The 137,718-nt window shown below is 37.0% G+C and overlaps 3 protein-coding genes across 6 annotated transcripts; 2 read left to right on the top strand and 1 right to left on the bottom strand.

Annotated features, from left to right (window-relative positions):
* Nucleotides 1-2,845: 2,845 nt before the first annotated feature.
* cyth1b (cytohesin 1b) lies at nucleotides 2,846-68,780 on the top strand. Of its 4 annotated transcripts, none has more exons than XM_084435118.1 (13): nucleotides 2,846-2,994; nucleotides 49,610-49,692; nucleotides 55,117-55,181; nucleotides 57,799-57,865; nucleotides 58,254-58,372; nucleotides 61,207-61,287; nucleotides 61,393-61,505; nucleotides 62,252-62,400; nucleotides 63,122-63,233; nucleotides 65,493-65,569; nucleotides 65,684-65,755; nucleotides 66,585-66,739; nucleotides 67,518-68,780. In XM_084435118.1, exons 1-13 carry the CDS (start codon nucleotides 2,976-2,978, stop codon nucleotides 67,594-67,596), a joined length of 1,191 nt encoding a protein of 396 aa, XP_084291244.1. In that variant the 5' UTR covers nucleotides 2,846-2,975; the 3' UTR covers nucleotides 67,597-68,780. The 4 variants fall into 4 exon arrangements, with proteins under 4 accessions (XP_084291244.1, XP_084291242.1, XP_084291243.1 ...); XM_084435116.1 differs by lacking the exon at nucleotides 2,846-2,994 and adding an exon at nucleotides 13,042-13,253; XM_084435117.1 differs by lacking the exon at nucleotides 2,846-2,994 and adding an exon at nucleotides 31,811-32,116.
* Nucleotides 68,781-75,760: 6,980 nt separating this feature from the next.
* On the bottom strand, nucleotides 75,761-95,830 carry pgs1 (phosphatidylglycerophosphate synthase 1). The gene is made up of 10 exons (XM_084434138.1): nucleotides 95,511-95,830; nucleotides 93,237-93,438; nucleotides 92,101-92,178; nucleotides 91,676-91,772; nucleotides 88,417-88,606; nucleotides 88,003-88,181; nucleotides 82,775-83,190; nucleotides 80,384-80,459; nucleotides 76,530-76,678; nucleotides 75,761-75,924 (listed from the first exon to the last, which is right to left on the bottom strand). Exons 1-10 carry the CDS (start codon nucleotides 95,624-95,626, stop codon nucleotides 75,805-75,807), a joined length of 1,623 nt encoding a protein of 540 aa, XP_084290264.1. The 5' UTR covers nucleotides 95,627-95,830; the 3' UTR covers nucleotides 75,761-75,804.
* A 1,208-nt stretch (nucleotides 95,831-97,038) lies between these two features.
* socs3b (suppressor of cytokine signaling 3b) lies at nucleotides 97,039-100,979 on the top strand. The gene is made up of 2 exons (XM_084434140.1): nucleotides 97,039-97,645; nucleotides 98,870-100,979. Exon 2 carries the CDS (start codon nucleotides 99,044-99,046, stop codon nucleotides 99,701-99,703), a length of 660 nt encoding a protein of 219 aa, XP_084290266.1. The 5' UTR covers nucleotides 97,039-97,645; nucleotides 98,870-99,043; the 3' UTR covers nucleotides 99,704-100,979.
* The last annotated feature ends 36,739 nt before the right edge of the window (nucleotides 100,980-137,718 follow it).

Genomic DNA, 137,718 nt, shown 5'->3' on the forward strand with positions numbered 1-137,718 from the left:
ACTTTGAATAGACATTCTGATAGAATGTTTGTTCATAACTTGAAAGAACGTTAGCCAAAGTAAGAACGTTTCACGTATAGCGACAAACTGACACCATAACAACACATTAGAATGGATAGTTAATTTAAAAACGAATAGTAGCCTAAATTATGATTCTTTTCCAAGTCTTCTAAACCCATGTGATAGTTTTGTGTGAAAAAAAGAGATTCTTTATTCACAAATAATCTTGTCATTCTTCGCACGTTGCTTCATTAACAAATAGTTCTTCTGAGTCAAACCTTTGAATCGTTGATTCGGTTCACAAATCCTGTTTAAATGATTCTCTCATGAATAGGACTATCTAAGAAATTATTTAAATGACAGTCTTCTCGCACAAAGTTATCACATGAATTCAGAAGACTTAGAATATAGAGCCACATTGGCTACTTTTATGATTTATGATATTTTTTTGCTTCCAAAAAGCATCACGAAGCACAATGAAAATATGTGGGAGGCTACTGTAGTGCTTCTCTCATTCTGTCAGTATAATAATAGCCTATATAAAGTAGAATAAATCTTCCTTTTTCTTTCTGCTTTCCTTTTTTTTATTATCCACGCTCTTTTGTTAAAACAGCTTTTTACCCTTTATTGTGAACCGTAATCCTACAATAAAAAGACGTGTTTCTTCATATTAATACACAAAAGCACACCAGAGATGCTGAATAGGGAACATTAGCTGCTATCACATCTACAAGGAATTTGCTCTTGTAGTCATAAACCTACTGAAGTCTCTTTATTGTTTCTCTTCCCACTCAGAACAGCAGTAAAAGACTCTTTTCTCCTGCGTCTGCCATGAGGCTGTGTCTGCAGCTGGCTCACTCTCATTGTTTCCACTTTGACTAGAGGGAAAAGCAAAAATCCACAATGTGCTGCTCTGAGAGAGAATGAAGTAAAATAAATAAATTAATGCAATGGTTGGAAAATCTCATGGCAAGTTTGTTGGCAACGACTCCATCTTAATGATGACATCACCACTCTGGCTGTGGCTACACAGCCCCTGTCACATGACCTTGTTTTTATTTCAGTTTTGCATTTTTAAAAATCTCTAAAGAGCACAGAGTCTTAGTTTATCACAAGGCCCAATCTCAAGACACACATCCTTAACTTCAGGGGCTGAGAAGATAGTCACCTCTGTTGTACTAGTTTTGACTGAGTTCTAGAAGAAAGCTTGGTATTGATGCTGTGTGCCTTTGTGAAGGAAAGAAACTTTGTGACTTGGTCTGCTGTTGCGTGTTTGATGGTGTGCGGCACAGACAAAAGCAATTTAGTGTCTGTGGTAATACTTAACAAGGAAACTATGTCAAAAATGTGTATGTGGTGCCCAGAAGGAGTGTTTTCGTGATTTTTTTTTATTTTTTGCATCCCTTGCAAAAAACCTGCAAATTACCCAGACAGAGCTATACAATGAAACACCAAGCTTTCTTGAGATGGCCAATTTGTAAACAGTGGCAACAGTGAACTAATCTGCGCCTCTAATGATTTAGAAATTACAGTCTGGCTTTTCTTAAAATATGACTGCATTATTCCAACAGAGGTTTTCTTATAGGGACATAGCGAGGTTATTGTCTGGCTCTGTGTGTTTGGAATAATAATTACTGCTTCTGTCAATCATTAAACAATTACCAATAGAGTGAGGCTGCAGACTTACAGGAGATGAGAATAAAAGCAGAAGAGCAGAAATTTTTTTTCACTTATTATGTGAGCCCACTGTTTAATTTATATTAAGACTAAATCCTGTAATTAGATGTATCATCCTGAAAAGGCAGTATTTAATGTGCAACAGGTAAATACCATCTAGGAAGTAAAATGATATGCTTAACAAAATAATGCGTAGGAGAAATTACATGTTTTAAAACTACACCAACATAATTTTACATTTAAAAAAAGACAGGAAAAAAATCGTATTATATTTATGGTATCTGGTGGGTGTCAATAGCATAATTGTTAGCATTCAAGTTGCAAATGCATGGATATTTTATTTTCATTTTAATTATTAATATATATTTTTTTTTCAATTTCACCAACTTAATTTTACATTTGAAAATGATAGAAAAAAAAAATCTTATTGTATTTATGGTATCTGGTGGGTGACAATAGCATAATTGTTAGCATTCAAGTTGCAAATGCATGGATATTTTATTTTCATTTTAATTATTAATATATATATTTTTTTCAATTTCACCAACTTAATTTTACATTTGAAAATGATAGAAAAAAAAATCTTATTGTATTTATGGTTTCTGATGGGTGACAACAGCATAATGTTTAGCATACAAGTTTCAAAAATTCAAAAATATTCTAATGTAATGTAAAATCTAATGTAATGTAAAAGTTGCTTAAATGGTTATATTGAAACCATTAGCCTAGTGTAATTTAGTGTAATTTATTTCAATCTCTCAAGAGGTTATGGAGACTCCTGCTGGACAGAATAAAACATGGCGGAAAAAAGAGAGGAAAGCACAGAGGGAATAAAAAAAAAATAATAATAATAATAAAAAAATAAAATAAAATAAAATAAAAATAAAATAAAATAAAATAAAATAAAATAAAATAAAATAAAATAAAATAAAATAAAATAAAATAAAATAAAATAAAATAAAATAAAATAAAATAAAATAAAATAAAATAAAATAAAATAAATGGGAGACAGATATTTGTTCTTTTACAACACTAAAGAGGCTGTCTGTGTCTAAAAACCCAGCCAGCGTTCTACATAGGCAGCCTTTTGGGCCATTTTTGCGCGCTCATGATGCCAAGAAATGCTGTCTATGTAGGCGACTCACTAGGTTTTCAGACACGGCCAATGTGTGTGTACAGTTCACCGTGAGTGGAACAGAAGTAACCTGGAAGAGAAAAGAGCAACGCGACTGACAAGTGATGTTGAGCGTGTTTGGCGGAGGAAGACTAGAGCTGTCTGTGTGAAGCACCGCTGCAGGATGGACGCGGACGATTATGGTAAGTTTTATGTCATTAAAGTTTTATATGACGGAATAACGTGTTATGACTGACAGCGGCGTGTCAAAGTGCATTATGGTGTAAAACAATGGAAGATTAATAGAAGTTTGTGTTCAATTGGAATCCAAAATGAGACCAAACTAACAGGTCGATGCTAAATAATAAAGCAAACATTTGCATGCTGGCAGTGACTTATTAAAACACAATGTTTGTCCAAGTTTGTTAGTAGGGACACCATGTTGACATGACAGACAAGTTGTTGACCCAAATATTTGGTTTGTGTGCACCTATTTCTGTTCATATGTATCTTTTTAAAGCTAAAGTTAGCCAAGGATTTGTGTGTGCTTTGAAAGAGTCATCATACATTTAGATATGTTGCGGTGTTGTTATAGAGGATGACCCAAATTGATCTCATTCACTTACCGGTAAATGCTGTTTATACAGTATATCAAAAAGATGTGGGTTGAGTTTGTTTTTTTGATGTTTAATGTACCTTTTAAAACACAAAATTCTTCAAATTGCATTTTTTTCTGACATGGTGTATTTTTTTTTAGATTGTGCCCACACCCACAGTAACATATTTTTGCTTTTCCCTTTGCTTTTTTTATTTTTTGTAGAATGTCAGAGTAGCAGAAATGATGTTACAGGATATCCTGAGTGAAAACAACAGACACACCACAGAGCTTTTGAAGAGTGGTTAAATGTCTGTTTTTGTACAAGAGTGAAACCTGTTTAAAAGTTACACCTGTTTAAAAGCAGAGTAAACAAAGAAGCTCTAGAAGTTTGGACCAAACAGTTTTCCTAAAGTTTCCTGAAGTCTTGTTGAAGACAATTAAATGATTCCACGAGCAGCAGGAACTAAATACACCACACCCACCTTAAATGCACACTCTTAGGGCTGTATTTTGTCATTTCCATAACAACGTTACTTGAGTCATAATAGAAATGACTGCTCATTTGTCCGTTAGACTCTATATTTGTTTCACCTCCTTATGATTTGAGTGTTTTGTGGTCTTTTTGGTACTGTAGTCGCTTGTTTTTATCCATAAAAATTAAAGTCAGTGGGGTCCAAAAAACATTCATTGTTTAGATATTTTTCAGTATGTCGTCCTTTGTGTTTTACAGAATAAAGAAAGTCACACAGGTTTGCAACGACAAGAGTATGTGTAAATTATGACAGAATTATACGTTTAAGATCTATAAACACAGGCTAATTTGGATGCTAAATATTAAAACCTAACAAATAGAGAACACATTACAGCAGCGGCCCGAGAAATGAGATGGGTTTGAATGTGTTGATGGTAGAGGACCTAACCAACAGTGATAGGCCATTCTACAACCTTGGCACAAAAGAAGCCATGATCACCCTTGACCTTTAGAAGTGACCTTAAAGAGGACTTCTTATGCAGTTTGACTTTTTTAACTGTGTGAAATTTTGCTGTTTGAGCATGAAAAAGGTCTGCAAAGTTACAAAGCACAAAGTCTATTCCAAAGGGAGTTATTCTCAATATCAATGCGCAATGTTTCTGAATTCCCTGAAACGCCTTGATTGTAGTCTTTAATTTTCTTCCAGGAACGAACACGTCACAATATTCCTCATTTAAATAAATCCCGCCCAAGGCATGCGCAACAAAAGGAGCGAGGCCTGAGGCGTTTCTTAATACCAAGTACACTAAGTTCGGACTTGCGTCCTTGGTAGTTCGGACTTGCCAAGTTCGACTCAGGAGAACGAACTCCCGAGGACGGGAGGACGCAAGTCTGGCGATTCTGCAAACGGTACAGCGGTGTTCTTGATAACGTCACTCCGGTTATCTCTGTATGTATATTTTAGGCAACAATAAAATGAAATATGTTATAAAACACCACTCTGCCTCTTTTCATTTAAAAAAATCTTAAACATATTAATCGCCACTCAAATGTGGTCCAGGCAACAACGCGTACATTGATTATCTACACAGCATGTATTTTTAACAAAACGAAATATAAAACACAACCCTACCTCTTTTCATTTACATTTTAAAAATATTAAACATTAATATGTGGTTCAGGCAATAGGCCTATGTGCATTTGCACTCTGATTTATAGATTCATGAGATCAAAGATTGCCCGTTAGATATACTCAACAAGACGAATTATATCTCATGTTTAACCACTACAGAGACATCAGAGGCATGCAGCGGACTAGCCGAGGTAAGGCTGTTTTCGGTGGGGTTAATGAGCGCTGAGCACCCGCTGATAGCCTGGATCTCACAACTCTGAAAGCGTCAGATCAAATAGGCGCTAACTTTATAAAAAAACCACAGATTTGAGCTTTAAACAACTACTTTCTCGCTTGAAAAACTCTTAAAACTACATTTCATGACACAATAACAGTAGTATTTTTAAATTACGCGGGTTTTCTCATCCGCTATTGACGCTTGCTGGTTGGTGCAAGATGCATTCTGGGATACCTGGCTGGTGGTTGAGGAGATTCCCCCCTTCCATATGTAAAGCGCTTTGAGGTCTCAGAAAAAGCGCTATATAAATGTAACGAATTATTAATTATTAATTATTAAAAGGGGCGGATCTAGAACACATCCGGGGGATTTGAATTGTGCTTGGCTAGATGTGAACTTTGAATTGGAACAGTACTTGGGTAGCGACTGATGACGTTTCACAAGAACACAATTACAGACAAGAACGCATATTGAGAAACGTTTAGTAGTGTGTTGAAACTTGCGATTATGGTAAGGGTCATGACATTGCCACAAACACGCTCAAATTAGTTGACCAATCACAACACACTGGTCCAGCTGACCAATCAGAGCGCATTGCACTTTTTGGAAGGAGGGGCCTTATAGAGACAGGAACTAAACAGAGCGTTACTGATAAGAGAGGTGCTGCAACAATGTAAAATATGTGAAAAATAATGTGTTTTTTTTACTTTCAAACCTGAAAACCTATTGTAGTAGACCCCAAAAACATCAAGACTTTGTAAAAGGGCATAACTGGTCCTCCTTAAAAGTTTTGTAAAAGTCTGTTCTGAAAATCAACCTCTCTTGATCTTTCCCTCTTTATTTTTTTGTCCTTTCTCTCACTGTCTTTAGCTTATCAGTCTTGATAAATGATTACTGATAACAGAAATAAATCTTTTTGGATGGAAAAGAATGTCTGGAGTATATTTCAGACTGACTTCATGTTCAGAGGCAGAGGGATCGTAACGTGAGAGGATGAAGTTTCTTTAAGCACAGATTTAAAGCTGTGGTCTTTTCAGTAGTGCATCAGTTAATTAGCTGTTAAATGCTAGTTTTACACCTCACTGCCAGTAAAGAAACACCAAATTCAAGTTCAGCTTCTAAAATGATCGTTTTATCCACTGAGCAGACTTGTGAATGTGGACAGGTATGTGGGACTGGGATATGTCTCTCATTACCACGGTTACAGCTGCAGACGTGGCAAAGTGTCACATCCAGGAAAGAGCAAAGCTCCACAGGAAACCTCTGAGTTTGTCCTCACTTTACCTCTTTCAGCTGTCACTCAATGATGTTAACTCCTCCCTGGCAGTCTGTTGCTCCAGTTAGATACAGCAAGAGTTTGAACAGAGGTTTGTTTTTGATGTACTCTCTCTGCCAAACTTTCTGCTGTCTGTGCATTTTGGGGTATACGTGTTAGCTGCAAATCAAGAAGACTGTTTACAGCGAAGACCGCACGTACAAAATCCAATTTTAGCTTCATCTAAAGTTAAGACTAGTGTCCTAGTTTTCTGTCCACTACTTGAGCAGGCTTACATTAACAAACAGATTCTAAATTAGTTCCCAACTAAGACATCCATGTCAGTGTAAATAAATATTAAAGAAAAAATAGTCTGATTTCTTAATGCAGATGAACTGATGGAGTTTAGGTATAAAGTCACAAATTGTGCACTAACACAAAATGACCAGTAGATGGCGTCTATTTCCACAAAATATCCAGCTCATAAATATAGGCTACACATAGACAATTGATCACAAAATTCAAGCATGTCATAAGATGATATAATAACCATGTGGTCATGCCACTTTTCAAAATAGCTTTTAAAGGTCATATAACAGAAATAAAGTGCATGAAAAGTGACTTTCTTTATTCTGTATTACTCATTAAATATGTAATGGTGATGAATGAGGACTTGGCAGATATTCTAACATAAAAAATTATTTAAAAAATGTGCATTTAAAATGTATTGGCATACAAATGCATCAATCATTAATCTCTTAAATGCTAAGTTCAGTATCCTGCTCTGCTGGATTGATGCATGGATGCATGTAGAGAGATATAGTGCCTATATGAGCTGAGTTTGTTCCTGGTTGGCATAGTGACCGCTCTGTGTCATGATGCTTGGGTTTTGTTAGTCACTGAGTGTGCATTTAAGTCCTAAGCACCTCTCACGCTTAAGCGTCGCTCTGCTAGCGAGACCAAGGCTGCTGTAACTTGTGCTTCTGGTACGTAGGCTGGTCCATTGAGTATCATCTGGGATTCTAGCCATTAAACTACAGGGCCTGCCTTGCCGGCTTACCCACCTCCCATTCTGTAGGTTTGAGATTGAATATCGCTAGTCACCAAAACAAGGCCCATCAAACCACATGGTTTTTGTGTCATCATGATACAGTATATAGAAAATCTGCATGCATTTTGTGGCATAAAAGATGGTACATTTTTACACTATAGGTTTAGGAATGTCGTTGTCATCTCTTCGTTTTGTGAATCCTCTGGGCTGTCCAATCCTATTACGTTAAGACTGAAAGTTTGGGTCAGAGACAAGGGAAAAACAATCAGATCTAAACATAAAGCGCATTTGAAAAGTAAAACTGTTTTTTAATATGATACAAATATTGAAATCTGTCTTGATAAAAATCAACCCATGGGGCATAAAAAGTCATAGAGTTGCCCTACAGTATAATGCGATTTAATTCATAGATAAATATTACAAAGTTAAGTTAAACTGCAGTGTGTTCGTTACATTTTTTTCCTTGGAATTAAGCTCACCTTATGGCTTCCATCATTCACCCTTCCTTCTCCATGCACCCTTTGATTTAATCCCAAAAAATACTCTCTCATTAATCTTAAGCTCCAGAGAAGCAGAAATCCTCAAAAGACTGATCTGTTTTAAGATCAAACGGCAGCTTTCCTGCACGGGACGACTGGGGCTCGAAATATGAGTGTTAGGTCAGTAGCAGCCAACAGCCTGACGGCCTCCCATTTGTCCTTGTTTTTGAAAGGGTTAGATACAATCTGCCATGATCAACTACTGGAATAGATCATCCCATAAAGATAAAGATTTTAATGAACTATTATTTGCAGAATTTTAATGTTGTTGTTACTTATGTACTATAATACTTCTTTAATGGTGGAGGAGTCTGAAGTTGATGCTTTCTCAATAGAGCCTCAAGTGTGTATTCAGTTCAGATTATTTCACCTTTGTTAGTACAGTACATTACAAGTTTAGTAAAGTTTAGTTCAACCAATCTCAATGTCATCATTTACTCACCTTCATGTCATTTCAAACCTGTGTTACTTTATTCCTTCTACAGAACAGAATGAATTGTGAATATCACATTTTCATGCTATTACTGTACAGTTAATGGAGACTAGAGGTTTCTGAACCAAAAACCGAATCAGTCAGTGTCATCAAGATGTCAAAATTTTTTGTGGTTCTTGGAAGAAAGAAAATCATGTGGGTTTGGAACAACATGAGGGTGAGTAAATGATGACAGAATGTTAATTGTTTGGGAAATGCTCGTTTAAGAGTTGTCACATAAGGGTTGTGCGTGTGTATGTGCTTATTTATTTTTAAAACTGGTTCATCCCTCTATGGCTGACGAACCCGCAGATATCACAGATGTTAAATGAAAGCTTTTACTGCTGGCATATGATGCTAGTTTGGCTTGGAAATGGTATCTCGTTACTGCCAAATTGCTCTTCTACACTTATCTTCCTTTGAACCTTATTTTTATTGTGTGTACTTTCATTGTATTGTTTTGCTTGATAAATATTATCAGTAATTTAACCTAATGTACAATCTATCCACCGGGGAACAGAAATGACCATAATGCGGGGATACTCTAAAAGTCTGGCTCATCACAACAGTCTGGATTTGTGGGACAGTTCATTTGTGCTTCTGTTTCTGCACTGTAAATGAGCATCACAACACCAGAAACCAGAAAGCCATCCATTATAATGAATGAATCTGTCTAAACGGCATATGAGCGTGTCCATTATAGTGCAGTGTAGACTGCCTCGCTGATTATAATTGTGTTGTTTTGTCACGTTGCTTGTTTGCAGTGTAGATGGCGTGTAAAACTTCTCATGAAATGTTATCACAAAATGTTTTGCAATTTGTTAAAAATCCATTTCTTTAAACATGCAAAGCATCAGAATATGCAAATATTTTCATCAGTGATTGGTACCAAGTGTCAAGTTGTTTGCTGCATATTTAAACCATTCCAAAGGTTTTATGTTTTTTTTTAAATCATTTGAATACATATAATTATCATTTATATTGTGTATATACAAATGTGCTCCAAATACGTCCATCTGTTCTGTTAATAACTGTAACTGAGGCTACAGATGCACAAGATTTGAAAATGAAGATGAGGCTAAATTATGACAAAAGAATATATATGTATGTATGTGTGTGTGCTTTTTTAGACTAAAACTTTATTGTCAGTTATTAGGCAAATAACAAACTGAAACAACTAAATATTCACACATAATAACCAAAAAACGTAATATTTTGTATGGAATTCTTTGGACTTGATAACAGCTTACATTCTTGCTGGCATTGACTGTTATTGACTTCCAAATAGTTTCTTGTTGTTCCCAAAGACTTGGTTTTGATTAACTTTTGTGCAATCTATCGTTGAATTTACTAAATCACAAATTTGTTCAATAGGATTCAAGTCTGGACTTTGTCTTGGCCAACTGGGACTAAAGAGCTTACACATATTGGTGGATTAACCATTCCATTACAGCAGGGGTTCTCAACCTTTTGCAAGCTGGGCCCCCCAAGCTGGTTCATTGCACATTGCATACTCTTTTTCTTTTGTCATTTTTTTCATAATTTAGCCTAATCTTCATTTTTAAATCTTGTGCATCTGTAGTCTCAGTTAATTAATAGAGCAACTGGACGTATTTGGGGCACATTTGACTGGAACATATGGCCAAAAAAGTGTTCGTTTCAGAATGATGAAGCAGAAAGTGTTCTTGGAATAAATTTTGGATGGGAAACCCAAGCTTCTGACCATTGTGGTTCTCTTCAGAATCCAACCTTTCATTTTCACAGTTCGGTGCGCCTTTCAAAACCGAGAGGCCGAATGAACGACCCCAACACTTGCCAGACTCTGCTGACACTGGGCAGGCCTTTATTGGTCCTCTAGCGAAGTGCTAGTGCACATAGACTTCGTCTTCATCACAGCATTTTTGAGAAATACATTTGTGGCAAAGGTAAAAACATAGTTGTAGTGTGTCGGTTTGTTTTCTAATGCTTGAACTGGATTTGTGACTGTATCCTAATTGATTTCGATTTCGCTATACGTGTAATTTTCATGCTGGTATGCTCATAGCTGACCTTGATTTTCTTCAGGGTCAGTTTTGAGGGTGTTGGTGCAAAGGATCTTTTGTTGTTAGTTTGGTTTTAGCACGGCTGCAGATTTTGACGGTACTATATGTCTTGTTAGAGGGCTTTGGCACAGACATGTCATGAAATGTCTTAGGTCTTGATGTTTGGGTAAAAGCACTGCTGACTAACCTTTGAAATGCGACTCACATGTCATTTTCCTCTGTTCTTTTCTTTCCCCTAGCTGCGGGGTGCCAGCCTAGTGTTCAATTAGAAATGACTGAAAAAAGAGAGAGGCAAAATCTTTTATTTCTCTATAGTCCTCCTGAGTCACTGCAAATGGATAAGGCTGTGAACAGTCTTGTTTGTTGGTGAGGTTGTGATGATAAAATTATTTGCTCAGCTGTGCTTTTCTTTTTAAAGAACTTAAGGATTCATTAAACTGATCAAAAGTGAGACAAAAGATGACTATACAGGAGGACACCAAAACCTGCACACTTCCTTATGAGTGATGTAGCTTATTGGTTAACAATTCAGTCTGATGATCAAAAAGTTGTAGGTTTATGAATGATCTCCGTTGTCCTTGAGAAAGACACGTAATCCCAAATTGTTTCTGAAGGCGCTGTGTCTGTAAGAAGTGTGCTATGAATCACGTGGATAATAGCTTCAGCTAAATGTCAAATTAATCATTTAATGGCTAATGTTTTGCATGTTAATAATTTGCATGTTAATTATATTCTGAGCATTTTAAAAGTCTTTAATCTCACTCAAGTGTCAGTGCCTCCAATCTCCAATATCTATCTAACCACAATCTTAACACCTTCAGAAAATGCATCTCAAATGCAAATCAGAAAGAGTTACAAATAGTGTAGTATAAGTACATTTCTAAATAAATGTAGTATTGTGGATAGGTGTGATTGTGATAAATACATGGGTGGAATGGAAGGAGAGGAAGGGTGTCAGAAGATAAAATGAGGAGAGTGAGCTGGAAAGTACTGGGTGGACTTTCCAACAGGATCTCCCAATTGTCTCCCCTCTGAGATCACTTTTAGGGATGTTCCCAGAAGGTTTTACAGGCGCAAAACATTGTCAAATATTATTGTTTAAGAGCACAGAAAGTGTGTTGTATATGAGAGGAATAGTTCACCAAAAAAAAAAAAAAAAACCTTTTATTTTGTGTTCAAAAGAAGAAGAAAAAAATAAGAATTTTAATTTTTAGGGTGAAATGTCATGCATACAATCAGGCTACTCTTCATGTATTTTTTTGGAAAGCTGAGATTGTTATTTGAGGGCAATGTTCTGTTCCTCTTTCATGGCACATGACCAGTAACAAGTCAGCGATATTCAGCAGTCTTATGATTTAACAGTATTGCACAAACACCATTTCTTTTAAGTCATGAATGCTTTCTAGAAACATCGCATTTGCAACCAGATATTTCTCATAATTTACAAAGCCCTGCGTGAATACTTACAGAATATAGTGATTTTCATTATGAAAGACTTTTTATTGTCATACATTCTTAGAGGAAAAGGTTCTCTAATCTTAAAGAGTTCTGTCAGGCACTTCATACTCTATGGGTTCTCATCATGGGGTCATTTTATGGATTTAGTTTTAATTCATTTTTATTAATTTTAAAATTTTAAATGAATTAAACTGCATGAGAACTTACTTTATCATTAGAAAAAAAAATTAAATAACCATTAAACATGAAAGTATTATACTGCAATTTAAGACATTTCTCCTGTATAGAACCTTTTTGGCATAAAGGGTTCTTTAAAATTGAGTCTAGAACCTTCTATTTAGAACCCTTTCTTTCTAAGAGTGTATAAAATAGTAAAGGATTGCATTAAAATGCTCTTGCCGCTATACGGACAAGCAATTACCATTGAAACAACCATACAAACACATACACAACACAAAATGTAAACTGATGCAAAAGCACCAATTTGGGTGCATGTGGGTTTCAGAGGGTCTCAACCTAACATAATGCACACGTGTCTGCAGGCGTACATTAATAGATGGGGTGGGTGATCTTGTGATTCTCTATGAGTAAACATATACATGCCCTTCAAAACCACGCATGGCTCAGATGCCCGAAATGGTTGAGCTCTGACTAAACTTGCCCTCTGAGCTTGTGGGAGTGAGTGGGGAGGTGTTCTGGGAGCTGTTGATGAATCTGTGCTTATGTCTATGTAAATCCTTCTCTACCAAAGCTGTTTCAGCACCACAGCAGAGACTTTCAAATAGAAAGGGTCGTAGACACAGAGAAACAGAGGGGGGGGGAGCTTAGAAAGCCCTGCATGGTAAACACAAAGTGGCGGTGAGTATGAAGAGAGAGAGAGAGAGAGAGAGAAGGAGGAGAGACTGTACAAGGAGAGAAGTCAGTGAGTGAGATTGCAAGACCAGCACACATCAGAGCAGAGAGCAGTGCTGTGGATCTTTGCTTTGGAATCTGTCAGACAGGAAAACCCAAAGGAAAATTAATGATAAAGACGAGCGTTATATAATTATCAACAGTTCTGCTTTCGGACAAAAGGGGAAGTAGCTTGTGTTTTCTCTCTCGTCGCTCAATCGCACACTCATCAGAGTGAAACAGGGACAGTTGAGCTATGGGGACGGTGAGCGAACTCTGTGCGTCCAGCTTCCAGGCGTTCCTGTGTCCTACGGTTAGCCCGGCTCCTCCAGCAGGTGGGTCTGTCATCATGTGCATTGTACTTGGGAATTACATCCATTAAAAAATCTGGGAATTGTCCAAAACTATTTAAAGGGATCATAAAATGCTTTTTTTTTTATTTTTAAATTATGTTTCTGGAGGTTAGCTTATGAAGTTAACAAAGTTTTTTTGTAACCAAATATTTGTAAAATTGATTTTCCACCCTCATTTTCACTATGTCAAACACACTCTGTTTTGAGGGACGTTACCTCTTACAGAAACACAAGTAAACACCCACTACGGTGATCGAAGAGCTTCATTGCAACGCATCCATGCCCTTCACCACAGTATGTTTGACATGTTTTGATGCTTGAGATGGCCAGCACTGTAATAGAGACATATGTGGCTGAAAATACTTGCTTTCTTCACACTTTATTAATATTAAACTCAAGAAAACATTGTTAATCCATGCATACTGATTTATTAGCAGCATTCTAACAGTGATACACTCGGTCTTTTGATAGCGTTATGCTGGCTGTATGATGACGTTTATTACAAACACTCTTAAAAATTGTTACCTGTGTTGCCTCAGACATGGCCCTGCCATAGATTTCAACAAAATATATTTGGGAAAACAGTCAGAAAACAGTCTGGTGGTGTGAAATAAACTTCAGTCATGTATTCGTAATAGTTTCGTATTTAGTTTGTCTACATCCAAGGACAGAACACCGTCTGGCGGTCTTTCTCGACATTCTCCCACAGCAGTATCACTCTTCTGACTGATAGACATGAGTTATTAAGAGCACACCTTCTTGATAGTAACCTCTTATGTGTAAATAAATGGTCAAGGACATTTGGATTTTTCTATTTCATGACCCCTTTGTGATGCATTCATAGAGCTGGAACCATCTGAGATCTGAGTAAAGTCACGAGCAAAATGCATGTTATATTAGTGTTGTTGCCGTGGTGATAAAAAGTGTCCCTGGATCATGAAAGTGTTGGATGGAGAGACGGAGCTGCCGTCATGCTCATGCAATGTGAGACAAATCGTTCGTTGTGTTGATGGGAAGTTGCTGAGTTGTCAGAAATGGTGTTTAGGATACGGTTGCAATACTAATAATAGTGTCTCCGCGTGATGATTGTGAGACTTGAAACGTCCACCTGTTGCCCACTGACCTTCAATCATGTCCTATATCTATAGTAATATGATCAGGTTGCATTGTGGACTTTGTCTGCACTGTTTTTTAATGCACTTAGTCCTGCTTTCCTCTGTTTGTGTGTGTTTATTTGTTTGGTTTAACACTCTCGGTGGGTTTGTGCGCGCTTGTTGCTCATAAGTGCGATTTGTGTGAGTTAAGTGTTGGAGCTGCTGAGAGAATCATTTGGTGAGAATGAAGAGGAGAAACTCTAAATCAGGGTGAGAGAGAGACAGATGAAGGGGTGGGATTGATGAAGATTTGATTCTTGGTTGATTTTGTTTTTAGGCATCATAATAAGAGAGAAAATAAATGAAGGGATTAGATCTGTGGCTTTTTATTTTAAATGGATTTTCTCTTCTTTGTTTTTTTTTTTTCACGCCATCTGTCAAAACTCTGTGATTAAAATCCCCCTTATGGTCCCAAAAGAAAGCACATCAGAAAACACAGCAACTTCTTGTTTTTGGACAGAATCTCTTATTTATTTTATAGAGCTTTCCCTAATTTACTTAACAATTAAATCGCAGAGATGTTTTTTACTTATTGGTTGCTCTTCATTGCTCTTAATGGAGGTCTCTCTTGTGTTTCCTGGAAGTTCTTTGTCTCAGATGTTTCTCCTATTCCTTGGGAGAAATAAAAACTGTTTTTTCAGACTCTTTCTGCAGGTTACTTTAGTTGTAGTTGGCACTTGGCAGCAAATGGGTTTATGAGTGTGTCAGTGAATCATTCACTCAACCAAATAATTTAAAACGTGTTTCATTCGGAATCCATACTGTGCATTGTTTGGAGACTGCTTTGATATTTGGAGTTATTTTAGTTGACGGAGCAGAAACTGATGAAGTAACTGGGAATATTGTGCCTAAAATGTAAGTGATCAGTATTTATGCCTTGCATATTGAACTATAGAAAAGCAATATATCACACTTGCGAAATACTACTGCGCTTACGCTATATTGCATGGATTTTGGATAATGATTCAATAACTGAAAATACATATGTACATGGGTTCGCTGGCGCTGTGTCCTTGTTTCTTTGTTATACATAAAGGATTTAATGAATTTTATTCTTTTTTTGCAAGGCAAAAGAGTTAAGGATCTTTCATGTGGAAATGGTGACTTCTTTTTCTTAGTATGTGTATGTACTGTATATGGATTCTGTGAATCCATTTTAGGAAGTAATTGGTCATGAATCATTTCCAAATCACATGGACAGGAAATTCAATGCATCTTTTTGCATGTTCTTTCATTTCTCCAGAGTTTGGCAAACTACAGCATTTTTCAATCCAGTGAAATGGGAAGTCATTTACTTTGAGTGTATTAAGGTTGTGCCCATAATGACACTGAGCCCAAATAGACAAATACTGTATGTGTGTAAAGCTGCTCTCCTGTTCTGCACTGAATCCATCATAGAAATAGACATTTCACTCTTGCTTCTCGGCATCACTATGACTGTTGTGTTATTATAGTGACTTTAGTATAAGAAGATGCAAAGCATCAAGATTTATCAAGACTTAGATTTATTTCTAAGCTTTTTTTTTTTTTACATGATAGAGGAGTCTATCATGTAAAAAAAAAAAAAAGAAAAAAAAAGTGACCAGTCCTTGGAACACGGCTGTATTTTTTTTCTTTCTTTGGAGAAAGGTGCAATTGAGAGGCCTTTTTGCTGTAAAAGCTTTTTACTGTAAAAGTGCTGGTCTGTCTGTATTGAGAGATTTCACACTGTGCAAAAAAAAGCCTTAGATGAGTCTAACTTCACTTAAAAGTCACTCTCAAGTCAGAAATAAGAATGGTACAAAGGAATAATCAAAAGAAATGGGCCGTGGGAATGTGAGAATGGAGAGGGATATTGTGAACTATTGTGCAGTGAGGAGGAAGTAGATTGCGTATGAGAGATTTGAGTTTCATCTGTTCATACGCACACACACTATGAATCAGACGCCACGGGCGGCTCAATGAATTCTAATCGTAATGAGTCAACAAGTCAATCAAGCTTTCTAAAAAAAAAATAAAAAAAAAATTAATTGAAATTTTTTTTCTTGATAAAAATTGTGATTGCAAATTAAAATGATTTTAAAATTCAAAGTTTGATGTGCTTGTTTGTGGGGCTGCACAATTTGGCCAAAATCATTATATATATGTTATTATATACAGATATAGCTATAAAAAAATTTTTTTTTTATTGTTATTATATTATATTATACATATACTTTTGTGTATACGTATGCAGGTTCTTGGCCGTAATAAGCTGCAACATGACAATGCGTACTTGCGTTGCATTATGAATCACATTCCGATACATTCTGTAATGCAACAATGTGCGAAATCAAGCTTGTATAACATCTATCCAATGTTGCTGGAATCAGCCTAAGCATAGCTTACTCATGTTATTGCTTCATATTAAGCTGAGATAGTAGTATTTTAACACCGCAAAAATGAAACACTTCACCTTTAGATTGAATACACACACAGCTGCTCTCAGAATGAGCCTCACAACAAGCCTCTATACTTGAACCAAATTTGACCTGCCAGTTTTGCCTAATACAACCCATCCATGCACATTTGTAAAAACTCTTCTTTTTCATACACACACAGCACAGTGTTGGTTGAATTATTGAATTATGTTGAATTATTAGTGCTGGAAACCTATTAAAATGTGTTGCGAAATCCCAGATGCACACAAGGTCCAAAATTATTAACACTCACAATAAATTAATTAAAAAAGAAATATGTAACAACTTTTAAAAATAAAATTAATTATATGTATGTATGTGTGTGTATACCACAAAATTATTTTTAAATGTCATATGTCATTTTAAATGTCATATAATGAGAAATCAACATTTCCATTTATATTGAGTGCTTATATAGACATATAGACAGCAGGGGAAAAAAAACTTTTTCATTATGTGTCTAAAATTGTGTGACTAAGGAGTTTGAAATGTGTGTGAAATTACCATTTGAAGAAACCTACCAGGCACATCTCTCTTCCTAGATAGTTGGAATGAGAGTATGCTTTAGAACAATCGAAAGAAGAGCGAAAGTGACTATAGCGTAAAGGGGTTATGATGAGGAGAAGGAGTGTGTGAGCGGATAGAGGTGTGATATGAGTGAAGTGACTCATTTTTGGACTGTGAGCCCATATTATCACTCTGGAAGCAAGTCAGTGCTGCCCACTCATGGATCTCCCATGATGTCGGTGTGGTGGCCCACCAGTTCTTCTGAAGGAGTCACCGTCTGTGATGATAAACAGTGAAGGGCAAAACAAATCTTATTTACATCTCTCTTTCTAGCTCTTTTCCAAAACCTAATGAGCTATCTATCTGCCTACACTGGCAGCTGCTTTCTGTGACTGCAGACTCGTGAGTTTTGACACTTTTCAGGAATTCATACAAATAGCCTTTTGCATCTATTCTGTAGCGTTTGGGTGACTCAACTCAACGATCGATTTCAATATAGACTTTGTGTTGAGATTACAATTTGCTAGGTTTTCATTTTCTTACTAGTTCTTCAGAGCCTGTTATTGCCTCTCCTAAATCTATTATTCCTGGGCTCTCTCATTTATTGCATCTGACTGCTTGACAAGTTAATATCCAACTCCTGTCCTAAAATCTGTCCCTCATTTCACATCTTCTCATCTCAGATCTCCATCAGGGAGAGAGGAAACCTCTACACGCAGTAATTTCATCTAAAACAGAGTCTCTCAGAGTCTTAAAGGAGTAGTTCACCTTAAAATAAAGTTGTGATTGTGTAACTGTGTCATTAGTCACTTCACTTGCATCATTTAATTTCAAAGCCTTCTGATTTCTTTATGTTATACAGTTAGCTTTGTGTGAAAAATGTAGTTTATGTAATAATCTATTAAACTCTTTCACTTCGTTAAGCAAACAAATCATTCAGTCCGGTTTTGTAAAGTGAACCAAACAATTTAATATCATTTAGCATTCAGACTTACATTTCTGTGTTGGTTTTCATGGCTTCAAACTTTGAATAAGGTACTTTGAGTGACCACTTGATATTTGTCATTTTTGGACCTTGACACCTCAATCCTGATTAATTTTCTTTATATTGAAAATACTTTTTAAAAGAGTGGCCAGGATTTGATTCAGATGAACCTGTTGTGCTCCGCTGAAGAAAGAAACTCATACTTGTGAGACATTTTTAGTTTTTGGTTTTAGTTTGTTCACCCTCCTGAATGGACCTTTTCCACTTCTGCAATAGGCCATAGGACCATGGTGCATTTGTGCCCTAATATGTGGAGTTGAGTTCTGGAGCTGCACCTTTCAAAGCAATGAGTAATGCCATCATAAACCGAGGCAGCCTCTGGGGTTTCTGCTAATGTCTGATGCTTTGCTCTGCTCTGCTCCATACATGGGCTTTATTGGAACAGGCTGTCAGCATCCCAAGCAGCGCCATGACCATTTCTTGAAACGCAGTGGCCAATCAGAGGTGTTTAATATAGCACTGAACAAAAACTCCTGCGTTTTGAGCGATGAGTGGATTCTGATGTTCTGCATGCTCGCAAATCCTCTCATTATGACAAATGATTATGTAAATAAGAGATTCATTGTGCAGTCAGCTTAATTGGTTATAACTGAACTTTGTGAGATTGCAATGAACTAAGATGAGTGACAGCTTTCTGCCATGCCAAATCCAGCATACATTGTGCTTGCTCTTCTGTTCAAATTAACAGTGATTTGTGAACGCAGACACTTTAATTACAAATAATTTATCTGGAGCGTTTATCCTGAGAGATGTGTAGGTCGTGCGGTGACATGAAACTTGAAACTATTTCAAGGAAATCTAAATGTGTTTTTTTAAAGGGGAAGCGCATCATCTCAACCTTAGCCTGGAGTTGGTTCACCCTTATGTGTTGTTGGTGGAATTGATGAGGTTTTGTGACTCATGTTTATGAAGTGTAGGCATATTGCAAATAGGTTTGGGTGTATTTGTAGGATGGACTATCTTGTGGTTTAGTGTTGTTTTAATATAGAACTTGGTCTACTTCCGTTATAATAAATACGGGTTCGCGTTGTCATTCTATATGTTCTTGCCATGGCCCTGCAGCCATGACTGTATTATGTTTAAAATGAGGGCGAATACAGTCTCCCACATGCAAGTCAATGTATCTAAACTTTGACACATACTATTCAGAGTAACTGTTTTATTAGATGTGGGAGATGTTTCATGCATCACCCTGTCACAGATATATTGCAGTGTCACATCAGACTCCCAAGGGATTTCAGAAGGATTTATTGCCATGGCTTTTGGAGCTTCACTGTTGACTTTGCTCTTATGCTGATGTTTAAAACCTCTTATTCTTTTCTATTTTATTAAAATGTCATCACATAGACTGTAATTAGCCAGTAACATTTGAAGAAAATTAGAATTGCAGTTATCAAAATCCCAGAAAGACAAACTAAATTAACACTTCTGGTCACACTTTAGTTTAGGGAACACATATTCACTATTACCTTTTGCCTCAAACTCCTAATTTACTGCTTATTAATAGTTAGTAAGGTCATTGTTGCAGTGGTTAAGTTTAGGCATGGGGTTAAGGGATGTAGAATATGGACATGGGCATTTGTGCATTTTAAGTACTATAATAAGCAACTAGTTAATAGTGAGAATTGGTCCCCAAACTAAAGTGTTAAATTGATCAAAAGTGACAGTAAGACATTTATAATGTAACAAAAGAATTCTGTTTCAAATAAATGCTGTCCTTTTGAATTTTCCTTGAAAAAATATAAATATACTAAATTTACATTTTAAATTGTAATAATATTTAACAATATTACAGTTCTTTTAAAAAATACAATTACATATTTCTATATCCAATTCTCTCTCTCTCTCACACACACACACACACACACACACACACACACACACACACACTTATGCGTATGTATTTATTGTCTTCCCGTCAGTTGGCAGACTCGGCTTGGCTCTAATTGTTCAGCAACATTTATGCTTCTGTGATTTCCTTTCATATACTGTGTCCATGGAAATGGTTTTTGCTCTGAATCATTCATCATGACATGGAGAGCATTAGAATAATTCTTTGAGAGGGCTATTTGAACAGGTTTCTTCTTTAATCGTGCAGCTGCTGTGCTTGCTCTGACTTTTAATTGTGTGCTGAAAACAGAACAGCCCACCAGGCCCTCGTGATGCAAATGACTGCGCTGACCTCAGTCTTCACATGGACACTTCTCAGAGATCACATATGGACAGCTTAGATGCTGACGATGATTGTCTAGCCAATGTGGTTTGTTCTCAGTTGGTAGTGTCACAGAATGGTTAAAGAGCTTCTGATTAAGTTAACTACAAAATAAAAGGACACTAGTCTTAACTGATAAATGTCAGCCAGCCTAAACCAGGTAAATGATTTGCTTATATTCAAGTTTTTGGTCATTTGAGAACTGTGTCCATTTAACCAAGTGATAGAATGCTAGATTTCCATTGTGTTAGAGACTAAATGTACTGACAGTGACAAACAGAGTCATAGAAAACATTAGATAAAAACTTTTGGTCATGAAAAATACCAGATCATTTTGCTATAGTGATGTCCAGGCCCAAATCTTAAACTGTCATGCAAAATTTCTGTGGTGAAGAAAGATTGTTTTCTAATTATGCTCGGCTCTAAAATATTTAACTTGCAACTGATTGCTCTCTGTGAGTTAAATTTCTATAAATGTTTAAAATTCATTGTCCATTTATCATAAACTGACTTGAAAATGTATAAAAATGCATTAGCCAAAAGTTGTGGGAAACCTGGATAATGCACAATTACTGAATTGAAAATGTTTTTGAGAGAATTTTTCAAGTTAATTGGATTTAATTTGATCATTTGTGTGTGCGTCTCATTTGCTTTCATTAAATTGTATTATTTAATCTGCGTTATGTCGGCCATCAGCCGCTCTTCTGTCTAAATATACGCATCAGGCATTAAATAAACAATATATACAGAGATTAGGATAATGCCTCTCTTCACAAACACCACATATTTTATTTCTGCTGCAGTTTATCATTATCTTTGCTTTGTCCTCTACGGCACCACCTCACCTGCTCCCTCTCTCTGTCAGCTTTAAAACAGGTGTGCGGTGGTAATGAGTGTCTTTTGCATAGCACAGTGTGTTCTGGGAAAACAGAAGTGAGAGAAGGAACGAAGGAATCAGAGATGTGGGGGAGAGAGAGAGAGAGAGAGAGAGAGAGGGAGAGAGAGTGGTAAGATGGTATAACTGTTTATTTTGGTCTGTCTCCACCTGGTCTTGAAATGCCTTGAACTCAAACCACTTGGCGACAACACTGCTAATTCATTCTTAAAATATATATCAATCCATGCAGCCCTGCAATCTATTTTTGATAGTTAGTTTAGTACAGAAATGTTTACGAAAATGTTTCAGACTTCAACCTTGATGTATGTTAGCTTTTAGACAGTCAGGAAAAGCATAGCAAAAACTCCAAAACCACTTTAAAGTGAGCTGCCAGCCTAGGCAGTGTTTTAAAGTGTCCCTATTATGCTTTTTCGGATATTACCTTTCATGCAGTGTGTAATATAGCTGTCTGTGAATGTAAAAAATCTGCAAAGTTTCAAAGACCAAAGTGCTTGACAAATGGGGTTATTTTCTCCCAAAAAGAAAGAACCGATTGTGAACTGCCTGACATGATTCGTCAGTAATTCCAGTCTTACTTCCAGCAAAGACCTATGCAAGTTTGTAACAAATTTGCATAACGCCATCCCTATGGTTTTCATCGGCTGCCCGTGAACAGTGTCTGCTTTGACCCGCCTTCAAACACTGTAGATGTAGCTGAGGCCGGGAAGAGTTTGATTCGTTAAGAACCATTAAAATTGCATAATTGGGGACACTTTGAGGCATTTTAGGCATACACTTTTTGGACAGATTCAAAGGTAGCATTGCAAGTATCCTTTTCTGAGAATGCAATCCCACAATGCCCCGTAACAAGCTTAGTGAGTGTTTTAGCGCAATTTTCTCACGTCATGGGATCACAACACTTAAAATTCAATTTTTGAAGCATAAAGGAAAGATTTTTGATCAAATCTTTTTTTCTAATATTATTGTAAATTTTAGAAGCTATCGATTGCAATTTGTTTCAACTCGATAGCTATTATGGTTGCCGAGAAATTTGCAAAAAACTGAATTTTTTCTGGAATTTCCAGAAAATCCAAAATCTTTTCCTGGATTTTTTTTTGTGCGTTCCCGAGATTAGACCTTCCTTAACATAATGCCGAAAACCCGAAGTCTCTAGGTGGTCTGGTTGAGGAGTAGATGGAAGTGCAAGATTGTTGCGCACAGACAGAACAGAACAGAAATCATGAGTTGTTAATCGCAATTTTGTCCGGTGGAAAATTGCGCTAAAAATTAAATGGCAGATGATTTTTTTAAATGCGTGTTATTTTAAAAAAATTAGTTCTGACCTAATTCGGTTTTAGGTCTATATTTTTTAGCAAAATGTCATAACTCGATCTTCTGGTGAAACAACAGACTTCTCTTTGGTAAAGTGTGACGGACTTCTTGAATAATTTAGCCCGCTCAAACTCCTCCCCTTTTTTTTCAATCGACTACAAGCTCATATTCAAATCTGCCTCTATCAAATCAACAACCGGTTGAACAAAGTCCTAATTTTTTTTTTTTTCGCCTCACTCTGATGCATGTCAATGTCACAATATGGAAGAAAAGATCTTATGTTTCATCGATCAATTAAAATAGCTTAATCTAATGAAAATGGACTGTTTTGCCCTGTTTTGGTGTGTTTTTACGTTTAAGTAACACACATTATTAGCTTTGCAACATGCTAATGCCAAACTTTATTGAAATTGTAATGTGTGAATGAGTTTTAAAATCCACTTCTGTTTCATTCTCACAGATTCCCTTTCTTGATCACAGTATGGTGTAATGACACTAGTAGGCACTCAAAGGTTTGTGAATGTGTCATAACCCCTACACAGTGGGCTTAGGGTTAGAATAGGGTTGAAATGACCTTTTTTTTCTACAACCACAGCCTTAGCAACACTTCTTCTGTAATAACACCTCATTTTCTGCCCCCTCGACATCCTCCTTAAAGGAATATATTGAATATAGCATATTGATGCTTTGAGCTACAGCTATGTGAACTGGCCTCACAATTCTTGAATGCTGTGCAGTTTTAATAAGATGCTCTGGCTGTCTCATTTGGCATTTAAATACAGCTTTTAAAAGATAAAAGCTTGAGTTGTTTGCTCGACCCTGGTGCTTAGTAATTTAAAGGCAGCCGTCTGAGAAAGAATGCGGCTAATGGATGCTGCGTTATTTAATGTTAAAAGAAAATATAGTTGTAATGTAATGTTTTATGTTAGATATATTTACATATACACAACACATACATGTATATATGTATATATTCAGGAAAACGGCACAATTTTGAGTGTGATTATTGCTGCTTTTATACAACAGTTCAATAAAAAAAGATGGTAATATTGAGTAACTTGCATTTCCTTTCAAAGGTTTGCGATAAGATTTTAAAAAGCAGATTTTATTTTGCGAAGATGCTTATCAAAGACAATGATAATGTTACAAAAGATTTCTATTTTAAATAAATGCTGTTCTATTGAACTTTCTAATCATAAAAGTGTCCTGAAAAAATATCTATCACAGTTGCCACAAAAATATTTTAAGCAGCACAACTGTTTGATAATAATCAGAAATATTTCTTGAGCAGCAAATCAGCTAGAATGATTGGATCAAATGGAGTGAATCAGTTCAGTGAATAATTCAATGACTTACTCAAAAAGTCAGTTCACGTGTTTTATTCCTGAATGAATCAGGCTGTGTGTAGTATGAGTGTAATCTGGGCGTATACATTCGCCATGTTGTCATTATCATGTGACCTACCGGCGTCAGTTACTGTACGTTGCTTCACCGCAACTCACAAATCCTCTCTCGTGGCCTCATGGGATAGTCAAGTGTCCATCATATGCACACTTCAGGATCTCACCGGAAGTAGAAGTTCATCCGGGTACTTTTCGCCTACTCTTTTATGAGTACTGTGAATTCGGACATACTTATTTTGACACATACATACATGTTTTTCGCCTACTATATAGTAGGGAAGTATGCGATTTTCGGATGCAGCCATACGTTTTTAAGTGAATCGCTTGAATGAATGATTCATTGACTAATTGATAAAGACAGTCACTTGTCACCACCTACTGGCCAAACTATGTAACCTGCAGAAAGAATCACTGAAAATCCCCACACTGCATTTGAGCAATCAGCATCTTGAACTAATTATTCATTTTTATAACTGTGGTTAACAGATTGTTTCTGCTTTGGTTGATAATATTGGCTTCTTCGATGGATCATTTCAGTTTTGCAGAAACTGTTTTGATCAAAAGCCCATACATTGTTTCATTGTTTCCTTACTTTTGATATGTTGTATATTTTAATGTAATCCATTCACAGCGCAGAGATCTGTTTGGGATGAAGTTGCGGGACTACAGAGTTAGCCAGGGTGATTTTAGTGGTTAGGTTATAAGGTGGAAATGATATTTAAATGTATTCAGACTATCTCGCTAAGGATTGTGATTAAGTCTCACATCTGCTTTGCGTTAAACAGAAGACTCTGTGTGCTAGAACTGGCTTACACTGCACACACACAGACACACACAATCAGAATACAGAATCAGCAGAGTCAATCGGAGGAGTCTTGTCTGAATTTTAGCTGTGTCTGTTGGGTGAAGCAGTATCAAGTAAAGGCACTGTATTTCCCGGAGGAGTTTCATCTCATTTCATTTCTCCCGTCTGGTCTGCTGCTCAAAAGATGTGTTTGCTGCAGTTTCGGCGAGCAGGGGTTCTACATCAGAGCTCAGATAATACATATTTTCACCTCAAAGGCAACATTTATTTTGCTTATGTACACCGATAAAACAACAAACACACATTTCAACTTCATATCTTAAAATGTCTACACTTCTAATCTTTTCAGTGCACCTGTTGTACTGAACTCTCCCATCTCTCTTCTGGGTCGCAGAGTTTATATAGTCTATAATCATTTTTGCAATTGGTAATTTAATACCTGAATTTTTAAATCCTCAGGTTTTCTTCATGATAATTACTTACTCCTTTGCCAGAAAAATTCAGACAGCTATGCCAAGATTTCCCCAAAAAGTATGAACCTTGTGGCAAAGTCAAAACACTGGTCCGTTTGACTGAGCATCCAAACCCGTGAAACACAGAGGCTGCATCTGAAATCGCATACTTCCCTACAGCAGGCGAAAAACAGTATGTGACAAAAGAAGTATGTCTGAATTCACAGTAATCATAAAAGAGTAGGTGAAAAGTACCCGGATGAGACACTTTACTATCTCATGAGGCCACGGGAGAGGATTTGTGAATGGCGGTGAAGCGACGACGCGGGTAAGTCACATGATAATGACAACATGGCGAATGTAGTACGTTTACATTACACTCATACTACACACACCCATACTATATAGAACATACTTTTTTAGCGGGCGTGAAGTAATTACTTGTTCAAAATAAGTACCAACTTGGGAGTATGTGATTCCGGACACAGCCTGACTCAACCAGTGCTGTGAATTTGGGGCGTGGCTAGCTGTTTGATTGACCAATGGTAGACATGGAGAGTGCTGTTTTAGTATTGGCCGATTTGCTTATAAAGCTACTAAATTCATATTTTCCCTTATTAGTTTATACCCTAAACACGGCCTTGATAATCCTAATCAAATTTGCTATTCACAATTGTAATTAGTAGGTTCTTTTTGACCTTGCAATAAATATAACCTGCACATGTTTTCATGCGTTTCACCCGTCTCCTTCTGCACTGTCGTTTGCTGTTTCTGCGAGGCATGAAGGAGGAGAGACTGGGAAAGAACATAAGGTGACAGAAAATTACAGAGGAAAAGAGAATGTACCGAATTTGCTGGAAATGTGAGGCCTTTGAAAAATGACATGGCACAAGCGCTAATGTTATACAGGGTCAGTTATTGTGTTCTTTTTTTGTATGGTATTGTTTTTTTGCCCTGCTTTCCAGTGCAGAGAGAGGGAGAAGAGAACATTACTGTTTCTATTCTGAATTAGGTTGTGAATGAGCTACTCTCTGTTTCTCTCTCCCGGCTTTCCCTCTCCCATTCTTTTCTACCGAAATAGCTTTATTAAAAGATAACGGCACATTTATAGAGATTATTATTAGGCCATTAGCCATTATAAAAATCCGGCATCCAGAAAAAAACAACATTATTTTATAATCCAACACCAGGTTATATATATATTTTTTTTTTTTTCAGTGCTTAAAATTGTGGTCAGCAGCTGCGCTTTAAACACTGTATACAGGAGTAGGCTACTGCTTTTTGGGTTAAAAATGCAGATAAAATATTTGATAATAAAATGATGTTAAGTTTAATTGCAGTGCCTTCTAGTGGAATGATTATGCTACTACTTGCTTATTATGTTGTACACTATAAATGTTGAGTATATAAGTATAAAAAAATGCATGATGCATACATTTTTTTTTTGTCTTAAACAAAGTAGCATTTATTAGCCATTTTGAATTTGATTTGTTCAGTAAATGCAAAAATATATTCCTCTGCTAATAAATTCGGGGCAGATAAAGTTTCTTGTTTAATAAATAATCACCTTTTCATTTACATATAGTTAGCAGTGAGAATTCTGCTAATATTTCTTCTGAAGAAGAAAACGTCTCGCAATGCAGAGATAAAATGTGCAATAGTCGTATAGACGCACATGGACCTCAATAATGGTGACGATCAAAACAGCAACAAAAGCATGGTCAACAAACATGCAAATCAATAATCGTATAACAGTAAACACATAATTTATTAATGCTGCATTGCATACTTGGAGCTCACAAAGCCTTAAATCTGAAAAAAAAAAACGCTCTTTTTGGCTGGTTAGGGCAACATTTGGGGGAATATTACTTCTCTAATGTATTTTAAAGTATTCCACCAATCTTATCTGTGACTTGCATTGCATGGTAGATAATATTTAATACATTTGGGATATTTAAAGATCTTGCATCTTCCACAATCACTTGCTTGGGTTCTCCCTCACTAATGTCAGAGAGAGTGTGATGGATTTTGTACCAAATGCTCATGTGACTCATCACGTGACCATGTGTGTGTGTCAAATGTGTGTACTGTATTAGCTCAACAGTAGAGGACGTGATTTGTCTCTCCAGCAGTACATATGAAGGTGAACAGTACAGGAGTCGCTGCAGGGAAACTTTCCGAGACACTTCCTTTCTTTGGAAAGGTGAGAGTATGCTAAGGGCCAGATCTTGTGAAACTCTTAGCTCTAGACTACATTACTGACAAGGACCATTTAAGTGTTATGATCAAATATTGAAACTGTGACAAATTAATGTACACATTATAATATACTTCAATTAGCCTATTAATTATTAACAGTCCCCCAGGTTCATTTAGGAAAGATTATTATGAAATATTTACATAAGTCATAGCGCGGTCACAGGAGTAATGGCAACTTGGGAGTTTTGAGACACAAACACACACGTTGTGCTTTCATGTTCTATGGGGACTTTAATGATTTTTATACTGTATAAACTGTATATTCTATTCCCTTACACTAACCCTACCCCTAAACATCACAGAAAATGTTCTGCATTTTTACATTTGCCAAGAAAATTCCCCCACAAGGACAAAGATTTCGGATATTGCCATCTTTGTGGGGACATTTTGTCCCCATAACGTATGGTTTACCAGGACACACACACACACACACACACACACACACACACACACACACACACACACACACACACACACACACACACACACACACACACACACACACACACACACACACAGACACACAGACACACACACACACACACACACACACACACACACACACACACACACACACACACACACACAGTCTGGTGCACTATCTTTGTGAGGACTCTCCATAGACGTAATGGTTTTTATACTGTACAAACTGTATATTCTATCCCCTTACACTGCCCCTATCCCTAACCCTACCCATCAAAGGAGACATTCTGCATTTTTACATTTTCAAAAAAACTAATTCTGTATGATTTATAAGCTTTTGTACCCATGGGGACCTCAATTTAGGTCCCCACGGTGACACGAGTCCCCATGAGTCTGTGTGCATTCAGGTTTAAGTCCCCACCGGTGTAGAAAAACATGTACACACACACACACACACACACACACACACACACACACACAAACACACACTGTCTGGTTTACTATCTTTGTGGGGACTCTCCATAGACTTAATGGTTTTTATACTGTACAAACTGTATATTCTATCTCCTTACACTAACCCTACCCCTAAACCTACCCATCACAGAAAACTTTCTGCATTTTTACATTTCCAAAAAAACTCAATTCTGTATGATTTATAAGCTTGTTTACCCATGGGGACCTCAATTTAGGTCCCCACTGTGACACGAGTCCCCATGAGTCTGTGTGCATTCAGGTTGAAGTCCCCACCGGGATCGAAAAACAGGTACACACATACACACACACACACACACACACACACACACACACACACACACACACACACACACAATAAAACAATAATAAGTAAGAGAGCAAATCCAAAGTGAGGCCATTGTTCTTATGCAAAAAATTCTTCAAATCTTGAAATCAAATGCCATGGAAACAGAGTTAAATTCAAGCTTTAAACACATTGATTGACTTCTATTAAATATGCATTTGGGTATTTTGCTTCTATTGTAATATTGTTTTATTAGAAGGATTTTATGGCATTTATGTTTCTGTGTGTGTGTGTGTGTACAAGATATTGGTATAGTTATGAATCTACCCACACATCTAAATTATCTTTGCATAGAACTGGAAACTTAATAAGCATGCATTGCCATGACAACTGAAACTTTTTTACAAGCTGTATCAAAGCATCTCAATATTGAATATCAGACATTTTCCAGTCTTGCAATCACTAAACATGTATCTTATTCTCAACAAGGCTACATTTATTTGAACATTGTGAAATATTATTACAATTAAAAAAAAGGCTGTATTCTATTTTAATATTTTAAAAAAAAATTAAATGTCATTTATTCCTCTGATAGCAAAGGAATTTTATTAAAAAAAATTTTTTTAAATCCATAAACTGTTTATTTCCATTCAAATGAGTCTCTTTGAATCTCTTGTACATCAGATCTTAAAAATAAAAACTTTTATTTGAACATTGAACAATGGTTAGATCAAAATGGCCCTGACTTGTTGCAGTTAGTCATCAGTACGCTGACATGTAAGTAATAACATATTGAGTTATGTGTCTGGGTGAAGCAAAGCAAGCACAAGAGTGTCATTATGTCAGTCTGGTTGAGAACAGCAAGATATTTCAAGTGCTATCTTGTAAATATGCCTTGATTTGTCACAGAAAAGTGTCAAGAAGCATATTTCTATATATCTCAGAAACTCTTGTACACTCTATATCTCTTGTTGTTTTCTCTTGTTGGTTTGCGTTGACATGCCATACAAACATACTTTCTTTTCAACTGTACAGTGCAAGTCAAAAGACACAAAGAGTGTGACTACAGCGTCAGTGTTTTCCCACTTATTTTATTATCAAATTACTTACGTTTTTTTGGCTGATTATCTTTGAGGAAGACGCCTTGTTTGTTCTATGGTTTTTAGTCTGCTTTATGTCAGGGCTGTTCATTTTACTGGTAAACACTACTGTATGCTGTGCCGTTTGCCATCCACACCCTCTTCTCTACAACACACAAACAAACCGTCATGAGCCGCGCAATGTATTCCTTCTGCTTCTAACACTGTTGACGCTGGCCATAGTTGCAACAGATTTGTGAATTTTGAATACCGAAAGAGATGTTTGAGGGAAAATGTGTGCTGTTTCCCATAACAGCTTGAAAATGAATCGGTTTCACAACTCCAGGTGCTGCTATCACACTGTGTCTGATGCTCAACTTAGATTCACACTTTGATGTGTATTTTTATTGGCCCTTTATAATATCAGGTTGGTTCCACATTTGTTCTTTAACTATCTTGAAGGGTCAGTAAACACCCAAACAAAGAACTTGTTCACGTATGCTCGGTCATCCCCTATTGAGGATAATCAGCCATTGGTCACGGTTGAGATGTGACCACTATTCTCCTGGGGGCGAAAAAAAAAAAAAAAGAAGCCTCTGTTTATAAAAGTAGACGGAAGGCTGATTTGAATGTACCCTTGAACATCCTATAAGGCTCTAAGTGTATTCTGTCTGCGTGCTTTCTATCTTTCAGATTATTTTAGGTCGCAAGAAGTTATATCAGTGCAAAGCTGCATGCAAAGTTTTAAATAGCTGTATGGACTTTTAGTTTTCATGCAGTTTGTATGGAAATTATTTCCTCTTTTGGACTAAATTATGTGTTCTCTGTCTTGTTTGGACTTTTGTGGTATTTACTGTTTCTCTGCCATGTTTGTAGTTATTAGTGAGTGTCTTCCCCAGGTGTGTCTTGTTAACTCGTTATCTTGTTATCCTTATTAGTAATAAATAACAATAAGTTATTACACCTTGTGAATACTGTATATAGCCCTTGTGCTTCTCTTGTGCCTTGTCAATGTTTGGTGTTTCCTGTGTGTACCTGCCTTCTGTGCTCAGTGGTTTTTTGTTTGGATTATTAATAAAACCCCATTGGCTGGTTGCACAGACTAGGCTTGAGCTAGTCCCTGACTAAAATACATGTTTGCGCTGTCTTAACTGAAAACAACTTGCACTTACATATCTTCTAATCAATGTTGAAAACAGTTGAGCTGCTTAATTTTTTTTCTCTTTAACTCTTTGAGTTAATAAAAAGCATTTATAAAAAAAAAAAGATAAAAAAAAAGAATATATATATATATATATATATTGTAACAGTGTAAAAGTCTTTCCTGTCACTTTTGATCAATTTAATGTGTCCTTGCTGAATTTGAACTCCAGTGTATTTATCACCTTTTTTTAAACAGAGCAAAATAAATATGCATAATTGCAGTTTGAGAGTTTCGCCAGTTGACTGCCAAGCTGAAACCAAGCAATAAAACCGTATAGCCTACCATTATGAATGTTTTGCTATTTATAGAATAGGGAAGTGTTTTTACTGTTACTTAGAAAGGACACATTTACGGGGTTTGTGCAGTTCTTTTTTTCCAGTGCATAAAACTTTCCTCCTACAAGTGTCAGTCAAGCCTAGCAACCACCACTAATGAGCTGCTCTCAGAACGATCAGAAAGCCACATGAGTGGGTAGTTATATTGACACTACCATACTCCCTAAAAGTTCAGACATAACTCACAATTCTTTTTTAGCTTCTATTCTCATTCCTTTGTAAGATGTACTTAAGTGTGTTTGTGGGTATCTGCACGCACACACAAAAAAAGCTTCGCGCTGATTGGTTGTTCGTCATCTTTAGGACACGCCCCGTCTGCAGAGCGTGAGGGTTTCATGCAGTGACATCCGGTCTCTGCTGTTACTTCGCGAATACTTTCAAACACTCTTTCCAGCTTCATTTTTTTAGACGTACATTTCAAATAGTCGATTTCAAATTTCAAGTTGGCAGGTTAAAGTGTTGTGTTTTGTCAAACCGCCAGCTGGTAATATCTCCGAATATTACAAGATCAGCGCATGTGTAAAGCGCTGCAGTCATGGTGCTGAAATCAGAAGATGGAATCGGTGAGTCGATCTAATAAGTTTTCACATTTGCAGTGGCCAATGATGTTTAAAAATATCATCGTTGTCGCTTTGTTTTTGTTTCCTGCTTTTTGAATTGTTGAATATGAAAGGAAACCGTTACGGTCGATATGCAACAGGTCCATCCATGTTGTCTAAAGGAAAAGGTTAAATTATGTCCGATTTGTAAACGAATCGTTCGTTTTAGTCGGATCTTATCAGTGAATCGATTGAACCGTTTCACAAAACCAATCTGAACGATTTGTTTACATATCCTAGCGTTTTTCGAGTCAACAGCTTTTTATTAAACAGTACAATACATCAAACAAAGCATGAAGGCAATACAGATAACGTTAGATATGGAAACAACAAAACAAAAGAAGACCGTAAGATACACATAAATATAGATTATGTGTTGGCAGGGTAACAAACAAAACAAAAACACTAATAAATGTACAACTTAAGAAGACACAAGGGATGAAAATGTGTTACTTGTCTAGATCATCTATGAATAGAGAAATACATGTTTGTTTATAAACAAATAAACACATGTTTAGGCTATAAACATAAATGTATGTGAAATTTAGTTTATAAATTAATTATTTAATATTTCCCTATATTTTCTTTTGCGTTGTCAAACAATCCAAAGAAAACATCTTTAAAACAGAAGGAAAAGTCACTTACAAAATAAGATCGGATAAACATTAACAAATCTGACCATAATTTCTCTGTGTGGGTGCATTGCCAAAACTAGTGAATGACATCTTCCTCAGAAGAGTGACAAAAGCAGCAATTCACTTCAGTGTCATATTAATGTCAACAATTAAGGTCAACATTTGTGTTAATTTAAATGTTATTTCTATTACTTCATTGGTTTTGCCTCATAAGTGGCAAAGACCATACTTTCTCCCAGGGTAAATTCTCTACAATATTATTCCAATATGGTAGGCTATTACACAAGGAATTTGTATTATCTCTCTATGAAAGAAAGCTCTGATTTTATAAGTATTTTTTGTTGCTCTACAGAAAAGCATGGAAATGTATTCCCTTGCAACAGTAAAGACACTCCAGAGGGAATGGCATTGAAAACAATAGCATATTCATTAGAAGTTATAGGCTAGAAGTTTATATTTCTGTAAAATGGATAATGTTTCTGTATTTGTATATAATTAACTCTTTGCAAGGGGCACATTAAAACAGTCCCACACAAGCTGATCTGACCTCTAACGTGATTCGGTAAACTTTAATGACCCAGCGGATGGAGGCACTCTCACTTGACCTATTGATATTGGATGCCAGTAGGTTCATTTTTGTTAAACTCAATACATAATTTATCATGTAGAAAATGAGTGGTTTTTAGAATAGTACGTTTTAGTATTAATGGGTTGATGAAAGTTCGGCAGGTCATTCCACCAGCTCGGAACAGTCAAGGTCATGTCTCTTTGGGATGGCACCACAAGGCGCAGTTCACATGCAGAACGCAAGCTTCTGGAGGGGCTCATAAGTCTGAGTAGTGAGTTTGGGTATAGGAGTGCAGAGCCAGTGGTTGTTCTGTAGGCAAATATCAGTGCCTTGAATTTGATGCGAGTGGCAATTGGCAACCAGTGCCATCCATCCATCCATCCATCCATCCATCCATCCATCCATCCATCCATCCATCCATCCATCCATCCATCCATCCATCCATCCATCCATCCATCCATCCATCCATCCATCCATCCATCCATCCATCCATCCATCCATCCATCCATCCATCCATCCATCCATCCATCCATCCATCCATCCATCCATCCATCCATCCATCCATCCATCCATCCATCCATCCATCCTCTTTGCTTCTCTCCCTTTTGTTCATTCAGATGAGAGTTACGCATGTGCTGAGACAGAGCCCCTCAGTCTCGTATATGAGACAAACCGTCCTGAAAATAGCACAGTGACACTACTGACTGCTGTAATAGACTCATTTGAGATGAATGAAAACTTGTCCTGATATGTCGCCTGCCAAACTAAAACCGTTTGTTACAGAATTTGTCGCTTTATTTTTATCTTTAGCATTTTAATAATATTCCAATATACAGTATTTCTGGATAAGAAAGGAAGTAATTAAAGGGGGCTTAATTTCAGCTGCAGTTTTCCATACAACTTTATTTGCATCTAGTAACATAGTTTGTTCAGTAATAGTCACATGTTCATTGAGTAAATCAAATTTAGTAAAGCATTTTTTTTTTGTCTTAATGTTTCTTGTTCTTCTGTAACTGTTTGGCATTTATTTATTTACTTATTGATTTAATACATTTTTTAGAGAAGTTCAGGGGGGATTTAACATAGATTTAGATTTTTTTAAAGATTCATCGCATAATGTAGTTTAGTGATTTTTATTTTATTTTACCTAAAGTCCCTACATTGTGACTCTGGGTATTCAGCAATGGGTGGTTGAGACCAATCCTCTTTTCCATCCGTACTCTTACCCTGTATATCCAGGTCAACAGTGGCTTTACTTGGTGCGACCCCCAAATCAAGTTCTCTAGATTAAGAAAGGCCTGTCTCGAGCCGGTTCTCTTTTAGCATCTGCTTTTTTATTACTCAAAGTAAACCATGTGCTCAGAGGTTTTTGCTGTGTGATCGAGTGAGTTCTTTTTTTTTTTCCATTAATGACATTCTGACTGAATTCAGGTCACGTCTAGATCAGATGTTTTTTCTGGTCAGGGTACCAAAGCTTATGCCTTGCTGAGTTTTTTGAGCTATGAAAACAGGCTGAACTGGACTGAGCCAGTACTGTGTTGGACAGACAGTATAGGACAGAAACAGCAACATGCCTAAATGCAAACATCCGTGCGGGAGAGGTATGTTTGTTTTGTCTCTTTTATTGCGGATGGAATAAGAACAAGACAAAAGCTGAGCAGAAGAATGGACGGCCACCCTCATGTACACTTTTGTCTTTTTTGTTCCTCTCTTTTTTAATCGTCTCTTTCAGTAGGCCTATTTGTTTTGTATTTAACTCTTCTGATTTTGATTTATGTGTAGTTTCGGTTACTGAAGTTGTGAAATATTTTAGCAGTTTAAAGTAATTTTTTTTAAAATATATTTTAAATTATAATAAATTGCTACGGATGCCTGCACAAGATGCGGACAAAATATATTTATATAAAAAAAATAATTAAATTAACAAATTAACAATTCGTTCCCACGACTTACTAATGTCACACTCTTTTATTACCTCGTTTTAAGTCAATTATTCAAATATAATCATTTGTTCAGTAGTTCAAAACGATGGAACGAATTGGTTCAACGTGTCCCAAAAGAATGATTAATTTGTGAACAAATTCTTAATTCATAGCCACGATATATATTTTTTGTCTGCATATCATTTGCGTGGCTCTGCAAATTCCTGTGATTTTCAGCTTCATTACTCCAGTCTTCAATGTCACATGATCCTTCAGAAATCATTCTAATATCAGTCCCTCCAGTTTTTCGCGATTCCGTGATCGCTGAATACAACGCAAAATCAACAAAATGTCGCATTTTTTGCCATCCTGCATAAAATTATAATCACCCAATTGAAATATCTCTAGTTTAATTAAAGTTTCAATGCATTTTTACGTGGATACAGATGTAAAACGCATTTTGCAGCTGCACAGCTAGCACAGTGAGTGTCTGGCTCACTCATTGGCTGTGCTGGGGCAACTGCACATCCAATGGCGCGGGCATCATTACCGTCTATGGCCATTACACGTCAGAGCCCGCCAAGGGGGCGCGGCCTTAGCCTATATTATTATTTTACTATCTATGATATTAGTCCCCGAAAAAACGCCATTTTAGCAGGTTTAACGACTGAAGCGACAACTTGCCAGGTTACTAAGTGCGATCTGCTACGCAATACTTGTTCCCTACTCTCAGGGAACTGAAGTTACTATAGTAACCGAGTAGTTCCCTTTCGAACGGTCACTTCGTATTGCGTATCTGGTTGCCTACTGCAGCTCAGGACCCCTCAACTCAGGATTTACACACAGTTCTACAGTATAAATTACTACATCTGCTGTTAATATTTACATAGGTCAGGTAGAAATGTTTTATTTTTATTATTATTATTATTATTATTTGTATTTTTTTCATGTGTGTATGTGTAGTGTATATATGTATATCATTTTTATTTTTTATTTTATTTTATTATTATTATTATTATTATTATTATTATTTTTTTTTTTTTTTTGTAACTGGGATTTGTCACATGACTTGTATTTGTCACATGATTTCTTGGGTGTGCCTGATTAAGGTGATCACCTGTGTCTATTTAAAGTTGTCTTCACTATTACATTAACATTGAGCCTGATGAAGACCTGAGGGTCGAAATGTTGCTTGAATAAACTCTTTTGGAGCAGTAATTTTCAGTGTGCGGACTTCACACTTCTTTATTCAGGTAGAAAAATTGCCCATAGGTTGTTTTAAAAGTTAATTTGATGAGAATTTGATTAGACCAAAATAAACAGGCTTTATGCATTTTGTTTGTGATTTGTGTCATGTATGACTATTGTGCATCTGACATAATACTATTATGGTAAATGTGATGTCCTAATTATAAAATATAAAAATCGCAATTTTTTTTTACCACCACAAAATCAGTCATTTTGATCTCAAAAATCACACAAAAAAATCTTGAAATCCTGGAGGGACAGTAATATGCTGATTTTGTGCTCAAGAAACATTTCTAATTAACCTCAATGTTGAAAAAACTTGTTGAAAGAACTGTGATACATTTATTTTCAGGATTTTTTGATGAATTGAAAGTTCAAAAGAACAGCATTTATTTGACTCAAATCTTTTATAGCATTATAAATGTCTTTACTGTCAATTTTGATTCATTTTAATTCGTCCTTGTTGAATAGAAGTCTTCATTTCTTTAAAACGGAAATCTTAGTACTGACCCCAAAGTTTTGAACGGTAGTGTCTATAAAGAAATACCGCGGGGCAAAATTCTGTGCAGCCACAGGGTGGAGCGCTTGAGTGTGCTGAAATAAGTGTGTGTGTGCCGGGGGAGGAGACAAGAGGAGAGGGTTACGGAGAGCCATAAAGAGAAAGAACATGAAGGAGAGAGGAGGGGGTCATTTGCAGATACAGCAGAGTTTGTGCTGAGAGCAGAGCAGTCGAGATCTCACATATGCATCACTTCCACTCACACATGGAGCGCTGGAGATTACTGGAAGATCTTGGGAGTTTGGCTTCTGCTGCTTATTCTGGGTAGCAATAACGCATGAACGTGTATTTATCTGGCTAATTGGATCGAAACAAAAACTGGAAAGCTGGAATTGTAAAGGCACAGAGCTGTCATTCAGTGCTACAGGATTATTTTACTCAGGTACATTGTCCTTTTTTATTTTGTATGCATTTACAGTCATTAATTACATTCATCATCTTACTTATTTCTAAATGTAGCAGTGTGTCACATCTACATCTAATAAATCGTGTGCACACTTTGACAAACACAGTGACAGTTTCTTTTGCTGGCTTGTGGATGACTTTTCCCTTCACTTGTCGTAGAATGAGCGCCAGTATGACATCAAGAAACTCATGGCAGCCACAGGACATATAGCCTGTATAGATGGAGGCTTTGTATGTGCTTCTGGGATGACTTGATTACGCTGTAATTCTCATCTGTGGCTTGTGTTCTTCAGCTGCCTTTCTTATCAGTGTGTATGCAGATACAATGCTTAGAAGGAGCAAGTGGTGGGTGTTCTTGTGTCAACTGATGTTTCAGCTAAGATACTTGATTGATTGTTGCAGCTTTGTCCTTTTTCCTGCTGTTTTTTCTTCATTTGTACACATTAACGTGATATAGTACTGTATATTGGCTTATAAGGTAGTGAGCTATGCAAGTACACAAGTGTGAATACTTGGACAATGCATTGCAAACATGCAGCATCCATTTGAACATAATTGGTGATAGCGAACCTCCATACTCAAGGGGGCGATAGAGTTTGCTTCAGAAGCATCATTAAACAGGATGTTTTTGTTCAGGTAGCTAGTTGTAGCCATAGATATCATATAATAAAGGCTAGATGTCTCGTCCGCGCTGCTGGCCAATGGAGGTCGACGTTCGCACAAGGCGGCCATCTTGCCACAGGGTGCTCGCTCACTCGTAACATGGTGCATGTACTTTTAAATAACCATAACTTGCTCAATTTTCAACCGATTTTCAAACGGTTTGATTTGTTAGAAACGTCAGAGATGTAGTTATGACACTGCATACATATGAATAATTATAACAATGGATTCCATATGAAAGAATTATAGTCACGTTAATAACGTTTGTAAGAAACCAAACCGTTTGTAAATCCGAGGATTTGTGTGCATGCTGATCACTCACCTTAATTCACAGCTTCCCTGTGGTAAGATGGCTGCCGGTGATGCCGGAAGTGACTCCGCCGTAAGACATCTAGCCTTTATTATATGATATCTATGGTTGTAGCTGTAAAAATGTTGATAGTTTTAAGGGTTAGTTCATCTAATAATTTTCAGAATCAGAATCTAATAATTTTCAGAATTCGGACACCGAATTCTCTTTCTCGTCTATTTGTGCTTTATTATGTCAGAGTGTCCACAGTAAACACAGTTGCTTATGGCTTATGTGAACTTAAAAAAATGAAGAAAGAAAACAGATGCATATCATTTATATTGAATCTGTGTCTTTGGTCTTAAAGTGACAGCAGCCTAGGGATGGGACGATTACCGGTTTCACTATAAACCATGATAAAATGTTCTGACGGTTAGTATTATCGTTTAAAATTGAATTATCATTAAAACCGTGTTTGATTATCTCGATTATTATCTCGATTTTAATAACTCACTGTAAATCCTGTCCAGCAACAGTCTGACGCAGGCGCAGCGCGCAATGTTGTTGTTTTTTTATTCGAGAAGGAATGGCGGAAGGCAGATTAATGTTTTAAATCTTACATGATCACAAAAATATTATCAAACTCAGTAAACAATAAATCAACTCTGATTTCATTTTCAATACAATCGAAAACGGAGATGCAAGACGGCAAGTTGTATTTGAATGAAACGAGAGAGCGCGGGCGCGTCCGTTGTGATGCATGTGCGCTGTGTTATAATGCGTTGCTATTGACGACGGTCATTATAAGGAAGGAAATGCCACAGAATATAATCTTGCTTAAAAAAAGTGCATAGAGCTGCTTGTTTTATTTGTTGTTTGTTGATTTTCAAATATAAAACTTGTTGAAATGTTTTCAGTGTGAGCATCAGTTATTTTTTAACACTTTCATCTCGTTTTAACAAAACCGTGATAATATTGATAATCACGATAATTTTGATCACTATTATCGTGATATGAAATTTTCATACCGTCCCATCCCTACAGCAGCCTAATATACCCGCTACTGTCTGAGTCATTAATGTTAATCAAACAACAAAATTTTAAGAGAAAATCACTTTTGTAGATTAATTATATTTAATTTTATGCAGTGAAGACTGCTACAGATTTCTGTACCTGAATATTGTTTACTTCATTTTTATCTTTGTTCTATTGTATTTATAATTTTGTAATTTGTTTATTATTTTCTATGCAGATTTACTCCCCTACAAAATCACCCCAATCATTCTAGAATTTTTTTTGGTCCAAATAGTTATTCATCTGGTAAAACTGTTTTCATATCGCAGAAAAACAAAATATCCCAATGTAAATTTTTTTCAATATTGTGCAGCCCTAATACATAGATATAATCAAATATGATAAACGGAAGCTGAAACATGCTTGCTTGATGCATGACAACCAATGAGGTTAGTTCTCGCTTGTCAAGCAAGTGCTTTTGAGCATCTGTTGGACATGTTTGATGAGCTCAATTTATGTGCGTTAATCAATGTTTATATATAGTTAACTTTACTAGCAAAATTATATTCAACTGTTGCTCTGCCATGAACAGTAGATGAGCTAAAAGTGAAGTCCAGTAATAGTTTATGCTAATTATCTCTATAGCGACTTATATCGCGTGTTATATTATAACACGTTTATGCATAACAGGGATTCCGTGCATACACCGTTTATTTCATAGCACTATGATTGTTATTTGTTTGTACAAAATAACTGCTCTTCTATGATTTGCTCTGTTTGACATGATATGATAAGCGATCGTTAGATTTAATCAGCGCGATTTACTGCAATGCTTTTTTTCCCCTTAGTTGATCAGAACAAAAGTGGATGTTACTTTTCCGTTGAAAATTCTAATATTGGTCATTCTTCCAAAAAGTATATTCTGAGATTCTGAATGCCCGTATCCACACCGGCGCGGTGATTGACAGCCGCACACTCACCTCAAAACATTGGATTCATCCGTGCTGTTTCATGCCGATGTACAACCCACGTAAAGTTGATAATTCCGCGAATAACTGCAATTGCAGATTTCGAACAGAGATGGTGACAAAGAGGAAAAGTTACGGACTGCAGCTTTAAAGCATGTTTCAGTGTTGAATGAATGTATAATGAATTTAAAGTTGACATTTTTCCGGTCCCATCCGCCATCTTGGATACATTTTCTTTTACTTGTTACAATGTATTATGGGATTGCCTGCTCCACAAAGGATACATGTGATGTAATTTGGCCAAAATTAGGTATCTTTGAAGGCAGCAGAAGGTTCTTCCTATACCTTCACGTCGGAAGTGTGTTTCCTTAAAATGCTTTCTATGTAGACTCAGTTTTTAATAATGGATTAATGGTCATATATAGTCTATTATTTCTATCATGTATCTGTCTCTTCTTCTCTTCATCTTTAATTGATCAGTCAGTGCAGAGCAGACATACCTAATAAGAAATGTTTGGTTAGCGTTTTCTCTGGAAAACAACCTCTGGGTTCCACGCTTTCTTCAGCCCTTTACAATGTCCAAATGACAGCATGTAGCCAGTGACTTGATTGATGATGGCACATTCTTCCGCCCCTGTGGTGTTTGTTTGTAGGGGTGACGCGTCTGGTATTTAGTGAGTGTGTTGAATTGACCTGGTCAGCAGAGAGAGTGTGTTAGGCATGGTGTCCTGCTCACGCTGTGGGTCACTGTGGAAAAGTTCTTGAAGTATTAAAAATGTCTTTTAAAATATCTGTGGTTCTCTTGATGTCAGCATAACGATAGAATGGGCAAATAACATCCCATAGAGTTGCTTTGGAGGGACCTGGGCCATATCTAGGGACTAGAACATCATGGAGATTGTGTTCAAAAAGCCATTCAGAACACCTTAGCAACTGAATAGCAACCATAACACAATTTTGTTTGTGGTATGTTTTTCTGCTATTACTACTTTAAGTGTGGAAATGGGCATTTATAGACTGTCTTCTGTTTTTTTCATAAAGAGTAAAAACCAAGCATTTACTCTGCAGAATGGTCATTCAGTGACAACGTGTCCACAAGCAACAGTTCGCGTGATTACGTCCTGCCAGAACTTCTGTGCTCTGACAGTCACATGGTTGCGCTGTGAGAGAACTGCAGGGTGATGCACCGCTGTGAATGTGCCAAGAAGTGCCACCGCTGGTGACATTGAGTCAGAGCTGGATCACATTACCCAGGAGAGCTCGCCCTAGTTTGATATCTCGTTTTAGAAATATATCTGGCACTTAAAGGCTGTGATGATACAGCCATTCCGCTAAGAATCCGTACTTTTAAGTACTTTCTTTCATTTCATCTGATTCTGATACATACACTATATTGACGGCCAATTGGGCCAAGGAACGATTTAATCAAGGAATCGTTACAGCCCTAGACCTCATAATGTAACCCCTTTATACGTTGCTATACACAATCATAAGGCTCCAACCAAGATTTAAATGGTCTTAATGGAAAAGAAACCATTATGCATTAATCCTGTATAGTAATGTTGCCCACAAGAGACACCCCACGTCCCAGAAAACTCCACCTTCCAGCCACGTGGCTGGCAGACACTTTGACATCAATTTAAAGAGCCTTCTCCCTAAAGATTTATATGCTCATATCGATGTCAAAGGCAGACATGTGTCTCTGCTATTGCGGGACTTGCCTGCGAGTTCGGACCAACATTTGACTTGGAAATTAATGGGAACTTGCACATGGTTGAGGGCACTCCAGCTTGGATAAAAAACGTGCGACTGCCTTGTTGCCATGGCCCAACACAGAACCATTGATATCCAGCTTCAGCTTATGAATTTGGATAACTCAAGCCAGGCAAGAAGCTGCAATATTTATAAATAAACATGTTTGTGTCCAACCAGCTACTGGCAACTGGCGTGATTGTTTCCTGGCTACGACCTGCTTTTATTCACACTCTTAATTTACATTCATCGAATGCTTTTGCTCTGTTTGACGTGCGTTAATCATTTTGACAATTGACCGTTTGCAAAGACCCGCCCCCTTTAGATACTGTTGCTATGTCCGACAAGCCACGCCGCTCTCATGCCACACCATGTTCTCACGCAGTGAAAAATACATCGCGGAGCAGAGAGGACACTGACAACGCGCTGACAGACAGGACAGACCAGGTTACTTTTGATATGCAACAAAGTCTCACCTTTCAGATTTGGTCATTGTGGCTCTTTAATGTGTCTGACAGATCGCTGTAGAGCCTCAGTTAAAGCTGCTCGTGAACCGATCATCTCTTCCTTCTAGTTAATTTATAGCATCAAATGAACATGAATGAACATAAGAGGGAATGTTGTTTTAACCGCGGAAAGACGTCAGTACACCGTTTTTTAATTTCAAATCCTCCAGCGTTAATCTACTATAACTCTCCTGACTGCTTTGTCGGACAAAAATGGCGGATTATGATTGGTCAGATCGCCTGTCAATCAAACTCCCTGCGACGGGTCAATAGAGAGCCTAAGTCCCTCCCCGCCGCTTCCGGCTCATGGGACCTTATGTGGGAAAAATGTGTGCAGTCTGGTACAAAACACTCAGGCATGACGGCGTAACGTTACGATTATAACGTAAGACTATAGAAAAAATGACAGACGTTAGCTTCAGTAAAGTTAGCTTCATTCATTGAGAGAAAAAGTATGACGTCACATGTGCGGTTGTGCGCCTTTTGAGTTTGCAGTCTTTGTAATTAAGTTTTTTTTTTACAGTCTTATACCTCAGCAGTTTTACATCAAACTGCGACTTTCTTGACTTTAAAATGTATCTTTTAAATGGACAAACATCATATGTGTAAATCAGGGCACAATTCAAACGAGAGCAAAAAAGTTGTTGTCCCTCGCCATTGACTACCATACAATATTTTTCCAAATTAAGGTCCCATGGTGTTCCACCGGAAGGGGAGGGACTTAGGCTCTCTATAGTGAATTAAAAAAAAATTTTTTTGACAGTCTTTCTGTTGTGGGTAAATGGACTAAAAATATTGATGACTCATCTTAAACTACTGATTTTTTTTTTTTTATATATATATACAATCTGATAGCATGAGAATGTTCTACACCCATATAGCCTACCACTAGCAACTGACTAGCAAGTAGCAAAGCATGGTCATTGCTGTAAGTGCAACTAAAGTCTGTTGGTTATTTAAAAATATTGTGCACTGTGATTGACATGGCCAATGAAATCTTTAGATTTAAAAAAAAAAACTTGTTTAGGAGGGGAAATCATGCCGCTAAATCTTTAATTAGCTCCATCTCACTTGCTCTCTCAGCACACATGAATATCATAAAAATAAAATAAAATCAAAAGTGACATCATCATTTCTTGTAAATTTATGTGCCCCTGTAATCTAATGCAACGCAATCTGTGACATCTCTCATGACCGTTTTGCTTGTTCGAGAAGATTTTTCAGTCGGCTATATGGCACAGTGGAAGAAAAGACAATAGCAACTTTTGTTTCATGCTGACTTTAAACTAGGATTTTGGCTTCAAGTGATTCATTAGAAATGTGCTAATGTGAAATGAAGTGCTAATGCAGCTTTAACATGAGCGCTTTGTCCTTTCAATGGGAAGCACATGAGGAAGCATTAAGCTAATAACTGCCTGAACGTGTGCAGATGCATAATGGGCATAATTATGGTGGGTACAATTTGTAGGATCATGTGTATGCATGAAGATACTCAAACTTCGACTTGCTGTGATATGATCTGTTTATCGGTAGCCCGCTGACCACATTTTATTTGAGAGTACTGTTGCGACAAACCAGAAAGATCCTGTTAATAATGCTGTCTGTGCTGCAAGCAACTGTCGATTATAATGCAGTATAAACAACAGATTTGTTTATTATAATTGGGGCCGCTCCAGCTTTGTCACGCAGCATGTCACATTGCTTCAGTGCAGACAGGGCGGAAACGTGTTTAGTTTACATATGCAGTAATTGGTAGAGTTATCTGAATTATTCAGAATTCATAAATCATTGTTGTATTTCTTTTAAATAATTGTGAAGCAAAGCATCAAAATATCCAAATCAACCATTGGTAGAAAGTAACAGGCTGTCAAAGCTCCAACTATTAACGTTCTGTTTGGCAGCAATGGTTTGTGTTGAGAAGTTACAAATGAATTTGTGTGTAAATAATATTAACACTTTGTTCTGGAAAAGACTGACTAGCCTTTAAATAGTAAGATGATTGAAAATATAAAGGAGGTCTAAAACAGTCGTTGTACTGTACGTTACAAAGCCATATGAAAATTAAGTGTCATTCATTTAACTTGGTCATTTTATTGAATGGACCTCGTTCACCCCTCATTTTCATAAGTGGCCCACGAGCTACACAATTTAAGCAGCCATGATTTAGAAATTATATTTTAGCTTTGGTTGGTGATTAAACTTCATTGTCTTGTCTTGTGTTGTCTGCTCAGTTTGGATGCCCTAAATACCAGGTCATTGAAGACATTCTTTCTTGATTCATATGATTCAGCATGTGCAGTTCCAGCTAGAAAGTCACAGTTAACCTTTTCCTATTCAGATGGGAGTTGATTTTGGGCCCGTGGTGGTGTGTGATATACATGTCATGTAATATGCCATTCAAAAGTCAGTAAGTTTTTAATTTATTTATCTATTTTTTACATAAATTGATACTTTTATTCAGCAAGGATGGATTAAACTGATCAAAAGTGACAGTAAAGACTTTAATAATGTTTACAATTTCTATATCAAATAAATGTTGTTCTATTGATCTTTCTATTTATTACAAAAATCCTGAAAAACGTGTCACTGTTTCCACAAAATATTTAGCAGTACAACTGTTTTTAACATTGATAATAATCAGAATTGTTTCTTGAGCAGCAAATCAGCATATTAGAATGATTTCTGAAGGATCATGTGATGCTGAAGACTGGAGGAATGGCTGTATTTGATCAAATAAATGCAGTCTTGGTGAGTATGAGACTTAAGGTGATAATACACAGGGCAACTTTTTGAGCAATGTTGCTGGGCAATCTTGCTGAGCAATTGTTGCTTGGGTACTTTCCCATTGGAAATGGGCAATACATTTCTATCTGGATAATTTAGGTAGGTCGTGGGCCCAGTGTCTCATCTGGTTGCCCATTGACAGCAACATTGCTCAAAAAGTTGCCCTGTGTATTATCACCTTTAGTCTCACTCTCATTTAAGTGTAGTTATTATTTCCTTACCATCGTGTCTTTCGACAGAAGTCATATAGGTTTGTAATTACATAAAGGTGAGATTTTTCTTTGTTTTGTTTTTGGCTGTCCTGTCTCTTTAAGACTGTTAAGTTATCCTTGTCCTCTGGGCTACTTTTTCCATAGATGTAAATCCATATCCAAACAAGTGATGCTCATATATATTCGGGGAAAAATGCTTGTAATGCAAATCTAGCTTACGCAGTTGGCTGTGATGTCTTATCTGAGTTCCTCAGAAATAAATGTCCACTAATACAGCTTCCCACACACTCCTACTGCACCTCTCCTCTCTTCCTGAGTGAACTTTTCCATCTATGTGGTATCGACTCCAGGAACACATGTATTGTGTTGTAAACTCCAGCCTCACCTGAGGCGAGACTAATGGATTTTCTTCTGGAGGTTGCAATACCAATTTCTACAAAATGAGTGGGGATGGGCTGCTTTCTGGATGGGATTTCTGCTCACAGACTGCCTGTCAAACATCCCAGCTGGAGTTCAGCAAGGAAATGCATGCAGTGCATTACTATGGCAACAAAAAGTCGTTCAGAAACATGGCTATCCATGTGATCAGTGAGGCCGATTGGTGGGAAGGCTGTAGGTTTGGAGGAGGAGGTGTCTTTATCACAATGGTGATATTCTCATCAGCTAATGGTGCTGTAATGTCAGGACCTTGTGGTTTGGGAACTGTTGCTATGGCAGCATGAGAGAACCATGACAAACCTCACTTTTTATGTGACGGGTGTAAATGGAACAAGGAATCAATTAGTCCTCCAGATCTCCACGGGCCGCTAGTAGGGTCTATGTAGATCCTCTGCGGGGTCAGGCTGCCATACGGGCCACCAGGAAGGGATTTAATGAGGTCACATGAAAGGTGAGGGTCGTCATATCATATGACCGAGTGTCTTTATTTTTATTGGGAGGTCAGCTGATCATATGACTAGGTGAGGTCAGGGTTCACTTTAAATGCCTTTGTCTTAACCTTTTGTTGTATAGAAGTTGTTTTTATGGTGGCCTCAAATGCCCCATGTTGTTTTTAGACTAGAGGCTGTATCTTGACAAATGACCTCTGTCTAAAAATGACATGAGGCCATTCATCTCCACTGCCAATCATATTTCATACGTTACTGATAACAGAAAATTGTCATGCAGGGACTGATTCACTGTATATTATAAAAAAATGATGTAGCTATAATAATGATAATAATAATCAATGTTGGGGGTAACGCATTAGAGGTAACGTGAGTTACGTAATTGGATTACTTTTTCCAAGTAACTAGTAAAGTAAAGCACTACTTTTATATTTCCAACAAAAATATCTGAGTTACTTTATTTTCCTGCTACTTTTTCTATCTTTTATTTTAGTTCTAAACCAAATGTGAACATGAATTTACTCATCTCACTTGCACAAAAACATAATCAGTATTTCTCAAAATGAATAAAAACTGTAAAACGCAAACTCAATGTTACACAAACAAGTATACGCTGATTTCACGCAGCCGCCATTTTGAACTTGAAAGTGAGGCTCCGGTGGGATGAACCCCGGAAGTACAGATAAACAACAATGCCTTGGACTACCAACCTGAAGCTGCTGCCGCGATTTACACTATTGGAAGATAATTTATAATATAGGATATGTATATAGTTCATTCCTGCTTCGTTTTTTACTCTCTGAATTATATATAAAAAATGTATTTTATTTATAAATAAATTTCACTGTATATAGTCTAAAGTATGAAAGAAATGTATGTACAGTTTTAGAATTGACACAACATCATTAAACACAACAATACGCCATCGCATTCACGACTCTCCTATGATTAAAGGCGACACTTCCGGTTTTCTTCCCACCGGAGCCTCGCTTTCGATTTCAAAATAACGGCTGCGTGAAATCAGCGTATACTTTGTATTTCATATCACTCTATTTAATGTCTTTGTTGCTGACCTTTGATGGTCCAGTTCAACCATACTAATTAGCAAAAATGACTTTAGAAAAACATCACATTTGTTAATTGTTTCCCCCCCATTCTTCTGTAATCGCAGTTGAAAGGTTTGTTTGAGAAGCGCCCTCTACTGTACAGGCGTGGATCTGCATTTCCTTTAGCCGGAGGCTTATTCATTTCACTTTTGGTGTGACCAAAAATATAACTTTTTTTTTTGTTGTTGTTATTAAAAAACAAATAAACAAGCAAGCCCTGCCCAGATGAGAAAACGTTACGCAAAAGTAACGCAATTAGTTACTTTTTAGGGAGTGACGCAATGTTGTAATGCAGTTCAACACTGATAATGATAATAATGAAATATGCATAATTTTTAAAAATACCTCAATACCTTTTTTAATTAAAAATGTAATATAGTTTAATACTTATGGACTAATGTAAATTTTCACCATATATTTTTTGGTGGCATATAGTTAACAATTTAACATATTTTTAAGATTGTATTTTATTTATTTTTTAAATTAAAAACTACTAGCATTTTTTTAAATATAATTTCCTTCAGGTTTTTTTCCCCCAGGTATTAAAAAAAAAGTCACTTTTGAGAAGTACTTCAATTTAACCTAAACCCTAAGTTCGTGTATGCTGTATTGATATCTTAATATAATGCACAAAGATAAAGCAGAGTCTTTCTCTGACTGACATCAGCCAAACCAAGCAGAATCAGGGGGATGTTGGCCCACAGCCCGGTATTGAACTGACTGACTTTAGTGCTCTTGAACAAAGCACTTAAACTCAATTGCTTCAGAGAAATCTTTAGATTTATGGATGCAAGGTTCATATGAATTATTTGTCTTCTGCAAATTCCAACATCAGACCTCTCTAGAGCGCATCAGAACTGCTAAACAGAATGGATTTTTTCTGATGGACTTTGGCTGGTTTGCCCAGGTTGGGAATCAGCAGAGACCTGGCAGTATATTATATCAATATCTGGGTCATGTTATGAAACTATTGCACTAAAAAAAAAAAAAGTTTAGTACATAGTTTTTGAAAACTGTAATATATTAAAAAAAATCTGAATTAGATCTGAATTAGACTTTTGATCTGAATTAGACTTCAGTACTTTGTACACTGAATTTCTTTGTTAATAGAAAGAAAAATAGAAAGAAAATATTTATATATAATACATTACATACATATATAATACACACAATTCATATATAATATGTGAAAATGGCTGTATAATAGACTGAAATGGCTAGCTAGTTTGTGTGTGATGTGTCCTGACCTGGCCACTACAAATTCTTTGAAATAGCTTTTAGTTTAAAGGGATATTTCACCACTGGAAAGATGAATGTGTATTTAAATTGGGTCATTTATGTAGTAGAAAAGTGAAATTGGTGCCTTCTAGACTGAGAAAATTCAGAAAATGTATTTTTGGCTCATGTGGATGAAAGACTACAACTCCCAGAATGCACTTGCTTCGCTGCGCTATGAGGCCTCTCCCAAGCCACGCCTACCGGTTACAGAGGGCAGTATCGGAAGAAATGATACAACTAGGCTACTACAAAGCTTAATGCTAATCTGTGAAGTATCCCTTTAAGGGAAAAGCATTTAATGAAATGCTCTGAGAACTTCCTGATGTTTTCGCTCAGAGGCCCATATAAACAAAGCTGCTGTGTTTTCAGCTATTGATTGCGGGGTTGGTTTGTGTCTCAAAGGCAGTGATTTACCTCAAACAATTTACTACTTTTCTCCTGCTCACAATCTCCACAAGCTCTTTTCCTTTGTTGCACATCCCTTCTTTTTTACATCAGTTCTGTTTCTCTGAAAATATTTTGTTAGCCCATGTAACCTTTTTAGAAATGTACAAAAATGTTTGAGTCAAGAGACCGCAGCTTGACCATTTGCATATTTGTGTTTGTTCACTTTTGTACATCTGAATGCTCATTGTTTGCTTTTGTTTGTTTCCTAACAAAGTACCGGACGACCTGACGCCAGAGGAGAAGCAGGAGCTGGAGAACATTAGGAGACGTAAACAGGAGCTGCTAGAGGACATACAGGTAATATCTTCAGATCATTTCTCTGAAGCGGCTACTTTTTCTGCCTCAAAACGTCAAAAGTAATTTGAATCCACTGTAGTTTTGAGCGAGTTTGCTCTTTGAACTGCCTGATGTCTCATTAATTATACTAATTAATACTACCAAATCAACCTTATGCCCCTCTCTCTTGGCCCTGGGCAAGGCAGCTGGAATGAGGTGGATCTGTAGAGAATAGGAATTGGATCAGGGGAGGGACTTCCATGACCCTGGCTGCACAGTTTTAGTGTACAGGATTGATGGGATGTCCCACCCTGGGATATAGACTGTAACAGCTGGCTCGTGAAGGGGCGGTTATGCTTTGGAGCAGATGGTGCAAGCCAGGTCCAGCGAATTCAATTATGCTGATTCTATTACGCAATTGGAATGTCAACCATTGATGCCCCTCCTGCCAAACACTGTCCCCTTCGTCTCTTAAAAGACTTAATCAATCTTGTAAACCTTCAAATGAAGTTTGTTGGCATATCTTTGGCATTCATCTTTGGCACTAACTGCCAGTTCCATTCCAGTCTCCTGCTATTTCCTGATTGCCCTTGAACAACACGACTGCCATCAGAAGAGGAAAAATCTCTCTCTTTTAGAATAGTCATATCTTTACTCTTCTCAAATTAGACGTGTATTTATTTTCTAAAATTAGGATTTTTTTTTTTTTTTTTTTTTTTACTTAGAAATGTGTTACTTTGTTTTATTGGCAAATATGATGGCATTCTTGATTCTGACACCATCTTTATTTTTGCTTAGTCTACTACATCATCATTATACACTTTACCGTTCAAAAGTTTCGGGTCTTTTGAAAAAAATATTTTATGATAAACAAGGCTGCATTTTTTTTTTTTTTTACATCAAAAATGCAGTAAAACACTTATATTTTGAAATATTATTACAATTTAAAATAAATGTTTTCAGTTGTAATATATTTTAAAATGTAATTTATTCCTGTGATGCAAAGCTGAATTTTCCGCATCATTACTCCAGTCTTCAGTGTCACATGATCCTTCAGAAATCATTCTAATATGCTGATTTGGTGTTCAGGAAACATTTCTTATTATTATCAGTGTTGAAAACGGTTGTGCTGCTTATATATTTTTTTCCTGATTATTTGATGAATAGAAAGTTCAAAAGAACAGCATTTATTTGAAACAGAAATCTTTTAAAACATTATAAATGTCTTTACTCTCACTTTAATCAATGTAATGTATCTTTGCTAAATTAAAGTATTAATTTAAAAGAAATCTTAATGACCCCAAACTATTGAACAGTAGTTTTTCAAAATATTTGTGAAAAGTGCTGTTCAAAACCTTTTATTTTTATTATTATACTTTAAAGTAGGGCTGTGCAATGATTAATCACATCCAAAATAAAAGTTTGTTTACATAATATATGTATGTGTAATGTGTATAATTATTTTGTATATATAAATACACACACATGCATGTATATATTTAAGAAATATTTGCATGTATATACTATATATATATATATATATATATATATATATATATATATATATATATATATATATATATATATATATATATATATATATATATATATATATATAAAAATCTTACATATATACATGCATGTGTGTGTATTTATATATACAAAATAATACGTTTCACTCTCTGCTGAGCATTTGAGGTGCCATAACGGAGTCAGTAAAAGCTCAGCTTTATTAATTTTTTATTTCATTGTTGAAAAATGTGTCTGGCTGAGTAAGATTCCTGGGAGTGTCAAGATGAACTTGTAGCAGAGGATTTGTCCTGTGTGGAGAGACAGACAGTAGAAGATGAGTTAACTGGAGCGTTATAAGACCTTCACATGAATGGAGGTTGTGATGGGTCATGATCATAGAGAACTGATTGAATCAGCTCAGTATAGCAGACCACCTCTAGACCCTCTTACACTCCTAATGAAGGAGCCATGTGATGCTGCCCGCCAGCAGACCCTCCCTCTGACCTGGAACACACAAGTCTTCCTTCAGGCAGTACAGCATTCACGATGGGTCACCATGCCAAGATTTCAGTAGTCAATACGAAAAAGAAATTTCAGGGTTTTTGATACCAAAGCATTCGAATAGATACCGAATATGCTGTTGAGCACAATCCTTGGAGTATTACTCCAAATGTCCTTGCTTTTTTTTGTTCAGTAATCAGTATACACCCTTTCTCTCACATACTAAGTTATGGTCTGATCTGAATCAGGTCAGCTCTGCAGTATTATTAGTCCTCTCAAGTGAAAGAGACTAGACAGAACTTTAGCTTTCATGTATAAGTAAACATCTGTTATTTCCCAGAGTGCTTCTGATTTTCACTACAATAACCAGTGAGTTTGAAAATCGATGTTAGGCTGTCTGAACTAAATGGTTTTTGTTCGCGCTCACTGAATCAGATGTGTTCAGACATTCAGCAGATCCAATCTGGCTCTGTCTTTTGTGTTCGCCACCGAAGGCCTTGTACGGTTATTGATGATACTGTCGTCTATGTCAGTCCAATTAGGGATAGCCGGAGCTGATCGATGCTGTGTGTGTGAGAGCACGTCTCGGGATTTTAAGGTAGTCTGACATTTGCAGCTCTTGAGTTTGGAGTATTGGCTGTTGGGAAATAAGGTTAAAAGCATTGGTTAGAAATAGTAGTGGTTTGTTCTTTTCTGTTCATGTCATTTTCATTTATTTGAGGTGTTAAAACAACAACAACAACAAATTTTATGTATTTTTTCCTAATACAGTTTGGCTCCCATTAAAAGCTGTGTATTTTTTTGTCTTTTTTTATTTTCTGTCTGGTGCCAACACCTTTTTAGTGATCAGGTTTGTTTGTTTTTAACTCATTTTGATACGGTTTGACTCGGTTAAATCCATAGTGATCTTATGGTTTTTTTTTATAAAGATTTTATATTTTTTTTCCCTAACACAATATGACTCAATTAATGCCATAGTGATCTTATGTTTTACTTTTTAAACCATTTAAATTTTTTATTATTACTTTTCCTGATACAGTTTGTTGTTGTTGTTGTTGTTGTTATTATTCATATTATTTTTCCTAATACGTTTTGGCTTAATTGTTGAACTTTATAGGCCCAGCAGAATCTGCTGATTATTATTATTATTTATTTATTTAGACATTTTCTACAGTTTTTTTAGGGGAGAAAATCTGGAACTAAGAGTACTACACTCTTACTAGAAGCATGAAGGTATTGGCCAAAATATTTTGTAAATGTAACCGCAAGTGGTGGGAGATGTGTTTAACTTTGTGTCTATTAAAAATTGGAAATGATAATGGTAGGTATAAATGTAATATACTAAATAAAATGTAGTGATTAACCAAATGGTGCCAGGTGTCCTCCCTGATACCAGTTGGACAATAAGTAAATTGCTCATGTAATATTTGTCTAATGGAGATGAAGTGCTTGATTAAAGTGACTGAAATGCCACGCTCAACCTCTCTGTCTCCATAGAGTCATGCCGGACAATCCCGGTTCACTCTCGGTCCAGCTGGAAAATTCTGGCTGTTGCCAAGAGACAGAGGAAGACATTAAATGCACTGCATAAGGATAAAACGAATGGAAAAGTGTGGGCTGACAACTTGTGGCATTTGTTTACATGTTACCTTTAAATGGCAGCTGTTGCCTAGCAACATTCAGATAGAACATCATTATCATGACCACTTTAATCCATCTTTGTGCCCGCTGACATCTTCCCTGCTCTGAGTTGGAGTTCAGAGAAACTTTTAGTCAATTTCACTGGACTATTTGTTGTGACTTTCCATCTCTTTCTGGAGACATTTTTAGACTTTTTACATTACCCTTCACAGATTTGTGGGGGACCAGATTAATAGCATCCAAATTCTTCATTCGTCTTGAATTGTATTCTCTATAACTCAGTGATTTCTTTAAAGGGATAGTCACTCTCATGTCATTCCAAACCCATAAGACTTTCGTTCATCTTTGGAGCACAAATGAAGAAATTTTTAATGAAATCTCAGAGATTTCTGTCCCTCCATTGACATTCTATGCAACTACCACTTTGACGCTTCAAAAAGTTCATAAAGAGGTCGTAAAACTAATCCATATGAGCGGTTTAGTCCATATTTTCTGAAGAGACACGATTGTTTTAAATGATGAACAGACTGAATTTTTCCACATATAAACACTGATCAGTGAACATAGACAGAAGCGCAACCGTACTTGCTTGACGCGCGAGAACAAACCTCATTGGTTCTTGCTGAAGCTCAAACATGCTGCGTAACACGAGAATGAACCTCAATTCATATGGATTAGTTTTAAGATGTCTTTATGATCTTTTTGAAGCATCAAAGTGGTAGATGTGTAACTGTCAATGGAGGGATGGAAAGCTCTCAGAATTTTCATTTTTGCGTGATCTAACCCTTTAACACATCGCTTTATGGAGCACCAAGAGCACTTGCCTGGGTCAGGCATTTAAGGCTGCACCGCAGTCCTATAGTGAGGTTTTCGGGTCATGCACGCACTCTGAAAATGTATAGCGAAGGAAGGTCAGATGTTAAAAGCGTACTTACTTGACCTTACCACGTGCTATAGCTCGAGAGGGATGAAGTGTTAATGCAGAATGCATCGAAAGGGCAAGTGTGTGCGCGCACGTACCCTTGGTGGATTGGTAATATGAGTCTTATTGATCTGTGCCTGAGCTTCTTCAGGAAGATGGATTGCTTATAACACACACACTGACTATACATGTTTACAGTACACACACTTACAGTCTTGCATGTGGATACTAGTACAGTATAATTCACTTTATAAAGACAAAAAAGTGCATTGATTATAATACATGCTCTAAAATGCTCACCTTCATTCAAAACACTGCTCCCATTAGTCACCAGTATCTTCTGAACACCGAAATGTCTTTAGTTTAGACTCTGTAGACTTTTGCTTAAATAGGTAAACGCATTTAAATATTAACAAAATAAATTAAAACACTGGTGGGAAGATTATATTAAGGATAGAGGGATAGATAGATAGATAGATAGATAGATAGATAGATAGATAGATATGCTCACACACACACTCTCTCTCTCTCACACACACACACACGCACATCAACGTACTCTTACTCATATACCCTCTTGATCTCTTTGTCATCTTTTATCCCTCTCCCTCTTCCCTTCCCCCTAACAAACGCTACTTCATCTTGATATCTAATGCAGGTGTCATACTGTGCCATGATTGAATGTTTCATACTCTTGATAATCATATTAGATATTTATGATCCTCTGTGTGTTCATTTTATTAGATTCAAGGCTCTCCATCACTTCCTGTGGCAGGCTGACTTTTAGAGGACCGTCAGAGGGCAGCCCCACCTTCAGTTCTCCTTTAACTCAACCATGTTTTCCTTGTCTTTTTTCTCATTTTGTATAGCGGCTCAAAGATGAGATAGCAAAGGTGACGGATGAGATCGAAAGTCTAGGCTCCACTCAAGAAAGGTAAGATGGGTGATTCTTTTTGATTTTAGTCAACATTAAATCAAAATGGGTTTTTAATGTATTTTCTTTTCTTTTTCTTTCTTTTGGTTTGATGGATAATGATCCGTTTGCCAAGATCAGATCCTGTTTCATTTGGAAATATGTTACACTGTCTAAGAAAAATGGCTTGCTAAAGCTGGTTTGTGTTTATGCTAAAGGAAATATCCGCCTTCAACTGGTGTTTGCTATCTGATTCTGCCATATTTACACACACAGACACTCACAAACACACATTCTCCATTTACTCCCGTCCCCTGTTTGAATATTTAATAACAGTGCCCCCTGCGGAAGGGGAGGCTGGTGAATTATGTACGGCTCTTTTGGTAAAAGGGGGTGTAATTTGTGCAAATTGACTTGAGATGTGTTCAGGACTTTGCAAGAATGTCTGAACAGTGCATTATGGTCATACAGTATGTTCAGTGAGTTTCCTTCATAAAGGAAAAGCATTTCAAACAGGATGTGTCTTAATGTTTTAATGCAGTCTGAGAGGACCGAGTTGCACGGCTTTTCCTTTGTTTTTCTATATAAACATGCACTAGTAGTGTTTGACTGTTGCGTTTGCGTCTTTTGCAGCGTCTCGCACGACATGTTAAGTTAAAAGACTTCAACTTTTAAAGTCGGCAGGATATGGAAGTTGCGATAGTCTTTTCTTCCCTATTGTGGCGTACATCAGAGTAGAACGGCTTCTTGAATAAGAGAAAATGGACTTAGGGCTGGGCGATATAGCCAAAAAAAATATCACGATAATTTTTTTATATCAGTCGATATCGATAATTATCACAATAAAAGTCAAATCTTTATTTCTTTCAAGTTTAAAGGCAGATTTTTGCTCCTAAGTGAAAGTTGTAGAAACAAGAGCGTTAATTGTGGTTTTAAACTACTCTTATTGTCAGAACATATCAGGACAAACACTTGCCAAACTGGTGAACATTTCACAAATCTGAGGTACAACATTCAAACATTTGTCATTTTTCCTTAACAAAATAAATATCTTTATTGGACAATTAATTTCTTAGTTTCTGCATGTGCTAATTTTTATTTGGTAAAATGTAATATTCTGACTGTTTGAGTTTTATTAAACTTAACCATTGGTCATCCAGTATCATGCATTTAGATCATGATAACATCACTATCATGGCAAAATGTAACTTTATGGTTTCTATGGTATTTGTATGAAAAACAGTAGCCTAAATACATTATTAAATACTGTAATTACATTCCATCAGTCCTTTAATACATCGTCTACATTAATAATATAATACAATTCAATATGTATATCACATTTCATGGTGCAGTTAATATAGGCTAATGTTACAGTAAATCCATGGTAAATTATGGGAATTTGTAGACGGAAAAGCCTTCTGCGCACAGTGTTTCTCCTGTTTCTCAGTGCTGTTTCATCTGCCTTTAAACTGGTTTAAATCACTGAGACATTCGGTGTTCTTTGCTGAATTCAAGCGCTTCTCACTGGATCTCGTGACTGAGACCGATCAGAGTAAACGCATCGGCTCTAGTGAGCTCGCGCTGCGCTGCCGTTTGGACTTTGAGCCGAGAGGATTAATGGTCCATGTGGCGCGCGGTTCAAATGAGTTTCGTTCCGCTTTTGGCGCATAAACATTATCGAACATTTATCGAACTCTTGATATCGTTTTATCGAGAAAAATTATATCGCGATAATTATCATTATCGTTTTATCGCCCAGCCCTAGCGCTTCTTGATTTTGTCCATCGGGAATTGATTGGATCATTGTTATCCTCTATTGCTATGATCTCATGTGAGTGACAGTTTGTCCCGTCCTCACGCTAGTAAACGCGTCCTCAGAGAAGAGAAGAGATGACGTTGCAAGAGGGCTTATTTTGATTAAAGATTAAGAGGGCACATTAATAAAAATAATAATAATAATGGGCACGGATAAGTCATTTAAAACAAATACAGCAATATTCCATTAAAAAAATATATATATATATTTGATTTCGTGGTAACATTAAAAAACGTGTCTTGAGAACTTGCGTTTTTCCATTCCACTGCCCTTGTCTTAATGCAAAACTGCATTCTGTGAATGACCCCTCATACTCTCTGACTGCATTGACCCATATTCCCAGACCAAACAGAATTGCTCTCAGAATATACATCAAACTGAATCAGCCTTTCTGGCCCATTCATTATACATGACGCATGATCCCACTGGGATCCCACCGAACACTTCACAGGAATGCCCACTTTGATTCACATGAGAGCCATTGTGATGGAAGAAAGCCATTTTCAGAAAGTGTTCCCCTCCTTTTATGAAATTCTTCTGTCGTTCTTTGTTCCTCTTCCCCCTTAAGTCATGTCACATGGCCACAATGGAAGGTACAGTAGTGTGTGGCCCCTTTTACAGGCTGTGGCTTCTAATTGTACGTCACACCACCATCTAAGAGTGCATTTGGCTGAGTGGATAGTAATGATGTCATTATGAAGCCCTGACATGGCGTGTGAGTTGTAGGTGTTGTACATTCCCAGAGATTTAGCTTTAGTTTACAGCTGTCGAAAGAACCTACCCAGCGCTAATAAAGCCCTCGTCTTTCTGTGTTTGCAGAATAAACATGCAGCGGAATAAACAGATTGCTATGGGCCGCAAGAAATTTAACATGGATCCCAAAAAGGTAAACAAGCATTGGGGTGAAATGCATGAAGCCTCTATTGAAATATTGTGACGTTTTCTAAATCATAGCCATTACCTGATATGCTTTGACAAAGAAGATGATCTCCATTACATAAAAGGCACTTCCATTTTGCATTTTTAAACCTTTGATCTTGTGTGGAGGCACAAATTATCATAATCACACAAGTTTTGTCACCAAGCATTATGCAACCACACCATTTCCAATTCATTTCCATAGATCCAGCAGAATCCAAACTCATAGGCTAAAGTTCAGAGAGCAGGAAAAGAGTAAAGGAAAGAGATTTTTAATGTACTTTACCAACAGGAAACTGCTATTATAATGCGTGCCTGTAGGATGTTCTTTATACTGAATGTTGTATTTTTCTCAGGGTATTCAGTTCCTCATAGAGAATGAATTGCTGAAGAACACTTGTGAAGATATTGCTCAATTCCTCTACAAGGGTGAGGGCCTCAACAAGACAGCCATCGGAGATTATCTGGGTGAAAGGTAAGAACAAGTTCTGCACTGAAAAATGCTGCTGGTCCATAAAAACTCCTGAAGTCTAGATATCCAGGATTTCTGGGGTCTGGAAGATTTTTAGGATGCATTAAATGTCTGTCACTTTTAATGCATCAATCAAAAGTGAGACATTTATAATGTTACAAAAGATTTCAATTTCAAATAAATACTGTTCTTTTGAACTCTCTATTTGTCAAAGAATCCTGAAAAAATGTATCACAGTTTCCAACATTGATAATGTTGGAATCATTTCTGAAATGTTTCTTGAGCACCAAATCAGCATATCAGATTTCTGAAGGATCATGTGACACTGAAGACTGGAGTAATGATGCTGAAAGTTCAGCTTTGCCATCACAGGAATAAATTAAATGTGTAATATATTAAAATAATAAACAGTAATTTAAATTATATATATATATATATATATATATATATATATATATATATATATATATAATATATATATAATTGGATTACTGTTTTTATTCTAGTTTTGATCAAATAAATGAAACCTTTGTGAGCATAGAAGACTTTCAAAAACATTAAACCAATCTCACTGATCCCAGATTGGTTTTGCAGTTGTCAGCAGTCAATTTAGCTTTTTCCCTGTCTTTTTCAATATGTAAAGCAACTAATCAATTTGTTTGGTCAGACGGCCTCTTCCTGTCTAAGTGGGTGTTTCCTGACCCAGGATAAGCTGCATTGTGTACCAGATGTTTAGTCAAAGTTCTGGCTATGCAAGACTACATGCAACCTACATGGCCTTAATATACTGTCACGTTCTTTCAAACATAATTTACCATTGAGCGTAACTAGGTTAGTGGAAGTTAAACAGATTTTGGCTTTGTTAAGGTTCTGAATTTGCTATGTCTCTAATCGGAGCTCAAGGGAGGATGACATCACCGATCGTGAGCTGGTCCTCACTGACCGCAGTAGTCTGTCAAAGGCCATTATCTACTGCATCAAGATGGCCTGTGCCCATGTGAAAGTGCTGTTTTGCAGTAAGGGTCAGCTTACGCTTTTATTGATGGACTGAAATTCAATGTCAGTGCCAGGCCACCAGGGACCTTTCAGAGCAGGAAGGAAAGGTATATAGTTTGTGCGTGTCTGCATGGGGAGGATTATTTTCCTTTCTCTGTGTAATTATAGATATGCGCAATTGCACTAAAATTTGAGGGGGGTAGTTCACCCAAAAATGAACATTCTGCCATTTTATTTACTCAATCCTCATTTTCATGAATAATAATGATAGAATTGTAATCTAGTCTGTACCTATACCAGTCAAATGTTGTGGTTTTCTTTACCAATTTCAGCACCAAAGCAAAAACTGTTGAATTAAGTATTTAAAACAAAATTCTTGTCTGTTGGTTTTCTAATCACTGTCAGTCGTCGCAGTTTCCGATTCAGTCGTGCATTTAAATACGATTGTCAATCCAGAAACGTTGCAGTGTACTGAAAAATCTAAACTTGTAATCAGATTGTGAATGGGTAATAAACAGAAAGCAAGAGAAGAGCCTCCCTTTATAATAACTGATTTCTGCACTCTCGCAAAAAACATCTGTTATAATAAAAAAAGCTGTATTGATTGCTTAATGAATCTCTTATTTACATCTTGTTTACACTGTTGGTTAAATTAGTGGACACTCACTCAAAGCACATAAAAGTCCTGGCAGAAAGCGATGCATAAGGATGTAGTGTAACGACGCCCAGTTCCAGGAATGCACTAATATTTTGTTGGTAGTACCAGTTTGCAACAATTATTGTTGTTAACACTTTGGAAAAAATAATAATTCGCCGTTACACTACATCCTTATGCATTGCTTTCTGCCAGGACCTTTACGTGCTTTTCCCAAACCACTGAAGTGACGTCGACGTCCGGGTTAGCAGTAGCATGAGCCGTCAGGCAAGTGTTATTTAAATAAACTCCTGATGTACTTACAAACTTTCCAATGCCTCGTTTTATGAGTACAGAACCTATTTGTACTACTGTAGAAGTTTAGTACCATTCTGGGCATTATTAGTGGGGTAATTTACGAGATGCATCATTGGATCCATTAGCGCCTGCACTAAGCCATCCGGCTGATATCTCTAAATAAGCTCTAATTTTAGTAATGTTCGACCAAGTGAAAAAAGGCTTCTGGGGGGGGGGGGTGGTTTGGCTCGAGGTCATGGTGCAAAGGACCCTAGGTTGATTTTACTCCAAACCATCCCTTTAATCAGTCAATAACACTATTTCTCCAAATGCACACTCGCATAAATGCAAACGCATTATTTTCTGTCACCTGAGGAAAATCAATGGTGAATCCCGGGATCATCTCTGAAGTGTGGTCACGGCAGTGCAGAGCAGGATGAAGGAGTGTAAGAGTATAGAGCTTAATGGACAGACCCCCAAAGTGGGTTAATGCATTCACAGCTCGTTGATATTATCGACATGCCCCATTTCCTCATTGAAGAAAGGGCTAGTTACACACGGACGGTAATCCCAGCCGTAATCCCCCTGTGGGATTTAATGCCCATTGGAGACGTCTGAGAGGAGGATCATAGCCGTAATTCCGTTCACACTGTGAACACCGCATGTTTTATAACAGTAGACATGATTTTCAGTGGCACATCTGCTTTTTATCTGCCTTTTCTTCACAAATTTCTGTAATTAATTTAGCTCATACGTCTCATGAAATTTCTTAACGATATTCGTTTTCTGCCTTGTCTGCATTGGTATTTCCTGAAGGAGTCTTTTCTCCAGATCTCTCTGTAACGTCATTGCTGTTGATCTAAGAATGAATCTCCTGTTGATTTAATTAATTTTCATCTTTTTTTCCAAGGGATGAATTCAATATTCAGGTTCTTCATGCCTTTGTGGAGCTTCATGAATTTACAGACCTCAACCTGGTTCAGGCACTCAGGTGACAAAATATAGATCTGTAGATTATGCAGCATAAATTTATTTGATATCTTCATGTCATTGTGATCTCATAAATTGAGGTAATTTCTTCCCATGCTCCATGCAGACAGTTCTTATGGAGTTTCCGGTTACCGGGTGAAGCTCAGAAAATTGATCGAATGATGGAGGCTTTTGCCCAGCGTTACTGTCAATGCAATCCTGGTGTCTTTCAATCCACAGGTTTGTGTGTGTGTGTGTGTGTGTGTGTGTGTGTGTAATCTGATTGCTTTGCAATAGGGTTTTAACAATATCAAAAATAACTGAGATTTAATAATTTTCAACACCAAAGCAAAAAATAATATGATGTTTTGTTTATATACAGTATCTCACAAAAGTGAGTAGACCCCTCACATTTCAGCAAACATTTTAGTATATCTTCTCAAGGGACAATACTATAGAAATGAAACTTGGATATATTTTAGAGTAGTCATTGTGCTGCTTGTATAGCAGTATATATTTACTGTCCTCTGAAAATAACTCAACATACAGCCATTATTGTCAAAATAGCTGGCAACAAAAGTGAGTACACCCTAAGTGATAATAGCTGTACGTCGTTTAACCAAAACTGCTTTTTACCCCAGAGTGCCTCTGTAATTTCCCTACACCCACACCCACTCACTTTTTAGGGCCTGTGAGAGGATTAGAAATGCAAGCAACATTTGGTCGAGCACTCTTTGGCACTAACTGTTTCTCAGCATGTCTGTACAAGAACATTAGCATAGCTCCTGCGTTTGGACATCAATTAATTCTCTACATTTGGGCCAGTTCCTCCATGTAAACTCTGATTATGATTCAGATTAAATATATATCACACAAGCCTGTTGTTTGTCACAAATCAACAGCTGAGAGTTTTTGTCCTGAGTGTTGGTAGAAAAAAAAACTCGTTTAAAAATTTGAATGCTGAGGTTTCTCAATTTCCTTTGCAGATACATGTTATGTGCTTTCATTCGCAATCATCATGTTGAACACGAGTCTGCACAACCCTAACGTGAAGGACAAGCCGTCTGCAGATCGATTCTTTTGCATGAACAGAGGCATCAATGATGGCGGAGATCTGCCAGAAGACCTGCTCAGGGTCAGTGTCCCACACCCAGGTTTTGTTGTTGTTGTTGTTGTTGTTGTTTTATATATTTTAATGTTATATAATTATTTTATTTTAATAATTATCACTTTTAGGTTTTATTTTTTACATAGAAAATAGTAATGTTTCCAAACTTTGACCAGTACTGTATATGTGTGTGTGTATATATATATGTATATGTATGTATGTGTGTGTGTGTGTTTTAAGTCTCTTGTGCTCACCAAGGCTGCATTTATATAAACAAAAATACAGAAAAAAGCAGAAATATTGTGAAATATCATTACTATTTTAAAATAATGGATTTCTTTTTTTAATATACTTAATTTTCATCAGCCATTACTCCAGTCTTCAGTGTCACATGATCCTTCAGAAATCATTCTGATTAATGGCTGATGAAAATTCAGCTTTGCATCACAGAAATAAATAATATTTCTAAGTATATTAAAATAGAAAACCATGATTTTGAATTGCAATAATATTTAACAATATTACTGTTTTTCTGTATTTTTGATCAAATACAGGCTTGATGAGCATAAGAGATTTCTTTCAAAAACATATATATGTATGTATATGTTTTACATTTTTATTTTAACTGCTTTTGACTGATCATTGACAGATTTAAGCCATTTATTTTTTCAATGTATTTTTGTTAAAATTTATGCTTGTAGTGCTGAAGTGTTTGAAGTACTAGAACTCAAATTAAACACTCCTGCAGAACCTGTACGAGAGCATTAAGAACGAGCCCTTCAAGATACCTGAAGACGACGGCAACGACCTCACGCACACGTTCTTTAACCCAGACCGCGAGGGCTGGCTGCTAAAACTGGGTGAGTGAGCGTTTGTCTGTTCAGAAGATAAAGAAGAAAGTCTGAACGATACATGGCCCTTAACAGGCCCTATATACACTGCTCAGCCAAAAAAAAAAGTGGCTGTATGGATTTAAATAGGCAAATGCTTAAGAGTCTATGATTGTATCATTATTGCAGTGATTATTATGTTACGAGATCTTGACCAAAAATTGATCAAAAAAATGTTTTGGTCAAGTTCTTATGTTGACAATGCAAGAGTCAAGCACTCTTCACAAAGCACAAAGTCTCCTCCAGCACATCCCAATGACTTTCAATGAATGGTCTGGACTCAGAGGTGCCAATTCATGTGTGAAAATGATCCTTCATGCTCACTCCCAACCATTGAGCCTGATGAATCTTGACATTGTCATCCTGAAATATGGCCGTGATGTGTCTTCCTACATGGTTGTTCAAGAAATGAAAAGTTGCCAAACATATAACATGCTAAAAACATAATAATCACTGCAATGATGATCCAATCATGGACTCTTAAGCATTTTTCTATTTAAATCTAAATTATTGTTTTATTTTTTTGTCCAGGCAGTGTATTTTTCTCATGCCCCAGTGTCTCATGAACTTAAAAAGTTGATTTATTTGATTTAATCAGAGCTGTGAATTGAAAGTCTTCCATTGTGTAACGTAATAGCCAAGAAGCACGGGGCCAAATGCTTTATATTCCAAAGCTAATCTAAAATAGCTGATGCAACATCCTTATTTATCTGCATGCTGCTTATATTTCAGCTCAGCCTGGATTTTACACCAGGCTGACACACACAAGTATTTTATTACAGTTTTTTTGTTACGATATTTTTCAGATTTTCATGGTTAATTTCATTGTTTTCTTTCTTTCCACGTTTGTTGTGTTTCTTCAGGAGGTATGTACTGGTTTTCTTAGCTAGCTCATTAAGCTATGCTTCCAGGTGCTTTGCGCTTTCATTTACTCCTTTTGTTTGTCATTTTTTAAATTTTATTTAACAGATATTTCATTTCATCTAAATGAAATTTGCTTCATTTGAGTTTAAACTGGTGTGGTGTCGCTGCGCTGTTGTGCCGTGCTCATGATGTTTGTGAGACTCTCAGCCAGCTTTCTCCATCTTCTTGGAGATCAACTTGTCTGTTCAAATGTTTATTGGTCTCTACTGCGCACATGTGGTCAGTTGAAGCACTGCCTGCTCTGCAGTCTTTACATGCTGCATACACATACAAGAAATAGATGTGTGACTGTGTTTGCCTACAACAGGGAAAGCACAGGAACTGTAGGAGATGATTTACAGCTGATATATGTGCAGTTTATAATTACATGTAAAATGATGGAAGAATAACAATAGAAAAAGTCATGATGGTTGAGTAGTTCATTTGTCAGACTTTTAGTTTTTATTTTAAGTATTATTATTATTATTATTATTTAGTTAACATACTTTGATTAACGTTTGATTAATATGCGGTAATTTTATATTTTTATTTTTTGTTTTATCACTTTATCACAGAGAAAATCACTTAGTTATCACTAAATAATAATAATAATAATAATAATAGTAGTATTTTTTTAAGTTTTATTATTATTATTTAGTTGTTTGATTAACATGCTGTACTTTTTTATATTTTCGTTTTTTATTTTTATCACTTTTAAGTTCAATAATAATAATAGGATTATTTTTTAAGTTTGATTGTTGTTATTATTATTATTTTTTTTTTTTTTATCCATACTTTAAATTTTGTATTATTATTGATGATAAAAAAATAAGAATAATTATAATTTTTATTATTATTATTCTGTTTATTACCAGTTTTAGAATTTAATGCATTTAAATTTAAATTTAAATTTTTTGTAAATATTTTCATTTAGTTATTTACAGCATTTGTGATATATATTAATGACTGCTATTGTTCGTAAAGTTAGATCTCATAGTCTGATCCTGTGCCTTAGAAAAGAGAGACTTGCATCCATTCCTACATTCTGGGATTTATTTTATATAAGGCTCATTTGATAACGCATTCTCTTACTAATTTGGTCACTAACACCTTAAGCTTGTGCCTGATTCAGTGGTTTTGGGCTAACTGTGTATTTTTGATGAGCCCTTTTAGCTGTCCATCTGCTCATGTGAGTTCCCACATGTGTCTGTCTGCTGTGCCTCAGTCCTCACCTTGCCATGTGTCTCTGCTGCTCACCACAATTATTCTTTACTCATATACAGACCTCTCAGCGACGGCGTTCTTAACATACTGTCTGATCCACAGGTGGACGGGTGAAGACGTGGAAAAGGAGATGGTTCATCTTGACCGACAACTGTCTGTATTATTTTGAATACACCACTGTACGTAAACCTGCTTCGGTGAAGTTCAGTGATTGAATGATCCAGTGGTAATATAACTCATCCGTCGTGCTCTACTGTGGTCACATGTGTTTCCTCTTCTGCCTCTGTTTTCAGGATAAAGAGCCAAGAGGGATCATTCCTCTGGAAAATCTCAGTATTAGGGAAGTGGATGACTCCAAGAAGCCAGTAAGCTTTCTCGTGCTTTCCCATCTATATTTCATCACGTTTCAGTTACTTTGTATTAGTCATGGTGGTTGAGAAGTTGATTAGTATTAATTTATTTATTTTTTTTACTTTGTTTGATTTTTATTCTTGCTTTTTAAGTTTTACTATTAACTGTATTTATTTATTATTTGTATATATTTTTTGAAACAGTGGGTTAATTAGCATTCTGTGCTTTTTATTTTTTATATTTTGATTAATATAATAACCCTTTTAAGTTTTATTGGTATTTCTGTTATTTATTTATCAATTAATTTATTATTTTATTCAGTTTGTTCTCTCCTTTTAAATTGTGTTGTTGTTAATATTGTATATACCGTGCCAACATTAAACAAATAAATAAAATAAAATATTTATAATTTTTTTTATATATATATTATATATGTATATATATGTGTATATATATATATATATATATATATATATATATATATATAATTAATAATAATAATAATAATAATAATAATATATATATATATAATATATATATGATAATAATATATATTTATTATTATTATTATGATTATTATTATTATTATTTTTATTTTTTTTATAAATATTACATTTTATTTATTTGTTTAATGTTGGCACGGTTGTTCCTTTTCCTCGTTGCATCCCATTGTTGACCCCCGGAGCTCTATCGAGATGATTTTGAAAATGTGGGCGGTTGTGATTAGCACAAAGGTTACGGGTTGCTAAAATCACTCTCATACACTGGCGCCACTGTTCTCGTAACCTCGGTTTGCTCCAGTAAAATATAAAAGCCTTTTCTAAAGTAGCTCTCTACACACAGAACTGCTTTGAACTCTTCATCCCAGACAACAAGGATCAGGTCATCAAAGCATGCAAGACTGAAGCAGATGGACGGGTTGTGGAAGGAAACCACACATTCTACCGCATCTCAGCGCCAACAACAGAGGAGAAAGAAGAGTGGATCAAAAGCATCAAGTAAGTCCTCCTCTCATCTTGCTCTGATAGAATTTTTAATATGCACAGGGTTATCATTTTGACACAGATTGGTCCTAAACCCAGTTGCAACTTAAATTCAAAGGCTTGAAATAAAGTTTCAGAAACGTTAACATTCCTGAATCTTTAGTGGCATGTTTTATCTTTATGAGTGCATATTGTTTTCTTTTTCACTATTAAACACATTGCTGTCCATTTATGTCAGATACTTCAGCTGAATCTATTGATTAGATTTTTTTAATGCATCAATAATGAACATCAAATACAAAAGATACATTGTCTAAACCTAAACTTAAAATCGTTTTCGTTATTTGAAGTTAGCTGAAATAAAATAAGATTAGATGGAAAAACCTGAATTTTTTTTTAACTAATTGAAATAAAGTTTGTTGAAGTACTAACATTACTAAAACTGAACTAAAAATACAGCTAAACATAAAATATAAAAATACAACTAAATAGAAACACTAAAAAATGAAATAAAAATGAAAAGCTAAAAAGAAGTATTTCAAACAACGAACAAAAATCACAAAAGCACAAAACTTGAAAACTGAAAATTTTTACTGAAAATAAAAAAGCTAATTCAAAATATTAATAAATACTGTAAAAATAATACTAAAATAGCTCTTAATTCTCATAATTTTGTGCATGTGATATAATAGCAAAAATAGTTTGTAATGGTGTGAATTTCCTAGATAGCTCAGTAGTGAGCAGGCTATTTATTTTTTTTTTAACCAAAATGTTCCTTTCTCATTCTCTCCAGGGCTGCCATAAGCAGAGACCCTTTCTATGAGATGCTCGCTGCCAGGAAGAAGAAAGCTTCATCTTTGAAGAGACAGTAGAACCGCTCAAGGCTGCATTGATGGATCTCCGCTTCAAGGCCACAAAGAGGATGTTAAGACATGGACCTGGAAAAGGGGCGAATGATAAAACGGAAGCCATAATGCTGGATAGGAGCAATTTTTATCTCAGGAATGACCTTGAGTTTTGAAGGTTGTCAGTGCAGTTGGCTTTCTTGGAGGTTGTCTGACATTTATACGTTTAAATCTCATGAACGAACATTACCGTGCACTCACGTACATTATCATCTCAAATCAGCAGGTCTGACTGAATGTGGCGTCTCGTTGACCTTTTCTAAGCTTGCTGAAGACATGACCGTTCCTTTCTGTGCTTTGATACATATAAAATGCTAATTGTGCACCTATTTTTACACTGCTATGTACTGTAAATATCTGGGAGGGTTTTGGCCTTGTTTTGTTTGACTATCTCACTGTTTTTCTAATCATTTCTGATCTGCTGTCATATTTATACTTTTTGTTTGTTGGCTAGACATTTTTTCACATTTTGCCAAAGTTTGTCTTTCAGTCTATGTAATACTGTCCTAAAACCTGAAGTTGAGTGCTTCTGATTCATGAACATGAAATGAAAATATATTTTTTATTTTGATTCTGTTTATTTAGCTTAAACAGTTTTATTTAAAATATCAGGACATTTACATTGTTCACTGATCTCATAGGTGGCCTTGAACGACTGTGAAATCCCAAAACATTTCAGTAAGTTTGGTTCATGTTTATGGAACAATGTCAAAAATTAAACTACTGACTTGAGAGTTTATTTTTTACTATGTTTTGTATTTTACCACATTAAATGCATTGGTTAAATTAACTCATGAAGGCCCCCCACAAAAAAAACAAACAAAAAAACTTTTTTTGTTGCTTTATATGCACTGATAATTGAGAGAAAACTCTTAAATGCTAATTTATCAATGCTGTAAATATTTAAACATATAGGTTGTTTTATTTTTTGTCAAAATATACTTTGTGCTAAAGTAAACAGGGTGACGAAAAGTTTATTTCACCATTGCAATGTAACCTTGTGCTTACAATAAAAAAAGTTTGAGCTTTACAAATAACTTTTTTTACATTTTATTTTATCAATTATTTTTATTTCCCAGTCTTTAATTTGTGTGGTTTCACCACTGGCAAAATGGGCTTTCAATAAAACTTGGCTGCCTATGCAGTAGAAAGGCTTTTTTTATTTTCTTTCTTGAAATCTATGTTGCCTGATTAAAGAAACCGGAGAAAAAAGGCTGGTGTCGTCCCTTTTGCCTAATGGTAGGAAAACTTCCAACACCCATTATGCACCCAGAGTCAAATACCACTTTGCTTTAGTAGGAAATTCTCAGCAAACTTTGTCATAATGGTGTCGACTGGTTCCCAGTGTCAAGAATTCAGAGTAAACTTTTAGCGGGAACAAGTTAGTTTTGGTTCCCAGTGAAGGATCCAGCACGTTGTAGTAGGAAATACAAGGTGGCTAAAGGCTACAAGGAACTGTAAATATGGAGAGAACACCGCTACAGAAAATCTGAAAACCGTGTTTGTAGGCAACATTTCAAACTGGATGACTACACGAACACAGTTTTGTGCCAAACGGAAGGGAAAAACTGAAAGGAACGGGTGTTTCCACGAAAGCCCTGAAGGCCGCTGAAGCTGTTAAACGTGAATTTCTCGGTCCAGGGAACACGGAGAATGGGTAAACGTTGTTCATTTACATATACTATCGACATTGCTGATTTTCAACCCGGTTTATATCGTTTCAAAAGCTACACTTGGAAATAAATGAAGGCCATTTACTAAAAACAAATAACTTGAACAACCAGGCAAAATTCAACCCGGTTTATATCGTTACAAAAGCTACACTTGGAAATAAATGATAAGGCCATTTACTAAAAACAAATGACTTAATTTGAACAACCAGGCAAAATTCAACCCGGTTTATATCGTAACATAGGCTAGCAACACTTGGAAACAAATAAGGCCATTTACTAAAAACAAATGACTTAATTTGAACAACCAGGCAAAATGATACCAAAAATAAAGGTCACGCATCTGTATTTCACATCAAATAACTCACTCAGCCATGACTGTATAAGCCTTTTATTCTTAAAAACAATTTATACAATGACAATAAACACTGTGCCTTCATATGGTACAGAATGTTTTTGTCCATTTTGTTTTTGTCCATTTTGTAAGTTCTTGTGCGTTGGATGAAGTGGTTTTAAGGCCTCATCTTACTCAGGTAGCATCAGTCTGTAAGAGATACATGCTTTTAAACAGTACCGTTTCCATCTATGTTAGTCGCTCCCAAACACTAGCAATCATGACATTTAAATCCAGTGAAGTATATATATATATAAAAAGCTCTTCCTCCATGCACACTGGAACCAAAATCAAAACAACTTCGCAAACCGACTCTGTTAAAATAATACTGTAATATTCCCTTTAAACAAGTAAAATAAATCAGTCATGAAATGTTACAAATTAATACAAAGGTACTCAAATCCATCCCATGCCTAATGTGTAAAGGCTTGTGTAAACGTTAAAGCCTGGTCAGGTTTTGAAGCTCTCCCAAGAACTCTTCTGTACTAATTATTAATAAAAGTCATATTTCAGTAATCATGTATAACTAGCACTGGAGTATTAAACGGATAGTTCACCTAAAAATGAACATTCAGATACTCGCACCTCATGTCATTTAAAACCTGAATGAATAGTGGAAAGTGGAATACTAAAATCTCTCTCATTACATCAGTAGTGAATGTTGTCCTTTTGAGTCCCAAGAAATTCAATTCATGCAGGTTTGGAAAAAGACAATTTTTCATTAAAATAATTCTTAAACTTATTAAGGCACTCAGCCTTGATGGTTTGGATATTTTCAGCCGAGGTAACGAAGGGTTGCTGAAATGCGCACGACTCAAACCGCATCACTTTGCGTTCCCGAGTTCAACTTATTGACCTTATTAATGAAATCAATATTAATGAACTGCTTCTGCCATTTTCAACCAAAACAATGTAGTAAAAAAAGCACAACGGAAAGAAATCAGAAATGGAAAGGTTTTTTGTTAAACAGCATCTTATCAAAGTGACAAAATAATACAAATGGTTTACAGAAAAAAAATTAAATTAACTAAAATATGTACATAAATGTTAGATGCACATCACACTGATGGCCAAACGTTCATATCTGCCATGTTGCTAACAGATACATATCCATCATACTTTCATACATATAGTAAATTCTTTGTTCTGGTTTTACATGCATTTTCTCCAAACCATGAGGTTGTTAGATCAGAATGAATGTTATTAAATATAATAGCACAGAGCTGATTAGTTGAGTGGTCATCACTGGAGCTGCCTGGGACGCTGGCTGAGGCCCACAATGCCAGTCCTCTTCAAAACCGTCGATATTTGCAAGTGCCTCGTGTACAAATCCCAGATATGCATTCCCACTTCCATCTGAAAATAAAAATACAAATGCAGTTTATTCCTGTGATGACAGCTGCATTTTTGGCAGCCATTACTTAATGTGTTTTTGGAAACCATGATTATTTTTTTTCAGGATTCTTTCATGTATGAAAAGGTATTGAGGTATTGAGTTCTTCTTAAAAAAAAAGAAAAATCGTACTGACCCCAAGATTACGAACAGTAGTGTGCATGAAAACCTACATAATGCTACAAGTAAAAAAAATATTTGTACATTCTCTAAATAATTTCAATAAGCTGCACAATTTGAGGTATCATTAATGTCAGTAGCACAGGTTAGTACTCAGTATAAGTAGTAATAGTGATGTTTACTTTGAAAAACACCACTATTTAAAAACATTTCTCTGTTTTAAGCGTAATGTACTTGAATAATCACTAGAGGGCAGAGTGAGAACTACAGAGGACAAACCTGCTTATTGGACTGCAAACCATATTACATTAAGACTTTATATTTTGAGATTGAAGTTCATTGTCATTTTTAGTGACTGGAATTTTCGAAAGTTCATTTCTCCTGAAGTGTGACTAAGTCACTGAGCACGAGAAATTCAAAACAGATTGCAGAAGAATTCTTCCTGGAAAGTGACACACGCACTTTTCTGAAATGATTTCGGAATAAAATCTTCAGAATTCTGTTCAAGAATACTAGAGTGGCCCCCCACGTTTGGACAATTAAAGGGATGGTTCGGAGTAATTTCAACCTAGGGTCCTTTGCACCATGACCTCGAGCAAAACACCCAACCCACCCAACCCCACCAGAAGCTTTTTTTCCCTTGGTTGAACATTATTAAAGTTAGAGCTTATTAAGAGATATCAGCCAAATGGCTTAGTGCAGGCGCTAATGGATCCAAGGTTGTATCTCGTAAATTACCCCACTAACAATGCCTGTAATGGTACCAAACTTCTACAGTAGTACAAATAGGTTCTGTACTGAGGTTCAGGTTCGGATCAGGTTCGATTTTCGGCATTTTTCGCATCCGTAGCAAGCATTTGAATTGTGTTTTGACAATTCAGAGCCACCGAATCACCGAATCACCGAATCACGAGGCATGGACCTTTACACTTGTGAGTTTTGCAAAGGACTTTTATGGGCTTTTCCCAAATCACGGAAGTGACCACGACGTCCGGGTTAGCAGTAGCATAAGCTATCAGGCAAGTGTTATTTAAATAAACTCCTGATGTACTTACAAACTTTCCAATGCCTTGTTTTATGAGTACAGAACCTATTTGTACTACTGTAGAACTTTGGTACCATTCTGGGCATTATTAGTGGGGTAATTTACGAGATACAACCTTGGATCCATTAGCGCCTGCACTAAGCCATCCGGCTGATATCTCTAAATAAGCTCTAACTTTAACAGTGTTCGACCAAGGGGAAAAAGGCTTCTGATGGGGTGGGGGGGTGTTTGGCTTGAGGTCAAGGTGCAAAGGACCCTAGGTTGGAATTACATTGACATTTATGCATTTAGCAGACCTTAAAAAAAGAGCATTAAAAAATAAATAAATAAAAATACAACACAACAGATATCCATTCAAAGAAAAGCACATAAACAATTGATATAGCATTGAAAAGGAGGAAAAAAGGTATGTGGACACTTTTTGGTTCATGAACACCTGTGTGAACCTGACTTCATACATCCATTGAAAATCCCCTTTAAGGCCCATTCACACCAAGAACAATAACCAAAAAAGATAACTATAACAATAACTATATTGCTATATTATCAAAAAAAAGGATCAAATTAGCATAAAATGTTTAATTAAACACACAGAAAGGAACACAATTCTGCTGTGCTTTCTGCATGCTAGAGGTCTTTCAACTTTGTTTAATTTTTCATATTTACTTTCAATGAGACGGACTCATTTTGTTAATACCAGAGGCCCAAAGGGAAATAACAATCTTAAATCGTGACATTTAGCGAGTGAGATAGAGCATGTTTGCAATCAAACGGAGGAAAGAGCAGGAATGGTACGGCACGCAGGAAAAACAGCCGTAACGGCCTCCAGATGTTGACGGCGGAGGGCTCACGGAGGTCAATGCCAGTGCAGCTGAAGTCTGCTGAGCAGTCTGTGCCCGACAGCACTGCAATGGCCAGATTCATGCTGTGGTCTGGCCATGCTAGCTCCACGCTGGGCTGTGTGACGAGGATTTGGGTTGAAGGAACCACTGGAGTGACAATGTGCATTCTTAAGAACCCACTGTCTGGCAGGCCGAGGTTTTGTATATCCATTTTCGGGGAAAGTCTGACTATACTGAGCGCAAGAGAGCCAAGTCATTTGTTTGGAAGCGGAAGAAAATGCTGAATTCTGTTTTTGTTTGCTTAAGGCAACTACCGTCATAGCATTTCATGCGAATGGCTAATTTATGCTTCAAAATGCACACAATACCCGATACCACCAACCCATCCCTGCTGGAAAACCTGGCTTGAGATGGTAGCTGGTATGGTAGTCAAACATTACAATTAGGTTTTGTGTGTTAACATTAGTTAACGAATACAGTTGTGATCCACACTCGAATTTAGAAATCCTTTTAGTCGCTTTATTTCACAGGGGAATAATAAAACATGTTTCGACTCGCAGGCTTTTTTCAGTGTGTTGAATGCTCTGATCCCTCCACCCATTATTTAAACAATTATACTGATGTCATCAAAATTGGTCAATGTTAAAAATCACTCACTCAATCAAATGTTCAAAAGCAATTATCCTCATATAATAGGATCTTGTTGAACGCACACACCAATCCTTCTCATGAAGCACAATACAATTTTACACTAAGCACAATAATCAAAATAATTAACCAATTAGACAAATTAAAAAGCCATATACATCAATCCAGGTAACCACATCAGACCTAATGATTGAAGTCATCAGAAATACATCGTCATTAACCAACACTGACCTTTACACTTTGAATATTTAATTTATTATATGACACTTGTAAAAATCATGTAGTGATCTAGATCTCTCATATAATCAACAACTCTAATTCTTCATTCATGCTGTTAGGAGCCAGTGATTTCCATTTATGAATCCAAAATGCTTCTCGCTTTATTTATAAAATCTCCTCAACATGATCCTATTAATTCCTCTATCCCAAAACATTCCAAGTGTTTGATAATGAAGTCTTGGGATCACGTAGAGGTGGTGATATACAGTATATGTATTTCTGATGACTTCAATCATTAGGTCTTTCACTGCTATGTATATGATGTGGTTACCTGGATTGATGTATAAGGATTTTTAATTGGTTAATTATTTTGATTATTGTGCTTCAGCCTTAGAGTAAAATTGTATTGTGCTTCATGAAAATTATTGGTGTGTACATTTAACAAGATCATATTATATGAGGATAACTGCTGTTCAACATTTAATTGAGTGAGAAATTTTAACAGACCAATTTTGATGACATCAATATAATTGTTTAAATAGAGGGTGGAGGGATCAGAGCATTCAACACACCGAAGAAGGCCTGGGAGTCGAAACATCTTTTTTATTATTCCCCTGTGAAAAAATGTGAAGTAAAGTGACTAAAAAAGGATTTCAAATTTTGAGTGCAGATCGCAACTGTGTTCTTGAAGTAATTAAATAGATTTACACACCAAAACAGGACACAAGGTGAGACGAGAGAGCGAGCGAGCGGTGTAAACGACCGTTAACATTAGTTAACTCCATTAGATTAGTTAATATGACCTAAAAATAAACAAATACTTCTACGACATTAATCTCAGTTAAATGTTCATTTTAACATTTAATAATATATTTTTAAAATCAAAAGTTGCACCTGTTAACATTAATGCAGAAAGATAACACGAGCAATAAACAATTGTTTTTATTTTTCACTTCCTAATAAAGATGCTTTAAAAAATATAATGTTATTAAGTGTTTGGTTCAAGCAATTCCATTACATTTGCGATGAAACAGAAATGGCGTTGGACCTTTTCTTTTCTGAAAGTAAGAGACTTTTGAAAAATAAAAAGTGTAGACTACACTGTAAAAAAATTCTAACCCTCCCAAATCAAAAATTTCAAGTGACCGATAACATCTAAATTTTTCAATTGGCCCAAGTGAAATTCTGTAAATTATAAAATTAAATTTACAGATTTTCACTTGGGCCAATTGAAAAATTTAGATGTTATCGGTCACTTAAAATTTTTGATTTGGGAGGGTTAGAAATTTTTTACAGTGTAGGGACTATGTTGATTATATGTTGAGATTTGGGCGTTGCACTCAAAAATTATGAACGGGACGGGGTTTAATCAGATTAAATTATTAGAGTCCTGAATACGGCACAAGAGAGAAGTCACCGGAAGGTCCAGTTATGATATTTTGATTAAACACTACGAACATGTTTTTTTTGGAACAACAGCCCCCAATAAATCATTCACAATGAGACAAGGAACACGTATTCAGATGGTAAATAGGGTTCATTCTGACTTTAAAGTGGTCAGAATGGTTTTTGGAGCATGGTCACTGCTAGACCAGCTAATAACCAGCCTGGTTCAACTAATAACCTGCTTGGACCAGATAATAACCAGCTTGGCCTGGCTAATAACCGGCTTGCATGTACCAAACCGCAGCTACCATCTTAAGATGGATTTTCCAGAAGGAATTACTCATGTCGGAAACTAACACTTTAATATGCCTGATCTTCTACAGCAAAGGATGAAGAGGTACGATAGCAACAAACCTGTCATAGGCCTGAGGTGATCGTTATCTCACTGTCTGTTGAGCTCAGAAGAAGTTCTTGATGAGGGGAGTAACAAGTTTCACCCACAACTTTACATGGCGGTCCGGCTGATTAAATGTGGAGTTTGACACTTGTGTTGAGCTCTGGTATAACTCCTCCTGCTCCTGGACAAGACAGAAAACAAGATTTATTTTTTTTTATTTTTTTTTATCTCACCATCTCAAGTGCTATGTCATCTCAGTGTTTTTCTCGTAAAGACGAGTATATAACTGACATTAACTGATCACTTACAATCTGATAAGTGAAGATTACAGGAAACTTAGTTTACAGTCTATAAAAACTGACGGCACTCCCAATTAAGCAGTTGTTTTTATAGCCTCTGTTCCCAATATAGATTAATGGTTCCTTTATATGCAATTATGCAGTTTGAGATTGGAAAGATATGACTGCATTGCTCTCTGGTAAAAAAAAAAAAAAAAAAAAAAGATGTAGTGTTACAGAAAATTACAGTATTTAAATCAGCCAATACTGAATTATTTCATCATATGGTGCCTATCAAAGACTCATAGAGCAACATAAATTGGTCTACATTCAATGACATCTATATGATCGATATGATTTTTTTATGATGTTTCCAGTAAACCCTTACAAAAATGATGAGCCAAGGAAATCATAGGTAGTACAAACAGCTGTTAAACATCCCGACACATGATTTATGGGTTATATGACCCCAGTATCCTAAGAAACGGTGCCGTAGAGGAAGCCCAACCTGTTGCAGTTGCATCTGGAGTTCCTCATTCTCTGTTACTATGGCGATCTGAGCCTCAAGATCCCTGTGCACAGAGCGATAGCCGAAATTTGGGGAGCCAATAAGAGTGAGGCAGGGGTGGTCTCTTCCTCCCACATAGTACCACAGACCTGTGAAAAGAGAAAAAAAATGACCAGAAATTGAATTGACCAGACCAGTAATGATGATGAGTGCTTTACATAATGCTTCATTTTACTGAACAATTGTTTACAATGACTCACTCTACTAAATATTGTAAGTGCCCTCACTTTCAAAATTATGCATTTGTCAGATGCTTCAACGCAGCTTACAGCGTTTTGTTTTTTACATTGTTTTTTCAGTATTTGTTTCCTGTCACATGAGCCATATTTAATTTCCACAGCCAACAATGCACAACTCCACCACAACACTAACCCATTCCAAAAAGAAAAAACAAAGTTATTAAGCTATGTACAGTACACAAACGTGTGTTCTATTAACAGGCAGCAGGCTTTGCTTGCCACTTCAAACACCTGCCAATGAATGCCAATGAACCTACCCTGACCTGAGGTAATGTTCTTGTTGATGGAAGTTGAATATCAGGTAACAACTGCCGGAAATACTACACAATTAATTCCTTAGGGCTTCCTTGTGGACACATGCAACAACAATTAGCCTTTATATGAGGCTACACTAACTATGTCAAGTCAAGTCACCTTCATTTATATAGCGCTTTTAACAATTTAGATTGTTTCAAAGCAGCTTTACAGTGATAATAGGAAATTCAAGTAACAGAGATTGTTTTGGCTTTACAGCAGCTCTAGAATAAAATTATTGTCCAGCTAAAGTTAGTTTTGATTGATTCACTTCTGTCGCAATGACAGAAAACCTTAAAGTTCTCTCTGCACAAACTTTAAAAACGCCAACCTGTGAGAACGCTGATGGCGTGCACATGCGTATTACGTGTTTAGTCTATAGGTATGCACGTTTTAATATATATGTGTGCAGGCATGTAGTCCTTCTTTATAAACCAACCCCTTAACAAACTACTTGTCTGGCCTTAAAATTTATAATACAGAATTTGTATTGCTTCCGCGTAGCCACGTGAACCGGAATTATCCTGACAACGTTTTATCTTTACAGAGGTAAAGGCAAGGAGGCCTTCACAGGGGAGAGACTAGTTGACACTTCAGGACTAGTTGTCGTATCCAGGCGCAGGTCCTTCATCAGATCTGGATACGGCCTGGATCCGACTGATTGGGGTAAACCTCGGGATCATCCTTCTTATGATGTAACAAGTACATCAGGATTCATGGGAAGTGTTCCCGGTTCCGGCTGACCTAATCTATGCAGCCTAATATTGAATTATAGAAGTTTATAATGTGTTGTGTGTATGCTAGTCCAAAGAGATGTGTTTTTAGTCTAGATTTAAACTGACAGAGTGTGTCTGCTTCCCGGACAATGTTAGGAAGACTGTTCCAAAGTTTTGGTGCTAAATAGGAAAAGGATCTACTGCCAGCAGTTGGTTTTTATATTCTAGGTATTATCAACTGGCCGGAAATTTGAGAGCGCAATAGACGTGAAGGACTATAACGCGTTAAGAGCTCGCTCAAGTACTGCGGAGCTAAACCATTTAGTGCTTTGTAAGTAATCAGCAATATTTTAAAATGTATACGATGTTTAATAGGGAGCCAGTGCAGTGTTGACAGAACAGGGCTAATATGGTCATACTTCCTAGTTCTGGTAAGAACTCGAGCTGCTGCGTTTTGGACCAGCTGTAGTTTGTTTATTAAGCATGCAGGGCAACCACCCATAATAGCATTACAATAATATAGCCTTGATGTCATGAACGCATTAACTAATTGTTCCGCATTTATCAATGAGAGCATATTACGTGATTTAGATATATTTTTAAGATGGAAAAATGCGGTTTTACAAATACTAGACACGTGACTTTCAAATGAAATATTGGTATCAAAGAGCACACCCAGGTTCCTAACCGACGACGAAGACTTGACAGAGCAGACATCAAGTGTTAGGCAGTATTCAAGGTTATTACGTGAGGAAGTTTTTTGTCCAATAATTAGAATCTCTGTTTTTTTTCAGAATTAAGTAGTTGGAAATTACTAGTCATCCAATTTTTAATATCAGCTATGCATTCCGTTAATTTTGTGAATTGGTATGTTTCGTCAGGGCGTGAAGAAATATAGAGCCGAGTATCATCAGCATAACAGTGAAAACTGTCCTAGGCTATATCCTAACCCTAATTCAATTTAATTTCAAACTAATACAAGAAAACACAATGCAAAATGCTTTTTTTCTTCGTCCCATCATGGCATTGGGTATTTCAATTATAACCACTTGTTTGGGGTTTTTGGAGAAAAAAAACAAAACTACTTTTATTCAGCAATGATGCATTAAATGGATCAAAAATGATCAACACTTTGTTTAACTTTCTATTTATCAAAAGAATTAGGCAGCACAACGGTTTGCAACAATGATAATTATCAATTATCATATAATAATCTCTGAGGGATCATGTGACACTGAAGACTGGAGTAATGATGCTAAAAAGTCAACTTTGCCTTTACAGGAATAAACTACATTTTAAAATCTATTAAAATAAAATCTATTATTTAAAATTTTAATGATATTTCACAGTTGAAAATTACCAAATTTAATCAAATGCAGCCTTGGTGAGCATAAAATATTTTTGCAAATGCACTAGCACTTTAAGAACACTAAATTTGATTCTAACATAACTTTTGAAAAATACATTTACTTACTTGATAAATGTTATGAAATGTATGGTGTTGATAACTTTCATGCCTGATTGTGTTATATGCATTGATAACCGTTCTTTTCACACACGAAGTTCTTAAACTAAAGTTCTTTGAACGTTGAACTTAAATTAATCTCAATGGGGTTTTTTGCCACATGACCCCACTAGAAGTAAACATCCTACTTGCTGGTTGCAACCACTTTTAAATGACTGCCGAAGTGCCAATGGAAAAACAGGCTTTTTGGAGGCAGAATTGTGCAGTTACGGCATGACACGCCGTTATGAAACTGTTGGTGAATGGCTTAACAGAGTCACTGTCTCTTCCCTGAGGTGCGCGGCCAGCGTAAGAATGGCAGCTAATGTTCATTGATTCTCTTTGTAGCTCAGCTGGAGGGACCTCTGCACCCTTCTGTTCCCACTTCAGCTCCACTGTTTACAAGAAATGACGGCATGACAAGGCTTTATCTAATAAGCCAGACTTCTCAACAGGAGCATGAAATTGAATTCCACTGACGCTACTCAGGTTTATCACGCATCTATTTTTCCCCAGGCAGCACCATTTTATTCTGTCCCTTCAGGTCAGGGGCCTTTATTAAAGTGTATGAGGAGACTCAGTTAATGCCATATGAATAATCACATCAAATTTAGAATGAAATCATGCATTTTTAAATCAAACCAATAACCACTCCAGGTTACAAACACAACAACAGGTTGAAAAATAACATTGTGGTGATTCAGTTGCTTTTGGCTAGATTTGATTTGTCTTAAAAACATGCTGAAACAGTAAAGCTGAAAAAGATTGACATTCAACAGCCCCCAAAAAAAAAAAAAAAAAAAAAACGTGGCCAAAGCATACATCTGCCTTAGAGAGAAAACATCACATGTGTCTGGCAGCCTCTGTGTCCTGAAGCTGTCCAGGAAGAACTCTGAGGCTATTCAATCAGAGGTGCTGGGAAACCTGCTCTGCACATTAAATTATGAGCTTTCCTGTTACACCCAAGTTTTGGGAACTGGGCTGATCCAGTTCAGTTCTGAGAAAAAAAAAACAAATACAGTTCAGAAAATAAACACGTACCTTTGGCATGAAATGTCCAATCGGGGCGATGGTATTCATGCAAGTGGACACGGCTCTGCTGACCCAGCTGACACACCTGAAATGGACAGGATGCTGAATGTTTCACTTTTAAAACCAACAATGAAAATTAAAGAAAAAAGGTTATAAAATTAATTGCAAAGTTATGCAATTTGAAGCTGCAGCACATCTATAGAACAAGCTACAATAATAAACTGCAAAATTAGGGATGGGCAACAAAGAAAAAAAATCTTTGTTCATAACCATATGAATAACTTTATATCAGCTTGTATGCATCAAGTTGATCAAAAGTGACAGTAAAGACATTTAGAATTTTACAAAACATTTTAATTTTAAATAAATGCTGAGAAAATAAATGCAAAGAATCATGAAAATTAAGCAGCACAACTGTTTTCAACATTGCTAATAATAATAAATAAAAAATCTTGAGCACCAAATCAGCATAATATTAGAATGATTTCTGAAGGATCATGTGACACTGAAGGCCGGAGTAATGATGCTGAAAATTCAGCTTTGCCATCAAAGGAATAAATTACTTTTTAAATTACATTAAAACAGAAAACAGTTCTTACAATATTACAATATTAAGGCCCTTGCACACTGAGTCCGAAATTCGCGTCCGAAATTTTCACACGTTAAAAAATTAATACGACCTCACGTTATGTCAATCACGCTTGTACACTGCCTCCGAAACTTTCATCCGGCAAAAAAGGTTTCGTCAGGTTCGATTTTCTGCGTTTTCCGCATCCGTAGCAAGCATTTTGAATGGTGTTTTGACAATTCAGAGCCACCGAATCACGAAAGCGAAAAAACGCATGCGATAATTTCGGACTCAGTGTGCAAGGGCCTTTACTGTTTTTGATCAAATAAATACAGCTTTAAAAACTTTAAAAGGTACATCGTAACTTTTTTGTACAAAGTGTATAAGAGTTCATCATGATTCCATCTTCCAAACTATGTTTTTGTTTTGTCCTGAAATCACTATAGCAAGCCTATAATAAGTGTTTATATTCTGACTATTGAGCAGCCCAGTATCTGCATGACTCGTCATATACAGTGCTATGCATAAGTGAATACACCCATGCTAAAGTTGACTAAAAAGAGGAATAAAAAATTCATATTTTGGAAATTGAACTTAATGCCTTAATTAAAAAAAATTGGAAAAATCCAACCTTTAAGGACACCAATTTTCTTTGTGAATGAATAATGTATCGTAAATAAATAAATGTTCTTCCTTAAAATACATGGTGCATAAGTGAGTACACCCCTATGTTAAATTCCCATAGAGGCAGGCAGATTTTTATTTTTAAGTATTTAAAAAAAATTTTTTTAGGATACTATGCATCTTGATAAAGTTCCCTTGGCCTTTGGAATTAAAATAGCCCCACATCATCACATAGCCTTCACCATACCTAGAGATTGGCATGGTTTTATTTCAGTTAGCCTAAAAGCTAGTTTGATTTGCATTGAGAGATGATCTTATGGAAAGTACCCCATGCCAATCTCTAGGTATGGTGAAGGCTATGTGATGATGTGGGGCTATTTTAATTCCAAAGGCCAAGGGAACTTTATCAGGATGCATAGTATCCTAAAAAATAAATAAATAAAAATACTTAAAAATAAAAATCTGCCTGCCTCTATGGGAATTTAACATAGGGGTGTACTCACTTATGCACCATGTATTTTAAGGAAGAACATTTATTTATTTACGATACATCATTCATTCACAAAGAAAATTGGTCTCCTTAAAGGTTGGATTTTTCCTAATTTTTTAAAAATAAAGGCATTAAGTTCAATTTCCAAAATATGATTTTTTATTCCTCTTTTTAGTCAACTTTAGCATGGGTGTATTCACTTATGCATAGCACTGTACATACAGAGAGAAGAAGCTCCGGCTACAACGTTCTTCCACAAAAAGCATGCAGTTTTGTTTATTACCCACTAGAGCTCCAACAATTACATGGTGGTCCTTTAAACTTTAGAGCGTCACAAAATACTTTTGTTATTTTAATTTAATAATCCAGAATTAAATACTTAATTAGTATTTCGGAGAGTCTGGCATGAGTGCAAAAACCGCTTATTCAAATTGTAATAAATATTATAAAATAGCCAATATATTATAAGTGACAGCTAGTTCAAAATTCAGTTGAATTCTATACTAATGCACCAATTTGTGACGCTGCTGCTTGGCAACGTAAACAACCTATAGGAACATGATTACATCCTGTCCACACTGGACGTGGGCGGCATGACTCGACAAAACTAAATTGCACCTTATATAAAAGACAGAGCTGTCTACACTGAAGCGTTTATCTCTACCGACACAGGTAAATACACGTCATACTATATATGGCAAACTAAAGAAATGCACACCTTATTGTAGAACTGTCGGGCGAGATGAACGTAGGCCTCCGGAATTGCTCCTGCTACTCCTTTGGCTCCAAAGAAGCCATTAACCTCGGGGGAGGCCATGAGGATTCGGTAGTCTGCTGCTGCACCCAGCACCAGCTGCATGTAGGTGCGCGTCAGGTTGAAGTAACCCGATGTCAGGTAGATGACAGAGTCTCCACCAGCCTCTATGAGCAGTTGTTTGGTTATTTGTTCATCCAAGTAAATGCCCAGAGGCTTCATTTGCATGAGTGGAAAGATCCAGGTGTCATTTGGCACCATCCCGTCTGAATCAGGAACCTCTGGGCATTCAGTCTCCAGCATGCTCTGTCGGACACGGGCCGTATTCACCACCTCCATGATCCGTTTCTGTGCTGATGCAGAAAAATCTGCTCTGTTACCTGTAAAACCACAAGACAGACTTCTTCTGAGAACACTCAAATCGGTTGAAATGCTTATAAATATTGGATACATTTAGGCTGCGTTCCAAAACCTAGTCAGATGCCTATATAAGCAGCATTTCAAGCACAGGGAAGCTGTTCTAAAACATTGTTTGTGGAAAAATTATAATGTCACATCACTTCGATCCCATAATGCACTGGGGTGAGATCAATGAAAAAAAATCCAAACAAAACGACAGAAAACGGCATGATAAAAAGTTGATTACAACCATATTTCCTTCCCTACTGACAAACACTGAGAAAAATAGATTGACAAAGATATATTTGAATATTTTTATCTGAAAATTGTGTGTACTGTGTATTTCTTGCTTATTTCACTACTTTTCAAAAGTTGAGTGTCAGTAAGATTTTACAAATGTTTTTGAAGAAAGTCTCTGGCTGCATTTATTTGACCAACAATACAGTAAAAACATTGATATTATAAAATATTATTACAGTTTAAAATAACTGGTTTCTATTTTAATATGTTTTAAAATGTACTTATGTGATGGGAAAGCAGAATTTTCAGCATAATTACAGTTTTCAATGTAACCTATTATCATCAACATTGAATACAGTTGTGCTGCTTAATATTTTTGTGAAAACTGTTTTTTTTATTCTTTGATTAAAATATAAAAATCTAAATAATTAATTTTTTAACATTATAAATGTCTATACTGTCACTTTAATACATCATTACGAATAAAAGGATTACTTTCAAAAAAAGTCAAACAACAGACCCAAAAGTTTTGAAAGGTGGTGTAAATATCACTGTGCAAGCATAGCAACAAGCCACTGTAAAAGCAATTATGAGTCTCTCCGATGCTTTTCGTGAGAAGAGCGTTCAAAATAAGTCTCTTATGAGGTTCTGTGTCAGTAAGTATGGCACAATAACTTTTCAGAAGGTTTTGGAAAGGAGCCTTAAATGTCAATCAAGTCAAAATACCTGAAAGCAAAAATAAGCAGAATAATTCGAGGAAACTGATCTTAACTGGATGTTTACAGTCACACTCATTTTAACAGGTATGCATGCGAAACAGGTAATTCTCCAATCCAATCCAATCCATTATTTCAGGTATTTGTTCATGCGAGATCCTGCAAATGCATGATCAAAACCTCAGAGACGCGGGTCAATAACTGCTGACCGTCTGGAAAGGCGCTCTGTCAAACCCTGGCGCCTCTGCTAGACATAATGTGCCACGGTGAGTCATAGCAAGAGAGATAATCTGTAAATAATGAATTAGCTTCAGTGCAGAACGCTGAATGTTGGTAATGTATGGCAGAAGACGGTGTCTGTGCTTATTTGGTTAACAGGGAGAATGTGCAGCAAGGCCGCTCGGAATATTCTGTTTGTTAAATGCAGAGAATAGGAAATATGTGTGGCTGGTGGAGAACAAATAAATGGCTCTTTGAAGCAGGATACAGGGGATTTCCCCACAGACTCAAAGCCAGCCACCCCAAGCCTCCAGGCCTCAGAGGTCCAAACACATCCAGTTAACAGGGCCACGAAGTTCAGCGGCTCTTACCGACAGACTGTGGGATCCAGTTACTGGAGATACAGGGGCAGGACTCGACTGCCGACTCAGCGGATAAGCTTCTCAGTGGACCGGCGCTCCAGTAAAGGCCCCCTTATACCGACAGAGAAGTTCTTTTTCATTCTTCGCTTAAGGTTTAAAAGTACCTTTTCAGCTGTAAAGTGGTAGTGAACATCCTGATGCTGCCAAAGCGGCTGAGAGTGGCGTTTAGATGAATATGTAAAAAAAATATGTCTTTCTATCAATAACAAAATAAACCAAAAAATGACAGGGGTGAGAAAACGGCAGTTAAGAAAGCATCTGATCATATTTATGTGGGTTTGTTTGCGCAAGCTCTGAAATTCTGCACTCCGGCAAGTCACGTCACGTTTATTTATACATCACTTATTGTATATTGCTTTAAAGCAAGCAGCTTCACATTATTATTAAACATGAAAATATTACGTATATCATGGGCCTTTACTCTTACTGGAAGATGAGGCGTTTGCCGATGAGCGGCATACAGAACTTAGGTCACTGAATTAGGCCAGATTATAGTATTTAGATGCATCCTCCACAATCTATCACTCCGCCTGCAAGCTAAGAAAGTTGCGTTTGGCATTTTGTGAATGTGTTTAGGCTCATTTCAAAAGCTTAAACAAAGTATGCACATAACCGTTATAAGGAATTCTCAGTGAAATCCCCTCTTAAAATATGACAATGTATATATATATGTAAGTAACTTCTGTTTTAAACAGGTTAAACAGCCCTTAAAAAGCACTTTCCTTTGTAGGTAAGCACCATTTCCTCAATCGCGTGCACACTGTTGTCAGGCTTGAGCTGCAGTGCCACGTCAACCACAAGCTGCATAAAAGAGTGTCACCCTGACGGGAGCGCATGTGCTTTATAGTCTTCTTTACTAAGAAGAAGATTAGATCTGCTCCGATAAGGATTTTTAGGGCTGATCAATGATTACCGATCACTGGAAGCAGTATTGGCCAATAAGATCACCGATATCAATTATAGGCCACCTATTCTTAACAACAACGTATTTTAAGTAGGTCTATAAAAAAAATAAAAAAAAATAATAAAAAGTATCATGAATTGACAACTCAATGTCAATTGAGCTTAACAAATATAACAGAACAGAACTTTATCAACTGAAAGTAATCACTTGTTACTTTCAACACTGCATTGTTTTCACTGAATAAATGAAAGATTTATATTTAGTAAACCTACTGAATCTACTAAAGTGAAGTGAGTGAGTCTTTTCTTGTTTAATAAACATTAATGACAGACGGCAGTAGGAATATTAGGCTGCTGTCCCTTTAAGGGTTATTGAATGCATGGATCCAATATACTGATACACATGTGACACATTTCCCAACTGTTCATGTTAACTGTCTTAAGACATAACCAACAGTGTTTAAGCGAATATCAACATATATATTTTAACATATTTCTGTGTTGTTAACAGTTTAGGCGTGAACCCGAAGCTCAGAGTTCACTTCAATCACTGATCTAGCTGATTTGGACGTTAGGTTTAGGCTTTTAGGGAGGAACGAAAGTGCACTGCTGTGAAGGAAAGGAATGCACTAAAAAAACACAGTGCTAGTTTCTTTCCGTCACTGCTGTAGGGTTGCAGTCGTTGCAATGTGTCCCCTCTCAGCAAAGACATTGCAAATGAATGCGAGTTTTGTGTCATCTGATCGGCCTTTGTAGAGAACAAAATCAAACCATATAAAGCTATTATCGGCCGATAACGATCGGCGCCCGATCAATCGGAGCACCCTTATTCTCACTCTGATATTGTCCTCATTTTACCGTCATACTTCACTATTCTCGCTCACGGCTATCAGTCCATCGTTTCCCGTTGACCTCATTGTCTTGACAGACTGTAGCGAGGTCCAAATAGCTCCTTCCCGAACCTATCATCCTCCTGCATCTCTCCTTTCCTACCCTCCCAGCACAGATCATTTACCACCAGCAAGGTGACATCATTGCACTATTTCTGGGATCTGTGACAAACTGTGGGCCCGCTCCACCACAATTATGTCATCGAACGGCGCTGGGTTACGGATATGGACTGAAGCTGAATGGGCATAATCACTCATTCACTCGTTTCGTGCTCCTCACTGAGCCTGGGGACCGTAAGACACACCGAGTCATGGCTGAAGAGCATCACAGAGACCTGAGGCTAGCAAAGCAGGCTTTGAGCTTCCTGTTACTCAACGTGTTACCACAATGCCGGTGTTACAAGGAAATGAGTGATTTCCCATCATAACCTCTGATTCATGATGCATGTCAGAAGCCACGAGTGTCACTCATTTCTCTTATCAGGAATACTTTCATAGCCAGAAAAATGTTGCTGAAGTTGCTTGATCACTTGCATTTAGAGAGACTGGCAGCACCTGAACAAGGATGTTTGTAATAAACAATAGATATTCATACCACACAGTCCATTTTAACCAAGGGATACACGGTGTAGCACTACGCCTTGCGTGCTTAAATTAAGCCATTGACGTTATTTTCAGCGCATGTATATATATGCAAACAAGCAGGAATTTAAAAGAAAATTAGGTAGACAGGAAACAAAATTTCTTAACCAGTTTTTTTTTTGTGATAAATTAAAGAATGTTCATACTGCCAAAATCACACTCTTACATAAAATTCATTTTCCTGTCTACCTAATTTGAAGTAGTAGAATAAGATTTTTTTTTTTTGTATTTACAAATATGAATCTTCCTGTTATATCTCCTGTTAACAGGGCCATGGCAATAAATATACTGCATACTATATAAATTATACTTTTATTTTGTGATAAATGTAAAAAAAATATTCATATGATACATATTTTATAATACATATCATTTGAATATTTCTCCAGTTAACTGGTCTAAGGCATTAAATTAGCATATTTTTGGATATTGTCAGCAGTAATTAATCATAACCAGGCATATCTCTTTATGAGTGGTGTAATCAAGTGCACTTTTAGAGCAATGTTATACAGTTTCACTAAAGTAGGCCAGATAGCTGCCACAATCTATCGCTCAGAATTGGCCTTCAAGCTAAGAAAGTTGCATTCAGCATTTTGTGAACGTTTGGGCTTTACCTCATTTGCATAATTCCTCAGGAGCGTTAAAGTGAATGCTAAGGAACTCTCAGTGAACTCCCCTCTCACTGTCCTAAACCATGACATTTTACATTTAAGGAAGTAGCGTGTGTTTTAAACAGGTCCCTCCCTTTGAAAAGCACTTGCCTTTGTAAGGATGCACCATTCCCTCCATCATGTGCACACTGTTGTCAGGCTGGAGCTGGAGTGAAACGTCGCCCACGGCTCCCACGAGTTCAGCAAAAAAATCCACCACCTCCTCGCAGTCCTCCAGAAGCACATAACGATCCTGACGATTGGTGAAGTAGGAGTCGCTCAGATTGGCCCTGTATGAGATGATATCATACTCAGAGTGGGCAACAAACATACCCTCCTCCACTGAGCTCCATACAGTCTACAAACAAACCCGGAACCGTGAAGAGCAAAAGCTGTGGGAATATTTTGTCAGAGAGAAATGTCGGTATTTACATTGCAAGCATATTTTAGTTAGTCAGACATGACAGATGACACGTGTACATGTGTAGTATCCACTTTTGCAGAGATATATGAATGTATACATACCCACTGATGATGAGACTGTTGTCAAAAAGGTATGCCTTGATGTGCTGCACCCCGATGGTTTCATTGAAGCGTTCGGGCACCAGAAGACGCAGCAGTCCACGCAGGTCTGGTGTGTGGTACAGGGACACTCTCATCTGATCGGGGAAACGCTGGAGCAGCGGCAGTAACATTGTGCGGGAATTGTGCTTACCTGTAGATGCAAAAGCAATAAACAGGGACATTTTAATGAGAAAGTAATCTACACTAAAGGGCTGAAAACTACAGATACTGATATGTGTCACCTTGCTTTCTTATTTTAACTTTTGTCATTAAAATAGATTACTGTTTTGATCATGTTTTAAATTAGCAACGCTTAAGAATGCATGCATTAAGGTATACTAGTTAGTTTATTGCTGCATCAAATCATTTCTACTGAACATTGATTGGATCCATTTAACATTCAACGGGCCAACATAAATACATAAACATAAATACAGCAGAACAAAGATGCATATGAAATAAACAGGGTGGGTCTAACAGTATTTTTCCTGGCGCGCGCTTTGGATGTGTGCACAAACAAAACTTCTGACACAGCGAGTATAATTGAGTTCTCTATCACTTCTTCTTGCTCTTGAATATTTAAATTCGCAAGATTTAAAAACATGTGCGAAAGGATAAATATTCGTGAAGATACAGCACTGGCCCGATCGGGACAGTCACAGTTCCATCAATTGTCCCGAGTGTTGTTCACGCTGACCCGGGGAGTCTGTATTGTCGAGCTCTGCTGTATTTTGTACCGATTTTATTTTTATTTTAGCAAGTATTTAATTATTTTACCAAGAGAAAAAAGTTGGATTATGCAACAGACAACTCGGTGCCTTCACGCAGTTAATAAATTGATTGATAAATTGGTGCATCTCAAATTTTTTCTATTAATTCTATAATCTACAGGGTGGGCCATTTATATGGATACACCGTAATAACATGGGAATGGTTGGTGATATTAAAGTCCTGTTTGTGGCACATTAGTATATGTATATATCACCACCCATCTTGAGGAGTTTGCCCCCTCACATATACTAATGTGCCACAAACAGGACTTTAATATCACCAACCATTCCCATGTTATTACGGTGTATCCATATAAATGGCCCACCCTGTAGTTATATAGTATTATGTCTTTTTACATTTGTATGGTAAGTGTTGTAGTAGTGCTGGAATTTTTTTTTGCCCTTTGGGGACAAATAGAGGTTAAAAGTAAGCAAGACATGCTTAGCAAGTTGTCACAATAAATGAATAACCATGGAAACTAACTGATAACAAGGAAACAACTACAACATGTGACAATCTCACCCAAACCAGAAACAAAAACAGATAACCTGTAACACAAGTCAGTCCTTCACTAACACCACTACCGAACTGTGATGCCAAAGACAGTAGACTCTTTTGTTCAAGATTCTTTTGAACTTTCTAATCAAAGGATCTTGTCATTATAATTCCACCAAAAAATTAAGCAGCACAATATTTCCAATATTCGTAAAAAAAATTTAAAAAAAAAAAATCCTTGACCACTTGGAGCACTCCTATTGGTAGTCGTTACATTACGTCACAGCTCATTTGCATAGAAGCACAGCAGTATATCATACGCATTGTCGCTCACGACATAAATTGCCAACTCACATAAAAAAAAAAAAGAAGAATAAACTTAGGTCTCTCAGAGAGTGAATGCCCTGTTTATTCTCATAATAAGAGTCATTTTCATGAGATCAAGTAGAATCTAAACCATACAATGAAGGTAAAATGCTGCCTCAGTTACCATGATATTTAAGGTTATGAATTCTTACAACATCATAGGGTCAGTTCAACAGCACACTGAAAGCAGTCAATGGAATGACTAGCAGCTCCTTTTAAGTAGTTCGTGAGGTAAAAGAAAATAAAAAACAGGGTGGAGGTCTGAACAAGCAACCTACAATTACTAAAGCTGGAAATCTTCCAAAATTACACCCACGCTGTTATATTAGAATAGACATGTTGCACTCATGTTAGTCAGTGTTCACAGAGGGAAACGAACATTAGCAGGGGGTTTTCTGTATGGTTTATTTCCTGATAGTTTCATGGGAATGTGATCAAAAAAGATCAAGCTATGACTTTTAAAAGGAAATAAAAGAACAATATAGAGGGAAGTTCACAAGCGAGTGAGAAGAAATTCTCATCTGACTTTGAAATCCGATCTTTGGGACTGATTGTCCTCACTGTCATTTATACGTCATGAAATCATATCCACACGCTCAGTGTTGTCAATATACATATAGTAATGACTTCATAACATATTAGACATATCAGATACATTACTGTATTTTACACAATCATACATATGATGTGCCTGAAATCACTCAATCTTTCACAATTCAACGTGATTTTAAATGAGTGAATTGAATACCACATAATGTGATTAAGATGGTATTGGATCAGGCTCTCACTTGTTTTTGCTGTTCAGACTACAACAACTCCAAGCATTTGGGTTGGATATGCCAGTTGCTGTCTGTCCGAACAAAGCCTGTGTGTGTGAGACAGTAGCCCCTTTCACACATACAGTCTTTACTGGTAAATTACCGTTAAGAGATCATGTGTGAACAGGACCTTTTCAAAATGAACTGTAAATCGGTTCTGGCAGTTTACCAGCATGATAAATTGTAACATTACCAGTAAATTGAATGAAGATTACCGGTATGAGCATGTCCGAACTCAGAACGCGCTGACATAATACGTTTGTTTTGGACCAATCGTAAAGCTCCGTTGGAGCCGTTCACGTTAAGTTCTGCTGCTCTCAACATGCAGATGTCTGAGCATTGCAACGCTTCTCGCGCTCGAGACCCTGCCTTCCTTTTCATTCATCAGCAGTAGTTATTGCGTACTATAGTAACTGCAATACTACAGTAAATATAGGTCTCATGTTTTTAAGAGCCAAACCGCGTTCTGTGTGATCATCCCCTTGCGCCTGTCACTCAAATGTAAAAAAAAAAGTGGTTCTCCTCATCCAGGTAGATGAATAAAACGGCTCAGCATTTAAAAGTCATTTCCAATGATTGCCATCACAGAGTTTTTTGGTATTTTGGTACTGATGTGTGAATGATACCTTTCCGGTAAAAAGCCGGAACGCCGTTGCTTGTGTGAACTGCACATTTGTGTATTTACTGGAAAGTCGTCGTGGTAATTTTACGGTAATTGAACGGGATTGCTGTGTGAAAGGGGCTAGTGTGTGAAAGAGACAGAAACAGACCTCTTGAGCCTCTGGTATAATCCAGCAGAAAAGACACTTTGAGATCAGGTGCATGATCTTCCTGTGAGCGCGCTAATGCCTCTTCCATGCAATCAACCTTCAAAAAAAATTAGACAGTCACTGAAAGAAGCCTCTAATTATTGCATCCATGTTAGAGTTTTTAACCATATACGAGGGTTAATCAATATTTTCATGTTTGATTCTTTTTCTGCTGCAGGAATGTTATGGCTTGGCTGGTTTTGCATGTTGATTCGAACAAGGAAATGTTACCTTACTGATCTTCTTGCTTAACAAATTAGTTACTCTCTCTACTAAAACAGAGGACGATAAATGCCAAACATTACTTCCTCTTATGTAATATTCTCAATGAGAAACTGCACTTTTCTTTATCAGTGACAGTAAATGTGTGCAGACAGGTTACATACCAGGTCTTGCTCTAGTGGTCCTGTACCCAGGTAAAGTGATGCCATCACCACACGACTCTTGGCTGTCTTGATACGAGCCTGGGCAAACAGAACAACAAACTTAATGAGTTAAAGCTTTTTTTGTTGTTGAGCTATTCGCCTTATATTTAATGTAAGAGTAAGCTCTGCTTAATGGGGTGGCCATTGTTAACTTGATTGTGTCAAGGAGGCTTCCTCTCTAAACCGCTTCTAGTTATTTTAGCTGTACAAAAACTGCTGCTTAATTTTGCAAACTGTTCCTTATCACATTATTTTAATTTAGTATCATAATCAAAAAAATTGTTTTTACCATTTACAGCATTTAGTTATTCTTCCTGTTATTTAGGCTACCTGTAGCGGTAACTGAATCTGAATGAAGCTTACTTCTGCATTAAAAAAATAAGGTTAATATTATAACAAAGCAAACTTATAAACAAATTGGACAAAAAAAAACTATTCATAAACACAGCTAGACAATCTTCTGAAATGGAAAAAACAGGATTTGACCAAAATTCCATTTTTAATCTTACATTTATTTATGTTTAGAGCCATATGAGTATCATAGGTGATTTTATGGCAAGATCACATTTCTTTGACATAAACAATTTCACAAATAAGTTACAATATTACAATTAAAACTATACAAGATCTTTCATCATTTTATTGCTTTTTATTACTTTTAATGTTCAAAATAAAACAAACTGATAGCAAGAGACACATTATGACATTTAGAACTTCTCGTAAGTATCATCTACACTATATTTTACAATGTTATGATATAAATATGACTATAAACAGAAAGGCACTAACTGGAGTCATATCTGTTGGTCATAAGACATTAAAGCCAAAGTCAAGTCACGTTTATTTATATAGCACTTTATACAATAAAGTGTTTAAAAAAATAAAAAAATTACAGTCATAACAGGAATATACTGATTCAGTGATGCAAACAGAATTCAATTCTGCTGTTTAGCTGAGGTCAGTTCAGTGTTGAACAAAGGATTTATTTTTACAACCTTATAGTCCTATTTACTGACCATATGGTTCTCTGAAGGTGCAATTGCTTGACTTCCACCCAGCATATACACACACACACACACACACACTTGCTCGCATACCTTCATAGCTTGATAAAACTCATCAGGTGAGTGAAGGATGTGTATGTGGCCCCCAGGGACCCTGAAAGCAGGCACATGATCAGCCATCCAGTGGAAGCGAGAGTGGAGGCCCTCGACACCAGTGAAGCCTGGAGGTCTGGAGGAGGCCAGGGGGGCTGAGTCCGCCTCTGCCAGAAGAGGGGCCAAGAGCAGCACAGCGGACCTACAGGATGACAGGAAGTACGACCTTTTAATCAGAATCCAAGAGCGAGGCTGGCAGAACTCTTCAACTGTACACAATGCACTGCAGTGTTTCAGTTTACAGTATTAGTAAATATTGTATAATCTGGTGGCTGAACAGTGATACTAAACTCCATGCTTGGTTTTTGTTTCCTGATGGCTCCCAAAAAACTTTTTCCGGCAAAAGTGTGCGAATAAACTCCCCAGAGGTAGTTACTACACACTACTGTTCAAAAGTTTTGGGTCAGTGAGACTCTTATGCTCACAAAGGCTGCATTTATTTGATCAAAACCACTGTAAAATGCCAATATTGTCCAATATTATTACAATTCAAAATACCTTTTAAAATTATTATTTTTCCTGCAAAGGCAAAGCTAAATTTTCAGCATCATTACTCCAGTCTTCAGTGTCACATGACCCTTGAGAAATCATTATAATATGCTGATTTGGTGCTCAATAAACATTTCTTATTGTCTTAATATTTTAATAGAATAGAATAGAATAGAATAGTAAAAAAAAATAACAGCATTTATTTTAAATTAAAAAATTTTTTAGGTAACATTATAAATTACACTTTTGCAAATAAAAAAAAAACCAAATAAGTTATTTTTAGTACTTTAATTGCTTGTTATTTGGACAAGATTTTTGTGAAAATATTGGCAACAAATATTGTTGTGCACTGGTCTGTCGCATCTGGCAAACCAGTGAATAAAACTGCAATGATAAATAACAAATAGAAGTTTCAATATTTCATTAGCATATGCAGTTACAGCAATGTGGACCATTTTATGCAATATCTTTTGTTATTTAAAAAAAAATTATTAAACCAACAGCTCTCCTTTTCTCAAAACTTGATTTCAAACTACTCAGTCAGACTCAGGACAGAGCCCTAAATCCAGCTCCAAATGCAACAGTGTTCAGAAGACACAAAGGCAGTAATATGGTCTGTATGACACAGCATGAAGTCTCAAACGGCAACCCTTCACTCAGATCTACTGCCAAACACCAAGGTCACGTCGAGTTCTCTACGACCCAGACGGTGCTTTTCCTCACAGAACCCAGAGTCTCACCGCACATTACAGTAGATCTCACATAACTCCTGAGAAAACGAAAAGAAAAGAGGCGCCTTTGAGAGCGCCGTGACCCTGTGGAGACTGAGCGTAAAACAATGTGAAGGTCAATAGTGAGTGTCAGATAATGAGTCTACACAAATTAACTATCTGTGCTTCTCATACGCATCAACCCTGCTTCAAAAACCCTCATAGATCTGCCCTAACAAGTGAAGATATTCAGGAAAAGGCCTCTAATACGATCAGGCGGAAAAGTGATTTGATTAAAGTGACCTTTACAGAAGAATGCCAGCAGTAAATGGCTGCTTTGTAAACCAGTGCTTTTAAGTTTTCTAGAATGAACCTCTTTCATTGCAATGCACATCACATAACAGCAGTTTGACAAGAATATCTGATCAACAGACGTTCACCTTGGACTACATGCTTCTGTCAGAAAAAGAACATGAACAAGTGTCCATATTTACATTCATAGAATAATGTGAAATATAAAATATTTGACAGCTGCCAGATCAGGCATGCCTGAAACAGATAACATCGCTGCAATAACAGCTGACAAACCCTGATCCTTGGTTTATTTGGTAAGGGGATAACTATCATCACACTAACCAGTGTGCAGTTTGACAGCTCATTAAAGGATTACGGGAAAAAAATGATATGTTAAGTAGTAACCATTCACTTCAATTGGATTTTTTTGGGTGAACTATACCTTTAAAAACATAATGACATGTCACTGGACATAATGATGGTTACTGGAAATAAGCTAATGAACAATAGCAGAGCAAAATCAGCAACCATCTTTATTGTTCTATTGTTTATAGCTCATATTATCAAAATCATCTTGATAACTGTAGCTCAACACATGAACGTAAGTCAGATGTCTCCCTTATACAACCACAAGCTAACATTAGCCAAACACGCGATTTAACATTACGCGATTTCTATCGTCTGTCTTTATGTAATCCATAATGCGATAGCTATCATTTACCCTCTCCTTCGATCATGTGTCCTGAAAAATCGGTCTGTTATCCTCGTGAAAACCCAGGAGAATGCAGGAGTATATGCAGAGAACACAAGTCTTTTCCATGTCATGGGCGCCGCCATGTTTTCACAGGACTTTGAATGTCGAAACTTTATCGAAACTCATGATAACCTGGCGCGACAAACTTGAACGCGACACAGAAGCCTGCAGTGTAGACAAGACAACTTGCTCATTAAAACGAGAGGACTTCCAGGTATGATTGCTGGTCTCTCGTCTTTCTATGTGTTTTTTATCAGTGATACAAATGCCATATTATCTCAAGCTGCACCCTGCAATATCAAGCTGCATATTTATATTCGAACTGACCTCTAGCCATCTGTAGACTACCGTCCTAATGTCAGTTTAATTTTATCCCTGTCAATTTTGCCAATTTATGTTTTCCCTGAAACTTATTTCCATGTCCATTTGTACAATTTGAAGGTATTTTATTCTAAATCAAGTTAAATACAAAACAACGCACAATAAAAATTATTCTAGAATGCTTTTGCAGTTTTTAGGAGTGCATTTTTTTCACATTAAGTGCTTCCTAAAAAATGTTTTCTTCATTAAAACATATTATCTTCCGTCTAATTTCTACTTCTAAGTGCGACAGTGAATGCCGTTTAACAGCTACACTGTCAGATGAGCTAAATGAATCACTAGATAGACAAAGAATTAACTATTATGAAATATATCAAATGAGAGGAATTTTAGCATACATTTTATGTGTTTGGGGCATTTTTTGCTCCAAGCTCTGGTTAATAATATTACTTGCACCATTATTGTTTAAATCAAATCTTAATATTAGTATTTAATATTATAAATAATATTTAGCCTAAATAAGTTTGTTTTGATGCTAACTGTATTTAATTGGCTCTGTAAATGACAATAAAAAAAATGTATCTAAAAAGCTAATGTGATTTTATTTGTATATTTCACAGCATTATGTATGCAATATGTTCTTGATTCACGTGGTCTATAAGGCTTCTGATCAATGACTTTACTAATGCACAAATATCCCTAATATCCCATTGATGTCTTTTGAAGGGAGGTCTACTGCTGCCATCCTATAGATGGCGTATGGAACAAATCCAGTAAAGGGGCAGTGTGAGTCTATCAAGTATCTTTTGAATACTATGCTATACCATACCATACTAAACTATACTATCACTACCATATACTTTACTATACTACTACACTAGTAGTCCCCGGGTGCCACAGCATAATGGCTGCCCACTGCTTCAGGTGTGATCACGGTTTGCAGTGTGTGTGTTCATTACTTACTACTCTGCTCCTAATGTTTGTGCACTAACTTGGATTGGTTAAATGCACAGAGGACAAATTCTGAGTATAGGTTTCCATACTTGGCATTCACATGTCACTTTACTCATGCTATACTGTACTAACTACACTATATACTTCACTATAGAAACATTGTATACTTAACGTTTCCTTATAGCCCTGTATTCAATTTCAAATAGCCCTATGTCAACATAAATCCTGATGATATGCAAAATTATTCTTTTAAAAATATTTTCGCGAATGTTCCACGATGCATCTGACCGTAAATGACATTATAATACGGGATTCAACAAAACAAAAAATAAACGAATAAATAAAATAGACCAATAAAACATAATAATATATGCAACACGTGTGTGGTAAGATATCAGTCATAACACACCGACCGCATTTATATCTGCAAGGACAATGCAACTTTTCACCTTGTGTGTACAGGGAAGGGAGGGTGGAGAAATCCCGTAAAAAAGGGTCACGCTGATTATTTATTGGCAATCCGCCACGTGCGTGCGTGTGTGTGTGTGTGTGTGTGTGCGTGTGTGTGGTTGCTTTACTGGAAGAGGGGGTGGAGCTCTTTAGAAATATCAGTCGGTATTTCAACTCGATGGCACAAACAGGACACCTCCACTACCTCTCATAGACTTTTACACAGCTGATCTCTGATCAACTGTTAAAAAACTGACATGAAACTGATCTTTATCCCTTTAAAAGAAGGTCTATTTTGCATAAGCGGTTATATGGAAATCACAAAAGGAGCTATGTTTTAAGAAAACTCCAAGATTAATTCGGATAACACTTTGAAGGTAAAACAACGTTTTATTGTAATGTACTAAAATTATTAATCTATTATAAATGTATGCATATATTATATATTATGTATGCCTCGATAAATGCGGTGTTATGGTATCCCTGTAAAAAAAAAAAAAAAACTGTTGTTGGTTTTTGTAATGCGAGCTAACGCATATCCTAATAGTTTGGATTCTGCTTGAGTTATATATGTGGGCTAGTCGGACTAAACGACCTCAGTGTAACCCGAATAAGTCGGTGAATTTGTATTCCAGTTAGGATAAGAGAGTGAAGGGGTATTTACAGTGTAACACGAGACAGAGACCGTGTGTCATGAATGAGGAATTGGGTTATTCACAACGAACTGGAGGACCTCATTCATAACCTGTTTTCCAATAGTCCGAGAGAGCGATCGAAGTCAATATCGGATTCACACGGTCGAGCTTGGACTAAAAATAAGGCTTCGATTAGCAACTCGTTCATTTATCCATTGCTAGCTGTTTTAACATTTGCGCTTCAAAACGATCTCTGTTATGTTCCAACAAGTACTCATTTTCATCTAGTGACTAGTCAAACTGGTCACTATTGGATTCTTTTTTTTAACTAACACCATTAGTGCTGGTAAAGGTAGAATAGGTTACAGGAATAATACTAGTGGAAAGTGAATGGTTGATATTTAAAATAGAGATCTCTATATAATTCAATAACTTGAATAATTTGTAACCAGTATTATTGGGTACCAATAGTATTAGAAAAAAAACGAATAAGTACCAGCAACATTCCCATATAAAATTCAGTAACAAAAATATCAATTTGTTACTAGTAGAGATAGTGGATAGTAGCAGTAGTAGGCTACTAGTAAAATTGAAATAGGTACCAGCAACATTGGCTAGTCAAAAGTGAATAGTTGATCGATAATACAGATATATAGTTCAGTAACAAAACTAACAAGTAGACTAAAAGTTGAAATAAATAAATGTTTAAACAGCCATCATTTATCCCCAAATAGGACAATTACATCATTGAAATGCTTAATGTGTGAATGTGATGCTTCTTTGGAGTGGGAGGGTTGGGCTTTAATGATAAGGAACACATGTGAGAAACATCCAATCCAGTTATTAGAACCATGAATGGCCCTAATAAAGCTGATGTCATAGCAGATGTAAGTCTGCTGGCACTGGCTTCTGTTGTTCTCACTGTTTGGTTGATTCTGACATTTTCCATTTGGCTTTTCCCTACAGCTGCCTTCCATACCCACCGAGACGGCATTTCTTCTGGATGTGGAAGAGGTGCCAGAGCTTTGGGAGTTGTGTTGGTGCTCTCCGGTGCATGAGCACCCTGGCTGGGACGGCCCTTCGGCCCTGGACCCCGAGCACCAGTGGTTGCCGGGTGGTACAGGGGGCGGGCAGAGCGCCATGGTAACGCACAGTAGGTTTGACAGCGCCATGAGCAGCAGCCCCTTTGAAGGCGGCGTGCCCCTGCCCCCCCACCGGTACAAGACCTTCAGTTCTCGGGCGCAGTATCAGATGGTGCTCGCGGCTCTGCGCAAACTGCAAGAGAGCGGCTTCTACTGGAGCACCGTGAGCGGGAAAGAGGCCAGCACTCTGCTGAGCACCGAGCCCTCGGGGACCTTCTTGGTGCGCGACAGCTCGGACCACCACCATTTCTTCACACTCAGCGTCAAAACGACAACGGGCACCAAAAACCTGCGCATCCAGTGTGATTCCTGCTCCTTCTTCCTGCAGACCGACCCCCGGAGCGAGCAGGCGGTGCCACGCTTTGATTGCGTCCTCAAACTCATCCATCATTACATGCCCTCGGCGGGGATGGAGACCTCGTCGAAGGTCCAAGCTGTTGGAGGCAGCGGAAGCGCTGCCGACGGAAGTGCGTACTTCATTCACTCCGGTGGCGAGAAGATCCCTCTGGAGCTACTGCGTCCGCTGGCGTCTAGCATGTCCAGTCTGCAGCACCTATGTCGAAAGACTTTAAACGGTCATATAGACGTGTCCACCAAACGGGACCAGCTGCCTCATCCACTCCAAGAGTTCCTCCAGGACTACGATGCTCCTATCTAGCTATTCTTGATGGGTTTTATATGTGAAGGGCAGAAGATTAAGGCGCACAAGTGGAGATTATCACTCCAGACCTCGGCGTCTGTCAGCATTGCAGGCCAGCTGTGCCTTCGACCTCTGGATTGTGAACTTTTGAAGGACAGCACGAGATGTGTACTTCCACTCAAGTGGATCTGACATCTGAGCAGCTGTTGACACGAACGGACTTCCACGTTCCAGCAGCCAGTCTCAAATAGGGACTGCTGAAGATAAACACAAGTGATAGTTGATCAGTAGAGGAGTTAAGTGTGCTGCTATGGCTACAGTCCAGCTCCTCATCATCGATCGGGAGACACTCTCTCACGTCCGTTTTCTTTAGCTCGAAATTTTTTGACTTTCTCCTGGAAGGAAGGAGCGAGAGCTGGGTGTTTGCAATGACGTACACATTTCCACTGCTTCTTGCCAAGTGTAATTGCCTCATAAGTGGGCGTGGGGGCGCAAACGGGGTGGCTACTTACCGCTCACGACCGACACTGCCGTGTCTGCTCCGGTGACCGTGTGCGGGGTCAAGAAAAAGGACTGGCGCGAACGCATCGACCCGACGAGAGGCCCGTTACTGCGGACGGTTTCGGGCCTAAGCCTTCTCTGGAGAAGACGGCCCCTCAGTGGACTGTTGTTACTTTGTTCATGACAGGAGCCAAAGCAAACCGTAGTTTCATTTGTGCTAGGAAAAGGCAGACTGAACATTGTTGATGATTCAATATGAGCAAATTGACATTCATATACTGTGAAGCAAATACAAGCACAGAATGAGAAACCTTTATTAACTGATTTACTGTGGTGTTTGACATGAAGGACCGTGCTCCTCTGATCACTCAGAGAAGCATTTGTACTTTGTGCGCTTCAAAATCCTCATTCAATAACAACGGCACAGTGTTTGTTTCATTAGCAGGACTTGATGTCTGCTATTCACTGAATGTATTATGAGTCTATGGAAGGGCTTATGGTTCCACTTGTAGATTGTTTTTCTTTCACTTTTTTTGTTGTTGTTAGTTCATATTTTGTCAAATCAAGGTGTTTACATGTGTGGCCACCAACAGGACAGCATGTTTTTTTACTCTGTCTTTTATAAAGATGTTTCATAAGGTCTTAAGGTCTGGTCTGATGACCGCAGTGCAAGCTTGAAGATCAGAAAACAAAGGCATTAACATAGAAAATGCAGCAAGAACCTTTGCACATATTTATATTTATAAGATATTTCCATAATTTATATTAAAGAGCACTATTTTTACAAAATGGATCCTCCTGCGTGACTCACATTCTTGTGTAAAATGCAATGGTTATTCTCTGTGGCCTCAGGCTGCATGTTATTTAAATATGCATGATTTTTTTAAATGTGGCATTTGCTGCAGAAAACATTTTCCTCCAGCCATAAATATACACACACACACACACACACACACACACAAATGAAGATACCACAACTGCTCTTGTTTTCAGAAAAACAGGTCTGAGGCTTACCTTGAGGTATGGGTACAGGATGTCAGAGTGCTTTCTCTTTTGATCAAAGTTAAAACATCTGTCTCTCTCTTTCTCTACGGATTAATCATCACTCTTCATTCCTTACAGGAAAAATCACTTCAGCGAGTAAAATGGACACACACTTGTTTTTATTTCTGCTCTGCTTTTTTATTTCTGCAACCTGTAATATAAATTAATATAGCAACTCCATTCAAAATGACAAATTACAATGCATTTTTTGTGTTTCTAAGATCTGTACGCTTCCACTTATTTCATTGATTAACCCCTCTCTTAATTAATTTTTTCTTCTCTCCATTTAACTAAGGGATTTTATCAGCTCTTCGTCTGCATATTAGAGGGTAATTAACACATAGTAAAAGTTGTAACTCACAAACCATTAAATGCCATTAAGTGAAAAAAAAAAAAAAAATCAATAGGCCTTGATAAACTTCCTGAGCAAACCCAATAGAGCTTGACACGATAAGATTTCTGACTTACAGTGCAGACTTTTAATCATTGTAGTACAAAAGCACTTGTGCAATTGAAAGATAACCTATTTGTTTATTACATGATACACTTTGTTTTAGAATAGGTAGTGGTGATATGAAAAGGTGTGGTTATATCAGCAGATTCTTGTCTAATATTTTGATAAACAAAAGCTAATTAAACTATCAAAATAAATTCAGACCTTATATGCAGGCATTAAAGCAGATCCTGGTTTAAGTTACGGTTTCATTTATCAGTGTCTTTAGCTTCCTTATTTTTTGATTTTCATAGTTATACATAAATTCAAATAACGTGTGCAGGTCTTAGCCACATATTTATAAACGCATTTTTGCACTTGCACAACAACTAAACGTGGAAAAATTTGCATGTGTTTTGGCCGTTCATTTACACGAGAACAGTGTTTTGGCGGCCTGAAAAATGCTTTTGAAAACAGATTTCAAAGTGCAAGTTCTTGAAAACTATAACTTTATCGTCTCCATATATAAACAACAAAAACGTGAATTTGAGAAAACAGTGACATTTCATGTTCAGTCTATAGGCGCGAAGTGTTTCTTTTCAAATGTGACATCGCCAACTACTGGCCTGGCAGCAGAATACAGCGTTTTTAGTCATTTTCGAGGATCTGTGTGAACGGGGATCGTTTTGACGACGTTGTCGTCTGTACGTGGAAAAAGCAAAGGAAAAACGTTTCCGTGTAAACATACTCTTAGATTAGCCTACTTATTAAAGGGATAGTTCATCCAAAAAATAATATTCTGTCATTTACTCACCCTCAAGACAATGGGACAATGGGGTCCAAACAACATTGGACTATTTAATTGTAGGCTATGGATGACCAAAAAAAGGCGTTAGCCTATTTAAAATATCTTTTGTGAAAGAAAGTCATACAAATATGAAACTACGTCAAAGTGAGTAAATAATGGCAGATTTTTTTTTTTTTTTTGCGTGAACTGCCTCTTTAAGTGTAATATTTATTTAACTAGAGCTTTATATTGATAAATGTTTATTATGGGTACATTCCATTCCCATTCATACCAGACAGCCAAGCAATGGATGTGTGTGTTTTTGCCAGAGTACGGTATACCAATGAGAGAGATTTACTCCACGGCTTGTTTAGATTCCGAGAAATATGTTAATAGTTAAAATACACATACATGCATAAAGAACCCCTGAGCAGTCACTTCTCATAACTCCACTCCAAGTGGTATCTCCCGCTATGTTCTTTTTACGGTATTTGGGAAGTCTCCGCCTTTTCTTCACACTCGTTCAGGCCTTCCTCCTCCTTTTCCTCCCTCTTTAGTGTTTTCAAAACAAAGCTGCAGTCAGTGAGTCCAAGCCTCATTTGGTCAGAGCCAACGCCCGTCAAAAATACAAAGCCCCCGGGCTCAGAAAGTTCCTGACCACCCTCTTCCCAAAACAAAACATATTTATTTAAATATTTTACAAGTTCAATATTAATATTATTTTTTACATATAAAGCACATTAAGCATAAACATGCACTCCACTCAGCCTTTGTGAAAATATACACACGTCTGCACGCAAGAAACAGCATGTCTCTACTAGATGTTTATGTTGCTGTCAGTAGCAGCTTCAGTTGGGGCTTTACAGTAAATCATCTCTGTAACCTTTCTATCTGCTCACTACTGATTCGCTTACTGTAACCCTGGGGAAGCAATACTCCACTGAGCCCTCAGCCCTCCGCGTGTCTAGATATGCTTATGTTTCGACTTCCCTGAATTTTGCAAACTTACGGTAAGCCCGGCTATGTTGATAGCCTACTCCTGTTGAAGACGCTGATGACTACGATTAACAGATAAGTTATGAGCCGCACGGAGAACCATCCACCGCGGACATAATATGCACATGTTTGTGTGTGCGTCTGAGTAAATGACTGAAAGTAATGGGACTCCAGAGGGGTTGTGTGTGCTGGGAAACAGTCCAGTCCTCTCGTGTGTCAGTCCCATATTGTGGTTGACTTAACAGGAAAGGAATGTGAGGCCATTTTTTATACATCCTGGCCCGCTGCAGGGGCCCAGGGAAGACTCTGCAAATGTGTGCGTGCCTGCATACGGGCCGACGTATGTCTGAGGATAGATACGTTCCTGGTTGTGAAATGCACTTTAACACAACATCTTTGTAAAGTCTGTAATCAAGTCTGCCTATAATCACACAGAATGAAAACATTATGTTAACAACATGTCACCGAAATTGTCCTATTGAAAGCAAAATGGCAAAGTAACACGCTCTGGCTGTCATGAAAACACTAACTGCTGCTTTAGAAAAATACTCTCGTTCTCCATATCTTGCTACTTTTTACTCTGTCCTACTATTTTCGCTTGAGAAAATTAACTTGCAGTAATATTTGCACACGTTTAACTTAATGACATCAGCACCATGGAATACAGATTAACTTTGCATGTACATTTATAGTATATTCTCTCATACACATCAAAATATTATGTGTGCCATCTCAGGTTTTGTATATTTAGGCCTATAAAAATATCATGATTTTTACATGAGCCTGGTAACCAATAGCTGATTGTGCCCTGCAGTTTTCCAGTAAAAATCTTAACATAACATCCTTCAAAATAAGATAGATTAACATAAGAGGCAAAATTGCAGAAAAAGGTTAATATAGGGTATTGAGATTTGTTATCAAGTCTCTAATATACAAAAGCAAAAATAAGTTCAGGAAGTACAAAAGTACACACACACACAGAGAGAGAGAGAGAGAGAGAGAGAGATGTGTACAAAAGTTAAATTCATCTATATAAAATGTATACAGTGAAGAGGCAGTATCATTTTACATTTAACTTATTTATTTAATTTCTGTACCTGAAAATTGGGATGTTTCACTGGAATCCAACCGGGCCAGTAAAAAATTCACTGTGCTATTAAATGCAAGATAAAATATGATGGAACAATACAATGAAGAGTGAAAGTAGCCTAACAGAAGCTCCTTCAAAAAATGTATAATCAAATAACTGAAGGAAATATGTATTTGCTAAACGAGCAAAGCCAACTAATTTGATTCATATTCTTTTGGCTTCTCTAACCAATATATTACAAAATATTACAAATGGAATGAATATATGGGTATCGGTACTCTGTATAAATTGACTAGCGCAAACCTTAGTAAATCACCTTGCACGATTCATTTAAATACTCTCCTCCCATAAATGTTGCGTCTGAAAGGGAAACTCTTACAATGCAATAAGGTCAGCCGCAAACGTGACCAAGGCCTGCTGGTTGGACCTGTGAGCTCTAGAGCATGTTTGAGTGAGTGGGCTGTTGGTTGGACCTGTGTTCCCTGCAGGAGAGGGGTCAGAGAATGCAAGCTGGGATGAAAGAGGCCTCGTGGGACAGATTTACAACTGGGACTTTGTGGTCAAACAGCTAATGGTTTGAGGAATGACTTGAGTATGTCTGAGAGAGAGGAAGAGGAGGGGCTGGCGAGCAGCGAGCGAGATAAAGGGCAGAGATTCCCCTCAGTCCTGATTTCAAACTGACACTGGGGCTGTGAGGCTGTGTTTTTGTTTATCGTTCCCGCTCCTTCCCTGTCCTCATTTCCATCCGTTCTTCTCCTGCTCTTTGTGCCGCCTTCGCCTTTCCTTGCGCACACACTTGCAAAGAAACAAAGTCCAACAATCCCCCTCCCCATCTAACACACATGGTTCCCATTCCCTTCATACCTCCCTGTGCCATCAGAGCCCAGTTTCCAGGAAAGAGGCTCTTTAATTGAGTTGACTCTTTACTGCTCTTGCAATGTGAGTGAGAGAGAGAGAGGACACATTTAGACAGGAAGGGGAGGTGCAGAGCGGGAGCTCATGCACAAACTCACACGTTCCTTTACTGTAAGAACTCATTTCCCCCCTCCTAGCTGCTCGCTTTCTTTCTGCACCCTTTCCTTCTCCATCCCATCAATTTTCGCTTTGTTTGGGTTACCGTCTGCACGCTTTTGCATGCTGGATTATATACTTACACATAAAAAATGCACATTCGAAATGCACTAGCATTGTCTTATTGTCATGCAATACTGGTGCATGTTTGATTGACCATCAGTATAGATTATTATTGATTCGAGATTCATCTATCTCAGCATGCACACTAATCTGGCATCATTTTTAAATGAATAAAATACAAAATAAATGTTCAATTCAGAAATATTTATGACCAGATGTATATAAATATGTTATAAAAATGTAGGCTATATAAGAAAAAAAAAATATATATATATATAAAGAACAAATGTAAGGGTAGTAAAATATATGTATTGTTTAAAACATATATAGCTATTAAATATAAAATATAAAAAAAATGAAATTAATAAAAATAAATTGTTTAATTATCAAGATTGAAAGAAATATGTATGGCTGACAATAAATAAATGAATGAATAAATAATTGAATAAATAAATAATAAAGCAAAATACATTTTCAGCTTCGGCTCTCAGCTTCATATTTAAAAATCATGTTTAATTGGCAAATTCCCATGCAGTGAAGAACTACACTACGAAATGATTTATTCTTCAGTTTACGCAATGAAAGTTTCTTTGTTTCTATCGGTTTACTTCCAGTTTACATTAGGTTGTGAATCCCAGATTTTCAAAGCGGTCTCAGACATTTGGACTCGTACACTGTAACTTTAGAAGAGTCTTGGCAAGGAAGAGTAAACCTGAAACCAGCGCAACCTGGAACAATGAGTTCTCCTTTGATGGATTTCAAAAGTTAGAGGCTTCGGTAAGAAAATGAGAGCTGAATAAGTCAGCAAAACATGCACAAACATGTGAAGATGTGTTAGAAATCTACAAACATGTTTCAGGATTTATTATTCATCACAGCCCATTCTCCAGAAGTTAAGCGACTTGTACTGTATGACCCTGTGTGTAGGTTCATAAAAGATACAATGACTTCATCCCAGTTGATCTCAAGACAGGAAGCACATATCGCCCTAAACAATAGAGCAAAGACATTCTCACATTCAGCATCTCTTCATCAGACATCCTTGATTTCTATATTGCACTCGGATTACAGCTGGCTGCTATAATAGCGACCGTCCACTTTTCAGCAGCCTTGGTTCGGGAAGTATTTTTCCTATTCTTTCCCGCTTTTACTGACTTTAAACGTCTGACTTAAGTGGAGGATGGAGCTGAAAGGATGTATCAATCATTGAAAAGAGCTCAGCGGTGATGAGGTGAACAGCTAACCCGTGTGTATCCGACAATGCCAGTTTTGGATTGTAGACCTTAACAATAAAAAAACAGAAGTTCAAACAAAAGCCAAGCTACCAAAATGACATAGACAACGAAAAGAGAGAGAGAGAGAGAGAGAGAGAGAGAGAGAGAGAGACTGCAGAGCGTTCGAAAGATCTAAGCACAGGAAACCAGAGAGATGAGAGAGGTTTCCTGTCTGCTGTGTTGGACAGAGAGAAGGTAACACCTGAAGGTTTGCTACACATTCCTCAAACATAAATAAACCACTCATCAGACCCACACGCAATTGCCTGAAGAACTATGTTTTGGCGCAGAGAACAGGTTTACATGTAGGCGTATTTTGACTGGAAGAAATCTCACCCTATGCGCTGAGAAAGCTTGGGAAGCTTGTGTGAGCAGAGAGAGAAATGTTAATGTACAAGAAATGAAGCTTCATTCGGAGCCAGTCAGATATCTTGGATGTTTGCCCTGCTGTGTTTTCACTTCCGTCTCACCTTCTGACCCGCGGTGATGGACTGTCAGCTTACTGGAACACATGCAGTGCCTTTCCAAGGGCGGCGTAGTTCTTTTTCGATTTGAACTGATATCTGATATGGTGTTTCTCTTCTCTCTTTACCAAACACATTCCTATAACAGCGACCACAGCCCACATTTAGAGTTTTAAAGAAAAAAAACGGTTTCAACCCTGTTTGAATCCTCATGTTTCCTGAAAATGAGATACCACATCACATCACAATGTGTTTGTGAGCTCCAATAGCTGATAGCTGTTATTTCAGGTTGCTTTGCAGGAACATTCTCATCATTCAAAAATAATGTATATACACGACTCTATACACAAACAATGTGTTTTTGTGAAGCTGCACTGGCCCCGGACCTACCTGTTCTTCATATTTAAAGGACAGTTCATGCAAACAAGAAACTATAAGGCATGTTAAATGTCCTAATTGAACTAAGGCTTAATCTAAGCCTTGTCCGTGAAACCAGGCCAGAGTTTGTTCACGCAACAGGCCAGTGGTGTTTTACAGGTATGTTCACTATCAACTTTGCTGAAAAATAATTATGCAAATATTCTACTTGTGTTCCAAGAAAAAAAATACTATCAACCAGAATTGGATGGGTAAATTAAACAGAATTTTGGGCTGAACTATTCCTTTACACAGAATTGGGAAGGGAGATTGACCTCATTGACACATTGCATTATGTCTGGTTGAATCAGCATGACTGTTATATTTTATAAAGCATAGTAGAAAATCCAAGAGGACACATAGCTTCATTGTGTCTCAAATGATTCAGCCTTGATGCGTTTTGTGATGTTAAGGGTGTTTCAAAAGACTGAATCATTATTCGTGTAAATATGACTAAGCAGTTGTTAACATCACTTATTATTGACTAGGACTCATCCGTCATCTTGTACTTCCAGTTTTCTGCAATTGAAACTAGTTTATACGTAAAGTTCTTCTTTTTTTTTTTTTTTATCTATTAGGTTGATGAGCACACACATTTTGGAGGGGAAAAAGACAATGGCAAACAGTTCGGTCAACAAAAACAGACCATATCACCAGGTTTTGATCATTTTTTTAATTATTTAAGTCATTTTAAATGATTGTCTGACACTATACTGCACATTTAATAACACTCGTATCTGAGACAGCAAATACAGACATCGACAGGCCAATGCAGATAGAGATGTGTGGATCCCTCATGTAAGTATATTAGAAAAATACATCAAAAACAGAATGGGCATGTTGACATTTGCAAATAATATAACAGTTCTGTTTCAACGGTCATAAAACAACAGATCCTCTGACCTATTAATGGTGGGAGAGTCTTTGTATAGATGGTGCTTGGCTCGATCGAATCAAATCAATACATGTAGTTACATTGCCAGATTACTAATGGTGAAAACATAAAGCTCACCTCTCACACACATGCGCAAGCGATTCCACACAAACAGGAAAATACTCATCCACTCGTACTCTTAATAGTGAAAATTAAAAACAATAAATTAATCTCTGTGGTACTGAAAACATTTGGAATTTGATACTGGTCTTCATTATAGAACATATATAACCTCGCACGAAGGCAGCTTCAATTTTACGGCATTATTGTACACACACGGTCTCCATTTTAATAGCTAAAAAGCAGTTTGCCCATTTAAATAATTTCAGCATTCCACAGGAAAGCACATTTCATTATTTATGAGTTACTGCTCTGTTTGCAGTTTCAATTGATTTCTCTGAAAAAAAAATAACAGAGTGGTTTGATGGAAAAGTCACGTGCATGTAGGGAGTCTTTCACAAGCATAGAACATCCTCCAGACTTTTCTATGGAAGCCTTCAGCCTGGTTTAGAGTTGGCCATTGAGAAATAATACAAACTCGATCACTGTGAAATACAATTTACATGTGAAGGGGCACCATGGTAATTAATCTACACTGAAAATAAGTTGAAATTTCACAAATATTAATCATAAAAGAAAATGGAAAATAACACTCTGGATTAAATGTGAAATTTTGATATAAAAAAGCCTGAAATAGTATTGTCTTGTAAAACGTGCTCCTGTAATTCAACTTTGTTTCAAATAAACACAAACCAGAACTCAAATCCTAAATGTGTGATTGAACGGCTTAAAAGCATAATATGTCTCCAAACACCATTAGAACATGTTATATATTTTGTTGACTTATGTACCTTACATTATCCCAAATGTTTCCAACACTATTTAAATCCAGAGAAATCAGCTATTTTAACCAGTGTAACGGCTCGTGTCATTTCATCACCCGTCAATGACGTCATATTACCCTAGGTTTCCATGGAAACGCCAACGACGCTTTATTAGACAACTGTTCGGATACCTTTATCGACAGAAAACTAATCATTGTTATATAGCTCAACACGGTTAGTCTTATTGTTTGAATCTCGAGTACCCAAAAAGTAAATCAGACAACACTATTTTGTCAAGTGGCTAACATAGCATAATCAAAAAGAGCTTTATTTTTAGTAACAGTAAAGCCCCGTTCACACTACAAGCGACTTTATCGCTGCATGTCGCCAGTGGCTGGCGATGAGGTCGTTAGTGGGTGTTCTCACTTCTGGTTGCCTAGGTAATGTTTGTGAGTGACATTCACGGATGTTACGTGTTGTAGACAAAAAATCTGTTTTCTTGCCGCTACAAGCTTACATTTTGGAAGGAAAAGTCTAAATTGGATCAGTACATAAAATGCATAATATTGAAGATGAATGAGAAACAGCGAGTGTCCTGTGCTATCGCGGCTATTTAACTGCAGAAAATGGGCAAATACTGGTCTTTCTGAGATCACGAAACCATTCAGGCTCGGAGCCAGCACGGCGAGTACCACTGTATGTACACAGAGACATATCATAAATTATTGGACAGTTTCTGACTGCTAAAATAAACTTCTCATTCATCTTGCCTCGGTCAGACGCTGCACTGAAGAGTGACGGATCACGTGTGCTCCACTGACTTCACTCCTATTGGTTGTCGCTCGCGAAAGTCGCTCTTCATTTGCATAAAGTTAAACATTTCTCAACTTTGTCGCGTCGCCAGACACGCCCCATCCAGTCGCCAACGGTCGCGACCGCGCGTGTCGCCGGAAGTCGCCCGCTCCCCATTGAAAATGAATGGTATCGCGTCGCTTGGTCGCGTGTAGTGTGAACGCAGCTTAATACAGCATTGTCTCCACCATACGTTTTAAAATGAATTGCATATCATTTAGCAACACAAGTCATCCAGCTTTTATTAATATGATTTAGCTCACTGCAGTGTGCAACAAGTGTCTCATACCAGACACAGCGCGAACGCATAGAGCTACGTTATAACATAGCTTTCAACACACTCGAATGTAAAACAGCGCCACGTTACCCCAACAATTTTAATTCGTCAAATAAAAGCGACCTGTAGAAGTAGTAATGCAGCACTTGTGGCTTTTTCATTAGAATGAAATAAAATAATGTGAATTTAATCAATCAAACATAACTGTAACAAAGTTCAGGGAAGAATGAGGCGAACTTTAAACGTAACTTTTATCATAACTTCAATCTTAAAATATGCATAAACAACTAAGCGAAAGGAGCCGACTGCGGCATATAAGCATAATAAAAACAGCAACGTAAAATGCTTCATACCACAGTAACCTTATTAAAACTTTAATACATTAGCTCACCCATGAACATGATTTCCGTTGAATTGCTTTCCATCGGCTGTGGAGGTGAAGACGACAACTCCCATGATTCAACACTAATTGACGGCATCATCAAGCTATACCTCTTTTTTAATTGTTTTAAAGAAGCGACCTCTAGTAGCGAAACTTACATACTGTGCCTTTAAATGAATTTGATTCAGTCAGATTTACTGAATAGAATGTTGTGTGTCTGTCATTGCATGTGCAACTTACATTTAGCCTGACAGATCAAACAGGGGAGTAATTCCCTCAATTATTTTATCACATCAGTTCTATTTTTTTGTTCCCTCATAATATTTAATCAAAATTACAACCTGGACAACGGGACAACCTGTCAATCACATGCGATCTAGCAATAGCAAACCATAACGTTCCAATGATCCAATCAATTCCCATTGGACAAAATCAAGTCCCGCCCTATTTTTTTTTTTTGTGGTTGAGAAGTGGTTTCACTCAGATATACATCACAATAGGAAACAAAAGACTATCGCAACTTTTGTTTCATGCTAACTTTAAGTACCAATGATCAACTTGCACAGTCTGACCTTTTCAAAAATGCATTATAGTCTTCTGAAATGCATTAATGAGCCGTCATGGAATGTCTTTGATGCATCCGTCTAATTATAGAGCATCCAAGCATGTCATTTCACACAAACATGAATGGCTTACTTACCAGAAATGAACCTGGGTGTGACAGATTCCTTGAGCACCATTGAATTGTAATATAGTCATGAAATAATACATTTCACAATGACATGTCAAAGAGAAACCACTCTTTTGTTTAAGAAATCAACATCACCAAATGGACCAAGGAAGTGTGCAGTTTCCCAATTTCTGTTCCTCTTGTGAGACGTCCCTGGAAAAGCGATTGCTAGTGCACCGTCTACAACACTGACGCAAACGGAACAGCCATTATACAATGTATCTTCCTTCCTGTAAATATTCCAAAATAACAAAGCCACAAAAATAGACAGACTGCAAGACCTCAATCTTAAGATCAAGAAAACATACCAAAAAGAACAAAGAGAGAAGTTTAGAGAGCAGGAACTGTCATTTCCACTGTTTCTCCCTCAAATAAAGAGTGCATGAGTTGCAAGAGTTTACACAAGCATCACAAATCACATAAGCATTGGGGGGGGGGGGGGGGGGGGGGGGGGGGGGGGGGGGGGGGGGGGGGGGGGACCGGACCGATATGAATTTTGCAGCAGTTTTATTTCCTTAAAAAAAATGTAATGTTAAAAAAATTTCTTCTATCCCAACTCAATATGCAGAAACACCCCTAAGTAAGTGGCTTTACATGGCTGCCATTTTGAAATCAATTTACATATTTTTCCCTGTAAAATGCAAAAACATTTGCTCTCATGTGCATTGAAAACTTTGCTTGATTTGTTAGAGCATCCAGAGCAGCCTAAAGGCCCTGATATACTTCACACGAGATTGAAGAGCGAACTTGTATGACGTCATTTTAAACAAAATCAGGCCAAAACGAAGTTTGTTAGGAGTTCATTTCGGGGGTTCGAAACAGCTTGCCAAAGCAAACTTTCCAGAAAAGTGCAGTCCGGCTGGTAAACACCTTCAACTGCCATTGGTCCATGGCGATTACATAATGGGTGTGGCTCTGGGGCTCCGCCTTCTTTGATGGAAATATTCTCCGGTTAATTTCCACTTTTCAGTCCGTCAAGATCAGATCAACACACTGTTCCACTTTATAGTGGAAAGTGAAGTCGTAACTCTAATTGAAAGAGACACTGACACTTTTGTCATTTTTGTTTTTATTAAAAAATAACTTCACCATGAGTATATTGGGGCCTAAAGACAGCAAGATTTGCACAGCCAATGGCGTGAAATTGGGGCGGGACTATCTGTTTGCCTGACCAATAGCAGAACTGGATTTTTGGTTTTTCATTTGGTGCCGCAAGTGCAGAAATAACACACTTTAGCATTAAAATGTTTTCCATATGAAGTCTGAACTGAAAAAATGAAAAAGCACTAAAATAAGTTGAACACTTCCTTTTTTTGCTTTGTTTATTTGCTCTCTCTCTCTCTCTCTCTCAATGTTTACCATCATCCTCGTCTTGCCCACTTGGCTGTCATCTATATCTCTTTTTTGCTTCGCATCCTTCCCCTCCTTTATTCCTACTTAACAATTCATAATAAACAAGACCAAAATAAAACTTGTGCCGTGTGTTCCTGGAAGCACTGATCTCTAACTTTACCTGGTATTCTTCCTCTGGTAATTTTCCCAGATTTGACAAACTAACAACTGTTTTTTATCTTTCCCAGTAGGGTGGGAGGTCAGGATGAGATCAGCTGGGATTTGATTCATCGTGAATGACTTGGTCTGGTAAACTGAGCCTGAGTTTTCCACAGCATGGAAAGCACTGTGTGAACCTCATGGTGATGTGTCACGTTAGGACAAACAGAATCCCGCAAATCCTGCAATTGTATGTGTTTTTGCAAGCATGTGTGTATTGGCAATGAGAAAAATCTGACTGGTCTGAATTACCAGAAATATGATGAAATCCAGGCCCCAGGGAGACCCATGGCACACTGACTTACACATTCCCTTTTCTACTCTGAATGACAATAGACTTTCAGCTTGTTAGATAGCTAGGTTGCACAAGTCCAAAGTGACATGCCCTGCTGTGGGATTTTAATAATAATAAATGATGATAGTCAATTAAACTAAATGTATTACAAAAAACATTTATTAAAATATATTCTTATTACTATAATCACCAATTAAATATATAATAAATAAATCACCAATAATAATAATAATAATGATGATGATATTAATACAATCAATATATGTATTATTATTATTATTAACAACAACAACAATAACAATAATAATAATGTTTACTTTTGATATTCAATTAAAATGTATTTATTAAAACATATTTACTAAAATGTATGTTTATTTTATAATAATAATAATAATAAATAGTAAAATCTAATTATTTATTACAAATTATTTATAAAAATGTAGCCTACTCATCTTTTAAATTTTGAATTATATAAATAAATCACCAATATTAATAATAATAGTAAATTAAAATGTATTTATTAAAAACATTTATTAAAATATAAGTTTGCTATAATAATTATCAATTAAAAATATAATAAATAAATTACCAATAATAATAATTATAATAATGATGATGATGATGATATTGATGCAATCAATTTATTTATTAAAATTATTATTATTATCAATAATAATAACAATAATGTTTAATATCGATAGTCAATTAAATTGTATGTATTAAAACATTTATTAAAATGTACTCTAATTTATTTTAATATAATACATTTTTTATTACAAATTATTTATTAAAATGTATTCTTATAATTTTCAGTTTAAAAATATAAATCACCAATAATAATAATAACAACAGTAATGATAAATAATAATGATAGTCAATTAAAATGTATGATCTTATTATAATAATCATCAATTAAAAATATAATAAATAAAATCACCAATAATAATAATTATAATAATGATGATAATATTGATACAATCAATATATTTATTAAAATTATTATTATTTTTGGTATTATTATGATCAATAATAACAATAATGTTTAATATCGATACAGTCATTTACAATTTATTTATTAAAATGTATTCTTTTTTATTTAATAATAATAATAAAATCATTATTTGTTACAAATTATTTATTAAAATGTGTTATAACTTTCAATTTATAAAAACAATCAATAAATCACCAATAATAATAGAGATAGGTCACTTTGGCTTTCCAGTGTATGCAAAGTTCTTCCACACGAATTTCTTTATGGACTTTGTGCACGAGCAGAGTCATGTTGGAACAGAAAAGGGCCCCATTCTACCCTGTAAATGTTTGTCTAAGGAGACTGCAGGGTTGCATGCTTGACTCTGTGCACCTGTTAGTAAAGGGTGTAGCTCTAATAGTCCAAAATAGTCACCAACGCAACACCACAGTCACTCCATTTTAATGAGACTCAAACATCTGCATCCCAGAAAGCCAGTTGTCTATCCTCACACATAAGTTGAGAGGGACTAAACCGTGCAAATTAAGCATAGTGCTCTCTGCATAAAAATAAAGGCCAAATTCCACAAGGAACATTGATGACTGTAGCAGGCCAGTGGGTCTGAAGCGCCGCGTTTTCTCTGTGACGCTACGGCGAGGGCAGCCAATAACAGCTGCTCCATTCTTTTAAAAACATTGATCTTACAGCACTGAGTTCCATTTATCCAGGAACATATGCAAACGCTCCAAAACAACACAGCTGTTTCTATGGCGACGGCAGGGCTGGGGCAACAGAGACAAATGAGTTCTATTTCATGTAGGCTGAGATTTCTTAGCACGGTAAAAAATGTGCAGGCAAATTGCTTTGTTTACTTAACATTTTCTTTCAAAAGCACACATGGCACAATTTTTCCCCGGAAAAGTAGTTGCTGGAAAATTACTGCGTTGCAGCATGTTGAGATGTATGTTGCAACGTTTATGCAGCTCATATCAGATTTTTGAGAGCAAAACTCTAAATTCCTCTTTAGGTTGTTAGAACTAATAGAGATGATGTCACAAAAACACACAAACAGCCATATAAATAAGCTTTTTCCAAGCATCTTGATCCAATGATTTCTATTGCTTCTAACTGTGATTATATGCACATAAAGTATTATGAGATCCAAAGGTCTTAGAGTACTGATGCTTTTAATTTAGCAAAAAAAAAATTTTTTTTTTTTTTGGTCTTTGCATTAACTTCTGTTATAAAATCTGTACAAAGGGGCTTTTTCAATCTCTACATGTTCAAGAATATATTACAGACATTAATTGTAGTCATAAAAGCCCATTGTTGTGGAGTGCACACTCTTCCATCCTCCAGGGCTTTTTAAAAAGAATTTGCAGTGGTAAGTCAGGAAAGAATATGGTAAATCATTTCTTTGATGATTGACCTCAAGTACTTCTTTGACCCCAGTTCACTTCAGAGGGGACCTGAGGGTTCACAACGACGACAGGAATTGAGAGATGTTGAATAATTAACCGATGAGAAATACTTAAAACTAAGAGAAAGGGGAGCAAGAGGGGTTTTAATAGCGACGATGTTAACAATGGCAAACTTGAGGGTTTTCTCTGACTCATTCTCACACACATGTGGCCCAGAAGTGTGGACTGCACTGATGTTTCATCGAGAGACACTGGTTTATGGAGATCATATCTAAACCACCAGAAAAAAAGAAACCTCAGACACTTACTGTAAATGTGGGAAATCTTAGCAGACCACCCACTGAGGCGCACAGAATTAATGATAAACCTTTGACTGCTGGAGTGTTACAGTAAGTACAAAATATGCACACACAAGCAAACAATAGACCCAAAATGGACCAAACCCGCTGTGGGCCACTGTCTTCCTCTAGTTCTCATGGATTTGTATTTATCTCATTTAGGAACTTTTGATTTCCAGCTCACACGGGACATGAGACAGATGAGTGAGAGATGTGAGTCACTCTCAGGAACAGATGTGCCCTCTCACGCCACCCGTTTCCAGCATCAGCGCTCCTCCTGCCTCACTCTTTAACCCATCAAACATCTACTACTATGGAATTTCAGCCCCAGTGTGACTTAATGATTTGTGAAAGGCATATAGACATGTGTGTGTGTAAACAGGTCAAAACAAAGTGCATTCACATCTTCGAGATATTTAAATCTGAATACTGGCAACCGGGAAAACTAACTGTGTCATTTGTACTATATAGGAAGCTTTTTTTCCAAAAGATAAAGCGAAGCCAGTTAAAATACACTATGGCTATGGGACAAAGGTCTGTAAAGTCAGTCAAGTTAAGACACACTGCAATTGTACATAAAACCTAATGACTAACTGTGTTGCACGAGTCTGCAAATAATGACCATAATGAAAATCTTGGATTATTTTTCTTTACATTTAAATCGGGAGATAAAACCACATTTCGGAATTTAAAACAAATTAAAACTGAGTAATAAAGACAAAATATTTATATCTAATATTATGCATTAATTGTAGGCAACCTGACTCAAATTACCTTGCACTCTTAGAAAAAAAGGGCACTTTATGCCATATAGGGAGAAATGTTTTAGGGTACGTTTTCACAGCAACGATGTATAAAAAAACAGAAATGTTTTTCCTTTGCATTTTTCACGTACAGACGATGTTGTCAAACCGATTCCCTTTCACATGGATCAGCAAAAATGACTTAAAAACCCTGTATTCTGCTGCCAGGCCAGTAGTTGGCGATGTCACTTTGTAAAGAAACACTACGTGCCTACAGCCTGGAAATCCAGACCTAAATCTAAAAGATTAATGGTCTGGCGTTGACTAATGAAAATCGAGGGGCGGCACCAAGCGTGCATTTGAAAATCTCACTGCACGCAATTGGATAACACTACGACCAATCACAACAATAAACCCCATACGCTTAGCTACCAGCGGAGCTAACTGGTAGATTATACGGCGGCGGCGTCTTCTGTTCCTGTTTTAGATAAAAACCCAAGTCTAACTCGTTCATTGTAGCGGCCAAAGCCGTTTCAAACATCTGGTATTCATCCATAGCCATCTTGCAATGTTTACTAATGACTTCGACGTCACAGCGCTGTCCTCATCTGTTTAGCTCGCCTCTGGCCCGCCTATATCAGATAACCCGATGTGATTGGTGCAGCTCAGATCGAGGGGCATATTTAATGAGCATCATTACTCGACACCAGAGTAACTCGCTGAGCAAATTCAACTTGTGCTCTCGCGAGAACTCTGGATTACCAGGGTAACGTGTCTATAGACTGAACATGCAATATCACCGTTTTCATAAATTCGTCTTTTTGTAGTTTGCATGGAGACAATACCGGAATAAAAAATAATAATAATAATTGAGGGTTTGCATTTTCAGACTCCCAAAATGCTGTTGTGGTGTAAATGAACAGCCAAAATGCATAAAAAGTTTTCAGATTTTAGTTGAAAACAGTGTTGTGTAAAATTATTGCATAATACCCATTGTTTAATGGATTATTACATTTTTTTCTACTGACAAAGTATGCTTACGAGATGCTTAAAGCAACAATATATAAGATTTTTGTAATAAAATATCCCAAAATCACTTGCACTGTGTGATATATTTCCTGCAGTTGTGTACTTACAATATCCCGAAAGTTCCTAAAGATTTTTAATTTCAGAGAAATTCCAATTTTAAATAATGGCTCGTCCATGATCACTTGTCGCCTGTCGTAATATCCGCGTTATCCCTTGTTTCCGCTCGTACTGCCATAGTAACCATGGCGACAGACGTGGACAACTGTGTTACGTCTAGCGGCACGCTCACGCTGTTGTTGTTTCGTTCAAACATTATGGACCATGGCAAGCAGACATCAGTATGGCGTTTTCGAGTTGCCGAGAGCTCCACGTCCGCGACTAACTTCGACGTGACAGAGACGTCTTGCATGTACTTTATTAGACAGGTAAGAAAATGTACAAATATGACCACTAGCTTATGTTGTGGCAAATTCAAAGTTCTTTTTGGTTCAGGTCTCAAAGAAGTTTCTCGGAGTCGAGATTCTGCTAGTCTCATACAGAGAAACTAACACATCATAGAATAACATTATAACTTACAACACACTCAAATGCAGTTTAGTGTGATAGTGTAGACCAAGTGAAACAGCGCTGCGTTACCTCACAAGTTTAATTCGTCTAATAAACTGACCTGTGCGAGTATTAATTCTGCACTTGCGGGTAGTTTGGTAGAATGAAATGTCCTTATTCCTTTATATCCGCGGGACTCGAGTGTGGCGCTGATATCTGTCTGTCATTAGCAATCGCGACCTGCTTCATACCACAATCTTGTTAAAAACATCAATGTATTCACTCATCCATAAACATGATTAGATCCTTTGGCATGACGGCAAGTTCCATAATTCTGCTTATGCATCATCAACCTATGCCTTTGTTATTGTAAGAGGTTAGCGACCCCTAGCGGCGAAAAATATTACATATTGTAGCTTTGCTAGAAAATCAAAGACATACTGTATAGCCCCTTTCACACAGAGATGACCCGGGATTTGACCCGGGTTCGTTTGATTTTAGTTCATTCACACTGCCAGTGATTTTCCGGAATCAGAGAGTGCGTTCACACACAAGCCGTAAAAATCCCGTAAAGACACGTGACATCGATGTGACTTGTAATGTCTCAGAAGCGTCTTAAGTTTGCTTATGAGCTGCGATTTGCGATTTTTTTCTCTGATTCGATCATAAACTTGCGCATTACGTACCGTTTCACAGCTGGCGAACGATCCCTGCTTCAGCGTCATCACTACGACACGGCATTATTACGGCTTTTGTTCACACAGCGTGCGTTCCGGGACTGAACACGGCAATGTTACTAGGTCCCCAACCCGGCATCGATGCCGGCATCAATCCCTGGCCGTGTTTGCGTTCACACAGAAGGTGTTCTGGCAATTTCCCAGCAATTTGCCGGGATCATCGCGCTGTGTGAAAGGGGCTAATGTCTAACCAAGCTCTGTTCCAAATTTGAAGTTGATATCACAAAATCTGAGCCCACTACAAGGTTTTAATGTACCATTTCCATTGTAAGGCAATGTCCAAATTCGAATCAAATGTGACCAAATTTATGGAGATTACTAAAATATATGAAATGGAAAAAAGTAATAAAAAAGTATGCCAAGTGTCCTGCTACCAGGAGATTAATTAATTAAATCTAGATCCATAAAATTATCCCATGATGAATTAAAGAGTTAAAAGGTTAAAAGATTAAAATCCCATTAAAAGGTTCTATATGAAACACCTGTAAGAATCCTTTAAGGTTCTATATCGAACCTTTTCTTGTAAAGGCCCGTTCACACCAAGAACGATAACTATAAAGATAACCATATTAGTGTCCACACCAGCGGACGATATTGTTCTGTTTATTCTAGGCGTTTGCTTTTATCGTTCATCAACTGGATAAAATCGTTCTGAAAGTGACTAAAGAACTCTGCAGTACTTTAATATTGAGAACGATATTTAGAACTATATCTTTATATTTATAGTTATAGTCCCTGATTTGAACGGGCCTTAAGAGTGTGGTGAAACAATTACCACGGGGGTTCACTTACTTTTTCCAGGCAATATCTTCAATACAAATTTGAAAAGTACAACTGTTTGAGTCTTATTAATTTAATCAGATTGTGTCTGTCAATAATTGTGTGTGCCCCTTTTTACAAGATGTAAAATAAGTATAACTAGATGTACCGCACGGCGGTACAAAATATGACCGCCGCTCAGGCCTGCACTGGCTTTCCACAAAAATAAATGACGTGGAGCAATTTGGCTGTATTGCGTGTTTATGTATATACCTAAAAAAAGTAGTAGTATGTGCATGTCTGTCTGTGTGTGTGTGTTTGTGTGTGCGCATGTGTGTTTGTGTGTCTGTGCATGTGGATTTGTATGTGTGTGTATGGGTGTGTGTCTGTGCGTGTGGATGTGTGGATGTGTGTGCATGCTTGCGTTTGTTTGTATTCCTGCATGTGTGTGTGTGACAGTATCATCCTAAACCAGCAACCCTTCGCTCAACAGCACCATCTACAGGCCGATGAGTGTACAGTCACTAAATGTGCACATAAATTAATTTATTTTATACCCCCCCATGGATGAAATTCTACGAAACTTAGCATACCCCCAGAGGATGTCAAGTTAATTATACACATGAAATATGGTGCAGTTCTGAACATCTCCACTGAAGATAGGGGCAATTAAAGCAGAATAATATTGCATTTTCATTTTTTATGGGAGGGGCGCAAATCACAAATGAGTGATTGTGGGCTAGGTTGATGTGGGCCCTTAAGACCAACATACCATAAAAATTTCTTCATCCTCGGTTCCACGGTTCAAGTAGTTATTTAGGAAAAACTGCATTTTTTGGGTTTGGGGGGGCCCAGCGCGGGGGGGGGGAGTGGCCCCCGGGGACCAAACGAAATTTTTCCGTAAAAGTCTAGTGGGGCTACATGCCCACCAAATTTCATGTTCCCCGGTGTTTCGGTGTCCCTGGTATCGTTGACGGAAAATTCAGTAGATTGACGGGAAAGATCATTTCACCACAGATCATTTATTACACAATGTTGTAAATGCCCATTTTTGAGTGGAAGGAAAAACATGTTTTCGTGCATGTATCTTTAAATAAATATAAGCTGCTGCTCCTCACCCCCCTTTCCAGAAAAGGGCGAAGCCTACAGCTCATGCCTCTGATATTCTGCCAAAAACGAAAACATCTGTTTGGTTTTGATTATCTCTGTCACGGTCACGCTCATATGTCATTGCCAAGTTTATTATCTGCATGCGTTTTAAAGCCATATCACTTTAAACTTCTGAAATATGTCTTTCTGAGTGCACACATCCGAAGCACGCGCACAGAGAGCTGGATGTCAGACAGCGCGTCCCACGAGTATTAAACTACGTTCTCTTTCGAGTCTAATTGCACTTAAACTATCAAATACACACAAGGTTATGTCAAACAAAGATCACATGAACACAGTCAGATATGTCTGCATGTAAAACAGCAAGTAAAGAAATCACATGTGTGTATTAAAGTGAAAGCAGCGTAATAGTACCAGCTGCTGTGAATATGAATCAAACAACAAAAGAAAAACAGAAAATCACTCACTGCTCTTGATTGAAATAACTTTAGCTTTAATAATAATAAATTTCTTACTTGAATGCTGCTGTTAAATGCTCTAGCGAGGAGATCAACATGGCTCACTCAGGGCGGGGTCTATGCTAATAGAGTGGTGCATCACTTCATATCACATCGTGCAGAAGTCAATGGGTTTTTTGAATGGGGTTTTGGTTAAATGGCTGAAATAAGGTCTGTGGTGAACACAAGCTCAAGACACTTTCACGTTTTAATCTACGTGTACGAAATACATCAGTGTTACCCCTCTTGTGATTTATTAAGCTGTTATGTGTCTTGCTAGGCGGCAAAGGTGGTTGCTAACAAGTGGCTAAATGGGACTACAGAGGCTGTCGGGGACATTAAACGTCATCATGCCGAAAAAGTACGCTCAGTCCACATTTACAGCATCGTTATGCTTCTAAATAACTCAAATTTTCTGGGAAAATGTTTTTTTTTTCAGGTAAAAACTGAAAGAGTTGTCGGAAGCTTAGTGATGGTGACGATGAATTCGTAAGACCATGGTGTAGTTCGTTTATAGCCTAGCTTTTTACTTCTGGTGACTGCATTTAGGCTTCAAAATTCATAAAAGTTGTGTTCAGTGTAAATGATCTTGATGGACAAAACATAAACTTTTGTTGATCACAGAGCTTGTTTTTTTTTTTGCGATAATCCAAAAGCCTATGGGAAAATACTATTGATTTGTTGTCGAGGGGACTAGCGTGATAATGTAAAATAAATAATGCTCAATAACATAAGAACATTGTCAAGGATTTTTTTATTATTTATATAACAAAGAGATTTAAGAAGTGAGATTAATTCAGTGTCAAAATAAGGATAGGATCGAATACTATTTGCAAACTTTTGTTTATGAATTAAGAATTTGCCATTTAAAATAAAGAAATTAACAATGTACTCTTAGAGGTTTATTTTTATCGTCATTATAATAAAAAATAAGCCAGGCCCTTTTCCAATCTATATCTTCTACCAAAGATCTCCAATAGTATTTTCCTCTTGGAATTTTTTCTTAAATTGAAATATTTAGCGTACATGTCTATTAGTGCATTTGGGGACCAGAGTGATGCTAACTGCCGGTTGACTTGCAAAGTTTTGTGACATCACGAAAGGTAGAATCTGCAAACGGCTTGTTATGAGACTGATTTATGGGGATTAAAAAGGAGTAGTGGTTGGATTTTCACCATAATAGGGTAGCTGTGTACACACACTGCATTTTCAAACACCATGTAAAAGTGAATTTTGCATAATAGGTCCCCTAAGTGAAGCTCAGAACACATTTTATAAATGTGCATTATCTTGCAACTGTAAATATATGAGAATGTAAACTCTTTGTATAGATGCTCAGATGTTCTTGGTTCCACCGAAGAACAAGATACCGTTCGAATCATTCTCATGCAGGAGAACGTGATCATCAGGTTTTACACAAACCTGCAGTTCATGAAGCTCAAGCGATGTTGTCATGAAAGAAAAAGAGGGACAGACCAAATTCTAAGACATTCTGAATTTGTCCTTTGTGGACGGTTCATTCTCACATTCTCCAGTCCAATGACCAGAAAGATTCCTCATGCATTGTCCCTGTGGCAATTTGTATTACTGGCCATCAGTCATGTGCGGTGATTGCTTCATCTGTTCAATCTGTTGAAATGGAGTCTGGGGTCAAGGCTGCCCACAGGATTGGCTCACTGCTGTCCGGAATGAGACTCCATGTTTACTCAAGGGGTGAAAGGTTGGTTCAGCTGGTAAAATATGCTTTGTTTTTTAATCACTTGGCAGCTAAATCCAGGAAAGCATTTGAAAACACACACCCGCCTCATTTTCCGTCAATGTGCCTCAAAAGCAGATAACAGTAACTGAATCTGACAATTACTGATATTGACTAATAAAAATCAGCAATCATGCATTTCCTGTGCACTGTTGAAATTTTGGAAAAATGACTCAGTGTTTTTTAAAGGAAATTAAGCTTGTTGAATGTCACATTTCTTGTCATGAAGATAGTATTTAAAAAATCTAAACGACACCATTGTAGTTCCTGCACTCTTAAAAATGTTCACATCATTATCGTATTCTCGAGATGACAACATGTGACGTTATATTCGGAGCTGTTCACGTCCTCGAACTAGGAATTATGCATTTCTATGGCACCAATATCAACGCCTAAATGAATCAGGTCAGGTGGTACAGCAGTCACGAGGTACAAGTAGGAGCTCTCAAACAATTCCCATCTTACAAGCTGCAATTACAAGTTCTACGAGGACCTGAACGCCTTTTACAAGTTGAAATCACGCATTGCGGTAATTTCCTGTAAAGGGTTTTTGAGTTGGTATGGTTCACTGAACATTAAAATTGTTAATTAATAAAGTAGTAAAAAAGGACAATACAATACTAAATTGAACTATTAGAGAGAAGAGAGAATCTAGCATGTCAAAGGTTGCGCGTCCAATCAAACTCTACAGTATTTTGGTGCAAATTCATCTGTCACTCTGTAGACAGATGTCAACATGGACAGGTGACCACGTCTACACTCCCTCATCTTGAAAAACCACATACGCTCTCTCTAAACAATATAATGGAAAACATGACCCTGACTAAATGAAATACGTATTCACTTTCTGTGAGGATAAACATGGTTTGTGTTAACCACAATGTGTGTTATACTGTGTATTATTGGATGCCAAGAACACAAAACAAATGAAATTCAAGAGACATTTAGGAAAAACTTCTATTCAGCCCATGTCTAATTAATCATTTTTACATACTGCTTGGCCTATGCAATTACTAGTTTTAATACATTTAAAGGAGAAACCAGTTTAAAATCCAGTTTGGTTTTCCAAAATACTAGAGAATCAAGTGTCTTTATAGGACTTCAAAAGGTTCTCCATAATAGGATGAGTCTGTAAAACCCTTTTCGATTTCCCTTGATTATGACTTTATAACTTGCAGGCCACAAATTAAACCAGACCAATATAATGAAGTCCTGTTTTTTAGTCTAAAAACAATTCTTTAAAACAGTGAGATTATTAAAGAACTGTTTATCTGTGGTATTTTATGGCTGGCGGTTCTTGGGTGTGAGTTTTCTCTGTGTACGTGGTTATAACAGGTTATAGCGTGTGTGCGTGAGTGGAAGTTACCACACAGGGGAGATGTTGGGAGATGTCCAAACAAGTTTAGCTCATTGAAGAAATTATTTTCCGTCAGTGAAATGACGCATACACCCCATTAGTAAGACCTCCTTCCTCCAACCACAAAATGTGCCTGACACAAGACTGTTCTGATACCGATCATCAATTCATCATCGCAAAGAGGAACCTACAAGACCTCTCTCAGGCCTTCACATATCTCTCATAATTCATGTTAATGGAAGTACGACTTAGAATGCTTTTTATAGCATTTGCCCATTTTTGGTTTCAGATGGTCTGAAGAGCAAATTAAAAATGTTTCCATCATTACAATATGTGACTTGTTGAGTGGATGAATTATTGCTTTTATGCAACCGGTGATACTAGACCAACCCAATGTTGAATCAATAACGAAATGTCTTCTCTTTCATTCACTTTCAAAACAATCAAAGAGGACATGCCGACATATTGGCAAATAAAACGTTCAGCGTGTTGCACTGTGAGCAGAAGTGCTTCAGTGTATAAAAGAGTCTCTTTTTTTATTGTCTGATGACTAACAGTGGAATCTGGGCTTGAGCTCATGTGTGAGCAATGGCAATATTTCCCACTTCCCCCTATGTTTACTATGACGCATTCTTGATAGCTAGTGTTTATTAGGTTGTTTTTCGGACTTAAACAAAGATGTTCATAGTTTGAAATAGAGGCAATCAATGTAAATAAAATCTCTATTGCTCTCACATTGACTGAGGTGTGTGGAGATCATTTCAGAACGAGAGATGTTCGAGGGAAAGCCTCCATTCTGGATCATGCCAAACAACTGACCAAGAATTGTGACTCATGACTTCCCTGCACTGCAAACTTTGGCAAACTCTAAACTCATTACAAATACTTCAGTGGATAGCTGCGCGCCAGAGAACATCTTTCTTTATGCTCTTTTATAACAGCCAAATTTCCTAAATTTACCCTGAAAGCATCAAAAAGTCAGAAAAACCTTTCAGAATGGCAGGCAGCAGTAAATTGCTCAAAACCTGTAAAGCGAAGTATAATTTGTGACAACCGAGGCCAAAAGAGTCTAAGTTCCTGTAGCTATCCATCATGCCACAAGTAACACCAAAGGTCATGGGTTTGACTCCCAGGGTCTGCGGGAACTGTGTATGTGTATCTTGTGTTGCCAAGTCCGCAGTTTTCCCGTGAAATTGAGCTACTTTTACACTGTTGCTGCGGATTGTTTTTTGGGTCCGTGGGTTGTACTGATATCTACTTGAATGTATTAATATGCACAAAATTATTCATAAAATATACATGAAATAGAATGTGCATGAATTAAAAAAGAATATTACTAATAACCTCACAACCTTTTGTTTTGACTTGCAAAATCTTACCGTGATCCCGCCCCAAACTCACGCCATTGGTCGATATGATGTTGCTGTGTGGGACCACTCAAACAAACAGAGCAATGTTTTAATATCACCACAGAGCCACAATGTTTACACTTTTCAGGGAAATCAACCTACAAATGGCTTATTTATAGTTGTCTCTGCATGTTCAACTGGGAAATTAGAGGAAAAGTATATAAACATTGAAAAAAATGACAATCATCACCTTTAAATGGGTCACTGTGACATTTCCAGTAAGGGAGCTTTTGCACACAAATGACAGTTCCATCTTGAAGCTCTTCACATCCTCTCGCTATTGATGATTCCTAGGTTGCACGCATTGTTGTTGCAAATAGTTTTGGCATTAACAGGCAAATTAGAAATCTGCTTCTCAATGTGTTTTTGTGTCCTCCCTTAAACTTTCTAAACTAGATTATAAATCTATTTTTAAAGAAAAGAAAAATGACGTAAAGACTCATACTCAGACATAATTATTCCATTCTCTCAAATTCACAAAAGACAACAGTTGCTCACGGCAAAGAAATGTGCAACTGACGTGCAGAATATGTGAAAACAACAACAAGCACCACGTATACACATGTCGAACCACCACAAGCATGAATATCATAATCGTGTGAGTGCTGTCAAAACAAAGGGCCCTCAGCAGTTCCAGTAACCCCTCTTTGTGGGCCCGATCTGAGGTAATTCCATTATGGCCTGATAAAGCCAGGGGCATTCCAGGAACCAGAGGCTGTTCAGCCACATTCCTCCTCTGAGCATCTGCGTCTGACTGACTGCCTCTTCTCTGCAACACACTTCAAATGAGAAAAACTGGAGCTCTCCAAAACAACAAGTTCTTTCAGATATCCTGTAATTCTTGTAAAAGCGCATCAGATATTTTATGTCGTTTTGAATGTTGCCTATTGTCGCAACATGAATTATGGGTCATTTTACTGGAATGTGCAATTATGTCCAGTTGCCATAATCCATGCATGAAAATTTTGTGATTGTCTTGTATGAAATATTGAAGTTTATAAATAAGTGTTTTGACACACCAGGCCGAGTGGCGCACTGGCATGTTCACTTGGATTTTTTTTCTCATAGCGGAAAGACTTTAAAATACAAAATTTTTGGTCAAACAGATAAGACATAATTTTAAACTGTAAAATGTCTAGTTTTATTTATGTACACTCACTATAACAACAAAACGTTGTGCTTTTGTAAAATAAAGAAAACACACAGTATGCGTTTTCTGCCGTCTCGGCTTCCGCGCGTCACAAAAATGACCCAAAATATGTAGGCTATATAAGGTCTATGTTTACACGGAAACGATCTGAAGAGAAAACGCAAAAGTGGCGTTGCGTTATCACTTTTTATTCTGCGTTTAGACGAGCGTTATGGGGGGTAAATCTGCGTGCATATGCTGAAGCAAAAGTGTGTGAAATAAACGCGTGTGACGTAAATGCGTTCGCGACGAGAGCCACCGGGAGCAGTGCTGCGTTCCAGTCCACTGTTAGACACGCACTTGCGAACTTCCCTAAGCACTTCCCCTTGGGGGAATCCCTGCCGCCATTTTGAAGTGCGTTCCACTTCGTTAAGTGGACGAGGGAAGTTTGGACAGACCCTCGTTCCCTCGATTTTGACCGAGGGAGCGAGTCTGCTTCAAATGTACACTTCAGGCACCTATATGTCCCACAATGCAGTACGATTGTGACGTCACTACATAGCTCGTCTAATCACCACCACACAGACAACTCTATGATATATTAATTATATATATTTTTTTATTTAAAACAACCCAAACACACCTATAAACATTTGGATGCTGCATTAAACAAATTATTAAAGGGAAAAATTTTTAAGTAATACATCAACTCCACAGCTGATTCCAAGTGATCAAGGGCTTAGGACGTTCCAGTTCAGACCATTGCAGTTTCCGCCAGTAGTGGGCACTTGCAATGACGTACATCCGAGTGAACGAGACGGAGGGAAGTTAGCAAGTGAAGGGCATGACAATTTTGGACTGGAACGCAGCCCAGATCGGTGCCTCCAGTCCACTGTCTAGCAGACTTTTGTGTTTTTAACCTTTAGACGGGAACGCGACGGTGGAGCGTTTTTAAGATTTCCACTCTGGAGGGTGGTTTAACTTTTTTGCGTTTTTAAGCCCCAAAAACGCTGTCGCCGTCTAAACGAAAGGCACATCTGATAAAATATGTTTACGTTTTCACCCGCGAGCGTTCTCGTGTAAACAGGGCCTAAATATGTCTATAGAAAGCTTGAAATGTGAACAGATATTCTCTGATTATGTAATTCATATGAAACCAAATATCTGCTCAAAAGTAGATGTTTATAATGTGTATGAGCGCTTCCCTGAGGAAAGGACCAGGCGTAAGAGTGATTAAATGTAAATCACTCTGAATTAAAATATAAAAATGGATTAAAAAAAATTCTTTGTCGAAATGTTCCGATATTGTTTCATTAAAGTTTATAATTATTCTATAAAAGTTACTTTAACAGATGCACGAAATAAATACCCACTGTGGTTCGAGATTTATTTTCATGAATAAAAAAAAATCTTTTCGAAAACATAACCCCCTCTCTGCTTTTTTCACAAATCACACCCTACAGTATATGTGTATGTGTGTGTGTGAAATCTCAAAGGAGACTACTAGCAATTTTTAGCATTTGTGAGGACTGTGTGAGCTCTTTGCAAAAGCAAAATATAAAGGGAACTGGAAGTCTACTGCTGGAATGCATTGAATTGCATTTTTATTTGAAATTATTTAAACATGGTTTAGCCTAAGTATAGAATTATATGAACTCACAGTCTACATTACAGTATCATGGTTTTAGAAATAATAAAACCTGTAAATCATTCAACTTGAACTGGTTATCTAAATGGTGTCACTTAACAGACAACTGTTTTAATCAAACCAGTCGAAATGTGGCCTGCGGCAATCAACTTCCCATCAGCCGCCGCCTCATTTGATTCCAAAAGTTGTCTGACTTGTTTTTAACATTCGTTTTGGTCACATATACTTCTTGATCCATCATCCATTAGACACAGTTCTCCTAAAATGAACAGAACTGGATTAGACTGACATTTTAGCTGCCTTTTCAGGAATCCCAATGGCTAGGCCTTGAATCCCTTGGGAGAATAACAACTGCCTACACAGGAATTTAAGAGCTTGAAGGATTTAGCTGTACTTGTACACATGCCAGACTATCACCTGTGACTTATCATAATGTCTGTTTCTCAATTCTAAGAATGGTAATATTTACTTTTTTATTTCACATGAGTATTTGTGTAAATGAGTATTGAGTTTAATTTTATGTTTTGTCAACGTTAAGGTTCTCCTAAATATGCCAATTACAGGCTTTCTCCAGGCATTTATATCTTTATTAAAATGATGGCAAACAAAATGGCAACTGTTTACGAGCCGTCACATATTTGCGGGCTTGCAGCGGGAATCTCTTGAAGTTACGTCGTCCGCCCACAATAACTTCTGGGATTTGTAACGGTTCGATTCTCTCAAGTCTGCACTCGATGCATCCTCGATATCAAGAACACATCCTGATACTTTCATGCGTTCTCTGTTCTTGCGTTCTTGAGTATTGGAACCGGACTTTTGACGGTTGATGATGACATAGTACAAGAACACAAGGACACAAGATCGGTTGAGGAAGCATATCGAGAAACGGCCAATATCTTTGAACACAGCCACAAGGTCTGTTATATATCATGCTTAATATGTCTGCGACATATAGTAAACATGGTATCACAACATTAGCCAACACAGAATATTTTAGGATTCCTGGAATAAAATCAGAATACCACTCTAAGAACCTAAGAGGGAACAAGGGAGGCATAGAATGTGAGTATGTGTTGGAAAAAAGCCACTCAAGCATGTTGGTTTGCTGGTTGCAATGCAGTTCCATCTGAGCAGCATATGGCCAGAAGATTCGTTAACGGTTGAGCCAAAACCAAGACTTCCATGTTTGTAAAATGATACCTCATCACAAAACCACAGCCTATGGCCTGTCAATACTTATCAGCAGGATACACTGAGGGCAACAGACACATGCCTTCGTAACTCCCCCTTCGTGGAATTTTTCTAGTTGATTTATACTCCCCTTAAATGACGTTACTTCGGTTTCCAATGTTCAAACAAAAGCACAATTATTTAGATTTAATTGTAATAGCATGGGAAACTAAAACTGTTTTTCTGAGAAGCAATTAGCAGGACTGAGTCAAGCTATACATTCAGTGGCACAGTTAGCATAATGACAGTCTTTACAGGCTGAACAATAGACAAACCGGTTTTAATCTCTTCTATTCTACGGCTGTGTTTATTGCAGATTACTGGAAAGTTGCAGTTTTTTGTTTATTAAGCATTTTTGATTCCTAGCATACTGGCTACTTGCGGTTATTGACAAATTGTGCAACTAGTCTTTTGAGGTTAGTAAAACTGAACACTATTTGAGTACTAACACTTCTACATAACTTTCTCTTCCTTATCACATAACAGTAATTATAATCCTGCAGAGACCTGATACACACACCTAAGAAAATGCATCACCCTCCATTTCATGCCAAATAATCTGCAGTGCAATACAGAACGTACCCTGATACTCATGGAAAAGTTTTTGGTACGTGCTGCATAAATGCACCTGGCAAATTTACCTCACAAAATGTCACATGACACTGTCTCGACCAATGAGCAGATTGCTCAAGCAGAGCATGAAAATAAATGAGGGCAGCGAGCCCCCTGCGCTCCACGCTTTATGGTGCTCCACTTCAGGGAAACCATGTGACTTTCCAGAGAGGGGGAGAGAGAGAAAAGGGGGGAGGGAGAAAGAGAATGACAGTGGGGAGGGTCGAGAGGAATAGGGTCAAAAAGGGATATTTGAAGATGGATTTCTTGGCAAAGAATGCATGAGGAGAAAGTATAAAGGAGAGTACACTAAATATGTGAGTAACAGAGGAGAGAGTACCTCTGAATGAGAGTTAAGAGAGATCTGCATGATATCACATTGAATAAAGTCACATTGAAAAATTGAGCTGTGTTTACATACATATATATGTATGTGTGTGTGTATATATATATCTATCATTATTGGAAGTCAAAGGTATTATTTTGCTGCAGAAATCACACAAGTTTGGTCATCAAATTAAATTGGGCCTTCTGCAGATCATTTGCTTTAAAGGGATAGTCAACAGATCATTTTGTCATCATTTACTATCAAAAATTACCATCAACACGTGAAAATTCTTTTATATACAAAGGAAATATCACTGACTGTCAAATGAGGTTAGGAACTGATCCTAATACAACTAAAATAACACATCTTGCACTTATTCTGTGCTATTTCAGACATATATTAGCTGATTCTGCCTGCATAAAATCAACTGCACTGAACATAATGTTTGGAGCATAAACACTTCACAGTGGTTACTTTACTATACTTTAATATTCATGAAAAGTGGTGCCTCCTGCACCAGCTGAACTAACTCACCTAATTTGCACTTTTGCACTCACCTGCTTTTCATTTCATTTGTTTGGATTTTGCAAGTTTGAGGTTTCACATCGTGGAAGGCATTGTGAAAAGAATTTGGACAGGCAGATACAAGGATTTCGTACACAGAAGTGTGCTCTATCCACTTCCCGATTCATAAGAAAGAGTCTGATGGTTATGAAACGTATAGAAACAAAGCAATATATTGCTGAAATGTTGACAAAGAGGAAGTATTGTGGATGTGGGTTTTTTTTTTTTTTTCACTTTATGGAAGATATTTTGAAGGAAAAACAAAGAAGAACATACAACTGGAAAATCTATGTGGCTCACTTAGCAGATTGTAGTTTGCAAACTTTATAAGGTAATAATAAGGATGCTAAGTCAGAGTAACTTTTGACTATTTTACTGGATTGTCAATGTTTATGTAATCCATGCATACATAAAGCCTGTTTTAGCAGTGCTGCTCAGACTCTAGAGAGTTTCAAAGGCGCCAAGCACTAGTATTGCCGGCCCCAAGTTTCAGACCAGCTCTGGGGAAGTAAATTTACCTCTGCTGTGCAGACTTGAGAAAACATGTTTGTGAAAACTTAACACAATTCCATCACATGGTCCCTTCAGGTTAGAATTAGCCAGCAAACTTGGTGAAATTTTGCACACACTACAAAGCCTTTTTTTGACAGGAATCAAACATTAAGTCACCCACACAGATTATTCTTAAGCAATGGACCTAAAATTATTACAGTCCTTATTGGGAATATGAAAAGGCTTTACACCACAGTCTCTGGTCTGTTGCAAAAAATTGTGCTCATGTGCAATAAACATTCATTAGCCAAGAAATCACATGACTAGGCGGGCCTTAGTCGTAATTTCTCGACAGAATGTCCTAACCGTAAAAAGAGTGAGCAAAACAAAGGCATTTTCGAGCATTACCAAAATCCTTGAGATTTGACTTCCTCTACGGAACTGAAGACAAAGGTACCACAAGCTTCAGGATGTCTCTGATTGACGTTAGGTCATAAAGTTGATCCTGGGTGGTTTATTGGGAAGTTGGAACACCTTTAGACTAATGCAGGCGTTGTGTTTTTATGAATGCAAACTTGCAGGAACACAGTGGATCCTTTCAATACTTAAAACTACAAAAACAGCAATTAGATTTAGGATTTTATGTGGATTAATAAGCAGGAAATATCAAGACTTAATTATCATGAACGCCTATTGAAAATGGCCATACTGATCGATAAAATAACTTCCTGTGGACGATCCTTTTTATTTAAAGGTAATAATTACTCACCAAGTCTGCATTTATTTTATAAAAAAATACAGTAAATCAGAAATATTGTGAAATATTATTACAATGTAAAGTAACTGTTTCCTATTCTTATATATTTCCAAATATAATTTATTCTTGTGGTGGAAAAGCTGAATTTTCAGCATCATTACTCCAGTCTTCAGCGTCACATGATCCTTCAGAAATCATTCTAACATTTGCTGCTCAAGAAACATTTATTATTATTAGTTTTAAAAACTGTGAAAAATGCTTACAGGATTACTGCTATTTTCATTCTAGACTCTTTGATGAATATAAAGTTCGAAAGAACATAATTTATTTGAAATCGAAAACTTCATATAAATGTCCTTGCTGTCACTTTTGATCAATTTAATGCATCTTTGCTTGAATAAAAGATTAAATTTCTTTAGAAAACGGTTTATTACATTATAAATGACAACATTGTACTTTTATATGGTGGAGTTTAATAAGAATGTGACCTCTGACCACATGCATCATTATGTAACATCTTATGACTCCAGATCAAAACAGACATCAGTCCACATGGCAATTCCAAAGATAAGAGTGAACTTTATTGGACGTGCACGTTGCAAACATTGTTCTGGTGCCAAGCCATGAGGGTAACACCTCATTTACCGCATTCTCTTTTGATTGAGGTCATTACTAAAAGTGTGTTGACTTAAGGGAGACAGATTGCACCCTTGAAAGAGAAAGTGGAAGAACACCACCCACCGTCCGCAAACAACAGCAGCTCACTTGTGATATACACATTTGTATGGTCTATTTTCAGCCCCAGGGTTTATGGTTATTGGAAAGGCGTTGCCCTCTCTCTCCTTTCCGAGAAGGAGTCAATATTTCTCTGTCTCTGCCTCCATTCACAGCTAATCCAATTTAATGTCAGAAAAACGGCCCAGCTGAGAGCGGAATGGCATATTTCCTAAGACATATAGGGCAGTGCATACACACACACAGCAGCTGTGCCTCCTCAGCTGAGAGCAAATGCTGGGTGACAGGCAATTCTTCTTGAATGTGGCTTCTATTGTCTGTGGCTGCAGTTTTGTTATCCCGAGTTTCTGCACTCTGAAGCGGGATGCAGCAGCTGCAAGAGCATTTGTGACGGTCGCATCACGTCGATGTATTATGCAGATGAGACCGAAGGATCAAGGAAATGGAAAACTCGTGTCCGACGGTAATGCCGGGCTTCCTTATCACGAAAGGTACCACACCAGATCAAATGACAGGCTCGCTTTCCCTCTTTATCTCTCTTTCTCAGCCTGTACAAACAAACACACCTGCACACAAACACACACACACACAACTAGCCATTCCAGTAAAATTACACAGCGTGTCATTTCCCTTCTAATTGTTCTGCCAATAAAAGCTAATTTAACAATAATGGATTAAAACATGACTTCGAATTACAGTCACCTGTACTCATGAGACATTCAATGCAGTTTCAACAAAAACAGCCTGTGACATGTGATCCTTCCAGCTTTTACTGGAATACCTGCTGCAGGATTCCACACTCTACCAGGAAGGAAGTGAAGATGTTTGAAAATAAACACACATGCATAAACAACATAAAAGAACAATTTGTAAGAACAGAAAGGATTAGCCTAATTGTGCATTGGTTTTACTGGTAGTGAGATTATATAATGTGAATACAACTAGTAAAGTGAGACGCTTAAGCATAATCATCTATCATTATGTATATAGTTAATCCTGAACTAGTATGGGATGACATTATTTGGATCATATATTTAACAAGTGATCAGAATGTGGAAAAATACATACACTATAAAAATTGAATGTAATTTTAAACGCTGCGGTAAGTTTCCTTACTCTATACAGTGAAAAACTGTAACAGATCTAATGGGACAATTTCACTGTAAATACTGTTAAATGTACAATTTTTGGAAGAGAAAAAGAACAAATCATGTTATTTATTTCATTTCAATAACTATGCTTCTTATAATTACATTAGGGCTTTATGCAACATATTATATTGTTAAATGAATGTTTATTGCATTGTTTTAGTGTCATGTGTTACCATGACGGTGTTTTGCATTTGTGTGTCCGCACCATGCTTATCTATATATCAGCTCATCTTGTGAATAAAAGCTACTTGTGATGAATTTTGATTAATCATGTTAATCTCTTTATCGCCTGTGTTATTATATATTATATTATAAATCCAAAAAGCTAAATTTAGTAATTTGGTTCTGAATATTAACATTATTCCAGCTAATGAAATATTATCGCTTTTTTTTTTTTACTGTAAATTTAAGTTCATTCTGTGAAACCTAAAATGATGTAACCCATTTTTTAAACAGTGTAGAAAATCTTTATTTTACAGAGTGAACGTAAACTTACAAAAATATCTCATTAGCATAAGGACATAAATCTATATTTTTAGAATCTAAAAGTTTCATGGCTGCAATGTGTGTATACGTGGACAAAGCACCTTAGGACACAATAGCGGCAAACAAAAGGGCAAATTGTTTTGAAACCAAGTCGAATCTGAACCAGATCTTCTGGTTTTGGTGTTCCACTTGACCAGCACGTCCAGCTTGTGTTTTTGCATGTTTTGCTGTAAACGCCACCAAAATAGAGCTCCAGATCCCATGGCCTGTGATATCAACTGTGATGATTGTGCTAAATCCTGTGTTCTATGTTTAGCTAGTGCTTAAAACTCAAACCGGGAAATGATGAGCCCTAGGCTGTGTGGCTGTATTAGGTTAAGTGATGTATACCTGATGACAGCTTTATGTCATGCTCTCAAGGCTTCAAATTGTATTAAACATATGAGCTGCATTAAAAAAATGTTTAATACAGATTGAAGACTAAAAGAGTTATTATTGAAGACAGACGAAAACTATTAGCATAATCTGAAATTTTTTTTTTTATATAATTGTACTAGTAGTAGCACTGAGCATTCATCACATGACAAAAAGTATTATTTAAAATTACTTTTGAAAACTAATAAATTAATGCAAACTACAGATATTTAAAATTTAAAAATAGTATTAAAACAGAAACGCAAATCAACCTTGTTCCTGACAGACTCTGCTATGAAGGATTCAGGCGTCTACTCCACAAAGGAAACCATTTTCATATTTTACGCAAAATGTCAACAAGCAGGGCTTATCAGCACTGACCTGAAATAAAAACCCCAGAACATGTATATAAAAAGTATGAAATACACAAACTGCTGATCTAAACACTTGCTCTAGTTTTCCTCAGAGAACATTTTCCCAACCCACTCCACTAGAGTAAATATGCAGCATTTACAATAACATACAGTCTGTGCATGCATAGTTTTGGTCAGGATAATATGCAATGCAATCAGCGGGAGAATCTTAGCGTGGTGAAAAAAAAAAAATAGAAGAATGAAGGGAACTCTTTCAAACTGACTTCCAGTAAACCCTCCTCTTACTGCAACGGTTTCTCTCACAACAGGGAGCTGTTTCTTCAGACACACTAGAAAAAAAATAATCATATGCAGCTCATTTACGGGCACTAATCCAGCAGCTGCAGTAAAAGATAAATATATAGACCGTGCTGTGTCTAAAAACAATCTGACTTTGCGTGTTTATTTAGTGCTTTTGAGTGTGATGACAGATCCATATTTACCACTACATATAAATCAACAATAGATCAGTCCATGGAGCATTAACGGGGTTTGAGCTCTCTAAACAATCTCCTCGTATGTCAAAACTCAAAGGTTATGTTAACCTCAAACTGAGAAGTCATTCAAATATATGGACCGTATGTTTGAATGCATGATGGGAGTCTTCTCGCCACACACAGATCTCTGCTGCACCACTAGTCATGCCTTACAACCAGAGCAGTCTGGCATGGGATGGATGACAAATGCTCTCATTTGAATATAATGTAAGAATCGGGTGCCATCTGGCACACCCTAGCTCTCACCTACCCCCACCCTCCTGCCTCTTACTGGAAACCCAGACAGCTGCTCGACTCACTCTCACAACCTCTCCTGACACCTCCCGCAGGGTTTTATTAGAGTCGGCCTGGCAGAGCTCAGCTGCTGGAAACGCAGCCGGTAAAGGCCAGGAAACCTCCGCTGCTGACCGTATGACATCACTTGCAGCGGGTGGACAGGCCTTTCAGGTCTGAGAGAGAGGAGCGGGTGTAAATAAGATTGTGTTACTCACAGCGGTGAGAATGCGAGCGTGACACTCGAGTATCAAGCGGAATTAGAAGCCATGCTGACAGTACGGTTGTGATGTTATTTTTGATTTGCAATTAAGAGCTATTAATGGGAAATGGATATTTCAGTGGCCACATATATAGTTAAATAGGCATCGTCTTCAATAAGGCATGCAGTCACTCAGCAAACACGCATGTCGTGATTAAATGACATTGCTACACATGTACTGTTTTAAAAGTCTAATTGTTTTTTAGTTACATGTAACCAACAGATATTTTAGTAGCATGACACAAAGTCAAGATATCTAAATGTCCCTGCTACAAATAATTATGTTCTAATAGTAAACCGCTTGTAATCCACCATCATATATTATACAGCATGCTTGGACATTTGGGGATATACACAGTATCTGTAAAATACTGTTGATATAAAT

Source organism: Rutilus rutilus, assembly GCF_951802725.1.
Source record: "Rutilus rutilus genome assembly, chromosome: 16".
In the NCBI taxonomy this organism is placed as follows: Eukaryota; Metazoa; Chordata; class Actinopteri; order Cypriniformes; family Leuciscidae; genus Rutilus; species Rutilus rutilus.

Bases quoted from the DNA above. Each gene is read 5' to 3' on its own strand.
- cyth1b (XM_084435116.1), top strand. From the start codon at position 13,175: ATGGGGACGGTGAGCGAACTCTGTGCGTCCAGCTTCCAGGCGTTCCTG. The intron at 58,373-61,206 runs GTAAGAACAAGT...TTTTTTTCCAAG, and splicing joins GGAGATTATCTGGGTGAAAG to GGATGAATTCAATATTCAGG. The intron at 63,234-65,492 runs GTGAGTGAGCGT...TCTGATCCACAG, and splicing joins GGGCTGGCTGCTAAAACTGG to GTGGACGGGTGAAGACGTGG.
- pgs1 (XM_084434138.1), bottom strand. From the start codon at position 95,626: ATGGCGGCGCCCATGACATGGAAAAGACTTGTGTTCTCTGCATATACT. The intron at 93,439-95,510 runs GTAAATGATAGC...GTCATCCTGTAG, and splicing joins ACACATGATCGAAGGAGAGG to GTCCGCTGTGCTGCTCTTGG. The intron at 88,607-91,675 runs GTCTGTTTCTGT...TTGCATCTACAG, and splicing joins TTATACCAGAGGCTCAAGAG to GTAAGCACAATTCCCGCACA.
- socs3b (XM_084434140.1), top strand. From the start codon at position 99,044: ATGGTAACGCACAGTAGGTTTGACAGCGCCATGAGCAGCAGCCCCTTT.